General features: G+C 34.9%; 4 protein-coding genes across 15 annotated transcripts in view; 1 reads left to right on the top strand and 3 right to left on the bottom strand.

Annotated features, from left to right (window-relative positions):
- Nucleotides 1-6,851: 6,851 nt before the first annotated feature.
- Nucleotides 6,852-31,355, bottom strand: LOC106067693 (evolutionarily conserved signaling intermediate in Toll pathway, mitochondrial-like). Of its 7 annotated transcripts, none has more exons than XM_056019679.1 (9): nucleotides 31,239-31,355; nucleotides 27,448-27,566; nucleotides 25,155-25,293; nucleotides 13,799-13,905; nucleotides 13,545-13,704; nucleotides 11,558-11,669; nucleotides 10,541-10,764; nucleotides 10,223-10,460; nucleotides 6,852-7,423 (listed from the first exon to the last, which is right to left on the bottom strand). In XM_056019679.1, the coding sequence occupies exons 1-9, from the start codon at nucleotides 31,347-31,349 to the stop codon at nucleotides 7,158-7,160; spliced, it is 1,476 nt and encodes a 491-aa protein (XP_055875654.1). In that variant the 5' UTR covers nucleotides 31,350-31,355; the 3' UTR covers nucleotides 6,852-7,157. The 7 variants fall into 7 exon arrangements, with proteins under 7 accessions (XP_055875654.1, XP_055875656.1, XP_055875657.1 ...); XM_056019681.1 differs by lacking the exon at nucleotides 31,239-31,355 and adding an exon at nucleotides 31,025-31,060; XM_056019682.1 differs by lacking the exon at nucleotides 31,239-31,355 and adding an exon at nucleotides 30,755-30,896.
- Nucleotides 31,356-34,106: 2,751 nt separating this feature from the next.
- LOC106061842 (chromobox protein homolog 8-like) lies at nucleotides 34,107-47,438 on the top strand. The gene is made up of 5 exons (XM_056019678.1): nucleotides 34,107-34,262; nucleotides 40,368-40,411; nucleotides 42,857-42,916; nucleotides 45,609-45,663; nucleotides 46,276-47,438. Exons 1-5 carry the CDS (start codon nucleotides 34,176-34,178, stop codon nucleotides 47,095-47,097), a joined length of 1,068 nt encoding a protein of 355 aa, XP_055875653.1. The 5' UTR covers nucleotides 34,107-34,175; the 3' UTR covers nucleotides 47,098-47,438.
- A 2,761-nt stretch (nucleotides 47,439-50,199) lies between these two features.
- On the bottom strand, nucleotides 50,200-127,101 carry LOC106070827 (transmembrane channel-like protein 7). Of its 6 annotated transcripts, none has more exons than XM_056019672.1 (17): nucleotides 126,883-127,039; nucleotides 97,061-97,526; nucleotides 95,514-95,574; nucleotides 88,128-88,209; nucleotides 83,610-83,881; nucleotides 78,491-78,654; nucleotides 76,534-76,684; nucleotides 75,033-75,194; nucleotides 73,442-73,602; nucleotides 66,264-66,450; nucleotides 64,067-64,164; nucleotides 63,254-63,367; nucleotides 61,726-61,801; nucleotides 58,734-58,864; nucleotides 51,296-51,463; nucleotides 50,965-51,043; nucleotides 50,200-50,653 (listed from the first exon to the last, which is right to left on the bottom strand). In XM_056019672.1, exons 2-17 carry the CDS (start codon nucleotides 97,468-97,470, stop codon nucleotides 50,576-50,578), a joined length of 2,394 nt encoding a protein of 797 aa, XP_055875647.1. In that variant the 5' UTR covers nucleotides 97,471-97,526; nucleotides 126,883-127,039; the 3' UTR covers nucleotides 50,200-50,575. The 6 variants fall into 6 exon arrangements, with proteins under 6 accessions (XP_055875647.1, XP_055875652.1, XP_055875649.1 ...); XM_056019677.1 differs by having other exon boundaries at nucleotides 97,061-97,238; nucleotides 126,883-127,033; XM_056019674.1 differs by lacking the exon at nucleotides 126,883-127,039 and adding an exon at nucleotides 102,474-102,609.
- A 12,814-nt stretch (nucleotides 127,102-139,915) lies between these two features.
- LOC106070132 (trypsin alpha-3-like) overlaps nucleotides 139,916-144,179 on the bottom strand; it is an 18,494-nt gene continuing 14,230 nt past the window's right edge. The window contains exons 7-9 of the mRNA XM_056019671.1: nucleotides 142,350-142,492; nucleotides 140,247-140,301; nucleotides 139,916-140,093 (exon numbers count right to left, since the gene is read on the bottom strand). Of these exons, the coding sequence (XP_055875646.1) occupies nucleotides 139,990-140,093; nucleotides 140,247-140,301; nucleotides 142,350-142,492 (302 nt within the window). The 3' untranslated portion in view covers nucleotides 139,916-139,989. The remainder of the gene's footprint in view (nucleotides 140,094-140,246; nucleotides 140,302-142,349; nucleotides 142,493-144,179) is intronic.

Raw genomic sequence — 144,179 nt, 5'->3', positions numbered from 1 at the left:
CAGGGTAGCGTGCCCGGGCGTGTCGCGATCAGACTTGTCACAGGTGTCAACTGACTTAAGGTCACAGTCGAAAGTGGACGTGAACCAAAATGGGGTCTGTTTAAAAGCGCATCGGATGCATCTTTGAACGGACTGGATATCCAAGCTGATTGCATTAACCGGACTTACGGACTCTTTGTCGAGGCCATCTTGAGTGCCGTTCGAAGGGCTATCCCGCGGTCCTACGATGGGCAAAAGTTTCGGCCATTTGGTCTTCCGCTCCGGCACGCCTAATCTGAATGAGCAGGGATGCACGTTGGCAGCACAGTCGTCGACAAACTGATGAAACCAATCTTGCTTACAACAAGATGTCGGTGAAGGAGCTATTGCGGAGGGTACGAGACTAAAATGGGCTAAGACCTGCGCTAACCTGGATCTCACGGATGGGCTCCAGGCATGGAAACTCCTCAACAACGCTCTGGACCGTGCCTTTGCGGCTATCTCTAAGTAAGTTAAAAGGAGCGAAGTGTCGAAAGTTCTAGACGGCGCCGGGGCCAGATGAGCAACGAAATGCTGAAGAATCTCAAGAAACTGTTGCATTTGGTCAATCGTACGTGGACTCAAGGGGATTTCCCCAAGGCTTGGCGAGTATCAACGATAGTTCCCCTTCTTAAGAAGGGGAAAGTCCCGATCGCGAGGAAAGCTATCGACCCTTCTCGTTGACGTCCAACGTTGGGAAGACGGCTGAACGTTAGGACGTGATATAGTGAAGGAACCAGTTGAGCTACGGATGGACTACAAGATTCTGGCATGGGACAAAAAGCCTAAGTACCTCGGGGTCATCGTCGATCAGAAACTGACTATGTGCGATCATATCCAGCAGGTGCGAGAGACAGCTTCTGAGAAGCTGAACATTGTGAAGAAGCCTGCTGGAACGAAGTGGGGTGCGAAAGCAGATGTGTTGAGAGCACTGTACATGGGTGCAGTACACTCTCACTTGGACTTCTTTCTACCTGTTCAGGTCTGGACTTCGCAAACGTCTCTAGCAAGCCTAGACGCTGTTCAGAATCGTTCCATACAACTAATCTGTGGAACGTTTCGGACAACGCTAATAGCTGCTGGCGAAATTATGGCGAAAGTGCCGCCGTAGAAGTTGCGCAGAGAGCGAGACGTCATACTAGCTCACGAGAGATATATGCGGCTGGAGGAAGGATGCCCACTCAGAAGTCTGATCGACAACTGAGAGGGCAGGCTATGTATCAAAAACCGTGCATGTGGCGCGTGGGCTGGTCAGAGAGATGAATCTGCCGTTGTAGCGGACTGCTCTTTCCCCGTCCGGTTCTTTCCTCCCGATGGAGGCTCTCGGCATGCCGACGATACGGAAGTGCCTACTTGACCCGCTACATAATGCGCCCCCCCCCCCCCCCGATACATACACACTCTCCTATTTTGGACCTGTTAATTATAGCAGAACATTTAGTTCTCCCTCCCTGCACCCCGCCAACAACAAAAAGTGAGTCCATTGTACACATTCCCATATTTCTCTTGGTATTTTGTTCTCTACAAAAAAAAAAAGAAATAGTAGTTTAGTTTTATTAATTGTAATCGCTTTATTTGGCCCCATTGGAATGAGGTCAAATGATAATAGATCTAGATTTTTTTCAATGCTATTAGGATTTAGTTTTTTGTTTTTTTTTTTCAGTTTTACAAAGTATCATTCCTTACTCAGTCTTTTTCTCTCTTCAAAAAAACAAAACAACTCTAGATCTATCTTATTAATGCTAGATCTATTAGGATTGTTTATTTATTTATTTTTAAATTTAGACCGCGTCTAAAAGGAAGTGGAAATGACGTAAGGCATATTAAAAATAAGTCGAGTTAAGAAAAAAAAATGCTTTAAAAATACGAAATTTGTGTGATTTAAAAAGAAAATGCTTTCTGCAATATTCTATATAGACTGCAGCCTTTTAGGGAAATACCAAAAATAAAATACAAAGGTTTGATAGTTTGCGAATGTCAAAACCATTCTTAGTTGGCAGGTAAAAGGAACGAATTGATGAGGAGACGTACAACAGTTGAAGAGATCTTTGAAATAGATTTATAGATGCTTCTTATACATTTTGTCTCTCTTTTTTTTTTTTTTTTGCACAATTTAAACTGTTAGACATAGTTTGAAAAATTAATATGTTCTGTACAATCAACTAATGCAAGTATTAAAAATAAATCTTCTTTAGCAAGGAACTGGTTCAACTCTTTCAACGTCTCCTCATCAATATTCACATTTCACTAGAGTAACACCTTTAGTAAAATCACTAAATTTAGAAAGCCTTCATGATAGAAGGCTCAAAAGTAAAGTAGCAATCATACATAAAACACTGAACCATAATCTTCAAAAACAAAATTTAATAAAATACTCTGAAAGACACAAAGATAAAGGCACATTCCTCGTCCCATATGCTAGGACAAATTTGTACAAACACTCCTTCTTCCCTAGTGCTATTAGAGCATGGAATGGGTTGCCTGAGCTAGCCATGAAAACCAGTGACTTGGCTGAATTTAATATGCATGACTAAATGCATGACGCGTAGGACGTAATCATCTTCTTTTTTGAAGTAACGTCTGTATTATATAAGATAAGATAAGATTTTAATGCAATAATGGTACCTACTTCAAAATTATTTTTCTACACATTAACTTTTTACTGTGGCATTTTACGTCTCGAGAGACGATCTTTTCCCTTTGCAACTTCTTGTGTGACTAAAGAGGCCAATCCTTGATACACAGCTGCGATCGCAGGTTGGGCATATGTAATCACCAGGCGCCATTGCATTTTCACCCTTCTTTCTGCTTCTGTTGTGTATGGCATCTGCAATCTGTGACCCTTCCTTTATGCTCTCTCTCCATGTGGATCTGTCCAGTGCCACCTCTTCCCAGTTGCCAGTGTCGATTTTGAAGAGCTTCATGTCGCGTTTGCATACATCCGTATAAAGTAAAAGTGGGCGACCAGCGGCTCTCCTGCCTTCTATTAGATCGCCATACAGGATGTCCTGTGGAAGTCGACCTACTGGCATTCTACGAACGTGGCCAAGCCAGCCAAGGCGTCTGCTGCTGATAACAGAGCGGATGTCCTGGCATCCTGCTCTATGTAGCACTTCCTCATTGGTTATCTTATCTTGCCACCTTATTTTAAAGTTCCGCCTTAGGCATCGGAGGTGGAAGACATTCAGCTTTTTTTCCTGCCATGAGTAGGTTGACCATGTTTCACTTCCGTACAGCAAGGTGCTCAACACACAGGTCCGGTAGACTAGGGCTTTAGTACTGCTAGTCAGCAATATGTTGTCCCAGACTCTTTTCTGCAACCGTGACATGGTGGCCATTGCCTTGGCTATCCTGTTGTTTATGTCTTTATCCAGTAGAGTGTTGTTGGATATGATGGAGCCAAGGTAACAAAAGTGATCAACAATTTCTAGTGGTTGGCCATTAATGCTTACTTGAGGTGCAGTGTTTGTGTTTTGGACAAGTATCTTAGTCTTGCTTTGACTGATGTTTAAGCCGAACTTCTGGCAAGCAGCAGATAGTTTGTCAACCATGGACTGTATCTGAATATCAGAATCAGCCACAATAGCTGCATCATCAGCATACAGGAGTTCCCTGACGAGTAGCTTCCTAACCTTGGTTTTTGCCCGCAGCCTTGATACATTAAATAGTTTTCCAGAGGATCTTGTATGGTGAAACACACCTTCGTTTATGTCGCTGTACGCATAATGCAGTAGACAGGAGAAGAATATGCCAAACAGAGTAGGTGCGAGCACACATCCCTGCTTGACACCACTGCAAACCTCAAAAGGTGCTGATTGGGCTCCATTGAATTTGACAGTACATTTAGTTTCCTCGTGAAAACACTCAATTAACAGTAGTTTGGGAGGGCAACCTATTTTCCTCAGGAGTTTGAAAAGGCCACTTCTGCTGACCATGTCAAAAGCTTTAGTCAGATCAACAAAAACAATGTAAAGGGGTCTGTCTCTCTCTCTGAATTTCTCCTGCAGTAGTCGTAGAGAAGATATCATGTCTATAGTGGATCTACCACTCCTGAATCCACACTGAGACTCTGGGTAGACTCTAGAAGCTATCACTTGCAGCCTGGATAGTGCCACTCTAGCAAAGATTTTGCCCACTATACTGAGGAGAGAGATACCCCTGTAATTGTTGCAGTCACTCCGATCCCCTTTATTCTTGTAAATTGTGACTATAGTTGCGTCACGCATGTCCTGTGGGACATGACCTGTTTCCCAACAGCGGCAGAGGAGAATATAGAGTTCAGGGAGCAGGAGTGATTCGTTGACTTTCACTACTTCCACTGGGATACCATCGCTCCCAGGAGATTTTCTATTTTTTAAGCAGTTAATTGCTTTTTTGAGGTCACTAAGGCTCGGAAGCTCATCTAGGCATTCCAGTACTGGAAGATCTGGTAGAGAAGCCAGGGCGACATCATCTACTGTATTCTGTGTGGCATAGACTTCGAGGTAGTGTTCTGTCCATCGTTCTAGCTGCTTGGTTTGATCTGTAATTTTTTTCTCCTGATTTGGATAGAAGGGGGGCAGGCTTAGAAACTGTTGGACCCAGGGCCGCTTTAATGACATCAAATAGAGCTTTGCTATTTCCTGAGTGGAGACTGTCTTGGATTCTGTTGCAGGTATCCCTCCAAAAGTTGTTAGCACATTTTCTAGCCATTTGTTTCGCCTCTTTATTAGCACTTTTGAAGGCCTCCAAAGATTTTGGATTAGGCTTTGTCTTGTGAGCGAGGTGTGCAGATCGTTTTTTCTCGATGCAAGGTTCCATATGTGCTAGATTCGCCTCAAACCAGTCTACATTTTTGTGTTTTTGAGGCCCAAAGGCGGTGATTGCCGAACTGTAGATTACGTCTCTTAATTTCTCCCATCTGATAGAGATGTCTTCTTCATCACTTAAGGAGGGGATTGAACTGTTCAGGAGCTCGCCAAAGAGTGCACACTTCTCTGGGTCACCTACATGGTTGACGTTAATTCGCCTAGTTCTGGGTTGAGTGGAAGTGTAAGCCTTCTTGAGAAGTAGCTTGATTTTGCTTAGCACTAGTGAATGGTCTGAGTTGCAGTCCGCACTATGGTATGAACGGGTGTGGATGACACTTTTCAGATCCATCCTTCGGGTGATGCAGAGGTCAAGCTGGTGCCACCTTTTTGAGCGTGGGTGCTGCAAAGAGACTTTATGGCGTTCCTTGCCAGAGAAGAATGTATTTGTTACACACAGTTCATGAGAGCTACAGAACTCGAGTAGCCTTTGGCCATTGTCATTTATTTTGCCAACACCATGAGGTCCCAAGCATTTTGGCCATGCATCATTTCCATCACCAACACGGGCATTAAAGTCTCCATTTATATAGAGGTGCTCGGACTTTGGAATACTTTTAATTACGTCCTCTAGAGCTTGAAAGAATCTGTCTTTGTCCTCTTCCGGTGCAGCAAGGGTTGGTGAGTAAGCACAGATTATATTAACTTTGCCTTGCGGTGATGCAAATTTCATGTGTGCTACTCTTTCATTGCCAATGGGAAAAATTGCAATGCAGGGGACGAGACTGTTTCTTATTGCGAAGCCGACGCCATGTATTCTAGGGCATTGTTCTGGTTTTCCTTGCCAGTAGAATGTATAGTTGCTTTCTGTAAGAGATCCACTGTCTGCCAGTCTGGTTTCTTGCAGGCAGGCCACATCAATGTTTAGTCTGCTGAGTTCTCTGTCGATGATAGCTGTTTGTCGCATGTCGGTGACGAGTTCAGGGTCAGTATTGAATCCGGGACACATTGTCCGTATGTTCCAGCTTGCTAAACGCATTAATGTTGAGGGTTTTCTTTTGATTTTATTTGCAGGTGCGGGTGAGCAGCTTGCTTTTTTATTTTGTCTTAGCACCAAGCACCCACCCAGTAAGCCCCTCCTACCGTCAAGAGTGGTCCCTGGCGTTCCAGCTTACGCCAATCAGCTAGGAACTTATCACCGGTAACTACCACTCTCCGTGTTTTTTCAAAGACATTACTGTCAGAGATGGAGTGACCTCTCCATTTGCTGGGGGAAAGCCTGGGCGGTAAATTTGCGAGTGCTGGGCTGCCCACACGTCAGCACACGCCTCTCTTCCATACTGACCGGGTCCAAAGGGATGGCGAGCTATCACAATTTGGGGACAGGTGGCTGCAGGAGTTTGCCAGAGAGCAGTAGTCTTACTACTGTCCCCCCGCCTACGGGGTTCCAGGACCGGATTTTCTGTTAGGGTTTATTCCCTTAGCCTTAGACCTTACAGGGACACACACACAAGGCAGTGCGGCTATTGACCTATAGCTAGGGGTTTGGTTTGTGGGCAACAGGGCGTGTCCGCACGCCGACGGGCCATGCCTGCCTCACATCTTGGGGCCAAACCTCCTCCGAGACCCTTGCAGTTTAGCCTGAGGCTTCGCAGCCTCAGTTTCCATCTGCCACCACGAGGAGGTACTGCATAGGACTTGCTGTGGAGAGGCTATGTACTGGCAAGAGAGACTTACAAAATTGCTCCCCTTTCACAGATGCTAGCCAGCAGTGGCAACAAGTTAAGCTACCACACTAGACGCTTCACACAGCCATTGGACTAAAGCAGCAAATACATGTGTGAAAAGAACCTTGATAAAAATTGGAACAACCAACTTTTGATCAAAATACACTAAGGAAAAATTAATACATTATTTTCTACCGAAATATTACTTTCAATTTTCTATACAAATATATATATATATATATATATATATATATATATATATATATATATATATATAATATTTTAATATTATATGTAATTAACAAGATATGTAGAAACATTTTCAATATTTTTAGTGTTTATTTTATTCAATATATGTTTGAACATTATCCATTGCATCCTATTAAAAGAACATTTCTAAATGTAATTTTTTACAAAAAAAAGCAGATTTACTAAGAAACACCAATTTTTTTTATACCGGTACAGTAAAAAAAACATATCTTAGTTAATTATAAGTATAATCCAACAGCCAACAATGTTGCACTTAGTTGCTAGGCAATCTAAGTTATCATCTAGATTTATCATCAGCATTCATGGCAGTGTATTAGATAGAAAAAATAGTTATACATTTTTTAAAACTTTTTTTTTATGTACTCTGTTCTTGAAATGCTCTGTTATCACCAATCACTTCCATCTCATGGTCTTCAGATAACAATTTAAATAAAACAGGTGTTGTAGTAAGATTTGGATTGGATTTTTCAAGCCACCTAATCCATGTTTGAACACTTGATTTTGAGCATGTTCCTGTTATGCATAATGCTAAAATGGTACTGTCTTCTTGTTCATGAACACTTACTACAGGTTTAATACTTTTGTAATCTTCATCAAAAAAATTGATCCATTCAAACATATCTGTTAGGGGAAAAAAAAATTTGATTAACAGTATTTTAATAAGGTTGAAATGTTTGTTATGAAAACATTGTCTTTATAATTTATTTCTATATGTTTTGTGTAGTACTACAAATTTGAATAAGTTAATAAATAAGAAGTTTATGTATATGTATTATATATATATACTAGTGGATCCAGGCATATATATATATATATATATGTATATTATGTTTGCGTGTGAATGCATGTGTGTTTGTGTGTGTGAATTAAAAGAAAGCAGTGTTTTTCAGCCTTCGGCGGAAAAAAAAAGTCATATTGAGGCCCCGACTACATAAGCGTTTTCCTGCATTCTTCACTGCAGAAACACATTCTCCTTACATCTTCAGCTCTTTGATCATCCTATTAAAAAGGACCTTTTAAATAATGTTTTACTTGAATGGCTCATATTTCTCACGACTATGGCCAAATTTCGATTCACTGTGCCCCCGCTGCAGGGAAGAAGGGGAACCGTGCCTCACATTCTGTTTGACTACCCCAGACTTACTGGGGTAACAAACATTGATGATAATATCATCGATTAGACTGCGGAACGGGGTAAAATCAACTATGGCATTGTTGACTACAAGAAAAAGAGTTTAAAAAAATGGACACCACTGAATGAGAATAAACCTAGCTAAATTAAGGTTCAATACTGAAAGTTTATATTCAAAGCTTCTCCCTCTCATGCACAAGCGTTTTTTTATTTATTATGTGTTTTACGTAGATCACAGCTAGGACTGTGTAGCCAGGTGAAATACTGCATTATTCCTTAATCTTCAGACTCCAAGATAAGCTTGAGTAGATGATTTCAGGTTATACATATTAAAAATTTTAATTTGAACTTCATTACTCTACATATACTCTAACATATACAAATTAGCATGTGGTTTGTATTACTTTTTTACTCACCAACTCACTGCGGTTAGAAACAGTACCCTCCCTCCCCAACACTTTTTATGGTGATGGATTTGCAAAAAACTAAGCAAGGGCTACCAAAAACCAGAAAACAAGGCAAGGGGCCTATGAGACCAAAAATTTTGGGAACCACTGATCTAGATCAAGACTTTTAGACCTAGATTCTTGATCTAGATAAAACAAGATGGTTTTAAATTACTAACTATCTAAATAGACAGATATCGGATGTGCGCATATACAAAAAAATGACAAATCTCATTTTCGGAAAATTACCATCACTGAATACGTTTTTCGCAATGTGATGCTTTCTTTTCTTTCTCACAAAAGAGTCTTCATATTTCTTCCATTGTATCATAATTTTGTTGACATCTGGTGGGTCAACCAAACAGGCCCCCTACTAGAAGTCTTTTGAAAACAATGATATAACAAAGATTAAGCCTATTAAAAGCATATATGTGCCTACACCAAATCCATCATATTTTCAATCAACTTTATGTGGCCTGAATTTGTTTATTTTAATAGGAAGAATAATGCATCTGTAGGCACCAGGAAAATGCATTTGTGAAGCCTAGAGTGCAAGAGTGCTGGGGGTTTCAACCTGGTTGAGTTGCTCATTTAGGGTTTACAGAGATGCCTACATGCTAAAATGGAAATGTGTATTCCCAGATCTGGAAATGTGTATTTTGAGTGGCTAATGTGTATTTTCCTAAATATAAAGAAATATACTCAGGAAAAAACTAAAAATCATTCAAGCATGTAACATACACAAAATGCAGCAATCCTAAAGTTAACAAAACATAAAGTTATACTGGTATAAGACATTTTGTACATTTGTTAAAATGTGTACACTTTTGTCATAGACTTTTCTGGAATATGTTAGAAAGATACCGTTTTTGTCACTTGACAATGGTTTTATGATCATAAGGCCTCTAGTGTATTTCACATTCCATAATAGCCGCAGCAAAAATTTCATTAAAAAAGAATGGGAATTTTGTTACAAGTGAAATTAGACTTACACCAGATGTAATGGTTTGCTTAGCTGGATCGGTGACATCTAATTCTATAATAGTAGTTTTGTTTATAGGAAATTTCTTTACAAGGTATCCAGACACTGGAAATATTTTAACAGATTTTGAAAGAATTCAGATTTTCTTCTTTCATATCATTCCATTATCTTCAGAGATAGCAATGATAGCGTTGGCATCTTCTACAATCACTAACAGCAAACATTTTAAAGATTTTTTTCCAAGCAGATAATAATACTAATTAGTCATTGAACTTGTTTCTAATATAAAAGCTGAGGCTATTTAGTTTTCTAAATAGCTGTAGAGATAAAGTTATGTGTTCTGATTTCTGATGCTTGAAGTTGTTCTAGAATATAAACTAGAATTAGATTTAAATCTAAATCTAGATCTAAATCTAGAATAATCTAGATTTATTTAGATCTAGATCTTAATTCTAAATGTAGTTTTACGTAAATTTTAAATAGGTGCCTGACATTGTAAATATCTCTAGATCTAGTTCTAGGAGTTCTAGGTCAAGTCTGGATGAATTAGAACAAATCAATTAATTCCCAATCAGTTAGCGTGCGTGAAAAAGTGATACTATCTCGTGGTAGATCTAATAAGAATAGCCAATTCCAGGCATTGACGCCCTGATATATATAATATTTTTTTTTGCTTTAGAGGGGGAAATGCGTATTTTCAGATGATAAACTGTACTCGCGTATTTTCGTGTTCATTTGCGTACAAAATAGGAGAGATGCGTACTTGTAGGCAACTCTGGGTTTTGCCCGAAAAACGGTTGCAAATCAGAAATCAAATCTCTGTTGTTCAAATAAAAAATAGCATCCTAAGCAAAACTTACTTTTTTCTTTCTCTTCTTCTATCTCTTGTTGCTTTTTCTGCCTTAAAATTTTTATGTTGGGTTCTGCTCGCAAGAGAAAGTAGTGTTTTTGAAGGTATCGTAGGTAAACTGGATATGGTCCTTCCACAAATAATGGCAGGTTACAGTTGTGTTTAGAAAGTAACTCCTGTTGTATGGGACTTTGTGCACTGACAATATATGTGTCTTCCTGTGTACTATTCTCTTCTAATTCTGTAGTCTAAAACATCAAATAAAATAAGTAAAAAATGGATTTTAATTGTTTCCTCTCTTTATAAATAAAATAACACTGATAGCTACCTTTAAAACAGAGTATTTCGTTTCTTGATCCACACACATTCTTTTCAACATAAATAAAGCTATCTGGATAGGATCAGTAGGCAGGATGTAGGGTATTGGGTAGGGATTAATGTTCTTGAACTTTGGCAACCAGTACATCATACGGAGATATTTTCTTGTCACATGGGCTGTTGAACCAAATCGGTTTTTCAGGAGTACTCCAAATTCATCATCAGGAATAACACCTTAAGAAATATATTCAAAAGTTTAAAAATTAATTTAAAAATTGCATTTACTAATAGGCTAGCACTTGTATACTTGTGGTATATCACAAATCATGACAAGCAAGGGTCTAGAAGCCACAAGATCAGGTCCATGAATGTGTAGATAATATTTCCCTATTTGATTGCTGTTGTTCTTCACAGAAATTATCATTATATTTTTTGTAAACTATGAATGAATATTAAATTCTGAAAGTAATAATTCAAGACCAGAAACAAAATATAAAACTTGTATTATGATGTTGAAAATGCATAGAGCTAAAACATAAAAGGGGTAAAACAAATTATGACCTTAACTCAAGATTGATGTGTATGTGTTGTGAGGTCTTTCAGTGTGAACTTATTTCATATGAAAAAAACTGCCCCAAAAGTTATGATAGGTCATGCTCATGTCTAGACATTTTTACTTTGATTACCAAAAGAAAAAAAGATATTTCCTAACAATTTTTAGGGCTTAGACATATTGATTAATTAAACTATTATTAAACTAAAGAGAAGCAAAAAGGAACAAAAATTAAAATTTTGCCTCAAATACCACAAGGAAAATGGGCATGTGATGTAATGTTTTAGGGTGTTTTTTGTATAGCTGCTGTAGAAAGGGGTGGAGCTTGAATTTTCAGAGTACAAACTAAGACAATCACAGACTCAAAAATAGGTGGTTATAAAGTTTTCCATATTAAAAAAATATGAAGGAATCCCTTCAAAAGTTTTCTATCTTTAATTAACTCAAATAATTTATAGAAAACAAAAGTTTTACCATTAACTTCCATTTGTTCTAGCATATCAATTCCACATTGCTGTTGTCTAGGATAGTGCATAAATTCAACTTGCCATATATTTCTTGGTATCATCTTCCCTTCTGGGAAAACCTAATATTGCACCAAATATATTTGTTATATGTAATTGTGCAATAATGTTTGGTTTACAAATTAAAGAGGACTGATTAGGTCTGTAACAGTAATACACTATACTGATCATGATGCTCATAAGGATGAATAAAATTATTTAAGGAGAGAATGGATTATAGTTCTGACTAAATGCTACTACAGAAGGCAGAAACATCACAGAATTGAGGAAAGAAAAGAAAGCAGGTGTGAACAACAGCAAAACAAGAGCAGTAAAAGCATCAACTGTCTTCCAAGACAGAAGGAGAACTAAATAGAAACAATGGAAACAGAAGCAGCACTAAAAATTATACTCTTATCATCAAGAAGATAAATTTGCAAAGCCAAGAATAGGACAAGAATGAAGAAGGACAGAAAAAGAGGTAGATTGATCATTTCTAGGAGATACTGAACATAGCAACTACTGCAAACTCACCAGAGATACTGCCAGCGGCAAGAGACCTACATTCATTGAGGGAGAGATCTGTTGCACAATCAAGAAACTTTAGAATGGAAAATCTGCAGAACATGACAACATCCTGGTAGAAGCGCTTGTGGTAGACATCAAGACCAGCATGAAGCTATTCTGCCAGCTTTCTGCAAGATACGGTAAAAAACAAGTAAGAGCCAATTGAGTGGAAGGAAGACTCATCAAAATTCACAAAAAGGTTTGACCTTAGTTCCAGCCTAAACTGCTTTCCAGGAAAAGTATTAAACCTCATCCTGCTGAACTGATAAACCAAATGAAAGATGACGTAGATATACAAGTCCATGACCATGCTTCTGAAAGGAGAGATCATGCTAAGATTCTGATGCTATCCATCATTCTGAAACAGACCAAGAAATAGAACCAACCCCTCAACATCAGTTTCATACATAGACAATGAGAAGGCATTTGACAGAGTTGACATACAGACTACTGAGACAATATGGAGAGCCAGACATATGAAAGGACGACATGAAGAGTAGGTCATGGCAGACAACTAAAAGACATTTAAAGTTGGAACAGGAGTATGCTGTATGTATAATGCATGTATTTTACCATACAGGTCAAGAACTTTTGGTACCTAGACCTGTCGAGATAGAAATCAGTTAGCCTGGGGCAGTTGAAAAGAATGAGACATGATTTCCTCTTCCTCCCTGCAGTGAGTATAAGTTTCTTGAGACATAAAATGCCACAGATGTCTTAAAATGACTTCATAAAGACAAAAAAAGCTACTAAGTCAAAACTTTTAAAAAATGCAGAGTGGAAATTTCTGGAACATTTTAAGGCATACATTAAGGTATTGAAGAATTACAGGAATACATTGTTTGGAATGTACCTCAGGTTTTTATTTTAATCCATATTATTATCTAATCAGCTGAGTTACTGTGTGTTATGGAGTGTGTGTGTGTGTTTATATGGTGATGGTGGGAAGAGGTTAGTGATTGGTTGTGAATGATGCAACATAGGTGGCATTTTCCTCACTTGGTCTTAGGGGAGACGACCCCAGATTGTAAAAACTGTGTAATTGTAGCGAGTTAAGATATTGTTAAAGAATATTATTACTTAAGTCTTTCACAGTTATTTCATCTCATTTCAACTCAATTTCATTTTTATTAATATAAACATTCTATTTAGTTTTTTTCACAAAAGGAAGTTATGCAAGTAAATTGAAGTTTTATTAGTTAAGACACATTACGCTTACAATGGTTTAGTTGTATACCAGCAGTTTGGAGCTACAAGACAACAACCGGTAACAACACTGTGTTATTTACATGACAGCTTCTTAACTGAGCAAACTAACCACATACTGAATGGGACAGTCCATATAAGTAAATAATTTATGTATCTTAAAATATTAAAAATCTGTTTAGTACCTGCAGCAAAGCTTTATATGCAGTAAGATCTCTATTTACACCAAAAGTTTTCATTTCATGCATTGCCGAATAAATGAACTCCACAGCACCTCTTCGATACAATGTTTCTTGTGAGATATATGTATTGATGGCATATAAAAAGGCTGCTTTATCTGTACCTCTACACAAAAATAATAGAAATGATAAGAATTACAAAGCTGTTGTTTCTATTAAAGCCATTCATTAACATAAACATTCAATATTTATTTTTTTACTTTTCATTGGCTATTTGTTTTAGTAATGACTTGGCTTTGACTTCCAGTTTTCTACTTTCAGAAGTAATTCTTTGTGGATCATGATTTGGAAGGCTTGAATCAATAACCTATTTAAAAAAAAAAAAAGTTTTCTTTTTAACCGTACATGATTTTGTATTTATTTACAATAATAACATATATATATATATATATATATATATATATATATATATATATATATATATATATGAATCAAAAGAAACAATGATGGTTTTAACAGACATTAAAGTGTTTAAAAAAACAAACAAAATATTAACAGCTAAAAACTTGTTGTCACCACCTCAAAGTTGGTGCCATAGAGTAGAAACCCTAATTCTGTATTGTGTATGTTAATTCCATATTGTGAATCTTATTCACAACCCATGTAGCACTAAGGTGAACACTTTTGACCTTAGGTGAACCAGAGAGTTAAAGGCAGTCAGTCCACATAGAGATCTTGTAGCAAGCACTTGTATTGAGTCACTTAAGATATAAGCAGTAGAGTTAGATGTTTAAAGTAGTTGGTTATAGAATAAGTACTAAGTTGTGATATTCGTATATTACTGTTGGATTAATACTGACCATTCCTGGGTCGAATTGTATGGTGTATTCACTATGTGGTGTTATATTAAACTTATTGTGTCTGCTACACCCAGCGTCATTTTATTATTCTGTGATTTGTAACAAGAACCCAATGTCACCACCACGCCTACATTGATAACCACAGCCACATTCATAACATATAAAATCACACAGTGACATTTAATGGTGTCAGAAGTGGTGACAGAAAACGACATTAATGGTGTCAGAAGTGTCCAAAGTGCAAGTCATTTATTGTCAGAAAACGACATTAATGGTGTCAGAAGTGTCAGCAAACAGCATTTATAGTGTCAGAAGTGTCAGCAAACGATATTTTATGATGTCAGAAGTCAGAACTGCTAACTTAAAGGATTTATGAGCACCAGAGGAACAAGTCAAGAATTTTTTTCTATTGCTGTCAGAAGTATTTTAATACTACAGTTACTTACAGTAACATTTATACGGATATTTTTGAAGTTGGCAAGTGAACTATTTAGTTAACACATGAAAAAGTAACTCTAAAAAATATTTGTTTACACAAATCATGACGCCACTCAACGAGCAAGAAAGCTAAGACCTGATTATTATAGACTCTACTATTTTTCTCATTTGGTCGTTCAGCGACACATTCAACATTATAGAGATGACCTAGATCTACATTTATTGAGACCAGCACACAATTTTTCAAGTGAGATTCACGTGATCCAAGAGTGACATTATTCATTATTATTATCTTCAGCTAGTCTAACACTCTAACAGAAAACAGAGCTGAAATTGAAAGTTAACTGTGCCTACTATTTTAACTTGTACTTCAAGATTGAACTTTACATGAATTGCAACTAATCCAGAATTTATTAAATTTTTTTGACTACACACTTGGTATCTAGATCTACTACTACATGTCATGTTGACCTGCCATGACACAGTTACCGTTAGCGAGCTATTTTTTCATCTGTGATGAACTGAACAATTTGAACTGTTCCTGTCTGAGCTGTATTTTCAACTTTTCCAGTTGACTACTGTCCTAAGTGTCATTTATCTGGAAGCCTGATTTATGTGGTTGTATTTTTTTTGTACACCAGTTGAGATAGCTTTAGGAGCACAGCATTGTTCAAAGTTACTTTAACATCCTAAGCGAAAGAGATCAAACATGATATGCTGAGACAACCTGGATACTACAGCCTGTGTGGGTGAAACTAGACAACCGTGATACTACAACCGGTGTGGGTGAAAATATAGTACTACAAGTCATTCAAGTCATCGTTTGAAGACAGCTGATATATGGTCAGTCGAAGTAGCTGACATATTCAAGAATCATCTACATCGAGTGCTCGTCATAATTCTAATGACACACTCCTATTGTCGCTGTCTAACAGCACATTTAATAAGAGAGCGCTCTCACTCTTAGACCTCTCTTGTCGTCACTACCTAAGGTCATTTTTAGTTATTTATATTTGTTTCAGCAACTGTACGAAACAGTGGATTACCTATCAAGCACATGAATTATTTATTGGATTACTTGTCAACTATATGAATTGTTTAATGGATTATCTGTCAAACATATGAAGTATTTATTGGATTACTATTGTTCAAGAATTTGAGTACCGTATCATTTAACATTGTACTGTGGATTTAACAAGTGGATTACTTATGAACTGTAACATTGTACTGTGGATTTAACAAGTGGATTACTTATGAACTGTACCGTTGTGCTGCGGATTTAGCAAGTGGATTACTTATGAACTGTACTGTGGACATATTTTATGTGGAGCATCACCGGAACTTTATGTACAAGTCAAGCATCAAGTGAATATTTAAGGGAAGTAACTTTAATTACCCTTTAGTATTAATGAATATTGATTAGTTCTCTTGAACTACACCACAATTTTTTTTCATTGTTTACATTTGTATTTATATATACATTTGACTTTAGGGACTAAATTTAATTATCTATTGAGTCTGAGCATTTATATTTTTTTTCAAGTAAGCATCCAGGTATTGGTAGGGACTCTTTAGATAAAGTAAATACTTGATCGTATAGCTGTATTAGTTAAGTTTGTATTTCGTCAAGTATCTATCATATTGTTAAACTCTTGTATTGATATTGTCTTGTTTACATCTGTTGAATTTTCTTTTGCGTCATAGATATTTCTCATTGTAATTCTTTTGTCTACTATTTCTACTATCTTGTAATGTCTCTTTAAAGCAGACTGTTTAGTATCTATAGTGTATTTATGTTTGTCTAATTACTTATTAATATATATATTTATTTTACTTCTTATTTCAACCTATTTTTTATTATCAACACTACACTACACACTTGATACACTATGGGATATATTTTGATTTGAGATTGTGACAAGATTGATTGTATATAATATATACTTTGAGCACATTGAACTATTTTGATACTATTGATACATTGATCACTATTTATCAGACTAATAAGGCTCACATAATTGTGAATTATTTGTTGCAATAAATTTTTACATTGCAAGTGGAGATACTAAAAATACATAATCACATAATTGATCAGTAAAGTATTACATTACGGACTAGACAAAGTACCAAGAATAACTTAAGATACCTCATAACCTCAATTGTTTCGCACAAAATATATATCTACTATTACCTGTAATTACTATTTGAGCAATAATAAGTATTTATTGTACAATATTTCATTTACAAATATCTAGTACACATATCTATTACTAAACTATATTACTAATTTGAATCTTTGAAAATGGCTGAGTATGAAAAACTAATAGAGATAGTGGATAAACTAAAGTTAAAAGAAGATGATAGAGCTGCATTCATTAAAATTGAAATAGATAGAATTAGAGTAGAAAAAGACAAGCAACGGGAAGAAAGGCTACAAGAAAGAAGACTGAGAGAGAAAGAACAAGAAAACGTAGAGAAAGAAAAAGAACGCCAGCATGAAATAAAATTAAAAGAACATGAAGAAAAAATGGCAAAACTAGCAAAAGAAAATAAAGACAATTCAGCAAGTCAAACTTCATCTCATCATCAGTATCATAGCAAATTTAGGAACTTTGATCCAAAAGAAGACACATTAGAAAATTTCATAATTCAATTTGAATACATCTGTCAAACAGCAAATATGAATAGTGCACAAATGGCTCAACAACTTCTAGCTAACCTAAGAGGTGAACCACTAAACATCATCGACACACTATGGAGCAAAGAAAAGACTACAACACAGTAAAACAAAGACTAATTGAACATTTTGGCAAGACAGAGGAACACTATCGAAAACTTTTTAGGGAAATAAAACTAGCCAAGAATGCAGATTTAAAAAGAACAATACATGACATGCGCCAGAACATGACAAAGTGGCTACAACTCGCAAACTGCAACTTAGATGACCCCAAACAGATCTTAGATTTCTTTCTCATTGAGAATGTGTTAATAAATGTTACAGATGCAGCATTCTCATTCCTGAAGGAGAGAAAAATAAAAAATGAAGCTGAATTGATATCAAACTTAACAACATACAAAGACTCACACCCAAACATCACCATTGACAAAAGGGAATTGTACAATGTAGCTGCAACAGTGACAGAAAACCATCCAAGAACTACAAATAAATTTAAATATGCCAAGAGCATACAATGTTTTTTCTGTGGCATATTGGGTCACACCAAAGCAGAGTGCAGAAAGAGAATGGCATCAGAAAAACAGCAATATGTAAATAGAAACCATAAATATGGAAGAGATAACAGAACTTTCCAGAGCTTCAGTCCTAACTACAATAGATCCTATCAACAACAATATAACAGAAGAACATGGCAAAGCTACAGTCCAACTAACAGTAGATCACATCAAACAAACAGAAGATGGCAAAACAACAGAATGTCTAGAAGAGATCAATTTCAAGATAGACAACATACTTACCACAATAACAATCATACCAGACAAAACATAGCAGCTGTAGCAACTGAAAGACCAATAGAATATGAAACAGTAGCATATATACAAACAAAATTAGCCAAATTAAAAGTGTATCCTGCCTATGTGGATGGCATTAAGGTATATGCATTACGTGACAGCGGCTGCACCTCAATCATTGTAAAGAAATCACTAGTAAAACCTGAACAGATACTAAAAGACAAGGTCACACTGACTTATGCAAATAAAGACTTATGGGAAGTATGTGAAACAGCATTAGTTTTCATTGAATCACCATGGTTCACTGGTCAATACAAAGCCATAGTAATGAACAACCCAGCTGAAGAACTAATTATAGGGAACATAGAGAATATAGTTGAACTGTCAGAAGAAGCCTTAGTAAAATGGGCTAATAGTGTAAATCAAGAAAATATAGAAGTAGCTGCAGTAACAACAAGAGCTCAAGCTAAATTAGATAAGGAAAGCAGAAACACTGACACAAGTGAAGTGACCAGTGAAAGAAATAAAGGCAAACAGTATATTTCAAACAAAGATACTGTACATATAGAGTGTCAAACGGAGAACACATCAAAAATAAAAAATGACAAGAAAGACAAATCTTTTATGGCCATAATTCCAAACATGAATGTCAACAAAGATGAATTAATTGAGATGCAGCAAAATGATCCAACAATTTCGAACATATGCAAGAATTTATGCAACAGAATTGAAGGACCATACAGCAAAATAAATGGAGTAGCTATAAAGCATAAGAAAATAAGAAATGGAAATGAAGTGCTACAAATAGTAATACCTCAGCAATTGAGAAAAAGCATCATTGAAACATGTCATGACAGTCCCTTGGCTGGACATATGGCTTACACAAGAACACTAGAAAAAATAAGACACAACTGTTTCTGGCCTAAGATGGAGCAAGAAGTGAAGGCATATACTAAGAGTTGTGTACAGTGCATAAGAAGAAATCCAATCACAGGGAAACACAAAGCACCTCTACAAGAAACAGATACAGTAGAGACACCATTCGAAAAACTAGCCATGGATATAGCTGAACTTCCAACTGTAACAGCTAAAGGAAATAGATACATATTATCATTCATGGATTTTGCCACACGCTGGCCTGAAGCTTTCCCATTAAAACACATTGATGCAAGTACGATATGTCAGACGTTATTACTATTATTTACCATGATAGGCTTTCCTAGAACCATTGTCAGTGATAACGGAACTCAGTTTAAAGTGGCCCTAACAGCTGCATTCACAAAGTTAACAGAAGTCAATCAAGTCTTTAGTACAGTTTACCATGCACAGGCGAACAGTATTGTAGAACGTTGGAATAAATCTATGAAGATTATGTTGGACAAAGTATGTATGGAAAACCCAAACAACTGGGATGAGATGCTACCATATATATTGTTTGCGTACCGTGAAGCCAAGAACGAATCAACAGGTTTCTCTCCATATGAATTAGTACATAACAGAAAAATGAGAGGACCATTACATTTATGGAAACAAAACATGCTTGAGATTAAAGAAGAAGATTTCCCACTTATAGTGAAGAACAAAAATCAGTTAACATATGCGGTCAAAACGGCACAAGAGAATATTAAAAGAAGCACAAAGAAACACAGAGACATTAAAAACAAAAATAGAGTGTTAAGAGAATTTGAAGAAGGAGATACAGTTTACGTAAAAATGCGAGATGAGGAAGAATTTTATGATGGTCCATATACTATTGAAAAGAAAGTAGGAAACGTAACATATGAAGTTGAGATGAATGGAATAGTGAGGAAATTACATGTCAACAAACTGAAAGGTAGCCCCAGAAGAGAACATGCTATGGTAGTACAAAGCAATGAGGCGGAAGAATGTGAGATATTTGAAGATGAGACAGATAGCGAACTAAATTTTTTTCTTCATGCCTGTGCTGTATCACAACATATTGAAACACCAGCAGCAAATGAAGAGCAAGTAGAAAATGTATTGAGAGAGTACAAGGATGTGATTACAAATCAACTAGGGAGGACAAGCATAATTCAGCATAAAATCAGATTGAAAGACTATTCTGCAATAAAGAAAAAAAACTATACAATACCAACAGCATACTGTGACAAAGTTAAAGAAGAATTAAATAAGTTACTGAAGGATGGAACAATCAGAAGGGTAGATGAACAAAGTGAATATGTGTCCCCAATAGTAATAGTCAAAAAGAAAGATAACACTCTACGTGTGTGCTGTGATTTTAGAGAATTGAATAGCAAAACAGTGATTGATGCAGAACCACTACCTCTACCAGAACAGTTGATAGAAAAAATAGGAAGCTCAGAAATATTTACCACTTGTGATTTGAACCGTGGGTTCTGGCAAATAGAGATGGAGGAGAGATCCAAAAAGTTTGCCGCGTTCAGCTGCAATTTGCCAGGTCTAGTAGGAGTGTACCAATGGAATGTGATGCCATTTGGCTTGGTGAACAGTACGGCAACATTCCAAAAATGTATGGCCAAGTTGCTGGAGGGAATAGAAGATGTAGTTTTCTACGTGGATGATATCTGCATATTTTCAAAAACTTGGGAAAATCACATTAAAACTCTCAAACAAGTATTAAATAGGCTGAGGGAGAACAAGTTGACTATAGCCCCTGATAAACTACATATAGGGAAAACTAAAATAGAATTTTTAGGCTATGAAATAGGAAACAAACAAATAAGGCCTACTAGAAGCAACCTAAATAAAATAATGCAAGTTAAACCACCAGAAACTAAAAAAGACATTCAAGCCATTATAGGATTATTTAATTTTTACAAGAAATTTATTAGTAACTATACACAATTAATATCTCCTCTTTATGACTTATTAAAAGTAAAGAACAGCAACAAGGACACATATAAGAAAATAATTGCAGCTTCTAAAGAATGTAGAGAAGCAGTAGATAAACTCAAAGAAATATTTAATGATGATAAGAGATTACATATACCCAGTAAAGATAAAGTATTTGAATTATACACAGACGCATCTGACACTGCCATAGGAGCATGTCTTATGCAGAGAGATGATAAGAATAATCTGGTCCCCATAGAATATCTTAGTAGAAGATTATCCAGGGCAGAAACAAGATACAGCACCATAGAAAAAGAATGTTTAGCCATAGTGTGGTGTACACTGCGACTAAAAAGACATCTGTTAGGCAGATTTTTCCTAATATTTACAGATCATAAACCATTAACCACTCTAAATGTTAAAGCAAATACTAATAGTAGAATTACAAGATGGACCATGATCCTAGCTGATTTCCATTTTGAAATAAAACAAATAAAAGGGAAAGATAATGTTATTGCTGATTTTATGTCCAGATATATTCAAGATAATCAGAATGACTTAGATAATGATCTATGTCATGTTAGTCAAAACTTGTATTGCTAAATGTCAAAGATTTAAGATTCACACCTTAAAGTAAAAAATTATTTTTACAACCAACTATGAGCATTATTCTGTAAACATTGAGCATTATTCTGTAAACATTGAGCATTATTTTGTAAACATTGAGTACTATTTGTAAACATTGAACTAGAACTAAGACTTCATTTTTAAAAAAAAACTCTATTTGTAAACAAACTTTGGAATTTGATTACTACATTGTAACCAACAATTTTTTTTCACATTCTTTTGTCAACAAGAATAACATTTTTGTACTCAACAATGTAAACAAACATTGAATTTTTTCCAAACTTATTCAGTACCTAGCTTAATTTTTTTTCCATACAATGTAAACATTATTTTTTCTCATTGTATTGAGAACAACTGTGACAAATTTTTTTTTCTACAGCTATTGTAAACAAGATTGGAATTTTTTTACTATGTCATTTATCACAATTATATAACTTAGTCACACTTTTCAATACTATTGAAAAAGGAGATTGATTCATAATGTAACTTATTTATTCAATGTCAATTAGTGTAATTAAATATTGACATACACTTGTATTTTTTTAAAACATTTTTGTCAAACTATTCTTATGGACTATATTTTTGTAACAATCATTGATGTAAACAAGAAGATTGTTGTACAAACTTTTTGATATTTCAAGTGCTGAAAGAGACACTTGATATTATTCTTTTAAATTGGACTTACACATTTTTTCACAACAGATTAAAATGAATACAACTAAACCATTATGATGTTATGCTTGTATGTATATGCTTGAACAAATTAATGTAAACTCAAAGATTGTATCACAACTGACACATTTTCTCAGTTGAATTTTTTTGACAAAGATTTTTTAACTTTGTACTCAATAATTATTTGATAAACAATGTAACGTTAAACTTTTGCCATTACTAGCTACAAATTATTTGAACTGTCATATGGAGAAATACTTAATTGAAACATAAGGTGCATGCAACAAGCACTATGAAGGATACTTATTTATTTTGATTTCATGTTGATACTTTTGATCCAATATTTTGATACTTGAATTATACATATTTACTTGTGTAATATTAATGCACAACAATTTTTTATGGAGATGTCAAACCTCATATTGAAGTAAATGGATACATTGAATTTGTAACAATGCTCATTAAGCAATTTAATCTTGAATTTTGACACATATTTTGAATTTTTCTATACTTATCACTTACATATTGAGACTTACTTGTAACATTTTCTACATGATTTGTACATAGTGTACTATTGGTGTTAAAAAAAAACCAGACTTCTAACATTTCTATAGTGTCAAAAATTTTTTATAAATAGATATTGTGAATAAAAACTTGTATTAATTTTTCACATTGTGACATAGGAGATTGTCATTGAAATTTTTGTCACACTTTGCACATATTATTATGAAAAAGACTTGTAAATATTGAACTTTGAACATTGATGTATATATTAAAACTACATGTAAAGAATTATTTGAGATGTAAAGTATTTGACTCACAGAATTATTTGAATTGCCTTACAAGAATATGATGGATTGGAGAATCTAGCCCTTGTATGAATTTTTTTGATTCAACAAATATTTTGTGTGACACTATCATATTATATATTTTATTTGAAGTTTGTAATTCTATTTGAACTCTGCAATCGTACATTTCATAGACCCCAAGAATTCCAATTGATCCTACTTATGATAATTATGTCGTCAAGCTGAAAAAAATGTCTTGAAAAATTTTTTTCAAAAGGGGGGTGATAAGTAATGTCACCACCTCAAAGTTGGTGCCATAGAGTAGAAACCCTAATTCTGTATTGTGTATGTTAATTCCATATTGTGAATCTTATTCACAACCCATGTAGCACTAAGGTGAACACTTTTGACCTTAGGTGAACCAGAGAGTTAAAGGCAGTCAGTCCACATAGAGATCTTGTAGCAAGCACTTGTATTGAGTCAATTAAGATATAAGCAGTAGAGTTAGATGTTTAAAGTAGTTGGTTATAGAATAAGTACTAAGTTGTGATATTCGTATATTACTGTTGGATTAATACTGACCATTCCTGGGTCGAATTGTATGGTGTATTCACTATGTGGTGTTATATTAAACTTATTGTGTCTGCTACACCCAGCGTCATTTTATTATTCTGTGATTTGTAACAAGAACCCAATGTCACCACCACGCCTACATTGATAACCACAGCCACATTCATAACATATAAAATCACACAGTGACACTTATATTCAATAGTTTAACAGAGAATGTAGGATAAAAGGGAAATTACATACTAATAACTAAAATGACCTTCCATGAATAAAGAGCTGAAATTTCCATGTTAGGCCAAGATGTTACATAGTGACTTAAGGCATGTGAGTACTGCATATATACAAGAGGGGGCACAGCCTAGTCAAAAGGAGAAGTTTGATTTGTTTATCTGATACTATTGGTTTGGCTTTTAATTAAATTCTTGTTTCTTTATTACTACCAGTATTTCAATTTTTGAAGTTTTTCTAAAAAAAGATGTTTGGATTAGTGTTCTGAATTTCTATTACTGGAATTGTTGGAGCTTTATTTTGAAGTCACAGGCAATCCACTGGAATTCATTTTTACAACTGAAACACATCCACTCAAAGTAAATGAACTGAACATTCATTTTAACAACCATTAAGGTCTTTCAACGCTTTAATATAAATATTTCAAGAGTACAAAAATAGAAGACTTTATAAGCTCTAGAGCTCAATTTCTTTTTTTTATATCCATTGCTCACAAAAAACTATTGTTAACTACAACATCACCCTCCCCCTCCTCCCAAAAATTCATTATTTTAAATTTTAGTTCCTTAAAGCCTTTTGGTTTTATTGGATGTAACCTCTAGCATTTTTTTAAAAAGTTTTTGAATATTCAAAACTTTATTAAATATGATACATACCTTTCATAACACAATCATTATGGTAACATTGACTTTAAAAATCTTAATTCCTCAAAATTAATTATTACAAGACCAAGGGATCCTTGAAAATCTTTTATTATTCCCAATTTAGACCTTTTCAGCACACCTGCCTAATTTATCGATCCGAGCATAAAAAAGCCATGCCTCACGCCAGCTCAGTATATTAGTCATGGGTACCTTATCTAAAACTGACAATCTGTAGGAGCTCATGGTATCATGGTATAACATAGTTAATCATATTTTTCATATATTTTGCTACAACTACAATGAAATCAATATTAGTGATTCTAAAATCAGAGCATTTTGGTTGATATATTCAGGGTTTCAATTTTTCGTTACACATAAATAATGCTGGATTGCAAACGCTGACATTTTTTTTTTCTTGTTGAATTAAAATTTCCATTTTTCCATTGCAATGTTTTATTTACATGCAAGATGAAAGTTACAGTTTACCTGATTTTTTAGATTCATCTGTCTAGCTTTATCAACACTTGATAATGTTGGCTCTTGTTTCATTTCAACTGATTTTTTGCCATTGACAGAGTTTTTCAAATTCGTATCAGTTATTCCATTAGATTTTGAACTTAAAGTCCTGTAAATGTATGTGGGGAATTTAAATGCGTGCAATTTAATTAATCAAAATCAGAAATATGTTTCAATATCAACAATTAGTATACATGTTATAGGTCAAATAAAAATGAGATTTTATCCTTGGCCATACAACTTTTTATTTTGACAAGAAACAAATATAAAACTTTAATGAAAGCCTGTATTCAATGTTGGACAACTACAAACAATCCTAATGGTAGAATTAGGTCTTTTTAATAAGCCTTAAAATTTTATTTATATTTCCTGACAGCTGTCTATTGATGATACTATATATTCAAAACAGCATTCTCACACACCCCTAAAAAAAACAACATGTTTCTATTAAGGTTTTGACTATTTTACGAAGAAATATTATGAACATTAATAATTCGCAGTCCTACCTGAGAATATGATATTGAGATGCTTCAATCCCCAAACCCCCATAAATTATAGAATGACATTAACTAGATACCCAAAGAAACTTAGAAATGGGTCAGATCTCCATTAGTGACCTGACTAGACCTACATCCTCTCAACTTGGTGCACAGAAGATTTGGGGGAAGGGACTTTGAATCAAACATACAAAAGCAAGGACAACAAGGGCTAGAAGGTAAGACACAAAAATGTTAGAAATGATTAAGAAAATCAATAATAATGTAATCAATTAGATTTTAACTCTTTCTCTCCATAATTATTTACCACATTCTAGTGGAACCAACGTTGGTATCGTCAGTTAGGAGAGAAAGAGTTAAAATTAGAAATGAGAATATAAATTACCAGTGCCCCACATTTAAAAAAAATTCTGAACTTTACCCATTTAAAAAACATTAAAGCCAGATCAAATAAATATATCTAATAAATAAATTCAGAGGATGAGAATCTATTTAAAGGATTCATCTATGAGAATGACCAAAGAAAATTAATTGGTAAATACTTTTAAGACGTGTAATAGAAGAACAAGAGTCCATAAATCAGACAAAATTTAAATAAATAATAGAGTAAAGGATGCTTGTCGGCCACGCTAAGCCAATCTCCGGCCATTTTTAAGTTTCAAAATTCATAACTCCGTAATGGTGTGACCTATGAAAAAACTGAGGGTGTCAATGAATTCATTATCCTTTTGTCTATAAAAATAGCTATTTTGTAATGTATCACTACGCATCATCTCATCTCTGCCTGTGGTCCTTTCTGGGGCATAGGCCACCAACTAGCTTCCTCCATGCATATCGGTTCTGGGCGAGTCTCCCCAACTACCCCACATCTTGCCCATCTGCTTGGCATCTGCTTCCAGATTGCGGCTCATGTATTCCTGGGCCATCCCCTCTTCCTCTTTCCTTGGGGGTTTCAGGTTAGAGCTTGTCTTTTTATTTTGGATGCAGGCTTGCGAAGGGTGTGACCTGTCCATCTCCAGTGTCTCTCAAGGATAGCTACTTCAATGGGTTGTTGTTTTGTTCTTTGCCACAGTTCCTCATTCGAGATCTTGTCTGGCCAGCAGATTATAAGAATCTTCCTCAGGCAGGTATTGATGAATACCTAGATTTTTTTCATGGTGTTGATGGTGGTTCTCTGCTCCATAAAGTAGTATGAGTTTAACAATGGTGTTAAAGAGCCTAATCTAGGTGGTGGTGCTTATTTCCCTAGATCCCCATGTGTTCTTCAGCTGATGGAAGGCTGCTCGAGCTTTACCAATGCGGGTTCTGACATCAGCATCTGTTCCTCCATGGTGGTCTATGATACTGCCAAGATAGGTGAAGCTTTCCACCTCTTCCAGCGCCTCACTGCAATGGGTATATTGTTGGATGCCTTTATCTTGAACACCTTGCTCTTCCCTCTGTTTATGGTATGACCCATTCTAGCTGAATTTGTCTGCAACAACATTTATCTTTTCCTGCATCTGCTGCTGTGTGTGAGAAAGAAGAGCCAAGTCAACTGCAAAGTCAAGGTCATCTAGCTGTTTCCAAAGTGTCCACTGTATACCATTCCACTTCTAGTCTGTTGCTGTCTTCAAGACCCAAACTATTACTCTATATTTCTATTGTACATGCACTGGAATTAAATCAGATAAATCATGGTTAAATTTTAATATCCACACAAAAAATTGCAAAAAAATCAATTTTTGAAGTTTTTTTGTATTATCCATATCCTATAGTAGGCCTACCGTTTATGCCATACTTCTGCAGCTAATAAATGCTTTGAAAGCATGTGCTTAAGGGGCTGTTTAGCAATAGCATGATTCATCAATTTACTGGGTAATGAAAGCATTTTCTTGCTTGACGTCTGTGAAATAAAACAAGAGTACTCTATTTAAATGCTATAATTTTTTAGACTAATTCTCTTTGACAATGACATTTACTGTAGTCTATAAAAAGTAAAATTTCTGTTACTGTTAAATATTCATGAATAATAACTAATTAGTTTTCTTTAAATAGTATCAAGTGCTAATAATGATTTAAAAGATGGCTAATGTCGAGAATACCAGCCACATTTTTATCATTTATTGTTGGTAATTTTTTTTATTTAAATATACTTATTACAACATCTGAAAGCGATCTGAAAATATCTACATTCAAAAAGAGATTTATATTTAAGTAAATTAAAGTAAAAGCTTTAAAAATGTTTTCTAATCTTAAATCTATAGTGATACTGATACAGCTATCATTCCTAGGAGACACAAAATGATTATGATGTTCTGAAGTATGTAGATCTATTATAACTGCTTGAAATCAATTTTTATACCATTTGCAATTTAAATTTTATAATAAAAAATATTCATATTGTCAACCTATCCGGAGCCAGAGTTGTGTTGTGTCTGTTGTATTTATGTGTATTTTTCTGTTGTGTTGGCTTCATATGAGAAAAGAATCCTTGTAATCACAACAAATTTCCGTAAGGATCAATAAAGCAGTCTTAGTCTTAAATTTAGCTAATGATACACTTTTATAAATTTGAGAAATAATCTTTGAAACTTCACACTATTAATTTGAGCATTGTTTGGGAGACACAAACTTGGGGCTGTGGTGAAAGAGTTTAATTAGCTAGATATTTATTATTGGTTCAAAAGTCATAAGTACCGGTATCAGTGAATAGAGATAAGTCATCATATACGGGGACATGACAATTCATTCACTTAAATTTCGTTCACCGACGACTATTCGTTCATGCGACATATCGCTCACAGACTATTGGCTCACAGACAACTTGTTCACAGACAACTTGTTCCCCGACAGTTGGTTCACGACAAATCGTTCACGCGACAAATCGTTCAATGACCATTTGTTCACAGACAAATCGTTCATTGGATAGTAACATATTGTTAATATTATATATTCTTGTCGCGTGTTTAATTTATTTACATTAAAACTTTTGTAGCTATTATTTCCAAAAACAATAAATAGCTAGAGATCGGGCCTAATCCGAGTTTCTTTGATAATTTTTTTTGTTTATTGTTAATATTTTGTTAATGAGGACAGTGTATGTGATAAAAATTATACTTAAAAGAAAAAAAGAGATCTTACAAACTAGCTGAAAAATTTAAACGGGCCCTCACTTTACTATAGGTAACATTTTTACTTTCACCTTTAATATACCTTTACACCCCCCAAAATTAAAAAAAAAAAAACAAAAAAAAAAACCGGGAATCTACCCATTCATCTGGATACTCTAGTTAACACCTAGTTGAGTGCTAGACAGAGTGGCTCCTCTGGAAGTAATAAAACTTTATTGGACATTGCCTATACACATGTTCTATCTGTTAACATTGAAAATATCTACTAGACACTAGTATAGTACTTTCCATCAATTTTAAAAGGAGTTCTATTTTATTTTTTTTTTAGTTAACTTGTTTATATGTGACCACCCATTGGTAGACTAATTTGATTGCTTGGACTTCAATAACAAATTTATTGAAATAATTTTGTTTTGTTGTATTGCGATAAATTTAAATTTTTTTTATAGGGAACCAAAATATTTCCTGGTGTTGTATAAGTAATTAGTTTTTTTTCTTAGATGTCTTAAAATTGATAAGTATTAACCTTAGATCTGTATCTAGTATGTGACGTTCAGAGTTGAACAGTGAAACCATATATATAATATTGTACCAAATCTAGTACCATTGTTAAAAATCTAAATTATCCCTCGTAAAAACACTGACAGGATTGTGGAAAAAATACTAGTGTGTCTGTGCATATATTTGCTTTTGTTAATAAGATATCTATAAAATGGAGCGGTGTATTTTTTTATTACTCTTCTCTGGTAATTTTGAATTATTTTAATGATTTTTTATTTAGTTATTTCAGAAAATTTAATTTTATTTGCATAACATATTCCTTATTTCTTAGAGAAAGTTTAAATCACAGAGAAAAAATGCACACATATACTTTCAATCATGATAAGTCAAATAATTGTAGTTTATTTGCTTAATCAATTATTTTTGTTTCAAAGAAAAATAATAATAAAATTATGTAAATTATTATAATATTTTAACAAACATTACAATCAAATTATAATAATAAAAAAAAGCAAATATGTTACTATCCAGTGAACGAATTGTCAGTGAACGATTTGTCATGAACCAACTGTCAGTGAACAAGTTGTTGGTGAACAAGTTGTCCTTAAGCGAATAGTCTGTGAGCGATATGTCGCATGAATGAATTGTCGGGTGAATGAAATGTCTGGTGAACGAATCGTCACGTGAACAAAAAGTCGTAAACGATTTGTCGGTGAACGAAATGTCAGTGAACGAATTGTCGTGGAACCCATTATGATCATAAGCTCCCATTCAGCCCATTGTCCATAAACTCTAGGAGTAATACTAATAGGAGTCTAACTAATATAAGACCTACTCTAGTCACTCTACTAGACTCTACTGCCACTGCTCTAACTCTAGACTAGACAGTAGACTCAGTAGTGTCACTAGACATAGCAACTAATACACTAATTGTGACTAATCACTACTCTACTGACACTACCCCTAGGCCGGCCTAGGCCCTACTACTAAGTCTAAGTACTACTGCACTGTCTACACACTAGATCTAGTACCACTACACTAGTGACTAGTGTGGTGACTAGTCTTAAGTCTTAAAGTTAAAGTCTAGTATAATAAATCATTTAGAATCTAAATTAAGTCACTAAGCCTAAGTGTAGTCTACTCTACGACTCTAGCCAGTCATACTAGTCATAGTCATAAGACGATAAGTCATCATAAGTCATGACCATGATTATTATGATGATATTGATAAGTCAGCCTGATTAGGGTACATCATTATTATATTTATATCATTCATTATAATGATTATAATATAATCATAATTTCATATTATAATGAATGTGACAATGATCATATCACTGCCATATGATGATAATACAAATACAGTAACAATACATGTCATTATAGTATTATACTAATAGTAATACTAGTTTCGTGGCTACATTAGACTTAGAGATACGCAGAATCAGATTTCTCTTACATTTTAAGAATATGCAGAAAAAAATGCAGATTACAAATTTATTTCAAAATATAGATCATCTCCCTTAAGTTAATTGCCAACTTTTTCTATTTGTATTTTGTCTTTGTTTCTAACAGCTATTAGATCTAATAGTGAAACTTATTTAGAATGCAAACAAGCTTTTGTACTTTAAGCAATAACTAAATATAAATTATGTAATAAAAGTAATAACACAGATCTACAAAGACGAAATAAAAATTAATAGAAAAAATATTCACATTAATATATAACCTCTATCTTTAAGCTTGACATGTAGCCATAACGTAATTTAATCTTCGTTGTTTTTATGATAATAAAAAAAAAAATTATACCACCACATCATTCAAGTATATTTCTTTCACTTATTCGATTGCAAACAAAATAATTAATTATCAATAGTTAATAAACTAATTGGCTAATTTTAAATTACTGCTTAATGCACAGGGTTAATTAAATATAGGCCTACCGGTAGGCTTGACACACACAAACGGTAATAGAACAAAGAGAAATAATAAAACATATAAAAATAATCAATATCCACAACAAAGTAGAGAACGTCATGATTGGATTGTGGCATGGAAGGGAAATGTTACAATGGTATCGCTGTTAGTAACCTTGTGATGGCTCGAAATAGAGACTGGGCCGATCAAAATCAAAGACTTTGTTATTCAATGAGATGAAAGAGCAACAAGATGAAATAGTATGAGTGTTACTACTTCTCTGGACCAAATAGGGGAGGGGGAGGAGACACTACGACAAACAGAGTGTATTTGTCATACATAACTAACTATTGAAGCTGGCCATAACTATTATTACGTGCGCATCTTAGTGAAATGTGAAATAGTGCGATTGCGTGTTGAAAGAGAAAGAAAACCAAAATGGAGGAATATGAAAAAGAAAGTGTTTTCAGTGTTAATAAAGATTAAAGTATTTATAAACTGTGATTTGTCGTTTTCATGTCTAAAGAGTCTCATAAAATATGAAGACGTAACACCTATATAGGATCCATCGTTTATGTAACGACACATTTTAGTCATAGTCTCGACTTAGACCTCAGTTGAATTGCATGTCGGTGATCTAACATAAAAAGTATACGACGAAATCAGTAACTCACAGTACCATGCCCTTCCCCCTTTACGAGCATACCGGTGATCCAAATAGTTGCTGACGTAATACGGCCACGACGAAGCTCCGAACAGGGAGAGGTGATTACATCACACCTAGTTCTGCCGTGAAGACTACGATCGTGACCTTGCCGCTACGATCGTATGTGTCGGCGTGTGTTGAAATGTACAGAAGGAGAAAGGGAGAAAATAGCCGCCGGTACGGTTCTACGGTACGGTAGGAGAGAAAAACTGGCTTGGGACTCCGTAACAGAATGTAATACTAGTGGATTGATGAAAAGAGAGGGGGAGGCGGTAGATGGAATCGCTACCCACCCCCAACCAGACATTGTTACACAAATTTAGTGTAATAGAGGAGCAGTTTTTTTTCTTGATCAAGTTACACTCGACCTATAACCCCCCCCCCCCCCCCAAATCTTGTAGCTGGACTGTCCTTAGTCACAAGCAAACTAGGCAGCCTTAATTGGCTTTCAATTGGTGGGGGTCTCGCAAAGGATTCAAATAATGTTTTTAGAGAAAAAAATTGCGAAACGTAAATTAAATCGCAAGCAGAACTCTATGGATCTATATCTCTCCTATATAGTTCTAATTTTAAGTCTCTTATACTATATTATGATTCAAGGTTTATTCACAAATATTTAGATCTACTTGTTAGATTACATCTGTTAGAAGACCATTGTTTCTTTCTTGTGTTGACATGTGGAAACGTTATTTTTAGTCTGGTGATCATGGATTGTCCACGAAGCACATTAGTGCCATAGGCGGCGCTAAGTGAATTAAACTTATTTGTTGGTTTTGATATAGATACAGGTGATACAGGAAAGTTTATAATTCATTGCATATTTTAGGTCTTAATTTTATTGCTTTTCTATTTCATTTGAGGCCACACTATTCACTTCGCATTGGGCCTCCCTATTTGTTTTACTTCCAATTACGTAAGGCATGGGCCCTGCTTGTAGACAGTAGACTCCACTGAGGACTGCCGGCTAGGATAAAAAGGGATTACGTCATCACTACATCTGTGTCAGCTTAATGAAATCAATCTTTTTCTTTGTGATGTGATTTATGAAGTAGTTTTACGAAAACGGATGGCACTTGAAATTCATTAGAAATGTATAGATCTAACTGTAGTCGTAGCCTAATCAACAGATAAAAATAATAGTATTAAGATAATGCTACCCTTTTAATAGTTTTAAAATAAAATGTTTTATTTCCTATACTAGGCCTATAGTAATAGGCCTACGAGTCCCGTAATGTATTATGTCATTGATCTTTATAGATCTCTAAGTCATAAAACATAATTTTGTTCAAAAGAAAATAATTAAACATGTAGATATATATGAATGCTGCCGAGGACAAACGCAGACGACGAAAAGAAAACCTAAATCGACCACCTGCTGAGTTTGTAAAATGTTTTACATGTTTCGGATGTTCCTTAAGAGTTGAAGATAATTACTTCCTTGTCCAAACCTCCCGCAGGACGACGGGGGATGGGAGCGGGCAGGGTTATGCTTGCCCTGGATGTGGCAAAATATGTAGGTCACAGCTGGGGCTGCGCAGCCACGGGAAATACTGTATTCCTCACTTTAATCTTCGGACTCGAAGAGAAGCCTTATATATGCATGTATATATAGGCCTATATTTTTATTTTATTAATATTTCGCATTGCTTGGTGACGTAATAGATTATTATAGATCTAAATTTAATTGTTAACCATATATTTTCTGTAAATTAATAATTTGATACGAAAAAAAAAAAAGAAAAGTTCAAATTATTGTTAACATTTTATTTAGACCTTCAGAACTTAGTGCTATTTTAAATTCTAAAGATAATAGCTAAAGAAGACCAAATAGATCTTTATTCGGTATTTCTAGAGCAAAAAAAAACAACATCTTCGTTGTTATCTTAGATTGTAGATGTCTAAGTCTATATATATCCAGTTAATAAAAATACCCAGAATCAATAAACCTGATTCTGATTTTCCGCCCCCCCCCCCTTTTTTTTTTTTTACCAAATATTTTTTTGCCAATTTGGCTTCGAAGCTAAAAAAAAAAAAAACTATAAAGAATCTAAATCTAGGTTTCAAAGAAACTAGATTATGTCTAGATCTACATCTAAATGTAATTAACTTTTAATATAATTAGATTTTATCATATTTTTTCAAGACAAAATGTGTTTAAAATAAATAAATGAGTAGATCTAGATCGAGATATCTAGATCTAGATTCTAAAGATAAGAAGTTTAAAATATTCGTTTACATTTTGGGCTCCATCTGGCGTATGTTTATATTAATGTATATGGAGCTAACTAAAATGGGTGAAAGGGTTTTCGCAGCTGAATGTATCCAAAAACGTCGCGTTCGAAAGGTAAACATCTTAGATTTAGAGTCTATACATCTATCTTCATTAATGTATTGCATCTTCTAAACTATATCTAAATTTACTAAACTAGTTTATGTTACTAAGAAGATGTCAAAAAAAAAAAAGATGAGTTTGACGACTCTTCTTCAAAGTTCTTGACTTCACCATCATGACATGTTCAACATGTTCTTGAAGTTCTTCAACTTCTTGTTTGAATTTGAGTATTTTGAGTCAATCTCAAACTCAAAGTAAGTACAGTAACTTACGTTTATCGAACAAGTTAAGCTCATTCGCCGACATTTTTTATGTTTGAATTTGTGTATCTCCGTAAAAATTAGACCTAGAATGCCTAGAAAAAAACTGATTGTATCTGTGAACTCCTCATCCATTTTTCTTAAAAAGTAGACATGTTTTATTCTATTAGTATTACTACTCATAGTTAAACTTATATTTGATGTTAAAGTGGGTCAGGTTGATGATTTCAGAAGCTTAAATTATCGAACACTTTTTTACCTTTATCTTATCTTATAGAACATATTAAGAACTTATCGAACACACGAGAAGTATGGTGTTTTAAAAGTGTTATAATAATCTTAAAATTTTGTGAAAAGTATGGTGTTTCATAAGTGTTATAATCTATATTTTTTTTTATTTATATCATTTTCTTTTTACGCCATGTCAAGACAGACAGATTTTAGTCATTTTCACATGGTCCACATCGAAGGAATCTATCACTGATCAGCTCTGCTTAGAAACTGATGGTGCTAAGCCCAGTAACGCATTACCGTAGTACTTATTTAGGTCTAAGCTATTTTGAGACATAAGATAAGGCCATTAATAATTTAAATCCAGATATTATTTATTTGAGGGAGAGCCTAATAAGCTTTGGTAGCCAATAGATAATCCCGCCCTCCCCAAGTCATTGCAGGACACAACAGTTTACTTGGTTGACCTAAAAACAAAACATACGGTACGCGGCCCTATGTAACTAGCCGCCGATGTAGCACGCTCAGTGTATGTAACAGCCCAAAAGTCAGTGCTAGATATTTTTCGGTCTGGGCGGAAAAGGTGGGGGGTGCTGAAAAGCTATGGTAGCTTGCGAGCTGTGTTACCTATAGATGTAGATAGATCCGCCCTCCCTAAACCACCTGGTTGACAAAAAAAAACAACAACCGTATTTTAGAGCACGCTTAGTATTTGTCACACACACACAAACAACATATCTAATTATCTATCACGCCTAGTGTTTGTGACCTAATTAGCGGCTTGATCTCGTAAGTACTCGAATGATGGCTCCTCTCCCTTTCCCCTCAACATTGTTCTTACTACAACTTGAACAATGTTTTGGGGCTGTGTTGGTGGCCTGGTTTACACCTGTGTGTTGGGTTGTCAATGACCATTTTTTTTTTGTTGTGTGTTAGTCTGGTGGCTGCATTTGGATTGAGTTTTGAAATTTACGTTGTTACTTTGCACTGAAAAAGTGTGAATGTTGGAGTGGAATTGTTTAAGGAGAAAGCGCGGGTAGGGGGTGTAGGCAGAATAAGAGAGTGGTTAAATGTGTTATTGTTATTATTTTGAGTATTTGTGATGTTTCAAAGGAGTGTCTTTGTAGTGCATTATGAGCTTTATCATACTTTATGGTAATATATATAGGTCTATATAATTTTATAGACCCTGCGCCACATGTCTAGATCGAGAAGCACAACTGACTATGTATTTGAGGCTGACGTCACATTTTAATGGTCGATCAATTATTGATGATCTCTTGATACAGTGTTTTGACTGTTTCTCTCCCCCCCCCCCCTTTTTTTTTTACCTACCAAAGACATTTTTATTTCAAAATACCATATCTATATTCTATACCTCCCCCTTAGCCCTTTCGTTTTATTAATTTCTCTTCACATCAAGCACATGCACTAGGTATTTGTTTATAACACATAATTCAGAAGTTAATAGAATGGGGCATCTGAAAAAAAAACACAACTGGATATATTCTAAATTCATTGTTCCTGTGTTTGTATTTTATATTGATTGTTTAAGTGAATTCACAACGATGATAATAGCATCAAACTATATGTGTCATAAAATCAAGCTTTTAAAATGGGTACAATTAGTGCATATCGATGTAAATATATTTACTTAGAAAAATATAGCACATTTACGGTAAACCACAAATAGCTGATACAAATTGTAACACATGGGTAATTTATATATGTACTTTGCATTATATTATTATAAAAAATAACAATTTAAAAATATATAATTTAAATATTTTGTCTTCTTTGGGTTATATCCCTTTGATGTTTATTTTTAACATTAAAATGGCGTTCGATATAGAGATCTTACGAAGCTGAGATTGCTTATATTATAACTGCTATTATCGAACACCCCCTTTTTAAACCTCAATTTTCATGTTTAGGTAGCAAAGGACACTTTTAAGAAAATAGTTGCAAATATTTCTCAGCCTAATTAGAAGCGTATTATATAGGTTTTGTTGAGCTGAAGCATCATTGGCATTAAAAAATACCCTTAACCCGAGACTCACTTCACTCTTCCCAAGAGGTCAAAAAAAGTGAAATTTTTATACCAATATTACCAATGCACTTTGAATATAAGTATAAAAATGATCCTCAGGTGAAAATGAAACTAAATATAACTTAACTATAAAGAAATGGACGATGCACAATAGGAATGGACTAGTTTCGTCATAATCATCGAAATAAAGGAGAATTTTAAAAAATACAATGGGGTGTTCGATAAGTACCTTAAAACGAAGGTGTTCGATAGATGTAAGTTACTCTAGAATCTAGATTATTCTAGAATTCTAGATCTAGTTTTTAATTTAAGTCTAGATCTAGTACTGTCAATGTGTTACTGTTAGTGTGTTGACTCTTACTCTTAAAATAAATAAATAAGTAACTATCCCAAGTCTAAGACTAAGTACTCTAAATTAAGACTGTAGAGTCTATCTGAGATCTATAGGGGAGTATAGTCCTAGAAGAAGCAGCACAGTGTTGAGGTAGAGTTAAGCTAGACTAGTTTTTAGGTACTTTGAAAAATTGATATTATATTCAAGTGATAATTGTAGTGAGGTGAAATAAAAAATTTATCTTTGAAAAAACAATTTTTCGTTAGTACCTCATTAAAATACTTAAAAAGATTTTTTCAATGGTGTATGACTATGTTTAACAGTTAGAAAGTTATGTTTTTTTTTTGTGTCCTTTTGACCCAACATTGTTGACATGGAGCAAGTGAGATGAGAGCGTCTCGCTGGCTAAGCCGGTGAGACACACCCCTCGCTCAAAAAGTTGGAATTGAGTTTCCTAGACGAAAGATCTACTTATAAAAAATGAAAATTAATTGTAGATCTAGATCTAGTATTAGTAGTAAATTTCTAGCTCTCACAAATCTGATTTCATTTATATTTATGAACTTCACTTGTTTAGAATGTAAATATTGATGAAATAAAAAAATTATTGGGTCTAGAGCTACAAGAAATGTCAGAGGGGTGTGGACAAATGTGGTTTTACACCGAGAACAAAATTTCCTAATAAAAAACTGTCAATCCCATAGCCCACAGTGCTAACCGTATTTTCAAGTTTTTGAGTGATGCGCTCGATATATCGCGATAAAACTTGGTAGAATTATAGCCAGGCATGATATCTAGCACCAAAAAAGAATATGAATCATGGGGCATTTTCCTGGACCCTGTATTGCTAAAAATAAAAAAAAGGGTATTTTTGATAATAAATTTTAAAATGATAAATAACTTTAAAAAAAAAATCTAAATTAAGCATTAATTAGGCCATTGTCTAAAGTAATCAATAACACAATTTTAAAACTTCTCGCATTTCATTCTAAAGTGTAATAAATTTCCAAGTTCGGCCTATGTAAAAAAAAAAGTCAAAAATGCAATCTCACATTTATCTGTACTTTTTTACTTCCGCACTTCAGGTTTTTTTTTCGCCTAGCTAGATATTGTAATAGAACTAATATAGAATAGATCTATGATCTAGATATCTAGTTAGCTAGAGCTTTTTGAACCAAGTTTATTGATACCTCATTTATGTTTCTAAGTAAATTAGAACAGAAGTTATGACAATTTTTATTTTATTTTTAGTGTCTAAAATTTTGCTTTTATTTTTAAAAAATTTGTGATGGAAATTTAACAATGAAAATGCCATAAGTTTTTAACCATTAGACTTGACTAGAGATAAGTGTTCATGAAATTTTCATCAGCAATGCATGAATATTACATCCTGATATTTATTCTTAATCTCAAACATGTGATAGACAGTAACTTGAGTAAAAACAGAAATTGATATATTTAAAATTTAAATTGGGGTTACATCAGGGGTGCCACTTTTCCGGAATAACCAGGAAATCAGGGTTTTGAGGGGTCAGATTTTTCCCCCTCCGGGTTTGCCTTTTACAATTTTGTTAAAATCCGGGATTTTAGTTGATTTAGATTTTTTTCGAAATTTATCATTTTCCCCGTTAATTTTAGTTTGCTAGATCTAGTTCCGATCGCGCGAGCCGCCAATTAATAAATAAAATCGACCAGTCTCATATCTCGCAATTTGCGAGACTTTCGCTTTGCATGTACACTAAGCTTTATTTACCGGTACAGTATTTTTTTATTTTTTTTTTGAAGTGTAAACATTCGGAATGCACCGCGAATCGGCTCGATTTAGAGTCTAGATCTATTTCTATGATCAATCTAGATCTGATCTAGACTGTAAAGTCTTGTATTTAGTAAAGATATAGTCTAGATTAAGGCGAGGTCTAGTCTAGATCTTCTCGCGTATCTAGTCCTAGATCTAGTCTAGAAATAGAAAGAAAAAATTCACGAGTGCGAAATTAGATTTGTTTTTTCTTTCCGTGTTTTATATTTTAATATTTGTATAGGTTCCATATAGACATAGAGTAGCCTTAGCCTATGTCTAGAGCTATGAGTATATTGGTCTAGAGTATTATAGAGGTAGGATCTAGATTTAGGATGAACTAGATAACCATATTTACATCGTTTTTAGATCAGAACTAGAACCAATGATTGAAGAATTAAATTAATAAGCTTGCGTTCGCCTGAAAACCTATAGAGTCTAGAAAAAATAGATCGTTTGGTCAATAGATCTATACAAATTATAATTATGACATTATGTACAACCAACAAGCAGTTCAGCACATTCTAGTATTATTTCTAGCCATCTAGGTCCTACATTTAAATATTAGAAACTAAATCTAAATGTTCATTTTGGAGTAGATCAGGACTAAATCTCTAATCAATTATATCTTGTTGCAATAGATTTACAGGTCCATGCATGTACATTGATGGAATCAGTTTTATCAATGTTGATTAAAGTAGGCTTCCTTTGAGGGAAAAAATGTTGAGTGAAACATCATTTAAAATAACTGTGAGTTTTGGGGGGGGGGGGGTGTACAAACATTGTTAATATAAAATTGTACTAAATCCTCTTAACTTGTATTACAAGTTTTATCAATAAATACACACAAACTCTATTTATTATAATGATTGGCTTACTAATTAAATATTTAAAACATGGGGGGCATATTATAATATAGATCTAGGTAGTAGTATACTACTGTTCTTCTTTCGTAAAATTTTGGTGCTTAAATTGTATATGCGGTACGTTTCAGGGTTGGTAAAGTTTAGGGTTTATGATTTCAGGGTTTGTAAAATTTGGAAATTTGGGTTTCAGGGTTTACTTGGTCTCATGGGTGGCACCCCTGGGTTACATTTAGAAACGATCGACATAGAAGTACTTTTTCTCTTTTGAAATACGGTACTGTAACTTTTGAACCATAAGAGATACTTGAATAAGTACAGAAGAGGGACTAATTTATAACAATTTTGTTTGTTTTTTTAAATTTAAAAGCTTAAGACTTACGTCCATTTTGATAGGCAAATTCTATTTTTCAAAACAGAAATGAGACCATTGAATTAAATATTTTCCATTGTATGAAATCGACATTTTAAATATATATACATTTATATGAATGTTTTCACGCAATTATTATATATTTAAAAATATTTTATATTCATGCAAGAATAACTTAAAATTTTTAATAATTTCTTTCTTTATTTTACAGGGCAAAGTGGAATATTTTGTTAAGTGGAAAGGCTGGTCTATTAAGTAAGTTTAAAAGCTTTCAAGAGTAGCAGGGTTTTACTTGTTAGTTAATGAATATAGTTTTATGTCATATTTGATTTGTAAGTATATTGAGGAATTAAAAAAAAAGTTATAATGATGTTTATGAAGTCATTGATTTGTGTTTTTGTAGTGACTACTTAAAAGATAAAATTGGCCTTTATTATTGTACACATATATACTGTAACCTTGATAATCACTGGGATATTTTGAAGTCACATATGGTTTAAAGAAAGGTAGTGTCAACTTAATGAGTTTTCTCAAGTTCTCAGCAGTCTTTTGTAAGAGCTATATAATGAATAATACCAAGTTTTTTTCCTTCGTGTATGGGAAAACTGATACGACTCATGAAAATTTTGTAAATTTGTATCTTTATATTGATTGCTTGTATGAGACATAGTAGTGGTCTTTTCATCACCAATCTATGTTGTTCATGAAACAGGTATAGAGCGATGCATGCTATTTTGGCGCAGGAGTTCTGTTGATGTTTTAGAAAAAGACACACAGTTTGGTAATAAACATTTTTATAAACATGAAAAAAAAAGACCTGAATATGATTTTTTTAAAATTTCACTTTATAAAAAAAAGACATAGCTTCAAATATTTAAGGAATTAATAGAGATAACTGTAACAAGTTTAATTTCTACCAAAGATTATGATGAATGAACAGTGAATGAAGGTTCTCCCAAAGCCATAAATTTCAGATGATGTGGGCATTTTCAGGTAGAGAACAATAGTACTCCTACCTGCACTTCCATGCCAGCATCAGATTACAACTTAGGTAAGGTCCCCAATCTGACCTGAGCTACACCCCCCGCCCCCTTCATCTTTTTTATTAACAGGTAAGAAAGACGACTTGTATGTTTTTATGTCTGTAATATTAAGTGCCAAAGCGTTCTTCTTCAAAATGGCGTCACCAGAACATCTTTTGGTTATAGAGGGCCAACGCCATTTATAAACTAGTGCCAATTATACTATTATTTTATAGAGTTTTTTGATGATAGATCTGCCAACATTTATTTTTTTAAGTCACTGGTAGCCAAATGTAAGTATACAGACATTGAAACTAGGGCTGTTGAACTAGAACTTGAGTTAGTTTAAACACATTGCCCCATTCCAAAAGAAAAGTTTCTTCAAACACAATATTTCAATGTAATAAGGAATATATGTATTGAAAAACTTGTTGGATTTACATTAAAACCACAAATAGAACCTCTCTTTTTAACTTCCTCCACATCTATACTAAATATTCCTAGCAATCTCATGTTTCCAGATATCTCCTGAATGAATAGTTCTCTAGAATGCTATTTTTTACTAGGGGTGCACAGGATAGTTCTTTGATAGCCTATCAGAGCCTGATACCGTCCTTGTGTATTTAGCAAGTAGGTCGCACTACTGAACTTTTTACAAAACTTTTATATAAGATACATATATATATATGTAAATTTTGTTCACCTTATTGTTTGACATGTATCACTGATAAATTAAAGTTGATCAGCATTTATTAGCAAATATCACATAATAACCTGTGTAACATATGATGGTGTGTGTGTGTGTATGACGCCCTCTATTATAAAGGACTTGTTTGGGCTGGTCGATGTTTAACTAATTTGAAGCTCTCTAAGGTTAAGTGGAATCTGGGTTGTATAGTAGGTATATATGCCTATGTATTTCACATCATCAACTGGTCATCAGGTTATTGTTTTAAAGGCCATGGACCGATTCTGGTTCAGGTATCTAGGGCTACTGCTAGTGGTTAAGTACATTATAACATATCTAAGGTCTGTATGACGTGGCAATGAGCTATTGGTCTAAACTCCTCACAGGTTGTGATGTTGCAGCTTTTTATTTCCATTCCCAAAATCCAAGTTGTGTAGATCTGCCTCTTCATCATCAATCCATTGTATTCATGGTGTCACTTGCATGTATGGCTACTGGTCTTATTATGGTTTTGTATATCATTTTCTTTGTTTTCCTTGATATTTTTTTTTTTTGGGTGGGTACTATAGAATGATTTTTTGCCTCCTGCTATTCATTTGTCTATCAGTAGGTCATTTTTTAAATTTATTGTACTTCTTATTTATTTGAAAGGTTAAACATTTTCAAATGTGTGGTCAGTAATTTTAATAAACTGTTCCTTTGTCTGATTGTCATTGTGATAAAATACTTGGTTTTACTGTCATTGACCTCAGGTCCTGCCGGTTGAAATCATTCTTTGGTTGTGTGAAAGATCTCTAGCAATATCAAAGGCATTTGAATATGACACCTTGGCAAAAACAAACACAATTTTTTTTTCTTTTTGCCAAATTTTGAATAACCCACTTCTATTGCTCCATTTTTTTCACACCGAATTTTTCTTTTAAGTTTGCACTATGCCATAATATTTATTTTATTAATATTTTTAATATTTATTATTATTTTTTTTTGTAGGTATAACACATGGGAGCCTGAGGAAAACATTTTAGATCAACGTTTGATCGAGCAATTCAAGTGAGTACAGCATTTGAAAACAAATGTATTTTCCTGGAAGCTTTATGGAAAGTTATTGGAAAATTCATGGAATTTGACCCCACCCCCCCTTTTTCCAAATCTAGCATATTAAAAAGTAGTATGCTATTGAACAAACAAAAATATATAGAAAAAAAAAGGCATGAAATCAATAATTTAAAAGAAAAGTTCTGCAAAAAACATCTTGTATTCTACTGCCTGCTGCTGAGCCCAATTGTTAAAGACATTAAATACAATAATGTTAATCTCTTTTTCACTTTGATGTGTAGGCTGCACTTCACTAGGCATGTACCAACACTGCTTATGTATTTTAAATTGCAACTGAGGCTTTTAGTTAAGTGGGTACATTTCTTTCTATTCCTCCTCACCTCCTTTTTCAAGAGGCTTGACTTAATTTTCTATTCCTAGCTCTGCAGAAGAGCTAACAGCTCAGCAGCAAAAAGCTGGGAAGAAGAAAAAGAATTCCTAGTTACCCATTCCCCCATTTTTTCCCCAATATTATCTCCCCTTGGTTATATATTTTGGAGCTACTCCCCTTGAATTAATATTATCAAGATAGATAAATCTAGAAAGCAGAATCTGGCTGTGACAGGACTGAAGATTCCAACTTTCCTCTGTTGTCTTGAGCTGTCATTGTCATTGTTTTATCATGTGTATGTAAAACTGCATCATTACTGCATTTTGGGTCCTGCTCATTTGGTATCAAAAAGTGAGTGGTACCATACCATTTGTGTGACAGATGGACAGATGATTACTTTTACATGATATTTAGCCAACGCTAGCATTTCTTGCATGACAATTACAAATGCAAGTAGAAGATAATGGTAAAAATTGCATACTAAGAAACAAAGTAGCACATTTTGAAATGTTTTCTATTGCCGCTGATGAGTCAAATAACATATATCTGATGCCACTCAACTGTCTTGGTAATTATTTTTAGTACAGACAGCAATTTTGAAATCATTGAAGAGTTAGCAGCTTTTGAGGATAATGCATGAAAGCACCACTAGGTACACCTGTCCAAGAAAGTTTCAACTATCTTAAGATTTTTTGCTTCTATGGGAAAAATAAATGAGAGTGACTACTGATGGCACCAGAAATATGGTTGAATGTCACAGCATACTGGCAGCAAGACTATTTAGAAAAGTTGTCACCCTAAATGAGACCAGGCCTATTAGGAATTTGTTGCATTATTCTCCAACAAAATATCTGTGGCAAGGTGTTGAATCTGAACCATATGTTGATTCACCACTGTAAATTTCATCAAATCTCAGACATTGGACCACAAAACTTTCAAATATTTTCTGTCAGAAAAAGGGTTCAAATACAAAGTTGATCTCTTTCACAGTGAAATGGAAAGGTACTAAAATGTTTTTTTTTATTTGAGACTTGACATTGAAATTTTATGACAGAGCTTGTCCTCAACTGAATTACCTTTCATGGTTGTCTGATTTAAAGATTTTATGCAACATCATTCATTTATGAATGAACTCATCACCAAATGCCAATGGAAAGATGTTGATTTTTCATTTTGATCAAAAGTGTGCACCTTGTACTGCTCCATAAAATTTTCAGCAGCTAAATATCTGTTTCCCAAAAGAAAGAATGATGCATCTTGCCTACAGAAGCTCTTCTGGATCTCGGGAAACAAAAGTTAAAGATCATAACAATGTTTTACAAGCGCTTATTTGTGTAAACAAACTTTTTTGTTGATGAAACCCACAAGTGTTGGGATTTAAAATGGCCTGCAATCCGAATAAGCTTGAACATCACTTCTCTATCCCTTTAGAAGTTAGGCTTAGGTTACCTGCAAATGCATAATTTTTAAGTGAGCTTGGATGTTTAACCAGATACAATTTGATTAATGGACTATATATATCATTGCTGTAAACAACATAGAAACAGCTAGATATTTTAGTCTCTGCTGGTCGGAGGACACCACCTCAAAAAGGAGGACATTGCCATTTTAAAAAAATGCAAACCTTTAAATACCTTGGTACTATCCTAGACAATAAACTAAATTTTACTGCAAATACTGATTATATCAGCAAAAAAGGGCAGCAAAGATTACGATTACTAAGAAAACTGTCCTTTTTTAATGTTAGCAAAAAGGCCTTGGCTATGTTTTATCACGCTCACATCTGCAATATTTTAAGTTTCAATATCACTGCCTGGTATGGCAATCTGAGCATTAAATATAAAAATAAACTTTATAGAATCCTAAATGCTGCTGGTAAAATCATTGGCAAAAAAACAAACCCCATTTGAGCAGTTGTTTGAGACAAACATCTATAAAAAAGCTAACAAGATCCTCGAAATAAAGAATCACCCTTTGTGTCAGGATTTTGTGATTTTACCATCACAAAAGAGATACAAGACACCGAGAGCAAAGACAAACAGACACAAACACTCTTTTGTTCCCCTGGCAATCAAATCATTAAATAGGAACAATCTGATATAAACTCTGTCACATGTAAACTATGAATGAGTCTGGTGTGAATGTACACTTTGTTTCTTATAGTCATAATGTTTTTTGTTTGGTGTAATACACAAATTGTAAGACAAATTTCCATACAGACAATAAAGATTATTATTATTATTATTAACCCTATGCCAGTTATGTTAATTTAATAAACTGCATGCTTTGTAAATTTGAAAATTTTAATTTTGACAGAAGAGAAAGCTCTGGTGGTGGCAAAAAAGGACAGAGGTTCAAAAAGAAATTTCAGGTTGGTTCAATACATTTTTGTATTGTCTTAGTGTAAGGCTCCCTTTTTATTCTTTGCATTTATGTAAATGTTAAAAACTTTAATTTCTGCAAAAATAAATTTGTTAATGAGGTTTCCTTAATTTTTAAAGAAATTCTAAACTCCATAAAACATTTGTTAATAGATGAAACAAAGTAATTTGAAATTTACACTTTTTTTAATTCTCATAGAAAATATGCCACTTTTTCTTTTAACATAAATAATAGCTAGTAAATTAATAAACGTTAATAATACTGTATTTACATACAATTGTTATTTGAGTAATGCAAAAAGCATTATATAGCTCTCTAACAATTCATAACGGTAAAAAACCTTGTGGTTTTGTTGAAAAGTTTAGAACTTGTCTCAACATAATGCCTCCTAATGCCTCCTTCCTTCCCACACTTTCTTATTTCTTGGATAGTTGATTAGATATTAGTGCTGCTGCTTTTGATATGCATCTGATAACTTAGTTGCAGCATTAGGCTTTAGATGTCTTTTCAACATTCTGTAAAGGTTGTATTATATTCACATTGCAACTATGTTGTTTATTCCCTTTTTTTAATAAATTGATTCTTATTTTATATCTTTCAGGAACTTGCAGAAAACACTCTGAATACTACAGATGGAGACGATGATGATGATGATGATGAAAATGATGATGATGCAGAAGCAAGCAGCAGTACGGATGATGAATCTAGTGAATCTAGTGTTGAAGCATCTAAACCTAAAAAGGACTCTCATCGTTCTATCAGCCCAGCACGTTGTGAAAAAGACCAAGATAAAATGAAAGAGAAAGTTACACCCGCTGGTAGTTCTAAATCAGATACACAGAATAGTGTTCCTGTAAAAAGAGGCCCTGGTCGTCCACCAAAAAATCCTAGTCATCCAAGTTACATCCCTACTTGTAAAAAAATCAAGTTTGAATCCAGTAAACCAAAACTTGGAAGAAAACCTGGTCCCAAAAAAACTGCAGTCAAGGTTAAATCCTCCAGCAGTGCAGTTTCTCAAACCAATAGATCAACTGAACACACAAATACAATCAGTGATAGTAATGAAACTAGCACAAAAAGTTCAGAGAAAGAAAATGAAAATTTATCAAAAAAGGATTCCACTACTGATACTAAAGTTGACAGCATCCCATTAATCAAATCTGTTATAGTAGGGTCAAAGACAGTTGATAATGGCATTTATGATTTTCCTTCTGATGATTGTGATTCCAACAAAGGGTCACTTTCACACAATATGCCAAAAAACATTGTAACTGGTAAAAAATATTGGGTACCCAAAGGATACTTTAAGCCTGTTGTAGACAGTGTTGTTATAACTGATGTGGATACTTCAGATAAACTTATCACTATTAGAGAATGTGTTTTTGAAAAAGGATTTTTTAACCCCAAAAATACTCTAATGTGATGTTTTAATATAATTTTTTTCCTAATGGTAAGTAGTGAAAGGTTTGGATAACAGTTGGCTGCGAGAACTAGAGATCTTACTGTGGTAATGGCTATGCTTAATGTCATTTTAATGATATGTCAAACAGTTGACAGCCAAAGAATATGGAAAAAATTCTTATTCTTACACATTTTCTTGATGAAAAATGTTTAATTAGGCCTACATTTGTAATTCATCCAAATTAATTCATTTCAGATAATACTAAGAATGTAGTGTATATTAATGCAATGATAAAAAAAAGATGTTTATTATATCACCAGTGTTTGTAAGAATAATAAAAAGAATGTATTTCCAAACTAAAACTTGAAATATAAGAGATTTAATTTTTTTTTTTTTTTAAAATCCAGGTTTCTACTAGAGATGGGAATCGAACCAAACTTTTAAGGTTCGGTTCGGTCAGATTTAAGTTCGAGTTCGGTTCGGTGACGAGTATGGTTCGGTTCGATTAGGTCTAAAGTTCGGGTTCGGCTCGGTTCGATGTTATGTAATTTATGTAATAGCAAAATTAAGTTAGGATAAGGTTTAATACAATTTATCAGATAAAACACTTTAAGTTTAATTTTAACATAAAACAAATACTTTGCAACATATAATAGGCCTATGGGCAATACTTTTTCCAAAATAATGTTGCCTACATACATTTTAAGCATTGTAAAAATTTCTTAATGGAGATAGAATTGAAGATGCGTCAGGTTTTCGCTCAAGTCGGCAAGTGGTTTAATTCTGGGCATGACTCGGCGCTAAGCGTATTCTAACCTTTTTCTCTTAGTAAGAAGAGATATTGTTTTAAAAGGCTAATATTGATGTGCTTTCTTTCAGAACGCACTATTCATCATGATAAAAAAACAAATATTCTTCGTGTAAAGATGTCTCTATCGAGGATTTTTTTTTCACACATAAGTCGTCACTATAATAAATTGCAATATACGGAAGAAATTCGACTATTCTGAGACAAAAAATGCAGAAGAATCTCAATAGCGGATATGTTTTAATTTTTTTTCTTCAAAACGTTTTGACCCATATTGTGCATACGCGCCTCGCAAAAAAGCAGTCTACAGTTGACAAGGTCTTATTAGAAGATAAAATGACATCTCCTACTTAATATATTTTAATTTTCAAACATGTAATCATACTAATTTTCAGATAAGTTAAACTGAAAATAAAACTTTTTTTCGACGCCCCCCTCTCCTTGTTAGTTGGTCGTTGGTTTGTCGCTTACAAACAGCTAGTACAATTGAACCAATAAAGGCGTTTTATATTTTTACCGGTAAGGATAGTATAGAGGGACTTCTTATGGTCCGTCAGTGACGCTGGGCAGGGCACGTATCCCGTATGGGAGACGAACGTATGCCAAAGACAGTCTTATTTCTTTTTTTGTGAGCTAAAAGGTGGCCGCCATAATAGAGGCGCCCCACGGAAACGCTTCAAAGACCAGCTTAGACGTCAACTTTGCTTAGCTGACCTAGAAGAGAGCACCTGACTGCATGTGGCCTCAGAAAGAGTCAGTTGGAGTTCACTCCCGAAGGCCGCGGGATACACATTTGAGACCAAAAGAAAATCCGCTGCCGAGGACAAACGCAGACGCGAAAAGAAAAACTAAATGGACCACCTGCGGACAGTGGTTATGTGGCATAACCCTGGATGTGGCAAAATATGTAGGTCACATCTGGGACTGCGCAGCCATGGGAAAAACTGCATTCCTCACTAATCTTCGGACTCGAAGACAAGCCTTATAATAACATATAAACTTAATAAACTTTAAAATAAATTTCTTATGTGAACAACTCAATAAAGCCTAACTGTTATTATAAGATGTAATATTAATGAAATATACTGATATTTAAACGAAATCTAGGTCTCAAGAATGTCTGCCGTTTCACATTTGCATTACTCTAATTTCATCATAATCAATGCATAAACACAAATCAGTCGCTTAACCTCTTCTTATCGCCACCAGACACCACACACACACACTCTATGACACCCCTTTTTGTCAGTTAGTTGCGTCTCCCCATCCCCCAATTCAAGGTACTCGCCATCCCCACCCACGGGGGAGGACCCAAAGTTTGAGAAATGCAGCATTAAAAATACTGATGATCAATAATGCAAAACAAAATAATAGTAAAAATATTCAGGGGCGTTGCTAGGAATTTTTCTTCATTTGGGAGCCCGGGAGGGGCTGGACCTCTTTGGGGGCCCCTGCATTTTGCGTAATATTGAATATTGTAAAAAAAAAAACTCATTTGAAGCCCCCCTCAAGTGGGGGCCCGGGGAGATTTTCCATTCCCCCCCCTGCTCCTCCCTCACCCTAGCTACGCCACTGATAATAATCCAATATGGAAGACTTCACAATTTTGTAAAAATAAATCACTTAATAGAAGATAATTAAAATGTATTTTAAACTAGAACACAAATGAACTTAATTGTAGATTTATATCTACACTCTCTAATTGGCCAAAACTATTCTACTCTCAACTAACAGCCATCTCTAATAAAAGTGACAATATTTTAATGTTGACTTTGTACTTACTAGAATCTAGATCTAATTAGAGGGCGCTTATTGGACTCAAAACCAATATTGCAAACAGCCCGCGAAAATTCAAGGCCAGGAGGGAGTCGGCACATACGGAAAAACCCATGGGAATCTTAGCGCGCCGCTTTTTTTTTCTTTTTAAAGTTTTCAAAATACCCCCCCCCCCTCCCACGTTTTCAAAGTATAATGGAATCATTAGAATTTAAATAAAATATTTAAGTTATTTTTTTTATTATTTTTTTTAACCAAAAATTAAAAAAAAAAGGATGTGCAAATTGCAAAATTAGTTCGGTTAAGATAAGGAGGGTTCGTTCGGTTCGTACCAAGCAGTTTCAAAGTTTGGGTTCGGTTCGGTCATAAGTGAAGTTCGGTTCGGGTTCGGTTCGTTTCCCATCTCTAGTTTCTACATATTTATAACAAAAAATGTTGAGCCTTCAAATGTATCCTGACTTACAAGTTAGTTATACTATGTTCAGTGAACTTTGTTACAAGTTAGTTATACTATGTTCAGTGAACTTTGATGTGCAATATTTCCCTCATTTAATAAGTTCATCCACCAAATGGTGTGCACTAGAAGATTAATTCATTGGATGACAAAATGAACACATTTTTCTTTATTTAGCATGCCACATTTATTATTACATTATATTTGAAGTACCATTCCTTATATTTATTACTGGAGAATTTTGAGCTTAAATGTTAAGGATTTGAGACCAACCACCAAGGCTCTTGTAATGCTGTATGATATAATATTTATATGTGCCATCAGTTCAATGCATCATCCATTTTGGTAGGCTCTTTATTAAATAGAAATTGTGTGTCCTTTATCAGTTATATTGCTGTTGTTGTAGGATCAGACCTCTCAGGCAGGCATGTAGATTTAAGTTGGTTATCTGAAAAGTCAAGTTAATCTTCTTGTCTCCATTGTCCTCGTTTAATAATTTCATCCACTCTTGCAAGAAGGAATTGTTTATCATGAGCTTCCTAAAGAAGAAAAAAACAAGTTTCCTTGACAGCCATTTTATGTTGGGCAAAAAGACAAGGTGAAATATATATCTTTTTAATTTACTAAAGAACATGAACAATTTACTAAAGAAAAAAATAATTGGACCCCATCCAGATAAAAACATAGCTTATCAGAGATAGTACAGCATGCATGTTGCTGATCTATCAATACAGAAACAAAAATATTGATTTAAGTGTATCCTATTAGTGATTAGAGATTTATAATGAACAAAAGTTAACTAGGCATTACTAACATTCAAATGGACAGAAATGAATTGTTCTATACTAACTGATTTTAATTGTTCTTTTAAAAGTTCCTCCATTTTCTTGTAACCTGCTGTTACTGCCAAGTAGTAGTAAATAGATAATCTGAAAATTGATTTAGACTCTTAGTAATATGTTGAAAAGGTTTCTATTAATAAATAAAGAATAGTAATGAAGTTAAATGAATCTGCTACTAGGGTTAAAGCATAGTCTAGCCAAAACAAAAAAAGTCAACACCAATATCTTATATAGTTGTGAACCTGATCAATTTAGAGCTGTATACTTACAAAAGATAACAATACTGCAATATAAAATCAAATTTAGGTAGAAATTTGAAATACTGACTATAAAACTTACAGAGAAATAAGAAATGCTGGAACATAAAATGCAGCAGTTTCGAAGTATCGAACGATTTTTTGTGGTACTGTTGGCCATGAGTTAATTTCATTGGTGACGACATCAAACATAACAAATTCATCACTGGAATAAACTCTGAATGGACCACAACTCATAGAAGGCTTTAAACTATCATAGGTAGACAAAAAAAAATTAAATTCAGAATTAGCTAATAGTAATACAGATAATAAAATAATTTTTTTACATTCCATTTTCGCGATCAAGCTATGCTATACTTATCAATCTATTATTCTACCAAAATGTATTTTTAAAAGTCATCAAGATGTTTTTGAGGCTGTACCCTGCTACGATGTCCTGCAATAGTAAAGCATCCTTGGCGCTGGTACGTGACGTTTTGGCGATGCCGTTTCGCCGATGGCATGTTTTGGAGCCAGGATCTATGTCTTGTTAATGTTTTAGAAAGCATTTTATAATAAGCATTTTTTATATAGGAAAAAGACATGAATATTTAAGAAGAAAAAAAATGTTTCAATTATATAATGAATAGTGTTAACTATAACAAGTTACCACAGCATTGGCAAAACTCTCCAAGCGCGTCTGGGAAAATGGTAAATTGACCACAGCGACCAAAATCCTAGTCTACAACGCCTGTGTTGTGAGCACTCTCCTTTATGGCAGTGAAAGCTGGTCAACATACATGTACCAAGAGCACAGATTGAATAGTTTCCACTTGCGCTGCCTGAGACGCATAATGGGCATCTCTTGGAGGGACCATGTCTCCAATCAGGAAGTTTTAAGATTGGCCAATATGAACAGCATGTATGCTCTCCTGACACAAAGAAGATTACGCTGGCTTGGACATGTCACCCGCATGCCAGATGGTAGAATCCCGAAAGATATCTTATATGCTGAGCTTGTGGAAGGAGTCAGACCCAAGGGCCGCCCAAGACTAACATATAGAGATGTCTGCAAGCGAGACATGAGAGTCTCAGGCATCAGCGAAAGTATGTGGGAAAACATAGCCAAAGACCGGTGTGCATGGAGACAGACTGTGCGTGCTGGGACAACCCTTGCTGAGAACAAAAGAATTGAAGCGGCTTTAATCAAGAGGGATAAAAAGAAAGCTGCCCTGTCTGCTAGCCCTAAATCAGAAACATACACATGTACGAATTGTGGCAAAGTCTGCCGTTCTAGAATTGGCTTGATTAGCCACACCAGATTCTGCCCCGTCTCAAGATTAAGCCAGTGACTCATTTGGGCGCATCCATTGCCTTTCGAGACAAAAGGAGCCATATATATATATATAACAAGTGAGATTCATACCAGAAAACAGGATGACTGGACAATGAATGAAGCTATCCCAGTCCAATATCTCATACATTTCAGGTAGAGAACAATAGTACTCTCACCTGGACTTCCAATGGTATCACATTACAGCTTAGGTCAGTTCACAACCTGACATGACCTACACCCCCTTATCCTTTATATTGACAGGCTAGATGCTAGAAGGGGAGACCGTCTTCAAAACAAACAAACAAAAAGTTCCATGTAGTTGTGAAAACTGTCTTATTGTAAATTATAGATAACAATTCTCTTTCTGTTCTGACTATTTGTAGCACTTTGGCACCGTACTTGAGAAAAAAACTCTGTACGGTAGGTAGATGTTTGTCTACAATATTTTACTTATGTTTCGCTGGTAAAATGTAACAGAAAAAGAATAAAGAAAATAAAATGATAATATTAGAGAATATGAACAGAAGCAAAAACATACACAAGTGCACACAAAATGTATAGTCTTTTAATAAATTCTTAATGAATAAAATTCTCATAACATAAATAATTTTGATATGAAGGGACTAGGGACCATATAATGGAACAACAAACCACTGGTGGATCCTAGGGAGAGGGGCGGCCTCATCCAACTTCCTGAAGGAGGGGGCAGGCGAATTTTAGAAGACATCACACAATACGTATATAAATTCTTTACTTAGGCTTATGTTAAAAATATATACCAATTATTTAAATTTTAAACAATTTTTATGTCCCCACACCCCCTCTAGTATGTTGGCCGGTGGAATTGGGGGGGAGGGGGCTATTGCATCAATTTCCCCCCAACCCTTTAAGGGCAATCCAATTTCTTTTTGCAGAGATCACAGTTTGTTAACAGAATTATTTATATGATATATGCTATTTATTGATATTTTCTCACCCACTTCTGATATGTGGGCATGTTACATCTATTGCCCTCCCCACCCAAACACTTTGAGTTGGTTGGGCGAGGGGGGGGGGGTCAAAATTTTATGCAGAAATCATAGTTTGTGAACAATATAAGTTGAATAGCTTATATTACATATTGATATCTGAACTGTTTATTATGTGGCAAAACACTCCAATCATTAGAAAATATAAATTGAAAGAGGGTAAGATTGGTCAGTACAAGGGGGGGCCATGGGATAGATACAGTCCCCCCCCCCCTTTTTTTTTTTCAGACCAATACTTTTTCCTTTTCATTTTAGTGAAGAAATTACACAATTATTTTTAGAAAAAAAAAATCTGTCACTAATTGTCACAGGTTTCTTGTTGTTGATTGCAAGTGCTAATTCATTGATAGTGCTGAGAAGTGCTAAAGTTGTAGACTCTTTCTTGAGATGGCAGATGTCACAAGAAGTTACGGTGACATGCTGGGGATTCTATACATATTGTTGTAACCCTGTTCCTCCCTGACTAACCATTTTTTTTCCAGGTGCAAAGTAGGGTGATTTTTGTTTAGGCTGTTGGGCGTAAATGACCTTGCCTAGTGTGTAAATGTGTTAAGAAATTTTAGTTTTGAGTTTGGATTTCTTGACTGAGGATTGCTTTCTATTGTGTTAGTGAATCGGGATATGTAAATTTGATTTGGAGATAGTGACATTATTTCTTTTTATCGGGGATATTGATTGTTCATAGTTGGATTGTGTTTCTTCAATCGGAGAGATACCAGCGATCTAAGAATCGGGGAGTTATTTTCTTTAGTTCAACCCAACATCTTAACAACTGGTGTCGAAGCGGAATAGAGCCTATACTCTACTTACTAACATGTCTACTTCTAAACGCCTACATGAGCTCCAGATTAATGAAATATGTAAGGAGTTAAAGAGGCAAGACATTGTAGCATCAGGAAACAAAGAGACCCTCGTTAGCTGTCTGAGAGATGCCTTGAAAGAAGACGGGTTTGACCCGGACACTTACAAGTTTGAAATGAAGGCTGATCTCGGCAGAATGTTAAGGGTCAATGCGAGCAATGGCGACATTTCTGAAAACAGATTTGGAGGAATTCAGAAGTAAGTTAAGGGAGGAAATCGCCGCTGTGAAGTCACAGCTAACAGCAGAGATGGAGCAAAAGATTAAAGCCCTTAACGACGAGGTTCAGGCAGTTAAAGGTCGAGCTGGGCAAGGTTCAACGAAAAAAATAAATAGTTCAGGATCGAACGAAGCAATTTGGAAAGTCAAGCCACCTATTTTTGATGGCTTCTTTTACTGACCAAAACAGGCTGACTAAAAGAGGTCTTGTTTAACATGAATATACTATTACGATATACTTATGCTGTTTGTGCCTCCAAAGTCAAGTCACAACATCAGTATCACCCCAACGTTTACTTAATTTGACCTGCCATTATTTAATAGGATGAATAATCAGCTTTAGATGTCAGGAGAATGGGTTTATGCAAGTTAAGAATGTATGAAAACTATTGGTGTCGAGGCTCCTTCCTAAACCCCACAGGGGGAGCTTGCAGTGCTCCACCAGACCCTTAGCTGTCAATAGTCAAGAAACAACTACACAAGATTAACTGTTTTTTTTTTTAATTATTTTTTTGTATTTACATTCATTCTAGATTCAATATCTATAGGCTAAAGGCAAAAACAAAAATTAGAGCCACCCTTGTAAAAAATAACTTTTTTTTCCCTAGATAATGCGACTGGTGATGAACACTACTGGTGGTAATGCACACTGCAGCACACAGAAGGAGTTCCTGACACTGTTTTCCCGTTACTCTTAGGCCTGCAAAGATTATGGGCTAACAATAAGCAAAACACTGCTACCGATCTATTTCTAGCATCACAATGAGTATGTGCATTGCATATATGTTATGATAAAACATGTATGGTAGTCCATATATTATAAGTACTAATGGCCTATATTCTACGTGGAAATGCCTAGGAAAAATACTGCCCTGGGGCATCCACTTACTTAAGTTTGGCCCTATTTTGGTATTACAATAACATATTCTTTATTTCTTTTATTTTTAAAATAGTGTATAATCATGAATCATTATAAATTGTGCAAAGGAAACTTTCTTTAGTTTTCTGCATTATTAACCTTTTTTTCCCCCATTATACTTAGAGAGGCATTTTTAAACAGGTGGTGAAGATAACTATCCCCTCCTGTCAAGTTGACTGCAAACAGCATGTTGAGGTCTTTTTTTTATTTACTTCACATCTGCTTTCTATCTGCTCTGTCAAGTTGACTGCAAACAGCATGTTGAGGTCTTTTTTTTATTCACATCTGCTTTCTATCCACTCTTGTCAAGTTGACTGCAAACAGCATGTTGAGGTCTTTTTTTTTATTCACATCTGCTTTCTATCCACTCTTGTCAAGTTGACTGCAAACAGCATGTTGAGGTCTTTTTTTTATTTACTTCACATCTGCTTTCTATCTGCTCTGTCAAGTTGACTGCAAACAGCATGTTGAGGTCTTTTTTTTATTCACATCTGCTTTCTATCCACTCTTGTCAAGTTGACTGCAAACAGCATGTTGAGGTCTTTTTTTTATTCACATCTGCTTTCTATCCACTCTTGTCAAGTTGACTGCAAACAGCATGTTGAGGTCTTTTTTTTATTCACATCTGCTTTCCATCCACTGCTGTCAAGTCTGCCATGCAAAAGACTGCCATGAAAGAAAATGTGACTGAAAACAAATAATCATTAACCGAATTTTGAGTTAGAAAACTATGAGTAACAGTAGGCCTACATTCATTCTCTAGGATTCATACATTTTCAAAGACAAATACTATCTTTTCTATTAAAGGATAAGTTACTGTAATGCATGTCACAATATGCATATTCTATTATTGGCCTAACTAACATTTTTTTTTATGTCCTTATTTGATTTGTAAAAATTTCTTTTAATTAACCCAAATGCTTGTTTAATTTTTTATAATAATTTCATTGATATGGGGATTCCATATTTTTTTATTTATTATAACACCTAGATATTTTGATGAATAAGATAAGTGGTATTTATTTGTTTTATTTTTTTTTGTTACCCTATATAAAAACATTTTTCTGGGTGGAATGACATGCTCCAATTTGATTCCCATTTCTGTAATTCATCATATTCTCTTTCTAAAATTTCTGTATTTGTGTGTTGTTTTTATGTTCTATATATTATGCAATCATCTGCAAATAATCTGACTTTTTTTTGTTAGAATTAATGCAATATGGTAATTCATTTATGTAAATTAAAAAATAGAATTGGACCTATGGTTGTTCCTTGAGGTACACATGAATTTAAATCAGAAATCTTGAATCCATTGATATAATGAACCAGTAATGCCAAAATATTTTAATTCTTTAAGCAAGCTATGATGATGAACTTTGTGAATGCTGGGTCACATTTTTCTCCTTTTTTAAAAAGGGGAGTGAATTTTGCTTCTATCCAGTCCTTCTGTACACTGCCCTGATTAAGTGTTGCCTGAAAAAAGTATTTTGAACACTGGTGTTAGATCCTTGCTTAGTTCTTTCAGTAATCTAGCTGGAATACCATCAGGTCCAGATGTTTTATTTGGTTTTATGTTTGATAATAGTTTTTGGATTCCCTTTTCTAGTACATCTATATTTCTTATGTTTTCGACTTGGTTCATCCATCCATCTCAGTGGTGCTACAACCCATGGAGGGCCCTGGCCTGCTTTAGCACATCTCTCCATTCTAATGTATCCTGTGCTTTATGTCTCCATACCCTGACTTTTAGCTGTTGTCAACTTGGTTCAAATTAAGTAATATGTTTTTGTCTCTGGGGGCAGAGAATGCTAATGCAAAGTATTTATTTAGAATATTAGCTTTAGTTTCATTATCATTATGTTAAGTTATCTTTTCCTTTTAATGGTGCTACTCTTATTTTATTTTCTTTGACCCTAGGTTTTTATTGTTATCTTAAGATACAACATTGTTCATGTATCCACTCTGCAGCTGTCTGCTGACTTTCTGGGTTAAGTGTTTCATTCTAATATACTTCATATACTCTTTTGCCTTAGTTTCTTAAAAATTTGTATATAGATTTGCATAAGTTCTTTAATTTATTATCAAACTAGTATATATTTGATGAGTATTTAGTTGGTATTTGATTTTCTATAATGCTTTTAAGATGTTTTTTAATAAAATTCCAGAGGTCATTAACTGGTTGGTTCATTCCTTTTTTTTGATAACATTGTTTGTTGAAAGTATAGTGCAGCTTGGTGTAATTTTGTTAAAGTGCATTTGTTCCAGAGTAAGATTTTTCTTTTAGGTTTTATATTAGTCACTGTTTTTATTTGACTGTGTATTTTAACAATATTATGGTCCATCGATTATTTCATTTATATTTTGATGGTGGTTAAATCACTATCTTCAGAATCAAAGAAATTGACATTATTTGTTCTAGCTCAAACTTCCATTGTTATTATACTATTTATTTGCTATTACAATGAAAACAGAGTATGAGCTATGCATTTATTTATTTTTAACAATAAAATTCTGAAAAGTTTTGCAATGAAAAATAATCTTTTCTATATTAAATTTTCGTCTACACAATTGAAGCTCTGAGCAATTACAAAAATGAATAAAGGCTACAAACATTATTGATACTATTCAACACTTACCTCTTAAAGAAGATCATCATTTTCTCTTCAGTTAAAAAATAAGTCTGTTAGTAAAAATGATCCAATTCAAGATATTTACCATGCTGTGTGAGCATTGCACGAATGAAGGTAAAAAAAATGAACAAATTAAAAAACAATTTAGAGGCTGACAATTAACCTTAGGTAACATTTTCCATAAAGTGGAATAATGGCTAATTTGAATGAGTACAAGTAAAAATTGTGAATAACTCCAGCATAAATTATATAAACAAAACTAGCAGTGGGTTGAAATAAAACAACAGAACACACTTACTTCCCAATCATGTAGCCTAGTAGACATGTTATGATGATAAATAAAACAACAGAACACACTTACTTCCCAATCATGTAGCCTAGTAGACATGTTATGATGATAAATGAAACAACAGAACACACTTACTTCCCAATCATGTAGCTTAGTAGACATGTTATGATGATAAATAAAACAACAGAACACACTTACTTCCCAATCATGTAGCCTAGTAGACATGTTATGATGATAAATAAAACAACAGAACACACTTACTTCCCAATCATGTAGCCTAGTAGACATGTTATGATGATAAATGAAACAAGCAAAACTGTCTGGAAAAATGAATAAGATCGTGAGGCTCTGTATGCAATTTGAGGAGCTTCAGCAACAGACAACAGCTCAAACTTAAGAAAAAAAGAAGATAATAAAAAGTAAGCTTAAAATTGTAATAATAATATTGTGTACATGTCACACATATAATGGTAGCACTAGCTACAATATTTTGAATGATAAAATGTTGAATTATATGCAAAGCAATGGACAGTCATCGCAGTGGCACAAACCATTTAAGTTCTATTCAGATGTTGTAGGTAGAAATACAGGGTAGTTAAGGAACAAAATTAAAATCAATCAATCAATCAAAATACCTTCCCCATTACAAATAGATGGCAAAAAAAGTATCTTTTTTTTTTCACATCAGCTTAATTAGCTGAAATTATTTCTGTTCAAACATGAGTTAATGCATACCAATGTGTGTAAGCAGCATGTAGGTTCTGTAAGGTTGTCATTGCCAGACGTGGATATAAGCACTCCACTATCTATAAAAGGCTTCTAATGGCATGCTCTCAAATAACCTCTGACAACCAGTCCAAATCCTAACCCTCATGTGTGGCTCAGATATTGGATCTGGCAGAACTGTTTCCACTAACAGCAAAGGTGAGTTCTTAACAGCAGTAAGCTTCAGGCAGGAAGGGCTTGTTAGCCTTGGATGGCTACCAACCTAGGAGAAAGAAAACTCTGAATTCGAACCTATGCTGCCTTGCAGCTATACCCAAATATGGGAAAGGCTTCAGGAGTCAACTCTAAAGAACAAGACTAAATTATTTAAATTACCAGCAAATAAAAATATTATTCAGAGAAATGTATTTACCACTTTGCCTAAAGCAGCTGTAGTCATTCTATAGAATGCCTAGGCATTCTATACAATGATAAGGCAAAGTAGAAAATGAAGAAATCATTTCTCAGTTTGCCTGGACTTTGCAGGTAACATATATATATATATATATATATATATATATATATATCATATACATATCAAATGCACATATAGTTAACACAGGGACACCCCAGGGGCTGTGACATTGTCATTGTTTTTCACTAATGATTTTCAATCCGATAGTCCTTTTTGCTCCTTTACAAACTTCGATGATGATGCAGCTCTTCTTTGCCCTATTCTCAGAGAGCTCAGACGCAAATGAGTATTTCAGAGAAATACAACACATTGAAAAATACTGTGAAGATAATTTTTTAATATTAAATGTAAAAAAAAAAAACCCTAAGAAATGATAATCGATTTTCGTAGGGAAAGAAGGAAAATGATATTGCTTCCATGGCTGGAGAGACCATTGAAATAGTGCAAACTTTTAAATACCTTGGTACTATCTTAGGCAATAAATTAAATTTTACTGCAAATACTGACTATATCAGCAAAAAAGGGCAGTAAAGATTACATGGAAAAATGTCCTCATTAAATGTTAGCGAAAAGGCCTTGGCGATGTTTTATCATGCGCACATCTGCAATATTTAAAGTTGTAATATAACTGCCTGGTATGTCAATCTGAACATTAAAAAAAAAAAATTCATAAAATCCTAAATGTTGCTGGTAAAGTAATTTGCAAAAAACAAACCCCATTTGGGCAGCTGTTTGAGAAAAACATTCATAAGAAAAATAAAAATATTCTAGAAATAAAAAATCACCTTTGTGATTTTACAATCACAAAAGAGATACAAGACACCGATAGCAAAGACAAACAGGCACAAAAACTCTTTTATCCCCTAGCAATCAAATCATTAAATAAAATTAAACCATCAGGTATAAACTTTTTGCATGTAAATTATGAGTGAGTCTGGTGTGAATGTATATTTGGCTTTCTATAGTTGTAATGTTTTGTTTGGTGTAATGCACAAATTGTAAGACAAATTTTGATGGATAATAAAGATTATTATTATTATTATTAGGCCTATATTATTATTATTACACACACACAATCACTAATATATATGAAGTAGAAGCTATCAACAACATCCATAGACCCTCAACGCAGAAGTTATTTGTATATGTATATTATATCACTAGCAGATTCAAAGGGTGAAGTTTTCCTTTCACTCGACCGACCAACATCTCCCCCCCCCCCCCCTTTCCCCCCCCGAGGAATTTTTATAAAAATAATCACACAATATGTGCACAAAATGATAAACTTTTCTAAATAATAATCTGGCAAGTTGAAAGCTTTCTTATAGTAATACTTAAGTCACTCACAGCATTGATTTAATTTAATTAATTTCATCTTAATTATTAAGAGGGGGCGCGGTGGTTGAGTGGTTAGGTACTGGGTTCGAATGTCGGGGAAGACTGGGATTTTGAATATTGGAATTTTTAGTGAGCTCCTGAGTCCACCCAATTCTAATGTATACCTGACTTTAGTTGGGGAAAGTAAAGGCGGTTGGTCGTTATGCTGGCCACATGACACCCAGCTCATAACCGTGGGCTACAGAAACAGATGACCTTAACATTATCTGCCCTATAGATCACAGGGTCTGAAAGGGAACTAATTATTTAGCCCTTTCTACACTGGGTTTTAACTCTAATATTGATGCAGAATATATAAATTATTGATGTTTTGACCCTTTTGTATGTTGCACTGCAATTTAAACTAAAATTTGATCATTTGTAAATATAAAATGAAAGAGGGTTTTGGTACCACATTGGACAGTGGGATGCAATCACCCCCACCCATCTCCCAATTTTTCTGGGGACTATTATAGCAAACTGTGGGCATGGACAGCATGCCATTACCAAAAAAAAATAATATTTCTTTGTTGATATAATCTCCCTTGCATTTATGTATTGTTTCAGAAATGGTGCATTTTATGAGATCATATTTTCAATAACTTTTAAGTTTTTGAGATCTGAGTGTGACAGATGGACAGACCAGCTTTTTCCCACTAAAAATAGAATAGAAAATACAGAAACTATGTAGCTTACCTTTTTTAAGAAGAAGAAATAGAACACTTTTATAAATGTCAGAGCAGGTAGCAATGGATTGAAAAACATGCCCATCCTGAAAGACATATTTACTATATATAATAAACAAAGTGCTATAAATGTCACTCACACACATATATATATATACACTAGCTCTAGCTGATATACCTGTTCTTTGCTACTTAAAGATGATGCACACTGACTTCCTCATAGTTTTAGAAAATAAAATTGCAGTGGTGGGGATGGAAGAAAGCCCTAATTTTAAAAAACATGCCAATACCCAAACTCTGTTTCTCAAAAGGGAAGTTTATTGCAGACATCTGCTTGGCTGATATGATATAGAGAAGGAATAAAGGAGGAATTTCCCAGGCGTCTTCACCCTTTGACCTCGCCTCTAACCCAAGGATCTTGGCTTGGCATACATCTCATCAGTAGTAGGAAGGTAAAAAATTGAATCTGCTTGGATCTTTCCCTCACAGAACACTTTTTTACTCCGACAGGTAGATGATGGCAAGCAGGGCATAGGCAAGTTAGGCAGCTGTCTAGGCCCTCCGATTGGTGGGGGCCTTGCACATGACTCGAAATATTTTTTAGAGAAAAATAGCAAAACTTGTGCTCAATGTTATTGTTGGGGAACACTAGGTTTGAAATAATTTGAGTACATTTATTTTTTCTATTTCCTTTTGCCTAGGGCCTCCAATTATCTAAGGCCAGCCCTGGGACAAGCTTCCATGTGCCTAGTGTTCCAAGAATCTTAGACTCATATCTTAGGACAATCATAAAGAAGAAGCATCTTTCAATTATAAGACAAGTGCGTACACATTTCTTTAGATCTTAAGTTGCAGGCCTAGAGGAAAAAAAAATACATTTTCCAAAGGCCTGCATTGAATGTTACCCACCCCTTTTTTTTTAATAAATACCTTTTAAAAAGCAATTAAAGTAAAATTGAACCAGATATCCCTTTCTTTCTTTCCCAATCCCATTTTCCAAACTGGTCCAGATAAGTGATAGGATCATAGCGTAGTGAGAAATCTAAAAGCATGCACTAGAGCTAAACTATTGGTAAAAATATTTCTAATCACAGATTTATTGCTGTTGGTCTAGATCTATATCTGATTCAAACTAATTGATACCAGTACAATTCATATAAGCTTTATTTTTTAAAATGTTTTTCTTAATTCTGTTTGAAAAATTAAAGTAATAGGGATTTGAAAGCTCCAATACATTTTCTTATTAAGGAACAGTATTTCTTGATAACTTAGAAAAAAGTTTTTACTCTTTAGAATACTGATTACTTTTTGAACAGACCTTTAAGTCCAATCTTAATAAGCTTCATGAATTATAATTTCAACTTTATCAGTACTGACAAAGCAAACTCCTTTAAGGGATAACTCTATTTTCCATAGAATTAAACAAGAGCCAATAGTATGTTAGTAAACAATGTCCAAAACTACAAGCCATCCTCAAAGCCATCATTTGAGGATAGACATATCAGCTTACATACTTTGAGTTAATGTTCCAAACCTACCAGCAAACAGTCTGTGAATAGACAATGTCCAAAACTTGTAATGGAAGATCAAACTTGGCTCTGCCAAGCTTCTTAATGACCCAGATCCTGTGCTGTAAGTGATGGTGAATAATTCTGAAATAAAGTAATGATCTTGTTATGACAATGTAACAACTGCATCAGATGTAACATGCTGCACTCTTCTTTAAATTTCAAATTTAAAGACAATGGCACATTATGTTCTACTAAGTGAAATGTTTTTAAAATAAGTGTGGAATAAAAAAAAGGATAGCCTGTAACAAAAAAACCTGACCAAAAAAAAAAACCATAGGTAAACAGTATAAAGCATCTGTACCATGACTTTCTTACATTATCTACATCTTTTCAACTTGATATTTACCTATTTTGTAGTCATGGTTTGAAATATTGATTTCTACTAAAACAAATAAATGAAGAAGCAATATATCTTTTTGTTGCCTCTTCTTGTTGCTAACTATAGCACAAACATTTTCTTTACATTTAAAGGAAACAAAGTTTTTTTTTTAAAAGTGGAGTGGACAATGTTTTCCTTTGGAATAAAATCATTTTTTTTTATTTCCCAGCATCTGTTTAACTACAAAACTAAATCCTCTGAGAGAACTGCATAATCCAAGGCTCATCTATTTTATGTAGACAGAATATGAACTTTACTAAGCTTTAACAGGGGTGAATAAATTTAGCTAATCATATAAAGGAACTACAGTTTGATAATTTCTGGAAATAATATGAAGAAACAAAGATATTGTTTGAATTTACTTACAATAGAAGAAGATTGAATAATATTATGTAACTGACCTGCGAGGTATTTTTATGGATAAAACTATTAATGTTACAGACATAAAATCTGTTATGCACAGTTTGTAGAATTGTTGTCCCACATAACTCTCCCAACACTGAAAAAAACAACAAAAAATAGATATGTCAAGAACATTTCCAATCAGCCAAGCACTACCACAATCAAGTTGTCTAAAATATAACGGTAATAAATTTGTTGACAGGACAAATCTGGTGATATCAGAAAGGTACTCAATTGTTTGGTGAGTTAGGATTATAGTGAACGGTTGGAGTTATGAATGTTTTACATTGATGTTTATACCTAGAAGATTAATATATGAAGCCACAGCTTTCAGTTGCATCTACAGATTGTTTTATATGGTGATAAGTTTATTAATTAAGTATAATTACACACTCAAGTGAATAGACAACATATATACTTTTTGGGAAGATGTAGTTCAGAAATAAAAAAAAGGAATGAAGCAGATTTTCATTTTGGACAATGATAAAGAAAAATTACTGTGTCACTTGTCTATGTACAGTATATAATAATGTTGTCCACATTCAATGTAAATTATAAATGGCTGATTTGAATGTAAATTGTGCTTCTATTCCCATCTTTTGCAAACCTAAAGAAAGTTACGATTAGAAGGTTTGAGCAAAAGAACAATCTATTATTGTAAAGGAGATATAGTAATACAATGTATATTTAGTCAAATACAGTTTACATATGGCCAGGAAATCTGCTTACATTTTATAATATACAGCATAACTTAAAAAAAAAAATTAAAATCCACTCAATAACAAACCAACCCTCTTTAATATATCCAACTCTTATTAAAGTGAAACATTTTTGTTAACATTTTATTATCAAAGCCTTTTGAAAAATCATCATTAAGTTCTATTAGTTTTGTATCCCATGATCTATATTTCCTAAAGCCATGTTGAAATGGAGTAAGGACATTATGTTTGTGGTGTTTTATAATGTTGCTACATATTACATGTTCTAGGATTTTACATGTGTTGCTGGTTACAGATACTGGTCTGTAGTTTCCTGGGTCAGAGATTTCTTTTTTAAATAGGGGGGGGGGGGTGACATTTACTTCTTTCCAGTCCCTTGGTACTCTGCCCTTGTTAAGTTATGCCTGAAAAAGTATTTTGAATACTGGTGCTAGCTCATTGCTTAGTTCTTTGAGTAATCTAGCCAGACTACCATAAGGTCCAGATGCTTTATTCGGTTTTATGTTGGTTAATAGCTTTTGGATCACCTTTTCTAGTACATCTATATCTCCTATGTTTCTGACTTGGCTCAATTTAAGTGTTATGTCTTTGTCTCTGGGGACAGAGAATGCTGATGCAAAGTATTTATTTAAAATGTTAGCTTTAGTTTCTTTATTATTAGGTGTTAAGTTATCTTCTCCTTTTAATGGTGCTACTCCTGTTGTTTCCATTTCTTAGATTTAATGTATGACCATAGTTTTTGTTATTGTTATCCTTAGATATTACATTGTTTATGTTTTCACTCTGCAGCTGTCTGTTTACTTTTGGGTTAGATGTTTTATTTCAGTATACTTTTTATAAATTCTTTCTGCATTAGTTTCATTAAATTTTTTATATAGGTTTTCTTCAGATTGCAAGTTTCTTTAATTTATTTCAAACCAGCATTTATTTATTTTGCTTGATGAGTTGGTAATTAATATTCTACTTTTTTCTACTCTTTTAAGCTTACTTTTTGGGTTAAGTGTTTAATTTTAATATACTTTTTATAAACTTTATAATAGAAATGATGTTTGAACGTTAAATGCAGCTTGGTGTTTTTAGGTTTGGTTACATTTATTCCAGAGCAAGATTTTTCTTTTAGGTTTTAAATTGGTTACTGCTTTTATTAGTCTATTTATTTTAAGTATATCATGGTCAGTCCAGGAATTATTTCATAATCTACCAAATCCAGGTCTATTTGGAATTGATCTAATGTATTGTTTAGTCTAGTTGTTTGTTTTTTTTAATTTTTTCTCATTCATTAATTATTGAGAAGCAAGTAATCACTCTTACAAAATGTTATTGGGTTAATAAAGGAGGAATTGATTAAAAAATAAAATAACTTTTAAAAGTTTACTTGTTTCTCTTTTAAGTTAATAAAATGTAGGTCATCACCAATAGAACACCAAAACTAGAATTTGTTGGAATTTGGAGTATTGCTAAAACATTTTACCAGTACCTTTACAGTTCTTCTCTCCAGTTTGTCATTTTCAATGATACTTTCCCATAGAGTATTTCCACAACAACGAGTAACATTGTACATATTTTCTTCAGGACAATCCATTGGTTTTCTACCTTTATAATGAAGTCTGTAATAGAGGGATACTACTAGGACCCACACACTTGACAAACGTAGAAATACAGCCCTGTAAAATAAAAAATTTATTTGAAATTAAAGTAATATGCCGGTAAATCCTATCCGAAAATAAAGCTTGTAACACTCTGCATAAGTTTAAAAAAAAGTGAAGTTTAAATATGAAACTGCAATAACATTATCTCATATTCATTTAAAAAAAAAACAACTCTAGAAATGATAACAGATTAAATTATGAAAACCTATTCCTAAAGTTGAAGTTATGTAGTTAAATTTATAAGTCAATGTTTTCAAATGTGAAGATTGAAGAAAGAGTGCAGTATTTCACATGACCATGTAAGCCCAGTTGTGACCTGCATATTTTGTCAAATCTAAGGCAGACATAGCAGTTGTCCACCTGGGATCTAAGTAGTTGTTTTTTTTGTTATCTGCACTTGTCTTCATCAAGGGCCACCTTTCTTTGGGTCTTGAATGTGTGTACCACAACCTTTGTTTTTCAAAGGTCATTTGCTGCCAGCTTCTTTCCTCTATGCCAGTGAGGGCAAAATGATGCTTTGAGGCACTTTCAAGGGCACCTCTTTTACACCGTTCTTCTTTAAGAACGCCAAAAACATTGACTTAAGCATTTACTCATCCCCCATGGGGGATAGGTAGTCGATCCAATGCAGCTGTCAAATGGTAAGTAGTGTAGTTGATCCAATCCAGCTGTCAAATGGTAAGTAGTGTAGTTGATCCAATCCAGCTGTCAAATGGTAAGTAGTGTAGTCGATCCAATCCAGCTGTCAAATGGTAAGTAGTGTAGTTGATCCAATGCAGTTTTCATATATATATATATATATATATATATATATATATATATATATATATATATATATATATATATATATATATATATATATATATATATATATTAGGGGTGCACCGGATAGTCCCTCCGCTCCGGCTTCTGCCGAATATCCGGCATTTTTTACTATCTGGTGCTATTCGGCTCCGGTTGGATATCACTACTGGATAGTAAACCGGATAGTAAAAAATACACCTATTTAATATGCATAAAGTGGACCTCGTTCCATTACTGTCTGTTATAGAATGTATTAATGCTTATATGAAAACAAAATAATGTGCTTAAAAATAGAGCCATTATGAATATGCACCAAACATCGTTTATTATAAAGACAAGGCATGTTAATAACTTAATATAAATAGAGATGAAACTTTACATCATAAATGCGCTTTACATACAGAGCAGCAATGGCTGGCATTTTTTTTCAATTTGTCTTGACCTTTGAGTAAGTTAGTTAACATGTTAAAATGCTACATTCCTTGACTACGTCATGCTGACCAGACGTCTGTCTAGCTGTGTGAGTATATCTCCAGAGGTAGAGATGAACAACTCCCACCCCCTTTTATTTGTTTAGTCCATCACATTGAGTTTATTTATAGGCAGGTAACCACAAGTTAAATACGATGGACGTAGGTTTAATGTCAGCGTATTGACACTCTCTAGTAGTCACACCTTTCGAGAGAACTGAGTTTGTTTAGACTTAGACTTAGGTCCTCCCGCGCCGTTCGGCGCATTGGGCGGCAAGCTGTCTCCATAATGATCTGTCACTGGCAATGTCTGAAGCCTCCTCCCATCTGGTGTCCACTGTTCTGAGGTCCTCCATGAAGGTGTGTCACCAGGTAATACGAGGACGTCCCTGTTTGCGCTTTCCTCGTTTTGGCTTCCAGGTTATCGCAACTCTTGGTGTGCGTAATTCATTTTGACGTAGAACATGTCCCGCAAACCTCATGCGACGCTCAGTCACAACCTCACTAAGTGTTCGACTCCCAGTTCGGCATAGGATTTCCTTGTTTGAGATCCGGTCTGTGTAACTGACTCCCAAAATCCGTCTCAGCCATCTCTGTTGAGCCACATTTAGTCTTTTCTCAATTTTGACAGATGACTTCCACGTCTCACATGCATATGTAGCAGTTGGAATGACGATTGTGTTGAGAAGGTGTATTTTTGTCTCGAGTCCAATGGCTTGGCTAGTCCAAATAGGCTGCAGCCTTTGGAAAATGCTCCCTGCCTTTCCTATTCGACATGCTACATCATGGTAAGCATCTCCATCATTTGTTATGATGCTGCCAAGGTACGTGAACTTGTCCAGCTCTTCAAGCTTTGACTCGCCAAGTCTGATGGGGACACCCTTTGCCTTATATCCCACTCGCATAATTTTAGTCTTATCCAAGTTTATGCGGAGGCCAATTTTGGGTGCCTCTCTGTCTAGGCTCTCCGTCATTTCTTGAATGCATTTATTTGTAGCCCCGAGTAGTGCAACATCATCAGCAAAGTCCAAGTCCATCAATCGGAGTTGTTCATGCCATGGAATACCAAAGGCAGTCTGGTTCATTGCTCTCCTCATTATGTAGTCGATGGCTAGGAGGAAAAGGAAGGGAGATAAGATGCACCCCTGTCTCACACCTGTCTCGATTGTAAAAAACTCTGTTGTTCCCTCTTCTGTTTTAATGCAGCAACTAGACTGACTGTAAAGGCGTCGTAGGATCTGGACGAATTTTTCTGGGATACCGTATTCTCTAACTATTTTCCATAGTGATTCTCGGTGGACACTATCAAACGCTTTTTTGAAGTCCACAAAACTGATCATTAGCCGTTGTTGGTACTCAAGACTTTGTTCTATGATATTTCGTAAAACGAAAATCTGCTCTGTACATGATCTGCCTCTTCGGAAACCTGCTTGTTCTTCTCTGAGCCTTTCATCTACAGACTGTTGAAGCCGTCTCAACAAAACAGTGCTGAAAACTTTGCCTGGGACAGAGAGGAGAGTAATGCCCCTCCAGTTGTTGCAATCTGCCAAGTTGCCCTTTTTTGGAAGCTTTACAATCACTCCCTTTTGCCAGTCCTCTGGGACTTTTGAAGTTCGCCAACAGAGATTTAAGAGATCAGTCATTCTGTTAACAATGCACTGTCCCCCATATTTTAGCATTTCTGCTGATATCATGTCTAGTCCTGGTGCTTTGTTATTCTTTAGCACTGCTATGGCCATGGTTTGTTTACTTAGTAGTTAATTTTTATTGGGGGGGGGGGGGGGGGGGCTGGACTACAAGAGCCACACCTCTAAGGTGACCAGGTATATTTCTAGATGAACATCTCCCTCCCCCTTTTATTTGTTTAGCCCATCACATTGAGTTCATTGATTGACAGGTGAACCCAAGTCAGATACGATGGACGTAAGCACTCTCTAGAGGTCACACGAGGGAACTAGGTTTGTTATTGGGGGGTGGCCTAGACTTTACATTATAAATTCATATTACATACGTAGCAGCGATGTCTGGCACACTTTAAAAGCTTGTCTTGACCTTTGAGTGGTCTAGTAACCATGTAATATTTCTTAACTATGTCAAGCTGATTGTCTAGATGTGCGGGTATATCTCCAGAGGTAGAGATGAGCAAGCCCCACCTCCTTTTGTTTGTTTAGTCCATAACATTGAGTTCACAGATAGGCAGCTGACCACATTAAGCCAGATGTCAACATGTTGACACTTTCTAGAGGTCACATCTTATGAGGGAACTGAGTTTGTTTACTTGGAAAAAATTTTTTATTAGGGGCGGGACTACAAGCCAAATCTCTATAAGGTTAATCTGGTATGAGTGTGTTTATTATTATGAGATAGGTTGTCAATCAAGGGTCTGGACCACAACCCACACCTTTTATACTATTGGCAGGGACAATAAGTTTGTTTACTTAAAGTCTCAATTAGGAGGCTGGACTACAAGCCAAACAGACACTGACCAGGGGTCTCTTTAAAGGGAGGGCTCAAGAGACTCAACTCTTATTTGTTTAATCCATGACAATGTATTGATAGACATTGACCATTCTTAAGCCAGAATGGATTAACTCAGATTGTTGAGAAACATTGACACTGTCTAGAGGTGACTAGATGATGAGACTAAGTTTGTTTACTTGGAGAGAAATGTCATTTAGGGCGCTGAACACACGTTCGTTGCACAATAAAATAAAACAAATATGTGCATGTGTGCGTGTATGTATTTTTCCCCCTTGTATTAAAACTTTTAGAAAGAAAACTAATTTCATTGTTTAATTCTATTGATTATACAAAGGAAAACCTTACAGTAAAATTTAACATCGCAGAAAATAAATTGATCTAAAGCACCACAATTAGATCTAGCAAACAAAGAAAAAATATGCTGGAATGTAAAGAAACACTTGACCTCTGTAACTAAGGTACAGATATAATTTATCTATATGCTTGACTGACCATGCCAATGTGTTATCTTTTTTCGCCTGCACACTAAACACTATTGCGAATGCCCAAGAACAAAACGCGTGATGGTCAACACCATCATCTATACACACTACACTAGGACTACATGTGTAGGCTCACTACGTCTATCTGACCAGATTGTTACTATCAGTTGAACACAGAGTCTATTTATGTTTTTTTTTGGTACGGAGGGTGTGAATGCGTTTTTTTGTTCTTCTATAGTTGATTTTCCTGATTTTCTTAGATCTATATAACAGTAGATCTAAACATAGATACCAATAATAGGCCTACAGACTACAATTAAATCTATGCTTCGCAACATTTAAGGCTCAGGCTATGAGTAGGTATAATAGATGTTCCTGCTGTTAATAAAATATCGTTTGCCGCAAATGGATTAATAAATATATGACCTACTACGCTTCAGATTCCAACTATTAACTAACAGCTATCAGTATTAAGCCCTTGAAACCAGAACCAGAAGCAGTCTTTGGACTTAAAATTACAAGTCTGATGACCAGTTGTTGGTCAGAAATTCTTGAACACATACATCCAACCACCATACAAGCCAGATGAGAGATTTACATTAGTAACTAGTTAAATATATACTAACATATTTTACATTGACCCTTCAACACACAGCCTTTATGGTTGGTGGCCTCGTACATGCTACACAGATTAATTTTTGTTTATAAATACTGTTAAGCTTGAATAAATCAATCAGTAACAGAGTTTAAAACAATAAGGTATATAAAAGAAAAAAAAATAATACCAACAAATATAGGTATGTTATTTAACAGTTTCGTAAAATGCTCAGCAACACAAGCTATTTACAAGACACTTAGGTATCCGGCTCCGGCCCCAGCCGAATATCAAATTTTACTATCCGGTCATATCCGGCTCCGGCCGGATATCAATAAGTACTATCCGGTGCACCCCTAATATATATATATATATATATATATATATATATATATACTATATATATATATTTCACTTCCATAGAGAACAGATAAATGCCTTAGCATTAGCTATGGTCATTACAATGTAGCCTACACAGCAGAGGCTGTGTAGGTGTTAAAATTGGTCTGGGCATTTCTGTACAATCTGGCCCACAAATTGTATGTTATATGATGGGCACATATAGAAATTATAGCCTGCCTGTCCTCAAAAGCCAGATTTTAGTGGGGGAAAGTAAAGGCGGTTGGTTGTTGTTCTGGCCACATGACACCCTGCTTGTTAACTGTTGGCCAAAAGAAACAGATGATTCTTAACATCAGCTGCCCTATAGATCGCAAGGTCTGAAGGAGAACTTTACCTTACTCACATATATTGCTTTCAAAATAACTTGGAAACTTAGTTTGACTGTCTGCACCATAAAGCTGGCTACACACAAAAAAGAACATGTCCACTTGTTGGAAGGTCATTATATATCCTTACATTCAGTAAAACAAAGATTGCAGTTCGACTTGAGTATATCTCTTTGTCCTCTTATGGCGTTGAGCCTGTTAACTCATAAATGCTGTTATCATAAGTTTGGTGAATCTCTAGTGCTTGCAAGAAAACATTAATAATTTTACTTTTTTTTTTTGCTCAAGATTCCAAGTTGCTTTTTATCTTACTCATTTTCTGCTCCTTCTTATTCGATTCTTTTGCATTTAGAGTCCAATTAACGCATGGCTACAATGTTCAAGATAATAATTGTGACTTATGAAGGACTTCGTAGCGGGGCCAACACGAGATCATATAACAACTCCATCAATAAGAATTTGTACTTGTTGTTGGTCCCTTTATAGATTCATCCAAATCTGGAAGGAGGACAATTGCATCCCGAAAGTCATTCTTTAAAGGGATTTCCCATCTGGCTCATGAAAAACTAGTCACCCTCTCCTCCGTTATGTGGATGTAAGAAAACGGGACCTCAAAACAGTGAACATCAATACTGACCACTGTGAAGACATAGCCCTAGACTGCACTAGATTGAGAGAGACAGTGACCAAGAAAGCTATTGACAGTGAAAAAACATGGGCCTCAGGCTCAGCTCTGGAAGAAAAGTGTCCATACGAAAAATGGCTGGCTCCACTACCATCAAAGTGAAAGCTACCTTAACCTGCGATATATGTGGACGGGAATGTTTCTCCAAAATAGGGAAGCAGTCACATGAAAAAGTGTTCAAGATGAACCATAGTCATTCTATGACTGAAGGCGGCCTGAAAAATATAGATTCATCCAAATATGTTCACACTAACATCTATCTCTATATGAAATAAGGCCTTTAAGTTTCTTGTTTATCATGTAGTATGTATAGTTAATTTATATACGGATGTATACAACAATGCTTTAGAGTAGTATCAGACTTTAAAGTGTATAAGATTTTTTTAAAAATCATGATGCTCAGTGTGTTGCTTTTAAAGACAATATTATAACATCTTAAAACAATTTACTGACATCCATGCGTCTCCCTACCGGCCCAATTTGTACCGACCTACCGGGCATTTGCGCGAATGCCCATATAGCTAGTCCACCCCTGCTATACAGCAGTTTCTCCTTATCCACATAACTGATTGATCCAAAGGAACAGCAAGTGCGAATACAGTTTGCGATCAGCAGTGTCACAGGCTCTGCTAGGCTGTACCACCATGTCCTGCAAGCTGCCAAAGGGTCGCTTGCTCCTGATTACTTCTCAAGCATTTTTTAATTGAATGTTTTAACCAGCCAAGGCTCATGAGCCCATATATTGAATGATATGTTCTTACCTTACAATTGTTATATGTGTAGCAAAGCTGTTAGAGTATTCTTCTACTTTTGAAAGTGCCCAAAAAATTTCAGGAACGATTGCATTTAGGATAGAAATAACTATTGATGGAAGATAGTTGACCATTAAGAAATTGAATTCACTCAAATTTTCCGTTTGATTCTGTGGAATGTTATAATAAGTTTCAATTATCATAATTATTTGGTGAACATAGGCTTACAATCTCAACATACAAACATTTAGAGAAATTTGTTGTTAACATTATTAAAAGATTGAAAATAAGCAGATGACAGCAAAATATAAAGGCTTAGAAATTCCTGTCACCAAAATCAATTGTCATTTGCACCCTTTAACAACAGAAAATTATCTAAAGGGGTGAAACTCATGCATAAACTAGTATCTAAATAGCAGTGTCTTTCATCCCATCATGCACACATTGTTTCTTTCTTCAATATATGTCTATGTATGCTCAACTCTTAATCCTTTACAACTATTGTCCTTTAGTCCAACCAGAAATAATTTTTTTTTGGTGAATTTTGTATAAGTTTTATTTATATACGAATGCACTAGCTATCTACTCCATCTTTCACCCCTGGTCTTGTTAGTATAAGAAGAGTGACCTCTTTAGAAGTCAGTTCACAAAGAGAATACAAATTTACCCCTAGTCATTTGTACAATCAAGCAGACAACTCCCAGTCACAATAACTTTTAACAATTATTCATCTCTGTACACAACACTTTTTTTTTAGCTGCCCCCGAAAGGTGAAAAGAGGCTATTAGTTTTGTGCGGTTGGTCTGTTCGTCCGTCCCGTTTAGATCTCGTAACCTAGAAAAGATAGTGAAAATCCGACATCATAATATTTTAGAACATTCAAAGTTCTGATGCAACGGCTACTTTTTTCTTTTCTGAAACCGAAAAATCAAATTTTTAAAATCAATTATAAAAATACACCATTTTACAACTACTCACTATTAATAGTAACAAACACAGGAGGCTGTAAGGGAGATGACAATTTACCATTTTTTACACATTTATGCAAATGGTTTTAGATTTTTTGTCAAAAATATTTTTTAAGTAAGTTCTAAGTACTGCATTTACACAAAAAAATTGTTTACTTTTTTTTAATAGAAAAAATCTATTTAGTATGTATATAAGTGGAGCATAATTTAAAACAACAATTAATAAGTAGTTTTTCATACTATCGCATGAACAGCATAGCGGTATCATAGCTATAGGATACTTAACTAAAGGATTTTTTAAAAGAAATATTAATAAGAATAAGAGATTGACGCTTACAAAACAATTATATCAATAAGTTAATCATTATATGACAAGATCGGTCAACCTTCTTTCTCCATTCTTCTCTGTCATTTGCCTTTGATAGAATTTCATTCTGATATTCTTTCTGAAAATATTGAAACCTGCCTTTTTACCTGCCTGGGTGGACCACTTTGGGGGCCGATTTTGAGTTTCCACACAAACTGTCTTTGTAACCTTGTTTGTTCATCACTTTAGATTTACAATTTTTGTGTGTGGAAAAATGGTGCATGCATGAGAGGCAATTAAATAATTTCTTACTAATTAAAGTTACCTTTATTAGATAATCAGTAGTGAGGTATATGGTATAAAATGATCCAACAAGCAGTGCTAGAACCACCAGGTTTATAATGAGCCTCTTTAAGTATAATTTTGATTTTTCCCTTGTTGACCTATTTTCTCTCTTTTTTTTCATCTTCACTTCCCAAAGAGTTGCCTAAGATAAAATGTAAAAAATGTAACATCCTGTCATTTGAAATCAAGTTTTTAAACATCATATTTAAGGCCAACACAATTTAGTTTGACCAAGTGTAGTGCTGAGCAAACTTGAGTAATTAAAAAAATGTAACTCAATGCCAAGCCAAGACACAGATATGGGCCTAAAAAAATTTTCTAAAACGTCCTAAGCACTTTACGCACAAAGATTTTTTAAAAAGAGGTCTGCAAAAAAAAAAATATATTCATAGACTTAGTTAGCCAGCATCAAAAGGAAAAAAAAAAGTAGATTGAATGATAATAAGACAAGATTCCAATATATTTTAAAAACCTTTTCTGCAGAATAAATACCAGGCAAAATAAAGAAGCATACAAACAAAAAAGATGAAAGATTTGTCAAGGAAATGAACAGCCAAAGCTTTCACAAAAATATCAACAGACCAATGCAGATGGTAGGAGGTAGTGAAAGATTCAGTAGTTTTGCTGTAATACAGTGATGCTCAACCTTATTTGGCTGAAGGGGCATTTTAATTTCCAATACTCATGTCACGGTCAACATCAACTAAAAAAAAAAAGGTTAAAAAAAGGAAATAGAGGATAAACCATTTTGATAGGAAACCATGAATCTAGTACTTACATTCATTCATGAGAAGTTTACCCTAAACCCAACTTTTAAATATATACACTAAGTTGGATCTGAACCTAGATTTCTAGACGTTTGTCCGTAAAAAATGTAAATTACATAAAATGGGTTTCACCCAATTTATCACTGAAAAGGTTTGTTCTCACAAATAAATGCTTGTAATTATTGTGACATCCTTAACTCTTGATTTTAAAGATTTAGAAAAGCTTCTGCATACAAAATGGAGTAGATATCAAGTGTCTGCATCATTTAAATTTTTCAAGCAAGGATGTCTGGCTTTGAAAGTCAATCAGTTCCAGTAGTAGCTCTGTCTGGACACTTGAAACATTGGCTGCAGATGGATTTTCGTAACTACAAACATTATTCAATCTGAACACAATCATCATCACATTGTCCAAACTGAACAGCTTGCTACATAGAAATTTAATTGTTGGCGAATAAGCCACAGAGTCTTTTTCAAACCTTTTTTTGTGTAGAGGGGATTTTCTACATTTTGTGCTGAAGTTTCGGCAAGCCGGATGTGGACTGTATTTTTGGCATCACTGCTCTAATGCAAGGCATAAGAGGAGCAAAACTAAACAAGAGTTATCAACTAACAAATGCCATCTATTTTCTGAGCACATCTTTATGTAGACAACAAAAAATGTAGTTCCAAGTATTTTTGAGTATATCACAATATATTATAGAAATTACTCACTTTAAATTCATTGTAAATAATTCTTTGTTTGTAGACAGACATTTTTTCACTGTTAATGCAATAATCCCAGCCTCCAAAGACAGCATTGGTATATAACGGATATGCTGTGTTATCAAAATCCATTACAGTTTCTTTAATAGTAGTACTTGATCTGAAAGTCAATTTTTTTTAATGAATGTATTTGTTTTCTAGAATAATACTAAATGAAACTAAGAACTACATTATATAGCCTATTTATTCAATTGGATTGATAAAAAAAAGGTGGGTGTCAGTCAAGAGCTTTTTGTAAACATATAGACATTCCTAAAGTACAACAATCTGAAAGTTTGATAAACAAAGGTAAGAGAATATAAATTATTTCAAACTAATTAAAAAAAGACATCTATTCATTTCTAATTGAAATAAAAACATCTATTCATTTCTTATTGAAGTAAAAACATCTATTCATTACTTATTTTAAAAATAACAAATTTAAGAAAATTCGTGTTTTAATAGCTTATAGACTTTGACCAGGCAAAAATTATTCCAGTAATGCAAATAAGTTTCAATGAATGCATATCAAAATAATAATGTCAGAGAGTTACAAAGTCACTCAGTAAAGTTGAGCAATGCCACACAGTACTATATTCCTTAAAAATTATTTACATATATTACATTTTTTAAGCTTGAAACATTTTTTTGCAATGTATATTTGAAATGTGTCTGTTTAGAATCTCTTATGAGCTACTTGGTTATATTAAACATTTCATTTCATTTTCCATTGCTTTATTTTATTTAATATTTCTTTCATAATACATTTATTTAACTATGATAATTCTTTGCAATAAGATCTGGCAGGCAGGATAATGGCCCAAGCCCTTGACTCAATCACTCATCATCACTCTTCCAAAGAAAGGCAATTTACAACTGTCAGAACTTCTGCACCATCAGCCAAAAGCCATCCCAGCAAAGTCCTGTTAAACATTATATTAAACCAGCTGAAACCAATAGAAGACAAAATTTTATCAGAAGAACAAGCTGGTTTTAGACAAGGTCGCAGCATAACAGAACAAATCCTAAACCTCAGAATGCTCTGTGAGAAATGAGGGCTATGAAGGCGTTGTAAGCATTGGAGGAAGAAGAATTACTAACTTGTGCTTTGCGGATGACATAGATGGCCTAGCAGGGATAGAAGAACTAGCTAACTTGGTGATTCCCAACTTCCGCAGCATATGGTATGCAATTAAATGCAGAAAAAACTAATAATTAAAAATAGCCAACATGGCTTTAAAAGGGGTATCAGTATTGGAGGTGAAAGCTGACAAGTGTAAGTAGTTTTAAATACCTCAGAGCTATCATCTCAGATGAGGGAAGCAAACCTGAACTACTAGCCTGCACAGTCCACAGCAGCACTTACTAATTTAGAAAGACAAAGGCATAGCCCTCGACATCAAAATCAGACTGATGCGCTCCTTGGCCTGGTCATGGCCACATTACTATACGCTTGCAAGTTTTGGACGCTGACTGAAGAGCTAGAGAGGAGGATCCTAGAAATGGAATTGAGATGCTACAGAAGTATCCTAGGTATTAAATTTAATCTCAAATGAAGGGTTACTACAGTGATTGGACCCCACAATGACCTGCTAACTAATATAAAAAAAAATGCATATTACAAGGTCTTGGGACTCAAAAGGACCTTCCTTCAAGGAACAGTATCAGGAAAAAAGACAGAGACAGACAGAGAAAGCGATGGGAAGACAACACAAAAGAATAGACAGGCCTGCCATTGAAAGAGGTTTTATTTAACACAAAAGACAGAGAGGAATGGAGAAAGACAGTCAACAAATCTTGTGTGGTGCCCCAAGAGACTAAAGGATTGGTGAAGGGTGAAGATAATTCTTATGTCAACAAAAGTTCTTTATAATTATTGGAATATTTAAAAAAAAACACCACAAATATTACAATAACTCATGCTTACTTTCGAACAATCATAATAAACACAACAACAAAACTAATGCCAACTGTTAAGAGATATCCAAGGCCCATATTGTATTTGACATTTCTGCTGCTGAAATCATTATGGAGTGATACAGTCAAGTTGGAATAGAAACCATAGAACAACATGGTATTCTCGAGAAAGCCCTAAAATAAAATAAACAGAAAATCATTAGCTTTTAACCAACTTAAGGTTTTTTTAGTCTTAACTAGTACATGCTAAATCTATGCATACTTAGGTAGATGACAAAGTCTTAACAATATTTTTAGTGGCACCTAATTAAAAAATGTAGCTGTTGGTTTTCTGTAATCTGTCTGTCATGTTAAGATCTCAAAAATTAAGTGTTATTAAAAATTTTATATCACTATTGCCTGTTGTGTGTTTATAATAGGCTACTTTTGAGAGCTATTTTTTTTTGTAATCACAATGACATCATAAAAAATAAAGGTCTTATTTGTTAAAAAATGTAACAAGAATTATCTAAAAATATTGTATCTATATTTTTTAAGCACATCAGTTACTTATGATCAACTGAAAAAAAAGGATACTTGGTTTAATAGTTGTGCGTAACCAGGTACAATATGCAAAGGATAGTATTTATTGATTATTTTTACACAACAGCTTTTAAGATCTTCAGGTAAAGCTTTCATGTTGGTTTTTCTTATTACCCTTCTTTCTTTATATGGACATTAAAAGTGACTAATTCAGATTGTCACCACCTCAAAGTTGGTGCCATAGAGTAGAAACCCTAATTCTGTATTGTGTATGTTAATTCCATATTGTGAATCTTATTCACAACCCATGTTGCACTAAGGTGAACACTTTTGACCTTAGGTGAACCAGAGAGTTAAAGGCAGTCAGTCCACATAGAGATCTTGTAGCAAGCACTTGTATTGAGTCACTTAAGATATAAGCAGTAGAGTTAGATGTTTAAAGTAGTTGGTTATAGAATAAGTACTAAGTTGTGATATTCGTATATTACTGTTGGATTAATACTGACCATTCCTGGGTCGAATTGTATGGTGTATTCACTATGTGGTGTTATATTAAACTTATTGTGTCTGCTACACCCAGCGTCATTTTATTATTCTGTGATTTGTAACAAGAACCCAATGTCACCACCACGCCTACATTGATAACCACAGCCACATTCATAACATATAAAACAACACAGATCTAAAAAAAAAGAAAAGTGCTACTGAAATCTGACTATTCCCTCATGTTGGTCATGTTCAATAATATGAAAAACTGGAACTGAGTTTCTTTTTTTTTTAAACAAAAAAATGACCCCCCGATGAGTTTTTTTTTCAGAAAAAACATCATCTTGTCAAGGTTTTGATGATGGGTATGAGGCAAACTTTTCACTCTAAAAGCATAAAGGGCTTAGATCTGTAATTAACATAAATTTTGTTACAATGCTGCCTAAGTTTGTAAGCAAGGAACAATGATATTCTTTTTAGGATTCATGGATTTTTTAGCTGTTATTCTTTGAAACCAGTCTCATTTCTACAAAAATGCCATCCCATTTGAAAATTGAATTTTTATTAAATTTTAAGTTTGTTCAACTAGCTTTAGATTCATCTCAAGTCACTTTAGATTTTGTCCTTCTTTGCAATATAGGAGCATAAGCACAAAAAAGGCAGTACCTACGGAAAACAATTCTCCAGATACCCCCTCCCCCACAGTCCATAAATGAAATTGCACCATAGCGCTCTAAGTATGCTATAAGCAAGAAAGTAGCGCTATATAAAAGCTATAATTTAATTTGAATTATTCAGAGAGCTGCCATAGCCAGGTCATTCGGAGTAGCAAAGTTTATATCCAGCTGGGCTCATTCCAATACCTAATGCATACACTGTAGGCAAGTTTTGCATGGTATAATCAATCTAAATGCACATTTTGAAAGGCTATTGTACCTTTTTTATTTTGGGGGGGGGGGAAGAAGGAATTATTCTTATTTATAATGAACAACTGCAGGCCTTCCCACCTGTGTATCTTATCTTATAGATTACTGACATTACTTTAAAAAAGGAGATTATTAAAACCTACCCATTTCATGCATCAATCTAGTCAGGCATGTTACTCAGTGAATTAAATTCTTCTAAGTTGTTGGTTTTTCTGACCATTCACTTGTATGAATGCGTCCTAGCTTATGGAATAAGAAATGTGTCTCTAACTTTGTGTTTCCTCTGAGTATTTTATTAGGCTTTGTTTTTCTATTTGTAAATTATGGTTCAATGTATAATTTTTAAGGAATTTTATTTTTATTTTGTATATAACAAAAAGGCCGATCATGTCAACCATCATACCAAATCAATATTTCTCATCATATATAGTCTAGCAACTTCTAAAAATTTGAATGTTTATATATTCTTTTCTTATCTTATAGATTACAGAGATTACTTCAAAAGAGAAAATAATAAGGCATTTCACAAATCAATTTAGACATGCATGTAAATCAGTGACTCAAACACTGCTAAGTCATTAGTTTTTCTAGCTGATTCAGGCAATCCATTTCATTCTCTAAAAGCACTAGAGAAGAAGGAGCACTTTTATAAATATGTCCTAGCACATGGAATAAGAAATGTGCCTATATCTTTGTGTCTTTTTGAGTATCTAATTTGGTTTTGTTTTTCTATTAATAAATTATGGTTTAATGTTATTGTATTATTGCTACTTTACTTTTATTCTTCTGTCCTGAAGTGTTTCTAAATTGGGTGATTTTACTAATGATGTTACTCTAATCAAATGTGAATATTCAATTGTTATACATCTCACTACTCTATTCAGCGTTTGTTCCAGTTTCTTTTTGTTTTCTTGACTTGGGTTCCAAACAGAGAGTACATATTCTAATATTGGCCTAACTAAGGTTAAATAGCATTTTAGTTTTATGTTCTTGTTTTATTTGTAAAATTAAAAAAAATAAGCCCTGATGCTTTTTTTGATTTTTTAATAATTTCCTCAATATGGAGATTCTATGATAACTTATCATTTATTATTACATCTAGGTATTTAAATTTTTTATTCTGTGTGACTGGTTTACTCATCAAATAAAATATTTGTTTTAGTTCTTTTTTGTTTGTAACCATTAATAACTGGCATTTTTCTGGGTGGAAAGACATGCTCCAATTAGATTCCTATTTCTGTAATTCTTATAATTCTTTTTGTAAAATTTCAGTATCTTAATTCATTTTTATATACTATATATTTTGCAAACATCTGCAAATAATCTGGCTTTTTGTACCTTAATTAATGCAATGTGATAGGCATTTATGTAAATTTTAACAGTATTGGGCCTAAAACTGTTCCTTGAGTTACGCCTGAGTTTTCTATTTTTTGGTGTTGATTTGGAGCCATTTATTACTATAGTTCTCTCCCAATCAGGAAATCCTGAATCTGTTGATGCAATGAATCAGCACTGCCTAGTTTTTTTTAATTTTTAAAGAAAAAAATTATGGTGGTGAACTTTGTCAAATGCCCTAAAAAAGTCAATTAAAATAGTTTTATATGTTCATTATTATTTAATTCCTTTGAAAAATCATCAATTAGTCCTATTAGTTAACTTTCACATGACCTATATTTCCTTAAGCCATGTTAGTTAGTGTTAATGAAAACAGTTCCACCGGACTCAATATCTGAGCCACACGTGAAGGCCAGGAGTTGGACTGGTTGTCAGAGGCTATTTGAGACGCATGCCATTAGGAAGCATTTTATAGGTAGTGGAGTGCTTACATCCATTACCACTTCCGGCAATGACAACCTTATGTGTTAAATTATCTTCACTTTTTACTGGAGCTGCTCCTGTTGTTTCCATTTTCTAATATAAGACCATAGATTTTTATTGTTATCCTCTGATATTACTTTGTTTATGTATTTACTCTGTAGATGTCTGCTAACTTTTTGGGTAAAGTGTTTAATTGTTAGGTACTTTTTATGGACTCTATCTGCCTTAGTAACTTTAAATTATTTAAATAAGTTTCTTTTTGCTTAGTTTCTTTAATTTGTTATTAAACGAGTATTTATTTATTTTATTTGATGAATATTTAGTTGGTATTGAATTTTATATAATGATTTTAAGATGTCTTAAAACACAGTTCCAGATGTCATCAACTAGTTGGTTAAATAATTGTTCTAATAAAATGCTTTTTAAAAGTTAAATGCAGCTTCGTGTAATTGGGTTGTTACATTTTTTCCAGAGTAAGATTTTTCTTTTAGGTTACAACTTTTATTAGACTATTTATTTTAACGATATCATGTCCAGGGATAATATTATAATCTACCACTAATCCAGGTCCAGATCTAAAAAGTTTTTTATTCAAGTTTTTTTTTGTTTTTTTAAATTTCAGATTAAGTTAAGTCGTATAAAGTGTCTATGAATAGATAATTTATATTCTTAAGGTTTTGGTCTATGGTTAATGTTTTCCAATTTATATGAGGTAGATTGAAGTCACACATAATCCAAAAAACTGCATTTTTATTTTTTCCTTAAAGTATATCTTGCATATTCTCTAAACTAGAATTTGGTGGTCTGTAGATACTGCCTACTATTAGGGATGTTGAGATGGTGTTAATTTTGCAAAATGTTGATTCCATATTTATTGAGTTTGATAAAAGTAATTTCTTCTGCTATTAGTGTGTTTTTTATTGCTAAAAGAACTCCTCCACGAATGAATATCTGTCCTATCTTTTCTAAAAAAAAAATGTTTTTAAAGTGAAGATGAGCTTGCATATGTGCAGATTTAATTTTTTTTGGCTAATTGTAATTTATAGTAGTTCAGATAGTTGCAGGGAAAAGTTTTCATCTCCTTGATTGGCTCCTGGCCACTGTTTAAGTATATGAGCAAGAAAAAAAAATTGCCTGAATCAGCCAGGGATGTCAAAATCTCTAATTAACAAAAGGACCTAGATGAACATCTAAATGTAATGGTAAGTAAATTCTAAAATAAGTTACTTACTAGAATATTTATTATAGCCATTATAAGGTAATTGAAATTTCTCTAAAAAACAACAACATTTGAAGTGTAATATGCATTCTAATCACTAAAAATTGCCATAATTGCATTAAAAACATAAATAATAAAACTATTAATGTAATACTTACAGTTCCTTGTGCAATATCTAAAAATGTCAACCAGTGGTGATTAGCTCTCCTGGTAGTCAACTTCTCTTTATAGGATTTACTACACAGAACCATTTTATTATAAAAAGATCCACTACCAGTGTCATTAACGACAGTAAAATAATCTGACAGATTATTGTAGCTAAGTTGAGGAATGTAGATAAAACAAAGATATAAGAAAAAGACCATAAAATTGAGGTTGACTAGCCATCTTGTAAATCTAAAGTAAGTTGAGGTAGCTATACCAAAATGTCCTGAAAAAAAGAAGAAACATAAAATAAAACATTAATTTCATAGTCTATCTTTATAAATAGATCTCTCTCTCTCTATCTATAAATACAGTGATCACTTACTACTTCAGTGGTTTCACTATTTTGCTTTCTTAATTTTTTTTACCGCAGCATGGTGTGCATGTATAAAGGTGCAAATTGGTGTAATTAATGGAAGGGATGTAAAAAGAGGAAGCCGGGAGAATGGGACAGGAAGAGAGATGAAATGCTGATGTTTACATAACTTGTTATAATATTAAAGTATTGCTAGAATAACCCTGAGAGTGTATTATTATTATGAAGAGTCTTGTGTCCTAACACCAGTCTTCAGTCAATGTTGACTTCTTATGACAAAAAAAAAGATTTTTTTATACAATGTCTTCAAAAGCAAGTTTTGAGCCAGGAGAAAAACAAAAGTTTATATAGTGCTTAAAAATGTTTTTTTTTGTGTCAGCTTTGAGAAATCATACTGGGTCTAACTAATTGTTTTTTTTGGTGAATTGAACTACTATGGTTTCAAATGTGAAAGATGGAAAGTAATAACAGATTAAATTTTCATATAGAGAGAAATTTTATGAATTATACACAAGAAAATCCCAAAATCTCTACAAATATTTTCAAATATATTACAATGGTAAACAATAAACAATTGGTTGCTTGCTTACATTGTATCCCAGTGTCTGATTAGATTAGCACGATGGAGAGAGAGAGTGAAATTGTTACTTTATTGTTCTATCAGTAATCTATTTTGCCTACTGTGCATTACAGAATCTAGTTTCATGTAGCTTAAGAGCGAGGGGAAAGCCATTTCTACTTTGCAGATTTATCATTAAAGATGCATTTACCAAACATATGCAATCACATTTACAACAGATCTGGTGGAAGTGGTCAGCTCCTCTCCATTAAGGCTGGAATATTTCTGTTCCAGGTCCTCTAAATGTTGTGTTAGTGTCCATTGTATGCCGCTTTTATTATTTAAGACTGTCTGTCTGTCTCATGACCCAATCAATCACCAGCAAAAATATCAAGGGCAAAAGTATACATCCCTGACTTACTCCTGCTTTTACTTGAAATGGGTTGATCAGCTTACCATTGTGTATCACTTGGCATGATGAGTCATCATATAACTGTTTAATGATATTGGTGAATTTAGCTGGAATTTCGTAGTGATTCATCAGTCTCCAGATTAGTCTCTGTCAATACTGTCAAAGGCTTTCTCAAAATCCACAAAGGTCATGTACAGAGGAGATTGTCACTCGATAGATTGTTCTATGATAATACGTAGTGTAGCAATGTGGTCAGTGCATGATTTTTCCTTACGAAATCCAGCCTGTTCTGGTCTTAGTCTTTTGTCTAGGGCATCTTTTAGGCTTTCCATTATTATCCTAGTTAAGACCTTACTAAGAGTTGACAGTAACATGATTCCTCGCCAATTGTTGCATTAAGGTCACTTTTTTTGGGTGATTTAATTAGATAACCCAGTTTCCAGATTTTAGGGACCTATTCTTGTTCCCAAATCTTGCATAGCAGTGGATGTAGCATTTCAGCTGATATTTTTGGGCCTGCTTTAAGTGCCTCCACTGGTATACCATGTGGCCTGGTGCCTTTCCATTTTTTGCATCCCTGATGGCCTTGATGATCTCCTCTTTAGTAGGAGAACCTGTGTTAACCTCCATTACTTCTCTTGCTGGGGGTATTTATAGAATCAATTCAGGAGGATGTCGGTTCATAATTTCTTGAAAGTATTTGGTCCATCTATCCTTCTGTCCTTGTCTTTCACTGGCTTGTTGGTGTTGGTATTTCTTCCTGATAAGGTTCTTGTTATGTTGTACAACCTTTTCATGTCTCTTTGCTCTGCTGCCTTTTCTGCATCGACTGTCATTTTATGAAGGAAGCATTTTTGTTGGTCTTTCTTACAGACTAGTTTACTGCACCATACTGGGTTCTAAGATTAGCTTTTAGCTCTTCATTCAGGCATTGGTTTATCTTTTCTTTTAGCTCTTTCCGTTCCTGGACTTTGGCCCATGTCTCTGCAGACAGCCATTGCTTGTGTTGTTTCGTTTTCCTGCCTAGAACATCTGTACATGTGCTTGTCCATATCTCTTGGAGAGTGAGGCAGTGCTGCTCAAAAGTTTCATCTGTCACTAGTCCAGCAAGTACTTCAAATTTATTTTTAACCTGACATCTAAAGAGTTCCTTGTTTTTCTCACTCTTCAAGTACTGGGTGTTGAATTTGTAGTGTGGTCTGTCTGAAAAATCCTTAAAGGATTTAAGTTTGCCGCTGTTGCAATTAGCAGATGATAATCTACATCTGCTCCTCGTCTTACCTAACATCAAATAGAATACTCCTTCCTTTCCGAGAGATTGCAAAATGGTCAATTTGGTTTTCCATTTTACCATTAGGGGAAGTCCAGGTTGTCTTGTGTATAGTTTTGTGTGGAAAGATGGTTTTTCCTATGGTAAGATCATTGAATGCGGAGAAATCAGCAAATATGTCCCCATTTTTGTTGCATGTGCCTGTAGCATGTTTACCCATGTACAGATCCTTACTGGCATTGTTTGTACCTACTTTTGCATTCAAGTCAACCATAATAAGCTTGATATCCCTTTAAGATGTTTCTTCAAGTACAAATTGTCTCTTCTTCTGGTGCTGCATTTATGGGCGCATAGCACTGGATGATGGTTATTTTCCTTCCCTTTGCATTGATAGCACTAGTTGTGGCAAAATATGTAGTAGATTTCTGAAACCATGTGAAACTAGTCGACCCACGGCGTAGCATACGGCGCTATTTCGCAGGCCAGGCCTTTGGCCACTGCAACCTATGCGACCCGAGTGGGTCCTGCACTTTCATTTGACCCGCGCTAATTCTAGGTGTAAATTATTAATTGAAACCATTTTATAACTTATAACAGAATTCCAGCAGTCTCCTTATTTACCAGGAGCTCCTGGAAATCTCCTGAAATTGCAAAATATATGAAAAAGTCTTGGAAATCTCCAGAAATTATTAAATCTTTTGAAAACTAAAAAAAAAATAATTTCCTGAAATATATAGACAAAAAATTTTAATTTTGGGGTGTTATTCAAAATGGAAAACGCCAATCCTACGCGCGATGGAAAAAAAATGGCATTATGCAATACCCATAATTGTGGAATCTGGTGAAAGAAGCTTCACGTGCCTCAAACTAATGAAGAAATTACTTGAGGTCAACAATTCTCGTACATAGATTAAAACATTTGGTAATTCTTGCTATTGAGGGTGATCTATGTAGGAAATACAATTTTTATGATATACTGTAAGACTTTATGGTTTTAAACAAGGCAAAAGACAGGGAGGAATGGAGAAAGACGGTCAACAAGTCTTGCTTGGTGCCCCAACGGTCCAACAGACTAAGGGATAGGTAAAAGTAAAGGTAGAAGGTATGACTTCGCTACACGCAAGGTTTGTAAAGTAGTTCTGTACTTAGTAAACAATGAATAAAATGCAAAGACGAATTTATTTTCTAATACAAACTCTTAAATTTCATTTATTATCCAAATCCCTACCCAAACTTGGCCCCGCAAATTCCGTTTCGCATAGGGCCCCACAACGGTTTAGTCCAGCCCTGCTAATTAGTGACGGGTAAATACAGAGTAGATTACTTGTTCCCCTCCCCCTTCTTTTTTTCCCTGCTAAAACTACGTGGGGTAGAAATAAATAAGAGTGATCTTTCCATGACTTCTTGGTCACAACGGTTAAATCCGGCCCTGCTATTTTGTGACGGGTGAATACTATTTGTTCTCCCACCCACTCTTTTTTTTTTCGTAGGATAACTCTAGTCAGACTTGCAGAAATAAAAGAGTGATTTTTCCTTTACTTCTTGTTCAAACTCTTGAACCATGAAGAGAATTATATATATATATAGAGAGAGAGGTAGATACTATACCCTACTTAATCATCATTCTCTATGACAGTCTTATTTACATTATTGTTGTTAATTTTTTTAATTAGTTGTTGTTTTTTTATTTCTTCCAGTATTCTGTTTACTAATATCATGAAATCATGAATGAAGACATATATTTTATAAAAATCATGAGACTTTATAAATATCAAGAAATTTAAATACTTTCTAAAGATAATATTAAAAGATTTATTTTGTATATAAATTGGACTGAAATAGTTTATAAATAGAACATTTTAAAATAAAATTAGCATCTGTATCTATTGTAGTCTAATCTAATATATATATATACCTTCAATTTCTCGAAATTGTTGGCTCCAAAAATTCAGGCGGTACCATAAATCAATAAGTGCATCAAACATCGACTTGATACCCTAAATATAAATAAAATAAACTGAATGATATTTAGTAACTATGCATCCTTTCAGTCATAATTCTTCAAATTTAATCAAAGGATTGTTTAGAACAGCTCTAAAGTAAATAGTACCGGTATTCAATTTTGTTTATTACAATTCAAACTTGTTAAGCCAGTAATGTCCTTCTGCCTGAAGGCGGGGTGAAGGGGAAATTAATTTCTTGCACTCTTGTCTCATGAGCAGCATCACAACCCAAAAAAAAAAAATAAAATAGAAATGATAAAGAGAAGACACCATTTTTGTTTGACAAATGCATTCTATAAGTTCAATAAGTAGTAGTTTTTCTGAAACCAATGACAAAGTGTCTGGCTGCTAAATGGAAAAGTTCATTTATAATAATCAGTCCTCCACCATAAGGTTATACCTGCCCAGGAAGGATGGGGGTCGTGGATTGCAGAACATCTTCAAATTATGTAAGATGCAAGTTTTAAAAATACGATCAAAACTGCTCGCCTCCAGCAACAAATTAGTTTCCTTCCTACGGAAATACGACTCCGATGCAACCCCTCTGAACCTACACAATGCTGATGTCAATATCGGTTTGGACGATGTAGGGCATGAGATTCGCCAATGGGAAGAAAAAACACTCCACGGAAAATTTCCGGCTTCATTACATGGGGACAACATCGACAAGGCTGCTTCCTTAACATGGCTCAAAGCAGGTCATCTCTACCCTGAAACAGAAGGCTTTGTTACAGCAATACAGGACAGAGTAATCAGGACAAAAATTACGAGAAGCATATCCTGAAACTCAATGTTGTCGACAAATGCCGAAAATGTGGAAATGTGGGCGAGTCGATTGAACACATTATGGCAGGATGTCCAGCCCTATCAGAATCAGCCTACCTAGGTCGCCATAACCAAGTTGCAAAGTTAATACACCAACACCTGGCTTTGACGTACAAATTGATCGGTAAGGACACTCCCCCTTATTATAAATACTCTCCGCAAGAGGTTCTCGAGTCTACTGAACATCTGCTGTACTGGGATAGGCCTATTCTGACCGACAAAACGGTAGATTTCTATCGCCCGGATCTGCTGTTTATCAATAAAAAAGAAAAAACCGCTACCATTATCGATATCGCCGTACCACTGTCTCATAATTTAAGAAAAACTGAGATAGAAAAACAAAGAAAATATGGGAACCTAGGCTTGGAGATTAAGCGTCTATGGAAATTGTCCAAAATAACAATATACCCCATTGTTATATCAACCGAGGGGATAATAACAACTGACCTCACAGACACCTTCAAGGCCCTTAACATTCCTAGGAACATCTTCGTTGCCTGTCAGAGGGCGGTACTGCTGCAGACCTGCCACATCACCAGAAAATTCCTCAGTGGAAACTGTTAAAGGGACTACGATGAATTTTGTTTCTCTTTAGCGAAACTCGACCCTGGCAGCGCCAGAGAATGACTATTCGTTCATTTCTAACATAATAATAATAATAATAATCTTTATTGTCCGTATGGAAATTTGTCTTACAATTTGTGCATTACACCAAACAAAAAACATTATAACTATAAGAAACCAAAGTATACATTCACACCAGACTCACTCATTATTTACATGTGACAATGTGACTCATTATTTACATGTGACAATGTTTATATCAGATTGTTCTTATTTAATGATTTGATTGCCAGGGGAACAATTTACATGTGACAAAGTTTATACCAGATTGTTCTTATTTAATGATTTTGATTGCCAGGGGAACAAAAGAGTGTTTGTGTCTGTTTGTCTTTGCTATCGGTGTCTTGTATCTCTTTTGTGATGGTAAAATCACAAAATCCTGACACAAAGGGTGATTCTTTATTTTGAGGATCTTGTTAGCTTTTTTTTATAGATGTTTGTCTCAAACAACTGCCGAAATGGGGTTTGTTTTTTTGCAAATGATTTTACCAGCAGCATTTAGGATTCTATAAAGTTTATTTTTATTTTTAATGCTCAGATTGCCATACCAGGCAGTGATATTGAAACTTAAAAAATTGCAGATGTGAGCGTGATAAAACATAGCCAAGGCCTTTTCGCTAACATTAAACGAGGACAGTTTTCTTAGTAATCGTAATCTTTGCTGCCTTTTTTTGCTGATATAATCAGTATTTGCAGTAAAATTTAGTTTATTGTCTAGGACAAGGTATTTAAAGGTTTGCACTATTTGAATAGTCTCTCCAGCTACAGAAACAATATCATTTTCCTTCTATTCCCTATAAAAATCGATTATCATTGCTTTGTTTTTTTTTTACATTTAATAATAAAAATTATCTTTACAGTATTTTTCAATTTGTTCTATTTCTCTGAAATACTCATTTACGTCTGAGTTCTCTGAGAGCAGGGCAAGAAGAGAATTTTGTAAAGGAGCAAAAAGGACAATCGGATTGAAAATCATTGGTGGACAAATTTATGAAGCTATTAGATAGGACATTCCCATTGCAAAACTTCAAACATTTATTGACTCACAAAACTACTTGTAAACGTCATGATCAACCTTAATATTTGTTTTTGGAGATTGAAAATTTCTGAGGCAACACAACACAGAAATACATTGTATGCATCACTTAAGTTTGGCAAGTAGAGATGTCTAGTATTAATTGAGACAGATAATTTCAGTTTTCAGGTTGTCATAGCACTTGACACATCAGCCACAAGAGACACATTTCAATATATTCAAATAAAAATTCACAAATCCCTCAATGAAACTCAAAAAGCCCTAGCATTAAACTCTTTCTTGCTTTGGGGAAAAACATTTTAGTGTCTGATCTGTCCTGTTGCTAAATGATCAATTTTACTTGAAAGAAGGTTATGTCGATATTCATATGCAAAATCAACTTCTCCTTCCCTTGTAGTTTGATTTTTTTTTTCAGCATTCAGATGTGTCTTGATGTTCCATAAAATTGCTAAACCCCAACATGAGGTGCTGTTCAGATTTGACTGGACAGTCAAAATTTCAATCGATATTAGAAGCTGTCCTTGGCTTAACTAGTGGAATCAACTGTGAAATAGAAATTTAGTAATGACCCCTAACATTTTATTTGAGAGAATGACAAGTGTGTCATTGAATGTGTAGGTCAAGCAGCACTGTACTGTAATGGGTGGCCATAGTGTTGGCTGATGTTGGTATATTGGATGTATTTATGATGTTAGATGCTTCTAACCCTTGTTAGTTTTCTATTCACTTTTAGTGGGTAAGTTGACTGTCATTTTTTTTTTTGAAGAGCTTGTCTATGGCATTTTAGAAGCTATAGCTAGTTAAGTAGAATTAGACTAAATAGTTTGTTTACTATTTATATCTTTAGGGCCAGTACTGATTAAGTAAAGAATTGTTTACCTGTATTGATAAGTGATACATAAAGTGTTGAACTGAATGGGGACATAAATCTAGAACCTTTTTAAAGAACAATAAAAACTGTTGTGGTACCTTACTACAGGGCTAGAATAAGGCCAATTTGACTGACTGCTCCAAAGTGGGCCTTGTGCCTGGCAGAGGCCCCACAATTTACATTTAGCATATCACTATCAGTTAGGGCTATGTCACAGGCTTTTAAAGATGTAGGACTTAAAGTGTTATAAATTTAGTGTACCGTAAAATTGACGTAACTTTAACAAGTCCATTTGGGCCTATAGAATTTGAGTTGGTTCCTATGCATTTTGTATAATAAATGTTGATATAATCATTTAATTAATAGTAATAGTTATTATTATAAACAAAAAAATTTGAAGAAAGGCCTCACAAGCATCCATAACATTGGTCCCCACAATATGTAAGGCCCACCCTGCCTTACTAGATGTAAGGCCCACCCTGCCTTACTAACTAGATGTAAGGCCCACCCTGCCTTACTAGATGTAAGGCCCACCCTGCCTTACTAGTTGTAAGGCCCACCCTGCCTTACTAGATGTAAGGCCCACCCTGCCTTACTAGAATGAAGTCATCAAGATGAAGTCTACAACTTTGTAGCTTTCATTCTTTATTATGACTACTGTGTTCTATGATACTTGATTTTTCCTTCTTATTATTTCACCTAAATAAACCTCTTGATATCAGTTTGTTATAGTATTACTTTGTTTTTATGTGCCTGATAGACCTTAATTAGGACAGAAACTTCTTTTAACAGACATTTGCTACTATTTGTCCCATGAATACTTCTCATTTGAAAAATCCTTATTTGTACTGCGAGTAAATACTTGGGGTTGATTCGTAGTGGTGGACTCATCATTCCCAATTGAAAACATTTTAGAACATGCTGCTTTGTCACTTAGTTTTGATTGAAAGCTTCAATTGTATTCTTTGTGACACATTTCTGCCACAACTTTTAAGGGAGAACTATTTTAGGTCCATATTTACCTTCTTAGTAAAATGACTACAATTCTTGGGTTAAGAGTAATTTAAAAATCTGCTTTCCAACCAAAGATGCAGCCATACTTGTGCTATGTTTAATAATGGTGTTTAATGTTACATTCCTTAAAAACAGCCATACTTTGTGTATAAATCAAAATGTAGACATATTGAGCAGTGAGCACACATACACAAAAAAGAAAAGAACCGTCCACTTTTTTTTTGGTTGAATTTTCTACACCCAGAAACTAGTTTTTGTTATTCTGCTCTCCTAATTCAAAATCACACAAATGTTGAACAGCAAGCTACCTTTGGGCACTGGCGGATCCAGAACTTTGGAGTGGGGGGGCGATTTTTTTTCCAAACCCTAACCCTAACGCCCAGTAAACCCTAACCCTATGCATAAACGTGTGTACAGCATAAATATATATAAATATATATATATATATTCGATATATGAGAATAAAAATAGACTGTTTCTCAATCTTCGGCGAAAAAAAAACAGAAAAAAAAAAAACAGTCATGTTCAGGCTCTTTCTCTTGCAAGCTTGGGGGTCTGGGAGAGCGCTGTAAGCTCCCTCAGTGGGGTTCGGGGCAAAGCCCCGAGGACAAAAGCTTTTTTGTGCATTTTTCACGGCTGAAACGCATTCTCCTGATATCTACAGCTCATTACTTATTAGAGGGGTTCTGGGTGAAGCCCCGACGCCAAAAGCGTTTTCTTGCATTTTTCACTGCAGAAACGCATTCTCCTGACATCTACAGCTCATTATTTATCAGTGGGGTTCGGGGCAAAGCCCCAACGCTAAAAGCGTTTTCTGGCATTCTTCGCTGCAGTAACGCATTCTACTGACATACAGCTCATTATTCATTCTATTTTAAAGGATCTTTTAAATAATGTGGAAAAATATTCTAATATGAATTTATAGTCTCTTAATACATTGCAAAAACAACCGATTTGTTCTTTGAAAAGATAAGATACCCCACATATTTAGATTAAGGCTTTGAGGATCGCCGCCGAAAAAAAAAAAATTTGATTAATAATATTCAATAAATTTCAAGCTTAAATTGTGTCCTAAATTTATTTAACTAGAAAAATATGAGATAGAGTAAAGGTTGGAAAAAGTCGACTAGGAAAAGATTATCTGGCTTTTGAACTCATCTCAACCGTGACTGTTATATTGAAAAATTTTGTTTGAATTATAACTTTTCCAAAGCAAAGTCTTTCTTAAAATAGTTATGATAAATTCATGTGAAATTACACAAACTCTGTCTGGAAAGGGGAAGGGCGGTAAAATGAAAACGATTAATCCTCGCTTTTTATAATTTCTGCTAATGATTGCATTTTGCATTAAAGAATAGGGGTTGGGGGACTCGATATAAGAATTTACTTTATAGCATATATAAATTATATTAGTGACAGATTTTTTAAATTTTGTAATTTCTTACTATAATACAAAAAGAAAAGGTATTGGTTTGTCCGATGGGGGGAAGGTGATTGCATGTATCGCACTTCCACCTGTTTATATTATATAGATATTCGACTAATTTTGTTCACATACTTTGATTTCTCCATAAAAGTAGGACCGCCCCCCCCCCCCCCACTCAAAGGGTTTAGATGGGAAGGGCAGTAGAGGTATTCGCTCCTCCCCTTCCAATCGGCCAACAGGTGAACAACATAATATAAAGACCTGTTAAAATACCAATAACAAGTTTTAATCATATAGATATATAATTGATTTTGTTAGAAAGCTGTGATTTCTACTAATAAATAGGACCGCCCCCCCCCCACTCGAAAGTTTATGCCATCGCCCCCTACCGACCCTACCAAATCGGCCAAAATACTAAAAATAGGTTGAAATATAAATAATTAGTATATATTATTAACATAAGTAATAAATTCGTATACAAATTGTGTGAATTCTATACTAAAATTCGTTCGCCCCCCCCCCCCTTTTTTCGCCCCTACCCCCCCCCCCCCCCCCTGGATCAGCCAGTGCCTTTGGGTTGCTGCCAAATGAAGCCAAAAATGTTCACAAAGGTGCCGTGTGTCAAACACTTGATGTCTAGGATGTAGCCATCTCAACATAAAAAAAACTAGAAAACTAATCTAGTTATCTTGAAAATATACTAGCATTACCCACCAACTTTCTTCATTGATTTGTTTCCAGGCTATATATTGTTTATTTTGCTATGGACCCCTCACATTTTATTTCTAACTTATAACAATATAATGGACCCCTCCCTTTTTTAAAAATCAACGTATTATATTATACTTTTCAATATGTAGAAAATTAACAGGTTAAATTTTCATTTTTTTTTTGTCCAACACAAATAAGAGAATTAGTGAGGAATGGGTCAGAGCCCTTGTATATATATATATATATATATATATATATATATATATATATATATATATATATATATATATATATATATATATATATATATATATATATATATATAAAGATTGTTTGAATATAAGAATATCACAGATTGAAATCTATCAAAATCAACCTTTTTTTACATGATTTTCTGTATTGTGGGAAGAAGTTTGGGTAGCACCATAGTACAGGTCATATCTACAAATTGGATAGCCCAGTATTGCAAGCCAGATATGGCCTGCAGCCTCCATTTTATTGTACAAAGCCAAATAGAAATTCCTGACATACAAGTTAAGCAAGATATAAGCTAATAGGCAAACAAAAGCAAAATCTAATAGTTTATAAAAAAAAAATAAAAAAAATTTAATATGTCTTTTTGCTAGCAGAGAGATTTACAGTAACTAATGCTACAAACTGACAAAACAAGTAAATAACAGATTGTACTACGGATATATATATATTTCCTTAAAAAAAAAAAAGATGTTTGAAAAAAAAAAGATTATACAGATAGAAGTGTCAGAGATACAGTTACAGAAATATCTTTTTACCTTCAAAAATCTTTTGGTGTAATTGATGCAACTTTGGGTCTCACTTAGTTGAATAATTGTTCTAGACAAAACGGAAGTAAAGTAATTAGGTATTGTACACTTAGGATCAAACAACAATTACTTAATCAAGCATATTAAAATTTTAAGTATAGAAGTATTTATTTATTTATTTTAAATAATAATTTTTGATAATAACTTTAGAAATTGTAGGCCTATTAACTTATACTATTAAAAATAAAATAAATAAATAAATATTATTAGCAACAAAAGAAATTAATCAAATTTCAAGAAAAAGCAAAGCTTAGAAAAGAGAAAGCTGTATTAGTGTTTAACTAAGTGTATTTAATTAGTAACTCAGCAAGATTATTAAACATTTTTCTATAAGTTAATGCTGTTGTGCTTGATGGTGATACATTAAGGATTTCAGTAATTGTAGGCTTGTGGTGGACATTAGGTTAAGCCTTGTGGTGGACATTAGGTTAAGCCATGTGGTGGACATTAGGTTAAGCCTTGTGGTGGACATTAGGTTAAGCCATGTGGTGGACATTAGGTTAAGCCTTGTGGTGGACATTAGGTTAAGCCTTGTGGTGGACATTAGTTTAAGCCTTTTGGTGGACATTAGGTTAAGCCTTGACTTCCAAACTAAGATGTGAGTTCAAATCCCAAAGAAGATTTTATAGATATTTGTGCATTGCTTGCCTATCTTAGTATGATAATGTCAGAAGTTTATGAACTTCAATAAGTGAGGAGACTTCAGCTTTGATTTTTTTTTTGTATTTCTTACCCTGTGTAATGGAGGTTGTGCATATATCATAAGATATGTAAGGGTTTAGTAACTGTAATAAGACTTCTATTACTCTGCAAATGTTTGGGCATCTTGTGCAGGCGTATTACAAATGAAGATTGCAAGTATAACAAACACAACACCATCACAAACATGTGAAAAACTAAATCCAGCCTTTTGTACAATTCAGCTGAAGTTTAAAATCGTAATGCCAACTCCATTAAAAAAAATGGATAAACAAACTAAACCCAACTATCTGTGAGGTCACTAAATGTTGTCCTCAAAGTCAGTCAACTACAATGTTTCTCTGAGCCAAATAAGTACTCAACACCTGCTACTTGTTACACTACAACTTTACTTAAAAACAGCAAGAGACTATTGATGATTCGAAACTTCATAATGTAAGTTTTTTTGTTGTAAGGGAGAAAAATGCACAGATTTTAGAAACTGAATATAGTAGTAAACAAAACAAATACTGAATGTGACCTATTATAGAAGTAAAGTCCCATCTAATAATCTTTTCCCATCCAACAGAGTACCAAACATTCAAATATATAATGTCTATCTGGTCAGTATGGCCAATAATTTGTTATTTGGGTTCTGAAGTGGACCTAAGCAAACCATGAATAATAAAAACAGAATCAACAGACTAGTCAAGAATATTTTGTAGATTGTTTTTTTTCTCAGAAGGATTTATTTCAAAGTGAAGTATTGTTTTTTTAAGTAATCTAAACTAAAATTTTTTTAAAATTCTAAAAATTACCTGACCCTTTGGGCTACTTGCTGCTGTGCTCTTTCTTGTTTTGCTTTGAAACTACGCAATGTTAAACATTGCATTCTTTGCATTCTTTGTTTAAAGCTAGGCAGCCCAAAGTCATTAGTTTCATTTTCTTTTTTCAAAGTTTCAGCATCAATGGCTTCATTGTCATTTGCAATGACATCTATTGAAGAAGAAAAAGTGGAGACAATATACTTAGAGCCATCTACATTGTCTGGACTAGAACTCTGAATATCACAATCCTTCTGAAAAGCTAAATTTATTTGATGTCGAGTTGACTTTCTCTGATGTTGTACTTGAGAACTATGTACCGATATGCTTTTTACTTTTTTTGTTGACTGCTCTAGAGAACTTTCTGATAAATGTTTAATATCTGATTTCAATGGTAGATTCATGGTCTAGTCCTTAGAGATGTTTGTATATTTATTTGCTGTTATGGATGCTGTAGTATCTAAAATAAAGAATAAGTAAAATATAAAAATTGCATTAATTATTGTGAATCAATCATGTAATAAATTTTTAGTATATTTAGATCAATCATGTAATACATTTTTAGTATATTTAGATCAATCATGTAATTAATTTTTAGTATATCTAGAATTACAATAAAAAATGTGTGCAATTAGAAATTAGTTAAATAACTGTTTTTGTTTAACTTTCATGCTTACACCCAGTGCCCTTTGATCCAATCACTTTTGTGGACCAGTTGCCAGTTGGGGGGGGGGGGGGGGGGGAAGAAGGGGTTTCTGGAAAAAAATGATGTGCTTGCCTTTTCAAAATCAATTAAAAAAAAATCCTTTTATAAAAAAAAAACAAAGCTCATGTAAGGTGAAGAACTTCACACTTACAACTAAGGCTTTCAATAATGTAGAAGTTTTTTCCCTTATTAGATATATAAAAAAACAATCTATAATTCATTGACTAATTGGTTAATTTTTAATTGATTCATGTTTTGTTAGGTACAAAAAATAATCGTTTAAAATTTTGACTTGGATGTGGGAGAAATAATGTGAGCAAGTCCCTAAATATTTAGCCATAGCTGTGATACTGAAGGATTAATTTCCCATGTTGGTATCAAACAAAATAATTAATTACCAGTAATTCTTCAAAGTACAGTGGTAGGAGCATGAAGAAAGGGTCATCCAAAGAAAATCTGGCTAGATAACATAAAAGAATGGACTGGCCTCTTGATATCCTGCTTAGAACAGCTGCTGAGCAGTAAAAGTGGAGGGATTTGGTTACGCAAACTGTCACAGCACCTCTAAAACTAAAGTCAATGGACAGATGAGATGAGAGTTAATTGACTAATTGTTTTTGTTTTTTTATTAAAGTCTTGTCTATGCCAATGAATATTTGTTTCAACTTGATCCACGAATGGGTGTGGGAGAAATAACATGTACAAACTTTTTACCACACAGAAAGAGTGAGCTGACATAAGCTTTGTAAAAAAAAGCTGCTCAAGCCACTGAGCTAACAAGTACTAATGAAAGTAGAAGGTTTTGTAGTCTATCGTTAGTTTAAAACATTTAGCGAACAACCTAATTCTTTACACAAGGCTTATGTTAGTAGGCCCTACCATCTCTAAATAAAACAAATGAATTAATTACAACTAACTGACTAATTAATTGGTTAAAGTTTGTATAGAGTCATGTGTTACCATCAACACTAAACAATTGTGCAAGTTTCAGCAGGCTCCAAGAATGGGAAGTTAAAGAAAGGACAAGATTCTACCCAGAGAGAGACAGAGTGGCTAAAAGCTTAGGAATTGGGTGATTTTAGGCTCTTCTTAGACTAGTTCAAGAAATGGTTCAACATTTCAAAAAGTTTCAGCCTTGAAACTACTCGTTAAATCTTAGCGCTAATGGTTAAAAAAATAAAAGGTCAGCTTTAATGAATAAGACCTCAAAATTTTAATACCAACCATGTTTTGTACTTTTAAGAAAAAAAATACATTATGGTAAGTCCATTTTAAAATGAATCTAAATTTAATTGTTATTTTTTTCAAGAATCACTAATTTCATTAAAATAACTCTTATGAGGTTTATTCTTTGTTATATGGACTCCTTCAGTTGCAAAGCGACTGTAGATCGTCTCATAGAATTGAGATGAATGCCTGAGCATTAGCTACGGTCGGAACGATTTCGGCCTTACAGCGATTTCCCCTCTTCACACAGCTGATCTATCCAAAGGAACGGCAAGTGCCGATGCAGTTTGGGGTAAGCGGCGTCGCAGGTTCTGCCAGGGTGTAGCACTGCAAACTGCCTAAAAGTCATCGGCTCCTGAGTTTTTTTTATTAGGATTTACTCCCGAAGCTTTTACTATGTTTAACTATAACTGCAAGACAGTAGAGTTTTGAATTCAAAGACAGTAGAGGTTTGAATTCAGAGACAGTAGAGGTTTGAATTCAGAGTTTTCCTTCTCCTAAGTGGGTAGCCAGCCAAGGCTAACGAGCCACCTCCTGCCCAAAGCTTACTGGATTTGGCGCCAATTACTTGCCTTCGTCCTTCTGTCAGTGAAAATAGTTCCGCCGGACTCAATATCTGAGCCACATGTGAAGGCCAGGAGCTTGACTGGCTGTCAGAAGCTATTTGAGACTCATGTGATTATGAAGTATTTTATAAGTAGTGGATTGTTTATATGCATTGACACTTCTGGGGATAACTTTACGGAACCAATGTCTTTAATGCTAATATATATCATATACTCTTGCATACAGTGATTTCATCATTAAAAATACTTTAAAAAAAAACCTGACAAATATAAAATGATATTCACTTATTTTACACTATTTAAACACTTTAAAAACTATTTGTATTACTTTTTAGAGAGCGCTGGACTTAACTCGTTGAAACAAAATAGTTTTCATTTGCGCTGCCTGCGATACATAGGCCCTAATGTTCATCTCCTGAAGGAATCGTATCTATAATCAGGTAGTTTTAAAATTGGCCAATACACCCAGTAATTATGCTTTTTGACAAAGAAGGCTATTTCATCCACATGCCAGACAGAAGAATTCCCAAGGGCATCCTCTATGCTGAGCTTGATGAGGGAATCAGACCCAGGGATGTGCTAATATGTTTATGTTTATATTGCGCCATTGTTTGTTGTGAATGTTTTGTGAGAAAGTACTTGAAAGGATGTGACGAAATAAAATAATAGTCTTCAATGTCTACTTATATCAACATAAGTCTCTGTTTATTAAATATTATTAATGTCTACAGTATATTATTTATTTGTCTGTGACAACAGAACAAGGGATGCGGGCTTTTTCAGTGCACAGACCAAAGGTTTAGAACTCACTCCCCATTGATCTCAGACAGACAACATGCTACACTACATTCAAGAAGAACATTAAGACCTATCTGTTTAAAACATTTTAAGATTAGTTTGTCATTTTAGCTTTCAGGTTTATGTTTGTAATGTTATCACAGCGCCTTGAGCTTACATTTTGTTTTCTAACAGCGCTCTATAAATTAAATTATTATTATTTGAGGACTACATGTATCAATGAAAATATGTTGAAGGAAATCGGGCAAGATCGGACAGCTTGGAGACAGACCGTGCGGGTTCGAACCTCGCTAAGAGCAAATTGAATGAAGCGGACAAAAGAATGAGAAAGCTGCCCTCTCAGGTAGCCATAAAAAAGGTGCATTCATATGCACGAACTGTAACAAACGTTTCCGCTCCAAAAGTGACTTGTTTAGTCACATCAGATTCTGCCCGGACTCAAGAAAAAAAAAATGAAAGAATAGAAGCACCCGAAAAAAATATGTCAAAAGCTATACAACTTTAAAAAAAACAGAGCATCATTTCACAGCACCTTTTTTTTAATCAAGATCACAAAAGATCCAGGACAATGCTTTCACTCATCACCTATTTTTTGAGGTAGGATAGGCCTATATGGTTTAAAAATATTTTCAAAATGAAAAAAAAAAGGTTTTATTAATTATTTTTACTACCCGAGAATTTATTAAAGCTTTTATTATAATAAAATATGAAAATAAAGGGGAAAATAAGTTACAAGGGCCCTTAAAGTTGTCCACAAAGGCAGGTAAAAAGACAAGTATCATTATTTTCAGCTATGAATTGCAATCTATCAACAACCAAAACCAATCTCAGCCAATACAAAAAGAAGATTCGGAGATTTATTGATGTATTTATCATTACTTTGTAAATATTTAGATGCATTCAAAGAACTGAATGTTATGGAAATATGGTTTAATCAATGTTAACCCGACCTTGATCTAACTGATGTTATTGAATCATGATTATCTAATTGATAGTTTTGCAATTGATAGTTTTGTAAATGGCCAATCTCTCAAGGAAGAATTTTCTTAATTTGGTTAAATGTAGGCCTATAGCTTAAAAGTATATACAATGTGTAGGCCTATTAGTAGATTACACTTCACAACTTTAGCACTCCTCAGCACTATCTTCAACAAGCGCACCTGTAGCACATTCTAGCACCTACATCAACAAGAAAAACGTCGTGACAGAAAGTTATCTTTTAATCAAGTAACAACTTGACTGTCATGGTGGGCATTGAGGTAATGTTTTATTCTTTCATTAACTGTGCGGCTTAAATCCTCCCCGTAAAAAGAGACTTCAGGCCTATTTGTATGTTTAGTTGATATTTGCTTACTAAAATAATGGCTTTTGGATTGGGGGGGGGGGGCGGTATCAGACCTATTAGTGTTTTTTTTTTCAAGCACAATTTCTTTTTCAACTACGTAGTTCTGGCTTTTAAGACCGAAATAACCTTTTACGGACTTTTCACAACTGTATGCGAAATATTTTCATAAAAATCTAGAGTCTATCTAGACTCTTGATTTTAGACTAAATTAGTCACTAAGAGACGCGGGACTTTTCATAGCAGTGTGAGAAATATCTTCACTGAGTTTACCATTGATCTAGACTAACTGTATGTCACTAAAATTCGTGGACTTTTCACGGCTGTGAGATAATTATCTTCACTAGATTCTAGTGATTTAGCGTAAATCTAGTCTAGATCTAAGTCACTGAAATTCGCGGACTTTTCACGGCTGTGTGAGAATCATCTTCACTGAGTCTATCGTAGATCTAGACTGTATAGATTCTAACTAGTCACTAAAATTTACGGGCTTTTCACGACTGTGTGAGAATTAACTTCACTAGATTCTAGTGATTTAGCATAAATCTAGAATCTAGCATATTTCTAGATGTGTCGTGATCTAAAATTCACAGCTTTCTGGTTAGGTGCGAGTTATCTAATTACTAGATCTAACTTAGATCAAAATCTAGATACTATTTTACTAGCTAGATTTACGGACTTTCCACGCGAAGTCACTATTAGGCCTACTGTTACAACAAGCACGTATTCAGTCGTAAAAATGAAAGGAAACAACAATTTCTACGCAACCTTCAGAAAAAAATAATTCCAGGTGAAATGCTTGCTTGAGCCAAGGCCATCTTCAATCACGAGGTCGCGCTTCACAAGTGGGTGAAAGGCGGTGTAGACGCGTCACTGGTCAGCTCATTAACACAGCCAGCCCGTAACGTCATTTGATCAGAATGCCTAGTCACGCTGTTGTCACTCCCTCTCCCATTTTTAGTAAGAAATAAGCAAAATTATACCTAAAAAAAATATTGGGTAAACATTTTAGGAGAGTGGACAAAATTTTAGGAGAATTCTGTCAATTTTTTTTGAGAATTTTAGGAGAGTTATTTTTTTCTAGGAGATTTTAGGAGCGCTACGATCCCTGTTTTATAATAAGAAACACTGTGTTCCTACTAATTACATACAAGACTAAATGCCTTTTTTTTTCTCTTTTATAACAAATGTAAACACTTTATTTCTAATGTAAGCAGCTTGTATAACAGAGAAATTTAATATAAATATGTTTATAACATTTTTTTTTAAAGTTTGCGTTTAAGTTTTAAAAAACAATGCATTTCTTCTTCTTAAAACTGTCAGGTAGAGTTGAGCCTTCGGCTCTTGGAACTCTAGGCCAGCAAAAGTGAACAAGAGCTCCCTCTCACAGGCCTGTATGAGAACAGTGTACACTGGTGGGTGGGTCAGACTCACGGCAAGAGGCCGCGTACACTAAGATCCCCGCCATTTTCCTTTTCTTTACCAGGCTAACCGTGCGGGACACGCCATTTATGTAATGGCCCCTTGAGGAACAGCGCCTGGATTGTGACAAGGTTGTGGGAGCTTTTTTACAACTCCGCAAAGTGCATGAGAATGCTCTCGCACCCCCTTAGGCACCCTCACGGGAATCTTGTTTTGCTACCCTTTAGCCCAATCGTTTCCTCCTACAATCGTTTCCACCCGGGCGCCACCATGAGGCAGGGTAGCATGCCCATAAGATAATCTCCCTTATTAATCCTGTTTCCCGTTTTTTTTTTTCCTGTTAATAGTAAATATTTGTAAAAAAAAAAAAAAATTGTTGAAAAAAATGCTTGCATATTTAATTTCAAAAATTATTTTTTTTTCTCTTTCAGAAAAGAAAAAGTAAAAGTAGCCATTGCAAAAGAACTTTGAAAAATCTTAAAATATCAATAAAATATCTGATTTTCAATATCTTTTCTAGTTGTTGGTGGTTTTTTTTTTGTGTTCGATTTAAACAGGACGGACGGACGGACAGAAAGACAGACTGAAAGAGAGTCCTTTCGAAGGCCGCCTAAAAGTGCAACATTTTTTGTTTAGCTTTAACTACAATAAAAAAAGAATTAATGAATGATGATTTTCGGTGACTCCTTGAATTGCACATTTTCTTGATACTGGTAAGCTGCATCCCTAAATCTGGTGTGACATCAAGCCTGTTTCGACACTTTAAGTTAGGACAAAAGAAAATCTGACGTCATACAAATTGCTTGTGCAAATGTAATCATCATCAAACTCTCTTTGAGGAGGACTTGAGATGCTCCAATTCTCTCTTGCCTTCTATAATGCACATACTTCACCACACAAGCAGTCAAACAGAATATGAGACACCGTGAGTCGAAGTTTGGCTTGATATGATATTTTGGTGTTTTGGCACATCGGCACAATTTAGGCCATGTCGTATCCATAATCCCTCAAGGGTTATTACCCCTTTATAGCCCAAGAGCTAAATGTTACACAGCTAAGTGGTTAAAAACAAGGTCCATTCACAGCTCAGACGGTAAAAATGTATATCATACAATACAAATCTGTTGTAAATATTATATACTCACAATTACTTTGCCCTATCACAAATCAAACCTTCGTAGTCAACCCCACCTCCAAGATAAAGCCCAGCATTTTCCAAGGGCCTGATCCGTGCAAAATATGAACCAAATAGGACAGTGGCCCGACCCGCACTAGCTTTAACAACTTTTTCAGGCCTGAGCAGCCTCCATCACGGCCAGGGTGCCTCGTTACTCCAAGATTCCACCCAGTACACAAATCCCCCTTTCTTCTGTTTGAATTGTTTCTTGAGCAAGATGAAACTTCACAGGCTGATCAGTAGGAGATAGCGCTTTCTAGTCTCAGCCAAGGAGTCTGACACTGTTAGCACTCACTCCTATGTGTCTTGGTACCCACTGAATGTGTGCATGAGCGTTGGCTTATAATGTGTCAGGTCATCATGACAATATCGATATGGGGGGGGGGGGGGGCATCGTCTAGGCCAGTCTAGGGATTTGCAAAGCCTGTAGTACAGGTTTCGAGTCAGTGGCTAGGACAAAGTGTGTTGCCCTCTTAAGTCTTCGACGCCGTTCCACAAAGGTGATTTGACCGCCAAACTAGTTGGCAGCAGGATTAGCGGTCCGTTCACGGCATTGAAGCGGTTACAGAATAGGAATATGAAGAAACTCCCGGTAGTTAGTGCGGCCTTCGGCAGCATGTAGCGAGCGGGCCGGATCCAGAGGCTATGTTCTACGTATATGGCACGACCCAATCGTAGTAATGGACGTTGTAGAACCTTCAGACAGGACGGGATGTAGAGCTTCTGGTCCACACCTGGCTGTTATTTAAAATCCTTTCAAACATGCAAGCTTTTTATCAACCATATAGGTCTAGTGAAAAAGTAAAATGCAATTATTTTTTTTTATTTTCAGAAAATTAATAATGTCATTGTAATAAAGGTGATTTGTGTTCAATAACTTTTTCATCACACACAATTTATCATAACATGGACTGAACTAGTTGTAATGCCCGTTTAGTTTTTCATTTTCATCGCTACATCGATAACTTTTTAATTTGTGGAAATGTTTTTTGTCAAAAGTGCTATGTAAATAAAATGACTGATGGTTGGTCTTGAGGCTATTTTCTGGATAGGCCTATGCTACTCTTTCATCATACCTACCATAACTTAAGTATCCTCAATACATATATAATTCTACCAACTCATCTCTTAATTTATTTAAAAAAAAATATCAATACAGTTTAACTATTTCATTATAAATATGTGTAGTGTACATCATTAAACCTTCTTAATACTTTTTTCATATATATCAGTGATGCTCAACCTAATTCGACCTGCGGGTCATTTTAATTTCCGACACTCATGTCTCGGGTCACAAAAAAAAATAAAATTGAACTGAAACTATTCGATTAGAAACCTGTGGATTAAGTACTTACATTAATTAATGGGATATTTGAAGCAGAAGGATGCCAACATAGTAGCAATGAAAAAAAAATAAAGGCGACCGCTTCGATTGTAACAGTTATAGAGGCATCTCACTTCTTAGCATAGTTGGGAAGGCTTATGCCAAAGTAATACTGAAACGGCTGCAGATCTTGGCAGAACGAGTTTACCCAAAAATCGCAGTGTGGCTTTAGATCCAAAGCAGATATGATCTTCTCCCTGCGGCAGCTACAGGAGAAATGCAGAGAACAAAGGCAGTCCCTCTTTATAGCTTTTATTGACTTGACCAAGGCGTTTTACCTTGTCAGCAGAATCGGCTGTCCAAACAAGCTACGGAAACTAGTGTCAGCTTTTCATGAAAATATGCAGGGCACAGTACAATCTGACAGTTCCGCCTCTAGGCCATTCTCCATCAAGAGCGGAGTAAAACAAGGATGTGTTCTGGCTCCAACACTATTCAGCATCTTCTTTTCAGTTGTACTCACCAGCGCTTTTAAATCCCTGGAAGATTTATATATATCCACAGTAGATCCGATTGAAAGCTATTTAACCTGGCTCGCCTTAAAGCTAAAATAAAGAGACGGTGTATCTTGATTAGGGAACTGTTGTTCGCCGATGATGCCGCACTGATATCTCATTCACAAGAAGGAATACAGAGGCTTGTGAATGCTCTGGCAGCTGATTGTCTAGAGTTTAGCCTAACAATAAGCCTCTCCAAGCCTGGCACAAGATGTGGCAGAAATACCAGTGATACATAGGCCTACTGGAAATCACACACTTACGGTGGTGCAGGAATTCACATATTTGGGATTAACCAGGGAACAACAATAGCCAGCAACCTAGATTAAGACACTGAGCTGACAAAAAGAATAGGAAAGGCTTCTGCAGCAATGGAAAAACTCTCCAAGCGCGTGTGGGAAAATACCAAATTGACTAAGGCAACCAGTCTACAATGCCTGCGTTCTGAGCACACTTCTTTATGACAGTGAGAGCTGGGCAACTTACATGCATCAAGAAAACAGATTAAACAGCTTCCACTCACGCTGCCTGCGACGCATACTTTGCATCTCCTGGAGGGATCGTGTCACCAACCAGGAAGTTTTGACAAGGGCCAACATACACAGCATCTATGCTCTCCTTCAACAGAGAAGACTACGCTGGCTCGGTCATGTCACTCACATGCCAGATGGAAAAATCCCTAAAGACATCCTATACGCTGAGCTTGAAGAGGGAGTCAGACCCTAAGGCCGCCAAAGACTAACCTACAGAGATGTCTGCAAGCGAGACATGAGAGTTACGGACATTGACCAAAGTATGTGGGAGGAGATAGCCCAAGACCGGACGGCATGGAGACAGACTGTACGTGCTGGCACGAACTTCACCGAATGCAAAAGAAACGAAGCTGCATCAGTCAAGAGAAAGAAAAAGAAAGCTGCGCTGTCAGCTAGCCCTAGCATTGATGCATATACATGCACGAACTATGGAAAACTCTGCCGCTCCAGAATTGGCTTGATCAGTCACTCCAGATTCTGCCCCATCTCAAGACGTAACCAAAGCCAGTGACTCATCTGGGCGCATACATTGTCTTCCAAGACAGAAGGAGCCATATATATATTTGAAGTTTATTTTTTTTTACCAGTCATAAAATAGCTTTATTTTTCTACTTAAAGCAACATTGTTGCTACCTTCACCACCGACTCATTTTCTTGCTTGGGTTTTTGGCACATCCTTACAATTTTCTTGTCTCTTTTTGGTAAATATTCCCATCGATCATCCAATCTCTAAGAGTATTTTTTTTTTTTTATAAGCGGCTCAAACCAAGAATACCGCCAAATTTGTTCCATAATGTTGTTGTTTTAAACAGCCAAACTTTCTTTATAAATAAAATAAACTATTATCATGTTCCAAAAAAAAAAAAGTTAAAATCCGTTCACTTTTCCTGGTAGATTCTACAGTCCCATTTAATAAACGCAATAATGTTAAAGGTAATGGTAACGGTAGGCCTACTAATCCGTCAGAGAACGTAGGTAAAGATACATTTTGCAACTTTTCTGTTATGGAGAGATATTTTCTACACATTGTAACGACCTTCAGGCGACCCGGATAGAACCAGTTCGCCGGCTGGAGTTTGCCCGCGGGCCGTATGTTGGGCATCACTGATAACAAATACCAAACTTTAATTTAAAATGAGTATTTAGTGCTTCTTTCTCTAATGGCAAAGCTTATATTTTATAACTTACTTTTTTTATTTGTAGTGAATTGGTGAGCTGTGTATACGCGTCTTTTCTCGTAAGCAATATGTAGGAAGGCGGTCTCTCTAGTTTCTATTTTTACATCAATTATTTTATTTCACATGTACATATTTATTACTTTAAACCATAACGTAGTGACATTATTCTTTCTATATTGCTCTATTGATAATGAGCAATAATGGCATATCTGTAGAAGTTATTATGACAGCCAATATAGCCTATATATTTTGAACATTATATTTTATTTCTTGCTCTTTCTAAATGAATTGGTTCTGTGTTTAGAAAATGATTATGTATTCGACCCCACATTCATTACCCTTATAATTATAATATTGTTTAAACAATGGTTGCGTCTCTTATAAGGGCCCCCCTCTACGTTTATTATGTTTTGTTTTTATTTATTGTATGGCCGATTGCCATTTGTAAACAACGACATCGTGGTTTTCATTATCAATTTTTTTTCTCTCAAATGTATTATTATAATTCCCCTATCAAGCGCATTTGTTTATTCTCTTTGACTTGCATTATTTGATTCTCTGTGCTGTAAAAGACTACTACACCCAAAGAAAATTCAATGCCCTTTGTTGTATTATTTTTTATTTCTGATCCCGGCTACATACATGGACACATTCTGGCACCTCTTATTCATGTAAACTCTTGAAATCCCTGCTGTTCCTGTTATTCCTATCATCTCTGCGAATCCGTGTTGCTCCTGTAATCACGATGATTAGAGAAACCCCAAGAAAAATGAAGCCTTGATCCAAGGTTCTTGACTCGAGTCCTAGTCCGATCACTAGATCGTGGAAGAACCCCCTTCTCAACTCCGTGACTGGGAAAGAATCTATCGGAAAATACCATTTGAAAACTGAGCTCCCATTTGACATCCAGAATCAATTCTCAGCATCCATTGCTGCTTCTCTTCAGAAATTCGACTCCGCTCTTACATCGTTCGATTTTATACCCGCAACTGTTGCTTGTTGTACCACATGAACGCATAACAGAGAGGGGGCAACTAGAGTTTTCGTTACAACTGACACCTCCCGACGCTGAGACAGGGTTGACCAGCCTACAGCACCCAATACATTGAGTCCCGCCTCTGAGAGGACAGCAGCTGAAACTGTAAAACTAGAGCTAAGTTAAGCAGCTTTTAATAGAAAATAATTTATTTTTTTTGGCCCAATCAAATCACACTTGCTGACCTTTTTCTTTTGCTTTCATGGTGTCAATAATTGGTCAAGTGAATATGTCTAGCCTATCAGATTGTCACTTTTAGGTGTACAGTGAAAATATTGTTGTTGTTGTTTTCCATTGCGAGAATTTAAAAAATTAGGGATAAAAATCAACAATTAACTTATTTATTTGACTACAGCTATAAATATAAATAATTGTTATGGTTTAAATGTCGTAATTCCAATCACAGCCAGAAGTCTGATTCTGTTCGCCCATTGTTCCTTACAATTATTTATGTCTCCTTCTGTCATGGAAGACAATTAGATCGATCTAAAATAATGTAAATTTAAGCTTTATATTTACCTCCCAACTTGAATTTATTCCATTTCCAATTGATATAACTATTTCATAAACCTCTATCGTTGCAATATCAAAGTTTATTTTTCTTTAATTAAGCTTTCAGGTTTAGAATATATGGATTTATTTTAATGTCAATAATTATGAATTGCTGGTGGGAGTTGTACATTGTATTTTCATTAGCTTAAATTTATAATTATTGGTTTGTTATTTTTTTTTAATCTGTGTCATTCCGTGACCCATGGTTACGAAGGTGTCATGTGGCCAGCACAATGACCAACTGCCTTTACTTTTCCCCAACTAATGTCAGGCACTTATTAGAGCTGGGTGAACTCAGATGTGCCATAAAGATCCCATAATTAAAAATCCCAGTCTTCACCAGGATTCGAACCCGGGACCTTGGTTCGGAAGGCAAATGCTTTACCATTCAGCCAGCAAGATTACTGAGAATTGACATATTGCTGAATTTAAGATAAGAAGAAACTAGCGGGAGTGAAAATATATATGTTTGAAAAATCAATAAGTATCTGTAATTTCAATATTTTAGATAAGTAACTAACTATTTATACAAATTGTGTAGGCCTAATTTCTCTGTGAAAAATTGCTCCCCCTCCTTAGGAAAGTTGGAGGGTGAGAGCTGTTGAGTATGATAAGCCCTACTAAGCTTAAATCAACTGTGTCTGTCTGTATGGTAAAAAGTTTGTTCATGTTATTCCTCACACACCCAATCACTGATTAAGCAGAAATGTTGCAAAATTATTTCTTTTACCTGACAACACAAGAATCAAATAAAAAAACTTAAACCAATTAGTTAATTAACTATTAGTAATTAATTATTTTGTTTGGTATCTTGAACAACAGAAAGAAATCGTACTTGACAGATGTGGTGGTATAAGTAATCAAGCCCTGAATGAACATTTTTCATGCATTTAAAAAAACAATTATGTAAACATTCACAAAGATATCCCCTTCTTCCCTCCCCCTTTCCCAACTGGTCCAGACAAGTGATAGGAGCATTGAGAAAGCTAAAAGCTAAGCAAAACAATTGGTACAAATATTTCTATCACACAGATTTATAAGGTCAATCATGCATAAAATTACATGATTGATCCAAACTTAATAATTTATGTTTTGTTTTTTAAAAAGTATTTTTTAAAATGTTTTCTTTATTTTCAGTTTTATCAGCTTTTTTTTTATATCAAGAAAATTCAGTTTTTTTCTGTAACCATGGGATGAATTTTCCAAAATGTCACCAACAGATCATGCTCTATGGATAACATATAAAAGGCATTAAAAAATTTGAATTATACAAGTCTTAAATATCAGGATCTTATCTTATCTTATATAATACAGACGTTACTTCAAAAAAGAAGATGATTACGTCCTACGCGTCATGCATTTAGTCATGCATATTAACCAATGACTTAAATTCTGCCAAGTCACTGGTTTTCCTGGCTAGCTCAGGCAACCCATTCCATGCTCTAATAGCACTAGGGAAGAAGGAGTATTTGTACAAATTTGTCCTAGCATATGGGACGAGGAATGTGCCTTTATCTTTGTGTCTTTCAGAGTATTTTATTAAATTTTGTTTTTGTATTTGAAGATTATGGTTCAGTGTTTTATGTATTATTGCTACTTTACTTTTGAGTCTTCTGTCCTGAAGGCTTTCTAAATTTAGTGATTTTACTAAAGGTGTTACTCTAGTCAAATGTGAATATTCGTTTGTTATGAATCGCACTGCTCTATTTTGTGTCTGTTCTAGTTTCTTAATGTTTTCTTGAGTTGAGGGGTCCCAAACAGAGGATGCATATTCTATTATTGGCCTAACCAAGGTTAAATAACATTTTAGTTTTATGTTCTTATTTGATTTATAGAAATTTCTTTTAATAAATCCTAATGCTTTGTTTGATTTTTTTGTAGTTTCATCAATATGTGGATTCCATGACAGTTTTTCATTTATTATAACACCTAGGTATTTTGCGTTTTTAGTCTGTGTTACTGGTTTGCCATGAATAAGATAAGTGGAATTAATTTGTTTTAGTTTTTTTGTTACTCTTAACAACTGACATTTTTCTGGGTGGAAAGACATGCTCCAATTTGATTCCCATTTCTGTAATTCATCTAATTCTCTTTGTAAAATATCTGTGTCTTGTGTTGTTTTTATTGTTCTATATATTATGCAATCGTCTGCAAATAATCTGACTTTTGTTCCTGAACTAATGCAATATGGTAAATCATTTATGTAAATTAAAAATAGTAGTGGACCCAAGACTGTTCCTTGAGGTACACCTGAGTTTACTGTTATCGGTGTTGATTTAGAGCCATTTATTATTACAGTTTGTTCTCTCCCTATCAGAAAGTCTTTAATCCACTGATGCAGTGGACCATTAATGCCGAAATATTTTAATTTTTTAAGCAAACTATGGTGGTGAACTTTGTCAAAAGCCTTAGAAAAATCTAGTAAGATAGCATCTATTTGTTCACTATTATCTAAACCTTTTGAAAAATCATCAATTAGTCCTATTAGTTGTGTTTCACATGATCTATATTTCCTAAAGCCATGTTGGTATGGTGTGAGGACATTATGTTTGTCTAAGTGGTTTATGATGTTGCTACATATTATGTGTTCTAGGATTTTACATGTGATGCTGGTAAGTGATACTGGTCTGTAGTTTCCTGGGTCAGATTTTTCTCCTTTTTTAAATAGGGGGGTGACATTAGCTTCTTTCCAGTCCTTTGGTACTCTGCCCTGGTTAAGTGAAGCCTGAAAGAGTATTTTGAACACTGGGGCTAGCTCATTACTTAGTTCTTTGAGTAATCTAGCTGGAATACCATCAGGTCCAGAAGCTTTATTTGGTTTGGTGTTGGCTAATAGTTTTTGAATTCCATTTTCTTGTACTACTATATCTTCTATGTTGTCTACTTGGTTCAAATTCAGTAATATGTCTTTGTCTCCTGGGGCTGAGAATGCTGATGCAAAGTATTTGTTTAGAATGTTTGCTTTAGTTTCATTATCATTATGTATTATTGTCACTGCGTTATTTTATATGTTATGAATGTGGCTGTGGTTATCAATGTAGGCGTGGTGGTGACATTGGGTTCTTGTTACAAATCACAGAATAATGCAATGACGCTGGGTGTAGCAGACACAAGTTTAAGTTTAATATAACACCACATAATGAATACACCATACAATTCGACCCAGGGATGGATCAATTGGAATTCTTGGGGTCTATGAAATGTACAATTGCAGAGTTCAAATAGAACTACAAACTTGCAATAAAATATATAATATGACGGTGTTACACAAAATATTTGCTAAATCAAAAAAATTCATACAAGGGCAAAATTCTCTAATCCATCATATTCTTGTAAGGCAATTCAAATAATTCTATGAGTCAAATACTTAACATCCCAAATAATTCTTTACATGTAGTTCTAATATATACATCAATATTCAAATGTGTTCAATATTTACAAGTCTTTTCATAATAATGTGTGCAAAGTGTGACAAAAATTTCAATGACAATCTCCTATGTCACAATGTGAAAAATTAATACAAGTTTTTTATTCACAATATCTATTTATAAAAAAATCTTTGACACTATAGAAATGTTAGAAGTCTGGTTTTTTTTTTTAACACCAATAGTACAATATGTACAAATCATGTAGAAAATGTTACAAGTAAGTCTCAATATGTAAGTGATAAGTATAGAAAAATTCAATATATGTGTCAAAATTCAACATCAAATTGTTTAATGATCATTGTTACAAATTCAATGTATCTGTTTACTTCAATATGAGGTTTGACATCTCCATAAAAAATTGTTGTGCATTAATATTACACAAGTAAATATGTATAATGCAAGTATCAAAATATTGGATCAAAAGTATGAACATCAAATCAAAATAAATATCTTTCATGGTGCTTGTTGCATGCACCTTATGTTTCAATTAAGTGTTTCTCCATATGACATTTCAAATAATTTGTAGCTAGTAATGGCAAAAGTTTAATGTTACATTGTTTATCAAATAATTATTGTGTACAAAGTTCAAAAAAATCTTTAGTCAAAAAAAGATTCAACTGAGAAAATGTGTCAGTTGTGATACAATCTTTGAGTTTACATTAATTTGTTCAAGCATATATATACAAGCATAACATCATAATGGTTTAGTTGTATTCATTTTAATCTGTTGTGAAAAAATGTGTAAGTCCAATTTAAAAGAATAATATCAAGTGTCTCTTTCAGTACTTGAAATATCAAAAAGTTTGTACAACAATCTTCTTGTTTACATCAATGATTGTTACAAAAATATAGTCCATAAGAATAGTTTGACAAAAATGTTTTCAAAAAAATACAAGTGTATGTCAATATTTGATTACACTAATTGACATTAAATAAATAAGTTACATTATGAATCAATCTCCTTTTTTCAATAGTATTGAAAAATGTGACTAAGTTATATAGTTGTGATAAATGACATAGTAAAAAAATTCCAATCTTGTTTACAATAGCTGTAGAAAAAAAATTTTGTCACAGTTGTTCTCAATACAATGAGAAAAATAATGTTTACATTGTATGGAAAAAAAATTAAGCTAGGTACTGAATAAGTTTGGAAAAAATTCAATGTTTGTTTACATTGTTGAGTACAAAAATGTTATTCTTGTTGACAAAAGAATGTGAAAAAAAAATTGTTGGTTACAATGTAGTAATCAAATTCCAAAGTTTGTTTACAAATAGAGTTTTTTTTTAAAAAATGAAGTCTTAGTTCTAGTTCAATGTTTACAAATAGTACTCAATGTTTACAAAATAATGCTCAATGTTTACAGAATAATGCTCAATGTTTACAGAATAATGCTCATAGTTGGTTGTAAAAATAATTTTTTACTTTAAGGTGTGAATCTTAAATCTTTGAACTTTAGCAATTGTGACTTTAATTCTATGACCTTGAATTTATGCTAGCTTTAAAGTGCATTACTCTAATATATCTTCCTTGAAATAAAGTATTATCAAATGAATTGACAATTTTGTTACAATCTCTTTGTGTTTTCAAATAGACTAAAGCTATTTTGTTTGATTTGTCTTCACTTATTTTGATGTCTACCCATTTTACAAAAGCTGTGTTGTTGAAATAATTCATAATAGTTTGCCATCTAGTATTTCTTGAAAGATTTTCAACTTTAACTATATGATGTGTATAATTATTTGTTTTGTTTGCTGCTTTGGTTCTGTTTGTTTGATGTGATCTACTGTTAGTTGGACTGTAGCTTTGCCATGTTCTTCTGTTATATTGTTGTTGATAGGATCTATTATAGTTAGGACTGAAGCTCTGGAAAGTTCTGTTATCTCTTCCATATCTATGGTTTCTATTTACATATTGCTGTTTTTCTGATGCCATTCTCTTTCTGCACTCTGCTTTGGTGTGACCCAATATGCCACAGAAAAAACATTGTATGCTCTTGGCATATTTAAATTTATTTGTAGTTCTTGGATGGTTTTCTGTCACTGTTGCAGCTACATTGTACAATTCCCTTTTGTCAATGGTGATGTTTGGGTGTGAGTCTTTGTATGTTGTTAAGTTTGATATCAATTCAGCTTCATTTTTTATTTTTCTCTCCTTCAGGAATGAGAATGCTGCATCTGTAACATTAATTAGCACATTCTCAATGAGAAAAAAATCTAAGATCTGTTTGGGGTCATCTAAGTTGCAGTTTGCGAGTTGTAGCCACTTTGTCATGTTCTGGCGCATGTCATGTATTGTTCTTTTTAAATCTGTATTCTTTGCTAGTTTTATTTCCCTAAAAAGTTTTCGATAGTGTTCCTCTGTCTTGCCAAAATGTTCAATAAGTCTTTGCTTTACTGTGTTGTAGTCTTTTCTTTGCTCCATAGTTAGTGTGTCGATGATGTTTAGTGGTTCACCTCTTAGGTTAGCTAGCAGTTGTTGAGCCATTTGTGCACTATTCATATTTGCTGTTTGACAGATATATTCAAATTGAATAATGAAATTTTCTAATGTGTCTTCTTTTGGGTCAAAGTTCCTAAATTTGCTATGATACTGATGATGAGATGAAGTTTGACTTGCTGAATTGTCTTTATTTTCTTTTGCTAGCTTGGCCATTTTTTCTTCATGTTCTTTTAATTTTATTTCATGCTGGCGTTCTTTTTCTTTCTCTAAGTTTTCTTGTTCTTTCTCTCTCAGTCTTCTTTCATGTAGCCTTTCTTCCCGTTGCTTGTCTTTTTCTACTCTAATTCTATCTATTTCAATTTTTATGAATGCAGCTCTATCATCTTCTTTTAACTTTAGTTTATCCACTATCTCTATTAGTTTTTCATACTCAGCCATTTTCAAAGATTCAAATTAGTAATATAGTTTAGTAATAGATATGTGTACTAGATATTTGTAAATGAAATATTGTACAATAAATAATTATTACTGCTCAAATAGCAATTACAGGTAATAGTAGATATATATTTTGTGCGAAACAATTGAGGTTATGAGGTATCTTAAGTTATTCTTGGTACTTTGTCTAGTGCGTAATGTAATACTTTACTGATCAATTATATGATTATGTATTTCTAGTATCTCCCTTGCAATGTAAAAGTTTATTGCAACAAATAATTCACAATTGTGTGAGCCTTATTAGTCTGATAAATAGTGATCAATGTATCAATAGTATCAAATAGTTGAATGTGCTCAAAGTATATATTATTTACAATCAATCTTGTCACAATCTCAAATCAAAATATATCCCATAGTGTATCAAGTGTGTAGTGTAGTGTTGATAATAATAAAAAATAGGTTGAAATAAGAAGTAAATAAATATATATATTAATAAGTAATTAGACAAACATAAATACACTATAGATACTAAACAGTCTGCTTTAAAGAGACATTACAAGATAGTAGAAATAGTAGACAAAAGAATTACAATGAGTAATAACAATGACGCAAAAGAAATTCAACAAATGTAAACAAGACAATATCAATACAAGAGTTTAACAATATGATAGATACTTGACGAAATACAAACTTAACTAATACAGCTATACGATCAAGTATTTACTTTATCTAAAGAGTCCCTACCAATACCTGGATGCTTACTTGAAAAAAAATATAAATGCTCAGACTCAATAGATAATTAAATTTAGTCCCTAAAGTCAAATGTATATATAAATACAAATGTAAACAATGAAAAAAAATTGTGGTGTAGTTCAAGAGAACTAATCAATACTGATAATACTAAAGGGTAATTAAAGTTACTTCCCTTAAATATTCACTTGATGCTTGACTTGTACATAAAGTTCCGGTGATGCTCCACATAAATTATGTCCACAGTACAGTTCATAAGTAATCCACTTGCTAAATCCGCAGCACAACGGTACAGTTCATAAGTAATCCACTTGTTAAATCCACAGCACAATGGTACAGTTCATAAGTAATCCACTTGTTAAATCCACAGTACAATGGTACAGTTCATAAGTAATCCACTTGTTAAATCCACAGTACAATGTTACAGTTCATAAGTAATCCACTTGTTAAATCCACAGTTCATAAGTAATCCACTTGTTAAATCCACAGTAGAATAGTACAGTTGCTGAAACAAATATACATAACTAAAAATGACCTTAGGTAGTGACGACAAGAGAGGTCTAAGAGTAAGAGCGCTCTCTTATTAAATGTGCTGTTAGACAGCGACAATAGGAGTGTGTCATTAGAATTATGACGAGCACTCGATGTAGATGATTCTTGAATATGTCAGCTACTTCGACTGACCATATATCAGCTGTCTTCAAACGATGACTTGAATGACTTGTAGTACTAGATTTTCACCCACACCGGTTGTAGTATCACGGTTGTCTAGTTTCACCCACACAGGCTGTAAGATCAGGTTGTCTAGTTTCATCCACACAGGTTGTAAGATCAGGGTTGTCTAGTTTCGTCCACGCAGGTTGTCTCAGCATATCATGTTAAAGTGACTTTGAACAATGCTGTCATAAATGTCGTTTTCGGCCGCTTCTGACACCATAAATGTCACTGCGTTATTTTATATGTTATGAATGTGGCTGTGGTTATCAATGTAGGCGTGGTGGTGACATTGGGTTCTTGTTACAAATCACAGAATAATGCAATGACGCTGGGTGTAGCAGACACAAGTTTAAGTTTAATATAACACCACATAATGAATACACCATACAATTCGACCCAGGGATGGTCAGTATTAATCCAACAGTAATATACGAATATCACAACTTAGTACTTATTCTATAACCAACTACTTTAAACATCTAACTCTACTGCTTATATCTTAAGTGACTCAATACAAGTGCTTGCTACGAGATCTCTATGTGGACTGACTGCCTTTAACTCTCTGGTTCACCTAAGGTCAAAAGTGTTCACCTTAGTGCAACATGGGTTGTGAATAAGATTCACAATATGGAATTAACATACACAATACAGAATTAGGGTTTCTACTCTATGGCACCAACTTTGAGGTGGTGACAATTATGTTATGTTCATCTTTTAATAGCGCTACGCCTGTTGTTTCCATTTTCTTAGACTTAATGTATGACCATAGGTTTTTGTTGTTATCTTTAGATATTACATTGTTTATGTATTCACTCTGCAGCTGTCTGCTTACTTTTTGGGTTAAGTGTTTAATTTTTATATACTTTTTGTAAACTCTTTCTGCATTAGTTTCTTTAAATAGAGGTTTTCCTTCTGTTTACAAAGCTTCTTTTTTTTTTTTTTATATTATATGGCTCCTTTTGTCTCGAAAGGCAATGGATGCGCCCAAGTGAGTCACTGGTTTTGGCTTAATCTTGAGACAGGGCAGAATCTGGTGTGGCTAATCAAGCCAATTCTAGAATGGCAGACTTTGCCACAATTCGTACATGTGTATGCCTCTGATTTAGGGCTAGCAGACAGGGCAGCTTTCTTTTTTTCCCTCTTGATTAAAGCCGCTTCAATTCTTTTGTTCTCAGCAAGGGTTGTCCCAGCACGCACAGTCTGTCTCCATGCACTCCGGTCTTTGGCTATGTTTTCCCACATACTTTCACTGATGCCTGAGGCTCTCATGTCTCGCTTGCAGACATCTCTATATGTTAGTCTTGGGCGGCCCTTGGGTCTGACTCCTTCCACAAGCTCAGCATATAAGATATCTTTCGGGATTCTACCATCTGGCATGCGGGTGACATGTCCGAGCCAGCGTAATCTTCTTTGTGTCAGGAGAGCATACATGCTGTTCATTTTGGCCAATCTCAAAACTTCCTGATTGGAGACATGGTCCCTCCAAGAGATGCCCATTATGCGTCTCAGGCAGCGCAAGTGGAAACTATTCAATCTGTGCTCTTGGTACATGTATGTTGACCAGCTTTCACTGCCATAAAGGAGAGTGCTCACAACACAGGCGTTGTAGACTAGGATTTTGGTCGCTGTGGTCAATTTACCATTTTCCCAGACGTGCTTGGAGAGTTTTGCCAATGCTGTGGTAGCTTTTCCTATCCTTTTTGTCAGCTCGATGTCTAAGTCTAGGTTACTGACAATTGTTGAACCCAAGTAGGTAAATTCCTGCACCACTGAAAGGGTGTGGTTCCCAATTTGTATTATAGGTATTTCTGCGACGTCTTGTGCCAGGATTTCGGTCTTGGAGAGACTTATAGTAAGGCTAAACTCTTGACAAGCAACTGCTAAGGCGTTCACTAGCTTCTGTAGACCTCCTTGTGAGTGAGATACGAGTGCCGCGTCATCGGCAAACAGCAGCTCCCTTATCAAGATACGACGCCTTTTCGTTTTGGCTTTAAGACGTGCCAGGTTAAAGAGCCTTCCATCGGATCTGCTATGGATGTATATTCCGTCTTCCAGGGATTTAAAAGCACTGGATAGTACGACTGAGAAGAAGATGCCAAATAGTGTAGGGGCCAGTACACATCCTTGTTTTACACCGCTCTTAATGGAGAATGGCCTGGAGGAAGACTTTCAAACTGAACGGTGCCCTGCATATTTTCGTGAAAAGCTGACACTAGTTTTCTTAACTTATTTGGGCAGCCGATTCTCTCTAGTACAGCAAACAGACCGCTTCTGCTAACAAGGTCAAAGGCCTTGGTCAAATCAATAAAAGCTATGAAGAGGGGCTGCTTTTGTTCTCTGCTCTTCTCCTGTAGCTGCCGCAGAGAGAAAATCATATCTGTTGTAGATCTACCTGCCCTAAAGCCACACTGCGACTCTGGATAAACACGATCTGCCAGGATCTGTAATCGCTTTAGTAATACTCTAGCAAAAGCCTTTCCGACTATGCTAAGCAGTGAGATGCCTCTGTAATTGTTACAATCAGAGCGGTCGCCTTTATTTTTATAAATTGTAACAATGTTGGAGTCTTTCAATTCCTGGGGGACCATTCCTTGTTCCCAGCACAAGCTTAGCAGTTCATGGAGTGGTTTGATTAGGGCATGTTTTCCAGCCTGAATTACTTCAGCAGGAATGCCATCTCCTCCGGGTGTTTTCCCATGTGCAAGCATGTCAATGGCAATGCTCAGCTCCTTTACTGAGGGCGTTTCGTCTAATTCCGTCAAAACTGGAAGTGATGGGAAGTTGGAAACAGCATTTGGTGAGATGGCGTTTTCAATCTGGTAGAGTTCTGCATAGTGTTCTACCCATCGTTCCATTTGCAGCGCACGATCGCTGATGATTGAGCCATCTTTTGACTTTAGCGGAGCACACTTGCTGGTGTGAGGTCCAAAGGCTTTTCTCATGCCCTCATATAGTCCTCTTATGTTACCACAGTCGGCACAAGATTGAATGTCTTCGCATAGCTCCTGCCAGTATTTGTTAGCACATTGTCTCGCTACTCTTTGGGCATTGTTACGTGCAGCTCTGAGCCTTTTTAAGTTGCTTGGGGTGGGATCCTTCTTGTAGATTAGCATAGCTGCTCTCTTGTTCGTGGTGGCAGTTTCCATTTCTAGTAGACTAGCTTCAAACCAGTCTTCGCTTTTCTTGGTTTTGTTTCCAAAGACCAGTGATGATGTTTGGTAGATTGTATCACGCATAAACGTCCAGCCTTTTTCTACCTCAGTCACAGAGAAGTTTTTAAAAGCTTCCTCTAATTTGTTCTCAAATTCGGTGCAAAGATCAGGATTTTTTGTGCTAGTAGTATTCAGGCGTGATTTTCTTTTTCCCTGTGAAGTGTGGATCTTAGTTGGCAGCAGTCTTGTCCGGCAGGACACTAAAGTATGATCAGTATCACAATCCGCGCTTTGGTAGCTACGTGTCAGCAGTATATTTCCAATGTCCTTTTTTCGTGTCAGTATCATATCCAGCTGGTGCCAGTGCCCAGACCTAGGGTGCCTCCATGAGACACAGTGCTGTGGTTTTGTTCTGAAGTATGTGTTGGTAATGCAGAGCTTATGGTATGTGCAGAATTCAAGCAGTCTTTGTCCGTTCTCATTCATCTTTCCGATTCCAAAAAGCCCAAGACAGTCTGGCCAGGTAGTGTGATCTGATCCTACTCTGGCATTGAAGTCACCTAGAAGGATCATATGTTCTTTTTGAGGAATTTTTGCAATGGCTTCTTTGAGGTCTTCATAGAACTTGTCTTTGTCCTCCTGAAGTGAGCATAGTGTGGGGGCATAGGCACTAATTAGAGTGACTTTTCCAGATGCTGTCATCATACTTATGCTTAGTAGCCGTTCCGAGCCACCAACTGGAGGGACTATCATGGGAAGAAGACTGTTCTTGACAGCAAAGCCCACACCATGTATTCGAGTCTCATCCTGTGCTTTCCCTTTCCAAAAGAAAGTGTAGTCAGTCTCACGGAGCATGCCGTTTTCGGCCAGTCGGGTTTCTTGCAGGGCTGCAATGTCAATATGTAGCCTCTTTAGCTCGTTGTTTATAACTGCCGTCTTCCTTGCATCGTCGATCTGCCTTAGATCATCAGTGAGACCAGGACACATTGTCCTGACATTCCAAGTGGCCAGTCGCATGACAGGGATTTTCTTTTTCAGTTTAATTTTTCTTCTTTTGTTGCTTGGTGCAAGTTTCCAGCCTACTTGTCGTTTTAAACTAAGCTCTAAGCACCCATTAGAGCAGGCAGGATGTGGCGGATCAGCACCTAACTGACTGGGGGCTGCCCAGGTTGAGGCGGGCGGTAGCTGATCAGTGAGGCGCGAAGACCTCTCCCACCGTCAGAGACAACCCGTGGCGTCCATACATTACGCCAATCAAGTTGGACTTATAACCCGTAACTGTTGTCTCCCGTGTTGTTTTAGCCGCTTTGCAGCAGCACCAGAGTTTCCTCTCCGGGGCGCATTCCTGGGCCTTGGATAAAGGGGTCATGGGTGGCCCATGCGTCATGATCCCTCTCTCGACCTTGCTGATGTGATCCAAAGGAACGCATCGCATTACATTTGGCACCAACTCAGTTGCAGAAGCTGCCGGAGGGAATTTCGTAGCTGATACTCCCAACGCCTAAGGGGCTTCACTCCTGATTTCTCCTCGAGGTTGTCTCCTGAAGCCTCAGTACCGCAAGGCAGCGGGGGTTTGAAGTCAGAGTACCCCTCTCCTAGATGAACTGCCTTACTAGGCTGACGAGCTCCATCTGCCCGAAGCTCCCAATTTTGTGGCGCCAGGTATCCGCCTTCACCCCTTCACCTGTTAGTAAGAGCAGTTTCGCCGGGCTTAATATCTAAGCCACACGAGCAGGCCAGGTGCTGGACTTAGTTGTCAGAGGCTATTTGAGACGCATGCCATTAGGAGTACTTTATAGACAATGGGAGCTTAACCCCATTGACACCCCTGGCCATGATAACCTTTGAAACTAAAGCTTCTTTAGTCTATTATTAAACCAGCATTTATTTATTTTGTTTGATGTGTATTTAGTTGGTATATGATTTTCTATAATGCTTTTAAGATGGTTTTTAATGAAATTCCAGAGGTCATCGACTGGTCTTACTCTGGAATAAATGTAACCTAACACAACTAGGCTTGGTGTAGTTGTGTTAGGTTACATTTATTCCAGAGTAAGATTTTTCTTTTGGGTTTTGTATTGGCTACTGCTTTTATCTGACTGTGTATTTTTATGATCTCATGGTCTGATAGACCAGGGATAATATCATAATCAACTACTAATCCAGGTCTGTTGGTTAAGAAGAGATCTAATGTGTTGTTTAATCTAGTTGGCTTTTTAATGATTTGATCTAAACTTAGGTTGTGTAAAGTGTCTATGAAAAGCTCATTTATGTCCTTAAGGTTTTGGTGTTTATCTATGGTTAGTGTTTTCCAATTTATATCAGGTAGGTTGAAATCACCCATAATCCAAAAAACTGCATTTTTATTTGTCTCTTTAAGTGTAGTAATCTGATTACATAGTTCCTGCATGTATTCTAAACTAGAATTTGGTGGTCTGTAAATGCTGCCTATTATTAGGGATGTTGAGGTGGTATTAATTTTACAAAATGTTGATTCTATATTTTTTGAGTTAGGTAAGGTAATTTCTTCTGCTATAAGAGTGTTTTTTATTGCTAAAAGAACTCCTCCATGATTATCAGCCCTATCTTTTCTAAAAATTTCATAATTACTATTGAAAATTTCTGCATTATAAATTTCAGGATGTAGCCAAGTTTTTGTGCCTGCAATTATGTCTGGTTTCTCACATTCTAATAAAATTTCTAAGTCTGCTGTTTTGTTCCTAATGCTTTGAAAATTTATTACTAAGGTTTTAAGGTATTTTGGTGTTACTTCTTTAGTAGGTTTGTTTAGTGAGGCTGTTGTTTTAATTTTAGTAGATTTAGGTTTAACAGGAGTGGATCTGGCTAGTGGTTGGTGAGTTTGGTTTGGGATGGTGTTTAGGATGTTGTATGGGTTAGAAGTGTCTGCATCAAAGGAATCAAACAGTCCTGATGTAAACTGAGGTAACCCACACGGTACACAGTGCCATGATGCATCTTTGTTGCCTAAGGCATAATACACAGGTGTATTCATATGGAGACATGATGCATGGTACCATTCATCGCAGGTGTCACATTGAATGGCTTTCTGTTTCATGGTGCATACTTTTTTGCAGATGTTGCATCTATCTTTAGATCTAGGCCCTGGATTTGACTCTACATCTCCTGCTATTAATATTAACAGTGATAGGTATTTATTTCTGCTGTGTCTGATTGAGAACTTCCATTTGTGATGGGTAATCTTCTTTAGTGTTATGGATGTGTATGTTAGGTTATTTTTTAAGTTGCTTTGATCTAAAGTGTGATGATTGATTATGACTGTTGTTTCCTTTTTAAGTTTAGTGTTGACTAAGGTAGATCTGGTTCTGTGTTCAGCTAGTGTGTATTTAGTAATTATTAGGATAAATAGCCAAAGCAATTTCATGATGACTGTTGTTGATTTTAGTTTTTAAAGGGGTCTAGTCTAAATCTAGTTTAAGGTTTACAATGCCTAATTTATGTCTAAATCTAAATTGAAAGCTAATTTACAATGACAATTAAATCAAATGAAATGGTTTATTAAATTCAAAATATGGACCTAGACGACCTAGACTAGATCTAGATCTAATTCTAGATCAATATATTTACGTGTATACTTAACTATATAGAATATTACTATTAGTTATTATTAGTAGTATTAGTAGATGATTAGTAGATCTAAAGCCTTAATTAAAGTCTAAGTCTAACACTAGACTGACTAGATCTAAAATAATAATTATAATAATAATAAATATAGATTAGATCTAGTCCTAAGCTAAGAGTTGTTAATTTGAATTAATTAGGGGAAAAATGCTGAATTAAGTTAAATATATAATTTAAAGATATTAGTTTATTAGTTAAATAGCTTTTTTAATGAATTTGGTTTGATTTTAATACAACAAAACGAAAAATTTAACTCATCTCTTATAACAGTAAACAGGGAGCAGCCATCTTGCCAGGATCGCTATTAAAGGTAGTCATATTATGAGGCCATTTTCGTGCTTTGTCAAAAAGTTCCCATTTTATGTGTTGCCAATTTTCAGGTGGTCTTTTAAATTTTTTTTTTCCAGATGTAGGCCCTACATCTTGATATATTCTAGTATGCCAAGCATACCCCCCCCCCCCCAAATGAAAATTCCGCGCCCCACTGGGGAGGTGGAATTTTGTGACTGATTTTTTTGCTTTTGAGTATTTTAGGTGAGATTTTAATGTTAAACCATGATTTGCCCCAGCGCAGCCAAGGGGGTTTTGATGTTCAAACCCCTATCTTCTATAAAACAAAAATAATGCAAACGACAGTAGTCACATAATTCCATGAGTGTTGCCAAGGTGGATTTTGAGCTTCCAAATTTTTTTTAATGAAAAAAAAACAACAATACTATATAAAACTAAAGCATACAACAGTCACCAGATTCTATGAGCGTTGCCAAGACAGGTTTTGTGTTTAAAAAAACACTCCTGAGGGCTTTAAGTTAGAACCCCCTCCAGAGGATTTGAACTTTAAAATCCTTCTTCATCCGGATTTGAAGCTAAAAGCCGCCTCTTCAATATAAAATTAAAGCAAACTACACAGTCACAAAATTCTATGCATGTAGGCAAGGAGTAAAAGTAAAAAAAGTTCCCCTTTTCAGACCTTGTGGTCTATACGGCAGATGATGTAAAGGCCATCAGACCTTGTGGTCTATAGGGCAGATGATGTAAAGGCCATGTGTTTCTGTGGCCTATGGTACCTAACTACTCATCTAGTATAGCTAGTGTCTAGTTATAGATTATAGAGTCTAGTATAGATTTATGAGTCTAGATCTAGATCTAGAAGATACTATAACTAGATAGAGTAGTTTATTTAATCCGGACATTACATGAATTAGGACACTCGCTGTTTTTGTGGTCATTAAATCTTTATTTTGATATTTAATATGAAACTAGCGTGCTGTATAATGTGCTTGTCCATTTACTAATGATTCTGACCCAATTTCCTTCCATTTAGCTGTCTTTTTATGTAAGGAAAAAGAATTTCAAATGTGTAAGTCGGGTTGTTGTTTTTTCCTATAGATGTTACCCGGATGACTTTAGCTCTTCCTAGGGTTAAGACTATTATTTTTTTGTTGGCTAAGTCTACGCTAATAAGCCTGGAAATATTTATTCTGTTTTTAGAGCTGATTTATTTGATTCATAAGCCAAGTAGTTTGATTCCATTCAAAAAAAAAATTAATAGGGTGTTTGAATTAAATTATGATTTTCTTACCAAAATTTATTTCAAACAGCCAGTTTTGGACATTAATGTTAATGATCTTATTTTTTTTTTTGTTGTTGTTTTTTTTTTATAGAGAATAAATGGGCAAATGTTTGGAGTGAGTTTGGTACATTGAATGAAGTTAAATGCCTAGATCTAGACCTACTAGATCACTAGATAGATCTAGATTTATATAGAGAGAATATAGATTCTAGAGGATTCAGCTAATTTTGGGAGAATAAGTGTGTTCATATTTTTATTTTTTGTGTTCGTATTTATGCACAATTTGAAAACAACTTAATGATTTCATGTGAGGGGCTATGCCTAGGGATCTTAAAATTTAGTTAATGTTAATATAAAATCAACATTTTATCTGAGTTTATTGATGCCTAAATATGGAGACTGTCTGAAATAAATTATGGTGTCCAGCATCAATTTAATAATGTAGGTCAATTTTGTCTGAATAAAATAAAACACATGACCTCTTTGACCTTAAATATAATAACAAATATAGGTTAGGGGTACAAATATAAGTAGTCATCCTTATTCTCCTTAAACCAAAGAAGATTTTGATATGCCTACTTCATTTTCTTTTCTATGTCAAATCATTTTCAAATAATGCGCTGTAAAAGTCAAACTTTGAAATTTTGGCCTATTATAGGTGTCCAATAGAATAAAAAACTACTCTAGATCTTATTCTTAGAATCTAAATTCCAGTCCAGTAGTAGATCTACTTTTTAATTAAGTAGTCTTGAAATACTTAGACCTTAGCCTTAGACTGACTAGACGGATCTAGATCTAGATCTAGAATCTAGTTCTATCTAGTTAAGTTAAATAAAGCTTCGATGGGAAGTTTTTAAGTTTTACCGACTAGATAGATCTAGATCCTTATTAGATATATTAGATCTATATAAAATAAATCTTACTACTCATTACTGACATTACTGATTACTAGTCGTAGTCACTTCACTTAGATCTAGTCTACCAGTCTAGTCTTAGTCAACTTAGACTTAGTGATTAGTGACACTTAGACTTAGATCTAGACTAGTCAGTCACTGACAGTTAGTGTTAGTCTTCTTAGTTGACTTAGACTTTAAATACTTTAATTAGATCTATATATAGACTCTAGATCTAGATTAGAGTCTTAAATATTAATTGTAATAATAATAATAATAAAATAAGGCCTGTCTTATAGATCTAGATCTAGATCTATAACTTAAATAAATAAGACATATTTTAAACTTACTTTTAAGCGTATGCAAAAACAGCTACGGGAAGTAAACAATCTGAAACGTGAAGTGCATCATTGGCCGATCTTTACGCATTTCATTCCTGACGGCTGCGAATATTTTTTTAAGGAGTCCGTCCTATCACATTTATTTTTATACAGATACAGACTAGATCTAGACTAGAGTTTACTATAGCTTTGGAAAATGCAATTTGATTATTTTACAGCTAATATTAATAATAGACGTCTACATAGCCTACAGTTTTGTCATTTGTCAAAATAAAGTTTTAAAAAATAAATATCAAGATATAGATAGATCTAATCTATGTCTAGCTAATTAATGCGTAAAAATAGGACCGTCCCCTCCCACTCAGAGGGCTATAAAGAGTGGGGAGGGCAGTAGACGCAATCGCCCCCACCCACCTCACCGAATCGGCTAAGATACCAGAAGTGTAGTGGTATAATATAAAATTATATAATAATTAAACTAATTTTGTTCTTAAACTATGATTTCTAAATAAAAGTAGGGCCGTCCCCCCCCCCCTCTCAAAGGGTAATTTATGTGGGAAGGGCAGTAGATGTATTCGCCCCCCCCAACCCAATCGGCTAACAGGGGAACTACATAATATAAAGATCTGTTAAAATATCAATAATAATAAGGCTTGTCTTCGAGTCCGAAGATTAGTGAGGAATACAGTATTTCCCGTGGATGCGCAGCCCCAGCTGTGACCTACATATTTTGCCACATTCAGGGCAAGGATAACCATTGTCCGCAGGTGGTTGATTTAGATTTTCTTTTCGTCGTCTGCGTTTGTTATCGGCAGCAGATTTTCTTTTGGTCTCAAATGTGTATCCCGCGGCCTTCGTGAGTGACCTCCTGCTGTCTCGTTCCGACGCCGCATGCAGCCAGGTGCTCTCCTCTATGTCAGCCAAGGAAAATTGACGCCTAAGCTGGTCTTTGAAGCGATTCCGTGGGGCGCCCCTGTTATGTCGATCACCTTTTAGCTCACCAAAAAAGACTGCCATATGGGATACGTGCCCTGCATGGGCGTAGCCAGGATTTTTTTTGGGGGGTGGGGGTGGGGTGAAACAATTATATATATATATATATATATATATATATATATATATATATATATATATATATATATATATGTGTGTGTGTGTGTGTGTGTAAGTACATAATTAATCTTTATTACATTCTGACCCTTTCGGAAGACGTTTATTGTGCCCTAGAATAAGTTCTTCCTGGAATAAGTGGAAATCTTGTAGACTTGCTAGCAAGGGGGAGCACTATTTCTGGTATTGAAAGCCAACTTAGACTTAGACCGTGACCTCCGTGACCCCTATGTCGAAGGCGCCGCTTAGACCCTCTCGCGCCGTTCGGCGCATTTTCCGGCAAGCTGTTTCCGCAACTCTTATTATGCGTAATTCATTTGTCGGTTAGACTCCCAGTTCGGCATATGATTTATTTGATTTAGACCCTATCTCTATAACTGACTCCTAAAATCTGTCTTAGCCATCTTTGTTGAGCCACATTTAGTGTTTTTCAATTTCGGTAGATGACTATTCACACTTTATTAATGGAGCCCAGCCACTGGTAGAAATTTGTAACCTCTCTTGACTACGCTCTTGGAATTACATGCCTGTATTTCGCTTTAGATTTTATATCGAAAAGGAAAGTTTTATCGTCAAAATTATCTGTTGAGGGGTTTTAAAATAAAAAATCTCTGGAGTTTTTTTGTTTTTTTTTAAATTTAAAACCCCATTTAGCTAAGAATTATAGAATTTGGTGAGTGTAGTTGCTTTAAAATAATATTGAAGAGATAGGTTTTCAACTCAAAACGCTCTGTAGGGGAATTTTAAACTCAAAACCAACTGAAAGGGTTTTAAATTTAAAAAAAAAAAAAAAGAGGTGGATTTAAACTCAAAATCCCTCATTAGCTCAAAGAATTTTAGTGTGTAATTTGCTTCTTTTATATTGAAGAGGTATTTTTTAGCATCTAAACCCTCTGAATGGGGATTTAAACTCAAACCCCCTTTGGCTACGCTCATAGCATTTGAGTGCGTAATTTGCTTTTTTTTTTTCTTCTTTTTAATATTGAAGAGGTATTTTTCAGCTTCAACCCCCGCTGGCAGTGGGTTTTAAACTCAAAACGGCTTTGGCTACGCTCATAGATTTTATAGTGTGTAATTTGCTTTTTTTTTATATTGAAGAGGTACTTTTTAGCTTCAAACCCCAACTGGTGGGGGTGGGGGTTAAACTCAAAACACCTTTGGCTACGCTCATAGAATTTTGAGTGTGTAATTTGCTTTTTTATATTGAGAGGGGGTTTATCGTAATTTTTGGAGGCGGTTTTAAAGTCAAAATCTTCCTTAGCTGTTTTCTTGGAATTTGGGGATTGTCGTTTGCATTTTTTAAATAGTTTTGTTGATAGAAGAGGGGGGATTTAACTGCAAAACCACTGGTAGGGGGTTTTAAACTCAAAACCCCATGGTAGAGGGATTTTTATCTTAAAACCCCCTGATAGGTTTTTTTTTTACTCAAAACCCTCTGGTAGGGGGTTTTAAACTCAAAACCCCTGGTAGAGGGATTTTTGTCTCAAAACCCCCTGGTAGAGGGATTTTTATCTCAAAACCCCCTGGTAGAGGGATTTTTATCTCAAAACCCCCTGGTAGAGGGATTTTTATCTCAAAACCCCCTGATAGGGTTGTTTTTTTACTCAAAACCCTCTAGTAGGCTTTGTTAAACTCAAAACCCCCTGGATAGGGTTTTTAACTCAAAACCCCTTCGGCTGTGCTGTGGTAAGTGATGATTTAGTATTAAAATCTCACCTAAAATAAACAAAATGAAAGCAAAAAATCAGTCACTGAATTCCGTCCCCCGTCATTTCGGGGGGGGGGGGTGAACCCCAAACCGCCCCCCCCCCGACTACGCACATGGTGCCCTGCCAAGCGTAGCTGTCGGACAATAAGAAGTCCCTCTATACTGTCCATACCGGCGTTCGCAAGGACATCGCTGTTTGTAGTGCGGTCTTGCCACCGTATGTCCATGATGGAGTGCAAGCATCTTTGGTGAAAGCGCTCAAAAAGTCTTAGTTGTTTTTTATATAGTGTCCATGTCTCAGAGCCATACAGAAGGGTTGAGAGAACCACCGCATTGTAGACATTGATTTTTGTAGGCAGGCGGAGCGATTTGTTCTTCCCAACTCTCGCCTGAAGGCGTCCAAAAGCGCTACTAGCCCTGTCCAGACGGTTATCAACTTCCCTTGAAAGTGAGGCGTCATTTGACACTATAATACCTAGATATGTGAAGTGTGAAGGGGCTGTCCGTTTACTGTGATCCTTGGGGCTGAGTATGTTTCATTGAGTGACTTCTGGAACATTGACTTCTGTTTTCCCGAGGTTTATAGATAGACCGAAAGGGAAGGCAGCGTATGCAAATTCGTTGACCGCGTTCTGGAGGTCATGTTCATTGTGAGCTAGCAGGTTGCAATCATCGGCATAGAGAAGTTCCGTTATGACCATCTCCTTTGTTCTTGTATGGGATAGTAGACACCGGAGATTGAACACATTGCCGTCAGAACGGAATCTGATGTAGATGGTGTGGCATAGACATTGAAGTAGTGTTCTGTCCATCGTTATAAGTGCTTGGTTTGATCCATAATTGTTCTCCAGATTTTGATGGTAGGGGACAGGCATAGACACTGTTGGACCCAGGAGCGCTTTTATGCGATCAAACAGAGCTTTACTACTTCCTTAGTAGAGACTTTCTTGAATTCAGTTTCAGGTATCCCTCCAAAAGTTGTTAGCACACTGTCTAGCCATTTGTTTTGACTCTTTATTAGCAGTTTTTAAGGCCTGTAAAGATCTTTGACTAGGCTTTGCCTTGTGGGTGAGGTGTGCAGATCGCTTTTTCTCGATGCAAGGTTCCATCTATGATAAATTCGCCTCAAACCAGTCAGTAAGTGTTGAGCTGTAGATTACAGCTCTTAATTTCTCCCATCTGATAGAGACGTCTTCTTTATCACTTATTGAGGGAATTGAACTGTTCGGGAGCTCCCCAAAGAGTAATCACCTACATGATAGACGTCAATTCGCACTTTTATTGGAAACCCGACAACCCGCAAATGTTGACCAAAAAAGAACATAAACTATTTAAGTTTATCCAAAACCAAGTTCTGGAAATCCTGCTGCATAGATGAGACACCAAGTCGGAGCACTAAATCTAGATGTCCGTCTCTAAGGCAATTACATAAGATTGGTTTCGTCCCTTTCCGCCTGCTAGATGAAGAGTTTTAATTTCGTTTAGAAGGCACTTATTTCAACTTATATATGCGAAATGTGAAATCTACTTGTTTTTCTTGTTGATTTCATTTAGATATACTGTGACGACACTTTAAAAAGCCAAATCTCATAACCGTGAGTGATGATTTAGTTGAGGCACTTGCTTTCATTCTCTGTCATAAACATTTCAGTTTCATGTCTCATTAAAATTTTTTTTAAAACCTTTCCTCTGCTTAACCAGCGCACTTCACTGTAACATAAAAATTCTACATATTCGGACTTTATTTATGTCAGAGGATTTTAGAAATTTTTTTGGTTCAACGCTTGGAATGTTATAAAATTTACAGTGCTGAACACATCAAAACATGGTTTTGATTCAATACCTTGACACAGAGGTTCCCTTTAACTGCTAGTTTTTCTAATACCTCTTGCTGGCAGTCTTTTCTGACATGCAGCCGTACTTCTGGCGGTGTCAGTAGTCACTTCCACTAATTTCTTTAATAGAAGAGAAATATCCTTAATGATGGCCGAAACTTCTTTGAACAGGTCTTTGCCACAGTAGTCCTATCCACTCTCCTTATAGCAACTATCTCTTAAAGGGCGTACATATTTAATTTTAAAAACAAAAGGGCTCGGTTACAAAAAGTAGTTGACCTAGTTGCACCAAACCTTGTGAACTACAAAATTTCATGAAATTGGATTTTTAATTATCTTTCTAGTTTTTTTTTTTAAATCTAAATGTGACGGACGGACGGACGAACAGACAGACCACACAAAGCTAACAGCGGCTTTCCATTTTTCAGAAGCCACTTAAAATTGGGCAAAAAGAAAACACCCAAAGATTTTATTTAATGCTTAAAAAGGAAGAATCATTTATATATATATATATACATATATATATATATATATATATATATATATATATATATATATATATATATATATATATATATATATATATATATATATATATATATATAATAATAATTTTATTTATAAAGCGCTGTTAACAAACAAAATGTAGGCTCAAGGCGCTGTAACAACATTACAAACAAAAACACTAGAGCTAAAATGACAGTTAATCTAAAAAAGTTTTAAACAGATAGGTCTTAATGTTCTTCTTAAAAGTGGTGTAGCATGTTGTCTGTCTGAGATCAATGGGGAGTGAGTTCCAAACCTTTGGTCCGTGAACTGAAAAAGCACGCAGACCGTAGCTTTTGAGGGAGAAACGTGGCACTACTAAAAGCGTTGAGTCCATTGAAGGCAGGGCTCTCTGGGGGACATATGGAGTAATCAGTTCGCTAAGGTACAAGGGCATCTCATTGTTATATATACACTGATGACAAAGTGTGGCGACCTTGTAATCGATTCTCGCTTTCACGGGAAGCCAATGGAGCGTGCGCAAGAGAGTAGTAGCAGAATCTTGTCTAGTTTTTTTAAGGACTATTCGAGCGGCGTTGTTCTGTATACGTTGCAGCTTGGCTATTTTGTCATCAGGTATACCTGCTAGCACGGCGTTGCAGTAGTCAAGGCGGGAGAGTATGAATGCCACAGCTAGCGTTTTTGTTGACTCTGTTGTTAAATATGGTCGGATCTGGCCTAATCTGCGCAGCTGCAGATAAAGACCTTTGCAGAGCTGACTTATGTGTGGGTCGAAAGATAGTGTTGAGTCGAAGAAAACTCCAAGATTCCGCACTACATGGACAAAAGGAACATGGCAGTTCGTGATAAAGAGAGAATCTGTGCTTTCAACTTTTGAGACATTGATCCTAGTGCAATCTTAATTATTTCTGTCTTGTCTTCGTTCATCTTGAGTTTATTTCAACCATCCAATCGCTCACCCTTGCAACGGTACTACTGATTTTCTCTTCCAGATGCGACACCTCTTAGGGTACTGATGAATCGTATAACTGTGAGTCATCGGCAAAGAAATGGTATAAGATGCCGGTTGGCCGTATGACACCGCTGAGTGGATATGTGTACATAGTGAACAGTACTGGGCCTAGAACTGATCCTTGGGGTACTCCGTACTTCAAAAGTAAGCTTGTTGATTCCGTCCCGCTAACAACGACACTTTGGGTGCGTTCCGTCAGGTAGGATCCAAGCCACTTTAGGACGACTCCTGCTAAACAAAAAGTTGCAGAGAATCTGGCCATCATAATTTCATGGTCTAGCGTATCAAAGGCTGCGGACAAGTTCAGCATGGAAAGAATTGATATGTGGCCTTTGTCGGAATTGTGAAGTAAGTCGTTTAGTACCCTGACCACTGCTGTCTCTGTGCTACGGCACTTCCTATATGCAGATTGAAATTCTTCCAAGAGACAGTACTGTTCAAGATGAGAAAGTATTTGCGCTAACACGATGCGCTCCAGAAGCTTTGACAGGAAGGGAAGATTTGATACCAGGCGATAGTTTTTTAGACATTCCGGGTCAAGACTGGATTTCTTTAATAAGGGCCTGACAAGTGCATGCTTAAATTGCTGTGGTACAATGCCTGAAGTCAGTGAAGAGTTCACAATGTTAGTAATTGTAGGTACACGCTCATCTAAACATTCAAGGAGCAAGTAAGTTGGAATAGGATCAAGGTCACATGACTTATTTGGCATCTTTAAAATAGTTCTTTTGACATAATATTCAGATACTCGCAAAAAGGAGTATTTTGAAAAATTGGAGAGTGGTCAAGCTGGGATGAGAGGGATGGCATGTCATTTCTAATCTGCTCAATCTTCACAATGAAGAATCTATTGAACGAATCAGGAAGTTCAGATACTGGGATAGATGACGGCAAACGTTCGTTATTTGCTCCCCCTAACATTTCAGCGGTGATCCTAAATAGCTCCTTTGAAGAATCAGAAGTTTCGATTTTTTGTCGAATATGACTAGCTTTTGCGTCTCTAATCATACGGTTAACCTTGTTTTTTTCTAGTATGTATATTTGTCGATGTATCGTCAGACCTGTCTTTTGAAATGTACGTTCGGCACGTCGGCGAATAAGTTTGGCAGTCTTTATGTCTTCCGTCAACCAGGGTGCAGATGGCCTAACTGAGACTGTACGAGTGACAAGAGGTGCATGGCTGTCCAGCAACTTTTTCAAGCAAGATTTGTAATTGCTGAGAACGTCTGTGTTGCTCTGTTGCAACAGCAAAGAGGTCACGTCCATTTTGAAGGAGGCAATATATATGGCTTTAAGTTTACGGGAAGTCACGTTTTTCTTTGGCTTTTTTGCTTTTGATAGGCGCATTTCAAAGTGTACAAGAAAATGATCTGACAAGCCGCGGTCTGAGACATTGAGTTTGGCTATAAGCTCACTTGCATTTGTAACAATCCAGTCAAGAGTATGGCCTTTGACGTGTGTCGGAACATTTATCAGTTGGTCTAAGTTGCGATCCTTTAGCGCATTTTTCAGCGACATCGCGTATGTCTCATTTTCACTGTCAAAATGCAAGTTCACATCGCCTATGACAAATAGATCTTTTGTTGATATGTGACAGTCAAGGAGGTCTTGAAACTCTTCGATGAAAACTTTTGTTGTCAATGTATTTCTCTTGCTTGGTGGTGGGCGGTACAGGCAAATAAAAGTCAGTGTTCTACTGTGGTGGGCGGTACAGGAAAATAAATGTCAGTGTTCTACTGTGGCGGGCGGTACAGGAAAATAAATGTCAGTGTTCTACTGTGGTGGGGAAGGCGAAACTGGCACATCTCAAAGGTGGTGTACGGTGAGCTTTCAGGTCTTATTGTTACTGACTTGGATAGACTATCTCTGTACAGTATTGCTAGACCACCTCCGCTGCCTGTTTTTCGAGGGAGACTCTTTAAAATAAAGCCTGGTGGCGTTAGCTCCATGGTTCTTGGCTCATCACCGACTTCTTTAAACCATGTCTCACTAAGGAAAACGATGTCGTAGCTATCATCAGTGATGGTATCTGCAAGCTCAAGAGCTTTGTTACTGCATGACTGTGCGTTTAGGTGCATTATTTTAAGCAGACTGGAGGATATAGTCACCAGAGGCGTAGCACATTTTGAAGACACCGGAGGAGTCATATCACGAATTATAGGTTTTTGATATATATATATATATATATATATATATATATATATATATATATATATATATATATATATATATATATATATATATATATATATATATATATGAACTTAGCTTGGCTTGGCTACCTATGAAAGGGGCTCGAGGCACTGGCGGATCCAGGGGGGGGGGCGGTAGGGGCGATCGCGAATATCTATATGATTATTGTTTGGTATTTTAACTGATCTTTATATTTTGTCGTTCCCCTGTTGGCCGATGGGGTGGGGATCGAATACCTCTACTGCCCTTCCCAACTTTGAGTGGGGGGGGGGGGAGGCGGTCCTACTTTTCGAAGAAATCATAGTTTGTGAACAAAATTAGTTTAATTAATATATACATTTTATATTATGTCGCTCTCCTTCAGGTATTTTTGCCGATTTAGTGGGGTGGGGGGGGGCGATTGCATGTACTGCCCTCCCACTTTAGCCCTCTGAGTGGGGGGCGGTCCTATTTTTATGGAGAAATCATTGTATGTGAACAAAAATTAGTTGATTATGTATATAATATAAACTACGTGAACCCATTGTATATTATGTCGCACTACACTCTAATCTCAAATTTTATCATTAGTAAATATAAAATGAAAAAGGGTTGTACTAGGTGGGAGGGGCGATACATGCAATCAACTTCCCCCCAAGGGACAAACCAATACTTTTTCTTTTTAGCGGCCCCCGTAAGGGGAAAAAGCCGCTATTAGGTTTGTCCAAAATGTCCGTCTGTAAGTCTGTCCGTCTGTCACACTCAGATCTCGAAAACTAGAAGAGATATGAAAAATATTATTTCATCATTAAATGCGGCTTGAAAAGTTTAGGTGCAACGGCTACTTTTGGTTTTCTAAAAGCAAACCGTTTAATTTATAAAATTATTTATGCAAGCGATTTTTTCATAAAAATACACCAATTCTAAAATAATTACGTAAATGTAAGGGAGGCAATGTTACAATATGCTAACAAAGATGGACAATCTTTATGTATTTTCAGTATCACTAAGTCAAATATATTTTTAAAATGTACAGGAAATGTTTACAACAAATATAAATAATAGTTAAAGATGTTTTTTCTGGTCAACTAGCTGCTAAAATTAAAAGTAAACATTTCTGTTTGTTTATAAAGGCTAATAATGCATTTTGTATGTAAATATCACGCACATTTTTTCTAATGGACTTTTTATGCAGCGATTTTCGTGCAGTAGCGTAGCGTCGCTACATGACCAGGTGCTAAACCAATTCCTTAAACTTTTTTAAAAAATCAGATTTTATTTATTTTTTCTTTAGTGCCCCCATCCGAATAAAAGAAGACTATTTTTGTGCATTTTGTCTGTGTGTCGGAACATTTATCAGTTGGTCTAAGTTGCGATCCTTTAGCGCATTTTTCAGCGACATCGCGTATGTCTCATTTTCACTGTCAAAATGCAAGTTCACATCGCCTATGACAAATAGATCTTTTGTTGATATGTGACTGTCCGTCACGATTAGATTAAAAAAACTAGAACTCTAAAAGCTATTGAAAATCTGATTTACACTTTAATTTTCCTCCCGTAACATCTCAATAGTTTTAAGTATCTAAACATTGATTGTTCCGGATTTTTCGTGTGCAAAACTAATCAACCCCAACAAATGTTTGTTTGCTCTTCTAATTTATATTACATTCAATTTCCATGCTTAAACGTTGCAAAAACACATTATCAATAATATGTTGTTCCGTTTTTTTATGTAAATAGCATATAAATGTTAAATCAAAATCTCTATACTGACTTATATTTCATTAAGTGTAAAAATGTTCCGGATATTGTTTTATAAAACATGAATTATGCCTAATGATTGTTTGAAATCGCATAATTTACTAATATTACACTTATATTATTTGACAATGCGCCACTATAATTTGGTTATCAATATCAAATTGTTCCGTATTTTCATCTTTAAACAAATTTTTAAAATATCGACAATAGGTTGTTCAGGGCTTTAGTATAAGAGTCACGATTGAGATGAGCTCTAAACCCAGATAATCTTTTCCTAGTCGCCTTTTAACAACCTTTACTCAATCTGATATTTTTCTAGTTAAATAAGTTTTGGACTATAACTCACAATTTATACTTGAATTTTATTGAATATTATTTATCGAATAATTTTTTTTCGGCGGCGATCCTCAAAGCCTTAATCAAAAGATGTGGGGTATCTTATATTTTCAAGGAACAAATCGGTTTTATTTGCGATGTATTAAGGGCCTAAAAATTTATATTAGAATATTTTTCAACATTATTCAAAAGGTCCTTTATAATAGAATGAATAATGAGCTATAAATGTCAGGAGAATGCATTTCTTCAGTGAAGAATGCAAGAAAACGCTGGGGAATCTTACAGCGCTCTCCCAGACCCCCAAGCTTGCAAGAGAAAGGCCTCAACATGACTTTTTTATTTTTTCGCCGAAGGTTGAGAAACACTGCTCTATACGCACGTTTATGCATAGGGTTAGGGTTTACTCGGCGTTAGGGTTAGGGTTGGGAAAAAAATCGCCCCCCCCCCACTCCAAAGTTCTGGATCCGCTAGTGGCTCGAGGTTCGACACCCGACTCGGACAGAGTTGTGTTTACTAAGCGCCTAAAGGCAGCACGGAAAAACCTTCTCATAGATCCCCCCCCCCCCACCAACTGGCCCACAACTGAGATTGGACCAAAGCGTTCTGAGCATGCTATAAGCATGAAAGTAGCGCTATATAAAAGCCATAACTTATATATATATATATATTGTTACGAATCTCACTATCCAGGCTCGCTGCAAACTGCACCTTGCACCACCAACTTAAAGAACTTGACAACTCAGGGCTCCAAAGTAACGTAACACTTTAATAGTTGAATAAATAACAGCCAATACTGTACAATTGGCAACACGTTCACTGTACATATATCTCTCCGATAACACCGTTCCGCCGTATCAACTCTTTCACTGGCCTCTCCGTCTCGTTCCGGGCTTGCACTGGGTTCAACAGTTCAAGACTGACTTCACACACTAGGCTCGTTGTGTCGGACTCGATCACAGACCAAGATCAAGACGCCGTTCGTCTCAGCTGTACTTGATAGTACTCCGCACTGAACCGTCGTAATGCTCCGTACAGAACCACACCGCTGAATTGTGCTGTAGTCGACCGTGTTCTGAACTCTTGTCGTGAACCTCCTTTTTCAACCGTCTTGACTGCGACACCTCCGATGTTATAAAGGGTCCCTACTGGCCTTCTCGAACCGGACAGAACGCCGCTGGACGTTTCTAGGTGGTCAGATGACTACAACTCTCGTGACGCTCCTGAGATCTGTTCACGACGGCGATCCTTCCCGAACCATCCTGTTGACACACGACTCGGCTGACCGTCGTAACTCGTCACGGTTGACCGCTCGTCTAGCGCTGGCCTGGGGCGATTTGCGTCGTCTGACTACACTCACACCACTACCCCCATCTGTGTCACCACCAGTGTTATGACAATATATATATATATATTGTTAAAGAGAGAAATCCTATAGGGGTTGTGCGAATCACAATAAGACGTAGTAGGTTCACAGTTTATGACATTTTTATTATTTTTAGTTAAACTTATGAAATATTTTTTTAGACCTATATAGGCTACTTTTGAATTCAATTATATAATTTCCTTGCTTTTTTTTCAATCTCAAATATTTCTAATAAAAAAAAATTGCTTTTAAATCACTTTAGAACTAAGCTTAGTTTTTACATAGATTGGCTGAAAACATTATTTTCTCAGTCATATTTTCCCCCACCCCAGGGATGATTTGACCCCCCCCCCCCCAAAAAAAAAAAAAAAAAAAAACCAACAACAACAACAAAAAAATCCCCCACTAAAAACATACCAATAGGTGTAAAATAAAATGAATTATCAAACATCTTTTGAACAAACACTTAAGATGCACGAATGTGTAGCCTACATTAAATAATGTGTGAATAGTCTATACATTTTTAGTTAAGTTAGTTTGTAGCAGTTAAGAGTTTCAAAAAGAAAATCCTCTTTGGTTGAACTGTGTGCGTAACGTACTTCTAGCACAAACCTAACACTGCCACTGCTTGGGATCTCTACTACCATTATATGTCTATCTATTCTATCTCCTGGTACTCAAATATATAATCAGATGGCGATTAGATTTTTTTGTTGCATATTCTAAAAGCTCTTTAACTTGGGGATTTCACCATTAATCACCTACTTCAAGACTCGCAACTTAGACATGACGTCACATTAGTGGCCCAAATAGTGAATGTGTTGTCCATCTATCATCACGTTTAACTGAAAAAAAAAAAAAGAAAAGCGTCATTGAAAATCTTATTTGACCATTACTCGGACTTGGTGCAACGGCTACTTCTTGTATTCAGTAAGAGTGACCTAGTAATAAAAAGTAGTCACTTATATCAATGAAAGCAATGTCAAAATGTGATTTTCAACAGGATTTAAAACAGGCAAACAGAATGACAACATAAACATTCTTATGGATTTTTTGCTTACATAGTCAGCAAAAACTTGATACACGTAGGCTAGACATATTTTACCTAAAATTTTCACGCCTACATCATCAAGCTGGCGTCTCTCTCATCTTTTTACAAAATAATTATGATCACCGTAAAATGTTTTATTTATTAGAATTAAAAAAAAATTATATCTTTAAAAATAAAAAAAAAAGTATTCAGAATGGAATTATTTTTTATTTGTTTGTTATTGAACATTTGAAAAGTGTGGCGGAACTTGTTATGAACTCTTTAAAGGTTGATGATTCCATTAATCCAATCCTTTAATTCAATCACATCTGTATAGACTCCAGGTCTCAATTGCTGTGCACAGCCATAGCCCCAGCTTACAATTCCTATAGAACAATAGAAACATAGGTTATATTTTCGGAATTGCAAAGTGCTAGACATACATTTTGGTAGTGTTAAATAAAATTTTTCAAGCTTTTAGCAGGCATATATGTCATTCTTTGTTATTGTTGTTTGGAAAAATAAAACCGAAACTATACCTGTGAGTGTCCATCTTCCGAATCTGTAAGTGTACAGAGGGCCACCACTGTCACCCTATTGAAGACGAGAGGAAATAAAATAAATGAACTTACTTTGGACGTTTTTATTATTTAGAAGTTGCCCCTCCCATATATGTATGTGGTGCGTAATTAATCTTCAGTACATTCTGACCCTTCATTCTTTCGGGCGATCCTTGAGATAGTGGAGGGGGTTAAAACATAAGACCACTTTTGGCTACGCTCATAGGAGTTAGTTTTTTATGAAGAGAGGGTTTTCAGTGTCGAAAAACCAGGTGGGGGTGTAAACTCACCCCCCTTCTGCTACGCTCATGGAATTTGGTGACTGTCGTTTGCTTAATATTTTGTTTTATCGAAGAGGGGGATTTTAAACTCACCCCCCCCCCCCTTTTGGTTGCGCTGGGGCAATTGATGGATTAACATTTCGGGAGGGGGGGGGTTGATCCCAGGACCCCACCCCCCATTCCCATACGCACGTGGATCTAGACTCTAGAGTAATAATAGTACATCTGTGCGATTAGAAATATGTTTACCAATTGTTTTTCTTTAAGGCGATTTTCTGCTAATAGCACGCTTCTTGCGCTATGATCCTATTACTTGTTATCAGTTGAGAACTAGGGGAGGGGCGAAGGTATCTCTTTGAAGGTTACCGTGATAGCTTTTTAAATACGTTGTATTAAGAAATAAATAAATGATAGCTTTTTAAATACGTTGTATAAAGAAATAAATAAATGATAGCTTTTTAAATACGTTGTATAAAGAAATAAATAAATGATAGCTTTTTAAATACGTTGTATAAAGAAATAAATAAATGATAGCTTTTTAAATACGTTGTATAAAGAAATAAATAAATGATAGCTTTTTAAATACGTTGTATAAAGAAATAAATAAATGATAGCTTTTTAAATACGTTGTATAAAGAAATAAATAAATGATAGCTTTTTAAATACGTTGTATAAAGAAATAAATAAATGATAGCTTTTTAAATACGTTGTATAAAGAAATAAATAAATGATAGCTTTTTAAATACGTTGTATAAAGAAATAAATAAATGATAGCTTTTTAAATACGTTGTATAAAGAAATAAATAAATGATAGCTTTTTAAATACGTTGTATAAAGAAATAAATAAATGATAGCTTTTTAAATACGTTGTATAAAGAAATAAATAAATGATAGCTTTTTAAATACGTTGTATAAAGAAATAAATAAATGATAGCTTTTTAAATACGTTGTATAAAGAAATAAATAAATGATAGCTTTTTAAATACGTTGTATAAAGAAATAAATAAATGATAGCTTTTTAAATACGTTGTATAAAGAAATAAATAAATGATAGCTTTTTAAATACGTTGTATAAAGAAATAAATAAATGATAGCTTTTTAAATACGTTGTATAAAGAAATAAATAAATGATAGCTTTTTAAATACGTTGTATAAAGAAATAAATAAATGATAGCTTTTTAAATACGTTGTATAAAGAAATAAATAAATGATAGCTTTTTAAATACGTTGTATAAAGAAATAAATAAATGATAGCTTTTTAAATACGTTGTATAAAGAAATAAATAAATGATAGCTTTTTAAATACGTTGTATAAAGAAATAAATAAATGATAGCTTTTTAAATACGTTGTATAAAGAAATAAATAAATGATAGCTTTTTAAATACGTTGTATAAAGAAATAAATACAAAAGTTGTACGACTTGAATTCGACCTCGATGGCTCAAGCCTTCTCTAACCACTGTGCCAGGGAAGTGCTTATGAAAGTAGAAGGTGTTCGAGTTATCTAGTGTGAGTTTCAAACCTTGAAGCCACGAAATAATTCTCTAGTAATTGAACTTATGCCCCTACATCTGATTTTTTTCCTTTGTCCGATGACACACAAAATAATTTATTACAAATAGTTAATTAACTCATTGGTTATTTTTTTTTGTTTAGTTGTGTTTCGTCAGATACAAGAAAATAATTCTGCACAATTTCAACTTGATCAAAGATTGGATGTGGGAGAAATGAAGTGCACAAACATTTAAACAGTCAAACAGAGTGAGTTGATATAAGCTTTGCAATGAAGCAGTAGACTCACCTGGCAGGAATCAATGCCACCTTCAGGAAGACCAGCGCAGAGCATGCGTAGTGTGATAGCACTAGTGCCATAACGAAGTCTGCAGGTTTCTCTAGATTTGATTGGTTTGGTGACTTGGTTAAGTTTTGTTGGAGATACACCCCCTAGGGAAATAAGTCAAATCTCATTAGTTTTGTTGGAGATACACCCCCTAGGGAAATAAGTCAAATCTCATTAGTTTTGTTGGAGATACACCCACTAGGGAAATAAGTCAAATCTCATTAGTTTTGTTGGAGATACACCCACTAGGGAAATAAGTCAAATCTCATTAGTTTTGTTGGAGATACACCCACTAGGGAAATAAGTCAAATCTCATTAGTTTTGTTGGAGATACACCCACTAGGGAAATAAGTCAAATCTCATTAGTTTTGTTGGAGATACACCCCCTAGGGAAATAAGTCAAATCTCATTAGTTTTGTTGGAGATACACCCCCTAGGGAAATAAGTCAAATCTCATTAGTTTTGTTGGAGATACACCCCCTAGGGAAATAAGTCAAATCTCATTAGTTTTGTTGGAGATACACCCACTAGGGAAATAAGTCAAATCTCATTAGTTTTGTTGGAGATACACCCACTAGGAAAATAAGTCAAATCTCATTAGTTTTGTTGGAGATACACCCCCTAGGGAAATAAGTCAAATCTCATTAGTTTTGTTGGAGATACACCCACTAGGGAAATAAGTCAAATCTCATTAGTTTTGTTGGAGATACACCCACTAGGGAAATAAGTCAAATCTCATTAGTTTTGTTGGAGATACACCCACTAGGGAAATAAGTCAAATCTCATTAGTTTTGTTGGAGATACACCCACTAGGGAAATAAGTCAAATCTCATTAGTTTTGTTGGAGATACACCCCCTAGGGAAATAAGTCAAATCTCATTAGTTTTGTTGGAGATACACCCCCTAGGGAAATAAGTCAAATCTCATTAGTTTTGTTGGAGATACACCCCCTAGGGAAATAAGTCAAATCTCATTAGTTTTGTTGGAGATACACCCACTAGGGAAATAAGTCAAATCTCATTAGTTTTGTTGGAGATACACCCACTAGGGAAATAAGTCAAATCTCATTAGTTTTGTTGGAGATACACCCACTAGGGAAATAAGTCAAATCTCATTAGTTTTGTTGGAGATACACCCACTAGGGAAATAAGTCAAATCTCATTAGTTTTGTTGGAGATACACCCCCTAGGGAAATAAGTCAAATCTCATTAGTTTTGTTGGAGATACACCCACTAGGGAAATAAGTCAAATCTCATTAGTTTTGTTGGAGATACACCCCCTAGGGAAATAAGTCAAATCTCATTAGTTTTGTTGGAGATACACCCACTAGGGAAATAAGTCAAATCTCATTAGTTTTGTTGGAGATACACCCACTAGGAAAATAAGTCCAATGTCATTAGTTTTGTTGGAGATACACCCACTAGGGAAATAAGTCAAATCTCATTAGTTTTGTTGGAGATACACCCACTAGGGAAATAAGTCAAATCTCATTAGTTTTGTTGGAGATACACCCCCTAGGGAAATAAGTCAAATCTCATTAGTTTTGTTGGAGATACACCCACTAGGAAAATAAGTCCAATCTCATTAGTTTTGTTGGAGATACACCCACTAGGGAAATAAGTCAAATCTCATTAGTTTTGTTGGAGATACACCCACTAGGGAAATAAGTCAAATCTCATTAGTTTTGTTGGAGATACACCCCCTAGGGAAATAAGTCAAATCTCATTAGTTTTGTTGGAGATACACCCACTAGGGAAATAAGTCAAATCTCATTAGTTTTGTTGGAGATAC

Source organism: Biomphalaria glabrata, chromosome 2, assembly GCF_947242115.1.
Source record: "Biomphalaria glabrata chromosome 2, xgBioGlab47.1, whole genome shotgun sequence".
NCBI lineage: Eukaryota > Metazoa > Mollusca > Gastropoda > Planorbidae > Biomphalaria > Biomphalaria glabrata.
This window is presented reverse-complemented; position numbering and strand designations above follow the sequence as displayed.

Coding starts and splice junctions, on each gene's coding strand:
- LOC106067693 (XM_056019679.1), bottom strand. CDS start 31,349: ATGCCACAATCCAATCATGACGTTCTCTACTTTGTTGTGGATATTGAT. Junction 13,906..25,154: donor AGATGAATCTAAAAAATCAG/GTAAACTGTAAC, acceptor TTTTTTAAATAG/GTTATTGATTCAAGCCTTCC. Junction 10,461..10,540: donor CGAAATACTCTGTTTTAAAG/GTAGCTATCAGT, acceptor TTGATGTTTTAG/ACTACAGAATTAGAAGAGAA.
- LOC106070827 (XM_056019672.1), bottom strand. CDS start 97,470: ATGAATCTACCATTGAAATCAGATATTAAACATTTATCAGAAAGTTCT. Junction 83,882..88,127: donor ACAATTTCGAGAAATTGAAG/GTATATATATAT, acceptor TCTTTTTTTCAG/GACATTTTGGTATAGCTACC. Junction 61,802..63,253: donor TATTCACAGACTGTTTGCTG/GTAGGTTTGGAA, acceptor TATGTCTTTCAG/GATGGGCATGTTTTTCAATC.
- LOC106061842 (XM_056019678.1), top strand. CDS start 34,176: ATGTTTATATTAATGTATATGGAGCTAACTAAAATGGGTGAAAGGGTT. Junction 34,263..40,367: donor AAAAACGTCGCGTTCGAAAG/GTAAACATCTTA, acceptor TTTATTTTACAG/GGCAAAGTGGAATATTTTGT. Junction 42,917..45,608: donor CGTTTGATCGAGCAATTCAA/GTGAGTACAGCA, acceptor TAATTTTGACAG/AAGAGAAAGCTCTGGTGGTG.